This window comes from Natator depressus, chromosome 8 (assembly GCF_965152275.1).
Source record: "Natator depressus isolate rNatDep1 chromosome 8, rNatDep2.hap1, whole genome shotgun sequence".
Classification (NCBI taxonomy): domain Eukaryota; kingdom Metazoa; phylum Chordata; order Testudines; family Cheloniidae; genus Natator; species Natator depressus.
The window spans coordinates 65,497,059-65,605,120 of record NC_134241.1 but is presented as its reverse complement, the minus strand read 5'-3'; the positions used below and the strand labels follow the sequence as shown (position 1 = coordinate 65,605,120).

General features: G+C 41.5%; 3 protein-coding genes across 4 annotated transcripts; 2 read left to right on the top strand and 1 right to left on the bottom strand.

Annotated features, from left to right (window-relative positions):
- The first annotated feature begins 21,959 nt into the window (after window positions 1-21,959).
- EEIG2 (EEIG family member 2) lies at window positions 21,960-61,199 on the top strand. 2 transcript variants are annotated; one of them, XM_074961220.1, is made up of 11 exons: window positions 21,960-22,122; window positions 39,855-39,975; window positions 42,187-42,216; window positions 42,847-42,963; window positions 44,490-44,536; window positions 51,499-51,605; window positions 52,668-52,763; window positions 54,439-54,625; window positions 54,704-54,858; window positions 55,297-55,366; window positions 57,162-61,199. In XM_074961220.1, exons 1-11 carry the CDS (start codon window positions 21,971-21,973, stop codon window positions 57,202-57,204), a joined length of 1,125 nt encoding a protein of 374 aa, XP_074817321.1. In that variant the 5' UTR covers window positions 21,960-21,970; the 3' UTR covers window positions 57,205-61,199. The 2 variants fall into 2 exon arrangements, with proteins under 2 accessions (XP_074817321.1, XP_074817322.1); XM_074961221.1 differs by having other exon boundaries at window positions 21,961-22,122; window positions 54,731-54,858.
- Window positions 61,200-69,099: 7,900 nt separating this feature from the next.
- HENMT1 (HEN methyltransferase 1) lies at window positions 69,100-94,545 on the bottom strand. The gene is made up of 8 exons (XM_074962352.1): window positions 94,491-94,545; window positions 87,329-87,356; window positions 85,784-85,913; window positions 83,303-83,415; window positions 80,252-80,386; window positions 79,554-79,736; window positions 72,662-72,839; window positions 69,100-71,643 (listed from the first exon to the last, which is right to left on the bottom strand). Exons 1-8 carry the CDS (start codon window positions 94,543-94,545, stop codon window positions 71,209-71,211), a joined length of 1,257 nt encoding a protein of 418 aa, XP_074818453.1. The 3' UTR covers window positions 69,100-71,208.
- A 73-nt stretch (window positions 94,546-94,618) lies between these two features.
- On the top strand, window positions 94,619-106,811 carry PRPF38B (pre-mRNA processing factor 38B). Its single transcript, XM_074961219.1, has 6 exons — window positions 94,619-95,015; window positions 101,307-101,375; window positions 101,693-101,844; window positions 101,927-101,987; window positions 104,764-104,987; window positions 105,365-106,811. Exons 1-6 carry the CDS (start codon window positions 94,728-94,730, stop codon window positions 106,209-106,211), a joined length of 1,641 nt encoding a protein of 546 aa, XP_074817320.1. The 5' UTR covers window positions 94,619-94,727; the 3' UTR covers window positions 106,212-106,811.
- Window positions 106,812-108,062: the final 1,251 nt, after the last annotated feature.

Here is a 108,062-nt window from a genome sequence, read left to right as displayed (position 1 = left end):
TTTTTGTCATTGATTTCAATGAAAGCAGGCTCAGGACTTGAGATACTAACCCAGACTTATTTTATTTGGAATTTTGCCACTGCCAAGAGGCTGCAATTTATAAGTTAATATAGCGGGAACGTTGTCACAAGTTATGGAAGATCCAAATGAAGAATGACCAATAAGATCAATACTCAAACATGGTGACATTTACTGTTAAGTGGAGTGGTATTGCTTTTCTTACTCTTACTACATGAAGCATGCACCAAAAGGTCTTTCTTATAGTCATTGAGGCCCCAATTCTGTAAATTTGTGCTTTACTTTAAACACAGCTGCTCATGTGATTAAAGTCAAACTTATGGCCAAGCATAAGTGGTTGCAGGATTGGACCTTGGGTAAATGTAATTGCAATGCTGTATCAACTAAGTATACTGAAATGTGTACTTGAGGAAGTAGTGTTTTCTTCCCAATTATTTCATACCTCTATTATATTCAAAAGTCAGTAATGATAATTTTCTTGCAAATAATGTGGTTCTATTTTGTGACAGGAGAAAACCCTGTCCTTAAAATTCTTTACTACATTGGAGAAAGAATGGAGTAAGAGTAGTCAAGCAGAGGATCCACAAGCCATCCTGCTTGCTTATTCTGGAAGCAACGGGTTCAGCAACACTCCTTATTGTTATTCCAAAAGGGAATAATTTGTACACATATATCTCCAGAACCTGCTGCCAAGGGCAGCATATGGACAGAATGGCCAGGGGTCTGGCCATGCCACCAAAATAGCAGACCATATCCCACCTGGATCATTACTAAGTCTATTAGCCAGGTTACTCACCTAGCACTGAAGGAAACACTGTTAACATTCTGTCTAGCTGCTGCATACATGTAGGGAAGGGGATTCCTGTACTGTTATCCACCCTGCTCCCAAGTACCACATGCACAAGAGAGTGCAAGAGTTGGCCCAGGGATTGCATTCACTATATTTGTTTAGCTTATTTATAATCAGAATCTGAAAAATGTGTTTGAGATCATAAACTAGCTTTAAAATAGAATCTTAATCTACTGCAGTCTGCCCTGACATATTTATCCAGTCTGACTTGCATTTTAAGGTCATTTTCTGATTTTCTAACCTATGTGTGTGTGTTCTAACTTAGCTGTGTATCTGAGTACACAGCATGAACCATGCATCTGCCTTTTGGAAATCTAAGACACATTAGACCATTGTAAGCTCTCAAAGGCAATTCACATGGGCCAATGGCAAAACAAAATGTAATCAATCAAGTTTTTTTCTCCAAAGTTTCTATTGTCCGGTGAGGAAAATTAATCAGCTTTAACAAATCAAAACCACAATCAGAGAGGGGGTGAAGGAGGATGTGCTAACAAGAAGCATGAGCAAACAGAAAAGCCAAAGTCCCTGCTCAAGCTAAAAAGTTCCTTTAACATCTGATACATCCTTTAACATCTGGTATCTGCCTTGTACAGAACAATGCAATCCAAAAATGACTACAACAACACTGCATACTAAGGAAATATAGAACTCCAGGTTTCAGGGCTGGTTCACTCAATTACTGTTATTTATTATTTATATTCTGGTAGTACTCAGAGTTTACCATCCAAACAGGGCCCCATGGTGCTAGGTGCTGTGTAAGCAGAGAAGACATGGTCCCCAGTTCAAGGCTCTCTAGGGGTTAAAGAGATCATTGGAGCCTTACATTACTAGGGAAACATGTTGAAATCACAGTAGAACATTTACTACTCATGCTCCAGTGCTACCAGCTGTGGAGTACAAGATGTTTTGTGCTGACTGAGAGCTCTGTGGAGAGAGCATGATACCCCAAGGGAAAAATACACACCCCAGTTCTGGACACATTCCTTATTTGCCCCTATCTGCTGTGGCATCATAGCAGTCTGAGGAAAGCTGGGGAGAAGGTCGTACACTAAATCTCGAATACTTGGGTCCAACTGATTGTTTCTGCAGAGGGCCCCACATTTGTTTGAGTTGGCTCTGTTGTAGTTTACCCCATTTCATTTAACAGGGTACTTCAGCCCTTTCATTTTATTCTACCGTTCCATGCCAGCAAGAGACATGCACAATGAGTCAGCTCCCTGCCTGTTACCCATGCTTTAGAGGGCCTCTCTACCCTGCCACAACCATTTGAGGTTGCATTTCAGAATTTAGGAATGGTAACACTTATGGTTTTGCCATCATCATTAATTGATTCTTTTTATTTATTTTACTTTTATTGTATCGTAAAGGCCAAAACAAGGACTGGGTTTCTACTGCTATTCATTAAGGAACACATTTAATTAGTCCTTCCTTTGATTATTGTTAATGTGCCCAGGTGTAAGGCCAACACCATGCTGCTTTAGCAAGATATGACTTTATTTCTTGCAACATCTTGGAGTGCATTACCACAGAAAATATATTGTCATCCCCAAAGCTTATGTAATACAAGAGCCACAACATGCATTAATCTTTAAATACAAGTTGTATGTTATTTATTCCACATTATCTATCATTTATGCAAAGGCTAATTATTTTTTGCACGATCACAGAATGCTCTACATCAGGTGTGAAGAACTTTTTTTTTTGAGCAGTGCTACTAAACAATTTTTCTAATATGACAGGCTTGCATCTGACCTCTCACCAGTTTTATACTGGTGTAATTCCATCAACTTTCATAGACCTACACCTATTGATTTACGCCAATAAAGGTGAGACGGGATTCAATCCCTCTATGTTTTCACTGCAGCAACAGAAGACGTTATAAAGCTATAAAGTGTTTTGAAGCAAGGTCATTGTTAGTTATTTCTTCTGGTGTACTGTGTAAGATAATATAACAAGTACTGTGCTATATAGTGTATGAATTAGAGTTGCCCCAAAGTGAACATAGAAACATCTGGATCATAAATTAAAGTTGACCTCAGGCAACTTTAATTTACAAGCTGAGCCAATAAGTCATTCCTGTGCTCAACATCACCTAATCATTTCCATATGAGTAATAAAATTGCATGTAAATACTCACAGGAATCTGTTGGCATTGACATTTTCCTAACTGTACAAAAGTAGACACTACATTTTCTTAAATTACTACACTTAGGACATATCTACACTACAAAATTATGTCGACCTATGTAATGTTGGCATACAGCCGCCACAGTAATTCACTTTTCCGTGTCCCTACTATGCTCCTTGTGTTGGTAGTGTGTGTCCTCATCAGGAGTCCTTGCACTGATTGTACTGTCAGCATAGGGCATTGTGGCATGGCTTCTGAAAGACAGAAACAGTCGATGTAAGCAATGCACTGTCTACATTGACACTGCATCAACCTATCAATAATGACTCTATGCCTCTTAAGGAGGTGAAGTTATTAAGTCAGCATAGTGGGGTAGTTACATTGGCAGGCATCAAATTTTAGTGTAGACACTTACATAGTTAGATCTAACTCTGCAGTGTAGACCAGGCCTTAGACACTGATTTTTACACATGAAATGTTTTCTCCTTATGTATATTAAATCAATCAAATAATACTGTAGCTAATGAAAATACATACAGGTTTGTGTAGTAACAGCACCTTGCTATAATTTATTTAAAGTCCTGGGAACATATGAGTTCAAAGACACTACGGCACAAAGGAAAGCTTTTGATTAAATTAAGCCAAAGGAGTTGACAAATCATCCTTACACTGCAATGTGGAACTTGAGTCAGACTTGAGTATCTACACTGCATTTTAACCCTAAGTTAAGAAATTTCTGACCTGTGTTCAAACCTAAGGCTCTGGTGTACACACTGCAGTGCACAGACCTGAGTCAAAGTAAACATATCCCTAACTGCCGAGGGCCCCCTGTCACACTCTAGCCCTAGGAACATGATACACTGTGGGGAAACTTTACTGCCCATCCTGTTTCCTAACTGTGCTGGTGCTGTTGATGGGACTCAGGTGCCCATAAGGAGCATAATTAGTTCCTTTGGTGGCTGGCTCAGTAGAATGACTGCAGTTGGAGAAGACTTTATACTGAACTACCGTCTAATCTGAGAATTGGTCTCTCCACCTCTAGGCTGAGTCACATTGGCAGGAAAATGCCTGTGTGCACCTATTCTGAGGATAATTAAGACATCAGCCTCCAGCCTATTAAAATGAAACTTTGCAATTCTTAATTTTTGAAATAGGATATTAAATATTTTTGTTTGGTTGTTTTTTATTTATTTTTGTCTGTTTGTTTTGAAGTTTGACATAAAATGTAGGTTTCAGAGGAAAAACACACATACACCCCAGCCTGGCTGCTACTTGCTGCAGAGCGTTAAAGTGCATCCCTAGGGCTTGGAGTGCAATATGCTCCAGTACCCTCTGGGGATCCCTTATCCCTGCCCCTGCTGCACCCCAGGAGGCAGGGATACGGGATCTGTGGGAGGCTGTGGGGAAGGTTTGGGACTGGCTCCCACTCACCACCCTGACAGTCCATGCAGCCTGGGTGCCCCTGCCCACAAATCCCTAGGGAGGGGTAGGGGGACCCAGGAACAAGGACCAGAGAGCAGAGCTGGGACCAAGTGTTTCCCTGCACGCAGGGGGGAGCAGTAGGGCTCCGGTTCAGCACAGCTGGGGGAGGGATGACTCACAACATTCCATGTCTGGGAGCTGCCTCCTGCATATAAGCTTTGCTCCCTGCTCCTGGCAGGCTTGAACCGCGCTCAGCTAGGCAGCAATGGTGCTGCTGGCTGCCTGCAGTGCTGCTCCTCTGCCACTGGGAACTCTGGGATACATCTGGAGGATTTCCAGGACCCGAGTCAAGCCAGGGCCATGTGCACACAGGAAAGCAATAGGAGTCAGACCCTAGGTCCCTGCTTACCATGGGCTTAGACCCTCTAGACCTGCAAGGTCCCGAGACCCTGGATCTGAGCCCTAGGTTAGCACAATTGGTGTGTGAAGGCAAGGAGGGTTTGGCTTCAGTCCCGGCCCAAGCTGGGCTTACATTGCTATGTAGACATACTCACAGGGGTGGAGAGGCTGAGGCTGAGTAAAGCCAGGACCCAAAGTTCAAGCTCTATTGCTTTGCAGTATAGATGCAACCCCACTGGACTTATGCTCTGGGAGCTGCCAAAAGTATTCCACGATCCCATGGGTCAACTTTATTTGTCCTCTGGATAGTCAAGTTTGGTGGACAGTCAAGTTTTCCCACACTGTACCACAAACAAAGGGCTACAGCAGCCACAGTTTGGGAGGATTCTAGGAGGAAGTCTGGCATATGGGTGGTTGGACTCAGGCCTACATAATGAAGTGTAGTGATGGTGAACTGGACTGGGCAGCAGCTGAGATGGTATAGCTAACCAAGTGAATACAGACTAGTGAGGTGTATGTTACAACTGGATCTGGTGGTGTGGGCTTTGCTGAACTGGAACGGAGCCAACCTCTTCACCACCACTGAGTCTATTTGGATTCATGAAAAAGGCATTGGGGGGGTGGGCAGGGATTGTTTTGTGATTATGAGTTCTGCACTGCAATAAATCAGGTAATAAATAGTTAGGATTGTGGGCTAAGCCATACCCCTAATACTGTTTGGGGTTTGCTCTTTTTATATAAATATGATTGTTGTAACTTTCCCAAATAAAAAGTATTTTTGGTTTCACATTCCCAAGGGCTCCTGTATGCTTGCAAGTGGGGAAAAAATGCCTGTAAAGGTGTCCGTGGGATTTAAATTTTTAATTCCCTAAATCCTGGGAGACAGAGCAAGGTTTGGTGGGGGCTTGACATTTTATTTATTTATAGAAAGGGTTCCTTGAACCCAACTGTGATGGGGTTTACCTACCCCACACCAGCCCCCAAAGGGTTAACTATGCTTTGCAGTCTGAGGAAGCCCTGCCCCCTGATTCTGGTGGGCATGCTCAGCCTGGAGGCAGAGTATAAAAGGAAGCAGCCCAACTCAGTCTGGGTGGGTTGCTGAAGAGGGAGGATGTAGACTCTTTTCAGTGAGCTTTTCAGGCCTGGACTACAGCACAATGGCATGCAGCACTCCAGATGGACCCCAGGAGAAGAGACTGTGCTGGCAGGAGCTAGGCCACTTGAGGACTCCAGAGACTTGGGGGAACCATGGAGCATTACTGAGGGAGAAAGGGTAAGAAGCAGCCCAGGGGACTTAGACTTTTCTCCAGTAAGTGAACCAGTTAGTGTGTTTTGGGAGGATCCCTGCTGACTCAGTGGTGAGCATCCCCACCAGGGCCCTGGACTGGGACTTGGAGGGGCAGGGAGGGCCTGAGTCACCTTACCCTTGGTACCATACACCTCTAGGTAGTACCCCACTTCCTCAATGAGCCAATAGGTTACATGGTACCCCAGAAGTAGGTGCCTTTATTGACTCTGGCCATTGGGCAATGCTGCTCTGACTATTGTTTTATAGTAAGGGTCATCAGCATAGGACCTAAAAGGCTGAGTATTGCCTCTGCCCTTTCCTTTGACCACATGTGACTTGATACCCCATGACACCAACCCTAGTTACTGTCATTGACAGATGACAGTAAGGTTAAGTGCATTTTACCTCCATTTTATATCCACTTTGCACAGGTGTAAATAACTACACAAGATAAAGTAGTAGAGAATTAAGCCTATTGCTGCAAATGGAGTGATTCCAGATTTTCACTAGTCTAACTCAGGGTATGTCTACACTACGGAGGCTATACTGGCATAGCTAAGTAACCATGGCTATGCCAGCATAACCCCACAGTGTAGATACAGCTTATGCTGATGGAAGTTGTTTTTCCATTGCTGTAGGAACACCACCTCCTTGAGTGACAGTAGCTATGTCAATGGACACATTCCTCCATCAACTTAGCTGTATCTACTCTGTGGATTGGATTGGCACTTTAGAAGATGTGTTTTTCACACACCTGACCAATGTAGCTATGTTGACCGAACTTCTAAGGCTATGTCTACACTACGGAATAAGGTCGAATTTATAGAAGTCGGTTTTTTAGAAATCAGTTTTATATATTCGAGTGTGTGTGTCCCCACAGAAAATGCTCTAAGTGCATTAACTCGGCGGAGTGCTTCCACAGTACCGAGGCTAGAGTCGACTTCCGGAGCCTTGCACTGTGGGTAGCTATCCCACAGTTCCCGCAGTCTCCGCTGCCCATTGGAATTCTGGGTTGAGATCCCAATGCCTGATGGGGCTAAAACATTGTCACGGGTGGTTCTGGGTACATATCGTCAGTCCCCCCTTCCCTCCCTCCCTCCGTGAAAGCAAGGGCAGACAATCGTTTTGCGCCTTTTTTCCTGAGTTACCTGTGCGGATGCCATGCCACCGCAAGCATGGAGCCCGCTCAGGTAACCGTCACCGTATGTCTCCTGGGTGCTGGCAGACGCGGTACTGCATTGCTACACAGTAGCAGCAACCCATTGCCTTGTGGCAGCAGACGGTACAATACGACTGGTAGCCATCCTCGTCATGTCCGAGGTGCTCCTGGCCGCGTCGGCTGGGAGCGCCTGGGCAGACATGGGTGCAGAGACTAAATTTGGAGTGACTTGACCAGGTCATTGTCTTTAGTCCTGCAGTCAGTCCTATTGAACCGTCTTATGGTGAGCAGGCAGGCAATATGGATTGCTAGCAGTCCTATTGTACCGTCTTCTGCCGAGCAGCCATGAGATGTGGATGGCATGCAGTCCTTCTGCACCGTCTGCTGCCAGCCAAAGATGTAAAAGATAGATGGAGTGGATCAAAACAAGAAATAGACCAGATTTGTTTTGTACTCATTTGCCTCCTCCCCCGTCTAGGGGACTCATTCCTCTAGGTCACACTGCAGTCACTCACAGAGAAGGTGCAGCAAGGTAAATCTAGCCATATATCAATCAGAGGCCAGGCTAACCTCCTTGTTCCAATAAGAATAATAACTTAGGTGCACCATTTCTTATTGGAACCCTCCGTGAAGTCCTGCCTGAAATACTCCTTGATGTAAAGCCACCCCCTTTGTTGATTTTAGCTCCCTGAAGCCAACCCTGTAAGCCATGTCATCAGTCGCCCCTCCCTCCGTCAGAGCAACGGCAGACAATCATTCCGCGCCTTTTTTCTGTGCGGACGCCATACCAAAGCAAGCATGGAGGCCGCTCAACTCACTTTGGCAATTAGGAGCACATTAAACACCACATGCATTATCCAGCAGTATATGCAGCACCAGAACCTGGCAAAGCGATACCGGGCGAGGAGGCGACGTCAGCATGGTCACGTGAGTGATCAGGACATGGACACAGATTTCTCTGAAAGCATGGGCCCTGCCAATGCATGCATCATGGTGCTAATGGGGCAGGTTCATGCTGTGGAACGCCGATTCTGGGCTCGGGGAAACAAGCACAGACTGGTGGGACCGCATAGTGTTGCAGGTCTGGGACGATTCCCAGTGGCTGCGAAACTTTCGCATGCGTAAGGGCACTTTCATGGAACTTTGTGACTTGCTTTCCCCTGCCCTGAAGCGCATGAATACCAAGATGAGAGCAGCCCTCACAGTTGAGAAGCGAGTGGCGATAGCCCTGTGGAAGCTTGCAACGCCAGACAGCTACCGGTCAGTTGGGAATCAATTTGGAGTGGGCAAATCTACTGTTGGGGCTGCTGTGATGCAAGTAGCCCACGCAATCAAAGATCTGCTGATATCAAGGGTAGTGACCCTGGGAAATGTGCAGGTCATAGTGATGGCTTTGCTGCAATGGGATTCCCTAACTGTGGTGGGGCCATAGACGGAACCCATATCCCTATCTTGGCACCGGAGCACCAAGCCGCCGAGTACATAAACCGCAAGGGGTACTTTTCAATAGTGCTGCAAGCTCTGGTGGATCACAAGGGACATTTCACCAACATCAACGTGGGATGGCCGGGAAAGGTACAGGACGCTCGCATCTTCAGGAACTCTGGTCTGTTTCAAAAGCTGCAAGAAGGGACTTTATTCCCAGACCAGAAAATAACTGTTGGGGATGTTCAAATGCCTATATGTATCCTTGGGGACCCAGCCTACCCCTTAAAGCCATGGCTCATGAAGCCGTACACAGGCAGCCTGGACAGTAGTCAGGAGCTGTTCAACTACAGGCTGAGCAAGTGCAGAATGGTGGTAGAATGTGCATTTGGACGTTTAAAGGCACGCTGGCGCAGTTTACTGACTCGCTTAGACCTCAGCGAAACCAATATTCCCACTGTTATTACTGCTTGCTGTGTGCTCCACAATATCTGTGAGAGTAAGGGGGAGACGTTTATGGCGGGGTGGGAGGCTGAGGCAAATCGCCTGGCTGCTGGTTACACGCAGCCAGACACCAGGGCGGTTAGAAGAGCACAGGAGGGCGCAGTACGCATCAGAGAAGCTTTGAAAACCAGTTTCATGACTGGCCAGGCTACGGTGTGAAAGTTCCGTTTGTTTCTCCTTGATGAAACCCCCCACCCCTTGGTTCACTCTACTTCCCTGTAAGCTAACCACCCTCCCCTCCTCCCTTCGATCACCGCTTGCAGAGGCAATAAAGTCATTGTTGCTTCACATTCATGCATTCTTTATTCATTCATCACACAAATAGGGGGATGACTACCAAGGTAGCCCAGGAGGGGTGGTGGAGGAGGGAAGGAAAATGCCACACAGCACTTTAAAAGTTTACAACTTTAAAATTTATTGAATGCCAGCCTTCTTTTTTTTTTTGGGCAATCCTCTGTGGCGGAGTGGCTGGTTGGCCGGTGTGTTATACCAATAAATTAAAAACCAGCAGGATCTTATTAAAGGGAAAAAGGCAAAATACCACATTTATTGTGAATACAGAAAGAATCATAGTAAGCAGTTAGTTATAACTATAACATTCCATTCAATCTCATATTTCTTCACACATTCATTCATATACACACACACACACACACACACACACACACACACAGGTTCTGCAAGGTTGTTATCATAGTTACCAGCCTTAGAGTTGCTCATGCCAAGCCACTGGCCAGGTGGCCTGGACATGAGGAGGGAGCAGGGCCTTGTCAGATGCTCATCTGATGCTCCTGGAAGTTGGTTTGCAGAATCAGACCCCAAAGTTCTCACTTTTTAGAGTCTCTTTTTATAGGAATTTCTTCCTAGGCCAGTCTGTGGGAATTGCTTCATCATGCTGTTGCTGAATCAATCAGCAGATGGCACATTCCTGACGGCTCCGTGCTGCTAGATGTTATCTTGTTCTTTGGTTCTCCCATTCTTGAGGCTGTTGGGTGGATTCCAGTCTGCCCTCCGGGGGTCCTCTGGTTATTTCCACTTGACGCCTTCTTCAGCCGATGGACACTGGATTCTTAGGCTGGCACCTCCCTGATCATTCAGTTATTATCCACACCAAGCATCCATCCACATACATCCTCTATCTCTATTTTAATCACAATTGTTAATACAACAAAAGGGCGAGGAGTCTCTGGGTGCTGTTTCTGTTGTTAGAGTATTGCTTTGAGTCTCTGTGAATTGCTTTGAGAACAGACTCTGTCTTAGAATGTACTAACACAATTAGCAGCTTTTAAGTTTCACACATAGAGGGAGAGAAACAGTACCAAAACCCAAGAGACCTCTTAATTAGTAATACCCTGGAATTTAAACTATGGGGAATCAAACTCATTTGTGATTTTAATACAGAACTTCTTTAATATGATCCAACAGGTGGCCCCCCCCACCGCGTTCTTGGGCGTCTGGGTGTGGAGGCTATGGAACTTGGGGAGGAGGGCGGTTGGTTACACAGGGGCTGTAATGGCAGTCTGTGCTCCAGCTGCCTTTGCTGCAGCTCAACCATACACTGGAGCATACTGGTTTGATCCTCCAGCAGCCTCAGCATTGAATCCTGGCTCCTCTCATCACGCTGCCACCACCTTTCAGCTTCAGCCCTCTCTTCAGCCCGCCACTTACTCTCTTCAGCCCGCCACCTCTCCTCCCGGTCATTTTGTGCTTTCCTGCACTCTAACATTATTTGCCTCCACGCATTCGTCTGTGCTCTGTCAGTGTGGGAGGACAGCATGAGCTCAGAACATTTCATCTCGAGTGTTTTTTTTTCTTTCTAATCTTCACTAGCCTCTGGGAAGGAGAAGATCCTGTGATCATTGAAACACATGCAGCTGGTGGAGAAAAAAAAAGGGACAGCGGTATTTAAAAAGACACATTTTATAAAACAGTGGCTACACTCTTTCAGGGTAAACCTTGCTGTTAACATTACATACATAGCACATGTGCTTTTGTTACAAGGTCGCATTTTGCCTCCCCCCACCGCATGGCTACCCCCTCAACCCTTCCCCCTCCCTGTGGCTAACAGCGGGGAACATTTCTGTTCAGCCGCAGGCAAACAGCCCAGCAGGAATGGGCTCCTCTGAGTGTCCCCTGAAGAAAAGCACCCTATTTCAACCAGGTGACCATGGATTATATCTCACTCTCCTGAGGATAACACAGAGATAAAGAACGGATGTTGTTTGAACGCCAGCAAACATACACTGCAATGCTTTGTTGTACAATGATTCCCAAGTACGTGTTACTGGCCTGGAGTGGTAAAGTGTCCTACCATGAAGGACACAATAAGTCTGCCCTCCCCAGAAACCTTTTGCAAAGGCTTTGGGAGTATATCCAGGAGAGCTGCGAATGCCAGGGCAAATTAATCCTTTCACATGCTTGCTTTTAAACCGTGTATAGTATTTTAAAAGGTACTCACCGGAGGTCCCTTCTCCGCCTGCTGGGTCCAGGAGGCAGCCTTGGGTGGGTTCGGGGGGTACTGGCTCCAGGTCCAGGGTGAGAAACAGTTCCTGGCTGTCGGGAAAACCGGTTTCTCCGCTTGCTTGCTGTGAGCTATCTACAACCTCATCATCATCTTCTTCGTCCCCAAAACCTGCTTCCGTATTGCCTCCATCTCCATTGAAGGAGTCAAACAACACGGCTGGGGTAGTGGTAGCTGAACCCCCTAAAATGGCATGCAGCTCATCACAGAAGCGGCATGTTTGGGGCTCTGACCCGGAGCGGCCGTTCACCTCTCTGGTTTTCTGGTAGGCTTGCCTCAGCTCCTTCAGTTTCACGCGGCACTGCTTTGGGTCCCTGTTATGGCCTCTGTCCTTCATGCCCTGGGAGATTTTGACACCGGTTTTGGCATTTCGAAAACTGGAACGGAGTTCTGATAGCACGGATTCCTCTCCCCATACAGCGATCAGATCCCGTACCTCCCGTTCGGTCCATGCTGGAGCTCTTTTGCGATTCTGGGACTCCATCATGGTCACCTGCAGCTTGCCACGCTGGCCAAACAGGAAATGAGATTCAAAAGTTCGCGGTTCTTTTCCTGTCTACCTGGCCAGTGCATCTGAGTTGAGAGTGCTGTCCAGAGCGGTCAAATGGAGCACTCCGGGATAGCTCCCGGAGGCCAATACCGTCGAATTGTGTCCACAGTACCCCAAATTCGATCTGGCAAGGCCGATTTAAGCACTAATCCACTTGTCAGGGGTGGAGTAAGGAAATCAATTTTAAGAGCCCTTTAAGTCGAAATAAAGGGCTTCATCATGTGGACGGGTGCAGGTTTACATCGATTTAATGCTGCTAAATTCGACCTAAAGTCCTAGTGTAGACCAGGGCTAAGAGGAGATCAAGCCTAAGAGGGGAATTGATACCACAGATTAGTGCAGAATGTCATTGAACCAATACATTGTGGTTTAAAATATTAATGCAGAATGGTTCTGTGATGGGGTGTACCAGGGTCTGAGGCCCCTGGAGGCCTTAGGCTCTTACCACACCCCGTCCAAGAGAAGAGCAAAAGAAAAGTCCTCCAAGTGGCTTAGAGTGGTTGCAGGGAAGCAAACAATGAGGGAGGCTACAGGGAGCAGCCACACAGGGCCCAGCAGACTCGCATAAAAGGAGGTGCAGGGCCAAAGTCACTCAATTGCTGTCTGAAGCTGGAGTAGTGAGGATTGTGGCTGGTGGAGCAGCAGAACCGTGCACAGATGAGTTGCTTGCAGGGACTGGGGAACGAGAGAGACTGTGTGGCTGGCAGGGACTAAGGGGAGCAAAGGAGGAGCTCCTAGCTGGCTGCTGGGACTGACTAAAGACTGAGCCCAAGGAGGGCTTAAGGAAGATGGTCACCAGGGTGGAAGCCCTGGGTATATGGCCCCATACTAGAGTTAGGACTATTTAAAGACTGAGCCTGGGGAAGGCTACAGAGATACCAACAGAGGGGTACTGGGATAGGGCCCTGGAGGACTGTATAACCCAGAAGAGATCTGGTCTTTCATTTATAGACTGTGTCAGACTTGGCTGGAAGGCTGAATCATATAGGTGCACAGGAACAATTTTTATGCAGGGGGACTAAAAGCCATTAAACAAAACTGTAAACTCTCTAAATAATAGAAACCACTTCAAACCAGTGAGTGCTGCTCTAAGTTCTCTCTAAGCTGCGCGGCTGTGCAGCAGGCTATAAAGGGCTGCGATGGCCGGGGGAGAGGCACCCCTTGCCCTGCCCTGCCAGGGCTTCTGTGGGGAGAATCCTCTTTCCCTGCCACAGCTCTGGGGCAGCCTGGCCCCCTCCCAGAGCCTGCACCCCCAGCCAGAGCCCTCATCCCCCTGCACTGCAATCTCTGCCTGAGCCCCTTCCTGTACCCCAATCCCTTCATGCCTGACCCCCTCCCAGAGGCTGTACCCCTAGCTGGAGCCCTCATACCCCCTGAACCTCACCTTTGGCCCCAGTTGAGCCCACTCCAAACCCCTCAGCCCCAACCCCATCACACCACCTCCATACTGGTGCACATAACAAAATTAATTCCACAGATGGATCTAAAAAATTAGAGGGAACACTGGTGCTGCTGCACTCCTAGTTCCAGCACCTATGCTGAGTCACTGAAAACCCACCTGAGAAACCACTGACAGAGGTCACCACAAACTGAGAGGGTGCAAGTACATGCACTTGACCAGGGGTGCTTGCAAGAGGTGGATGCCCCACTGTTACAGGCTTGTGTTGATTTAGTAGTAATTTACACTTTTAATTGAAGGATCTGAAACACTTTACAAACACTGGGCTAAGCATCACCAATATCCCTTTTGTCCCCATTTTACAGATGGGACAGCTGAGACGCTAACTAGGTAAAAGTGTAAATGACTTCCCTAAATTACTTTGTAATGAGTCAGTGGGCATAAATACAATCCATTTCCACCCCTAACAATGACTGACTAAACATCAAAGGATAGATCCCTATTGATTCAGTGGGAAATAAGAAAACCTAAAGGGGTGAAATAGAGTACACGTGAAGCTCCTGCCAGCTCTTTAGCACAGCCATAGCCTCCGCACTCTTACAACTAATGGAAGATCAAAGAATTGGTGGTTGGCACCCTGAAAAAAGGGGATGGGAGGTGTAATACAGGCTGAAGGAAGATGTTGGGATGTAAGAAGCCCCCAGGGTGTGCAATAAGCTCTGCCTATGGAAGCTACAAAGACCTATGACCCCCGAGCTTGCAGTACTAACTAACTTATAGTAAACATTTCCTGAGTGCAGGGCTGGCTATATGATTTCTAGGGCCCTAGGCTGCCTGAGAAGACCATGAGAATCAACACACAACAGGAAATCCCAATAACACTTTCTGGGACTGACACAGAAGAGGTCTGATATTTCACATATCTTAGCAGCATTGTAAGTATACAAGAGGTGAAGACATCATAGACATGAAACCCAGATATGCCTTCGTAACTCAAATCTGATCTGGAGAAACAGAAAGCTTGCCCTCCAAACTGAACTCTGAATATTTAACACAATTGTTATATTATATGGTGCGGAAACTTGACGGCTTATTTAAATCTTATTACCTAAACTCAAGGTTTTCATAAACAGCTACCTTAGACAAATCCTCAATATCAGATGGCCAGAAAAAAATCAACTCTGGAAGAGGAAGATACCAAACACAGCTAGGACAGGAAATTACTGAACAAAAATGGAGATGGCACAGGCATACATGGAGGAAAGGTCTAAATAACAAGACAGGTGATGGACTGGAACCTCCAGGCAAGAAGCAATGAGAGAGACCAAGGATAACATGGAAACACAATAGAAACAGAACTGAAAGCTTTCAAAATGTGGGAAGAAGATAGGACTGCAGCAAGAGACCATCAAAGACGGCAGTGGTGAAGGTCCTCTGTTGCGTATGGAAGAGAAAAAGCGTAAGTAGAGGGAAGCTCAAGCAGTGAAGTGCCTCCCTGTTTAGATCTGTTGTCAGGAAGGAGTAACTGGACTAAAAGATGCATCTGTAACTTGAATAACTCCTTTACCAAGGATAATTTATTTTTAGACCTATCATTTTATGAAATGCTTAACTTGCTGTTTTGAATGTAACAGGGTTTTAACACTGGATAAAACAATGTATTTCATATGAGTCTGGCAGAATACACATTTAATCTAGTAAAGTAAAAGCTTTTAATTAGTGACTCCCATGGGAATTAATAAATTTCAAGTACATCAATACCACCCACTTTAGTATATTTATAGCTCTTCATCTAAAGACTACAAGCCTGCTTATATAGCTTTTTTTAATAGCCTGGTGGTGGGGAGACAACTCAGCTGAATTTTATGATTCCGTGTCTGCACCAGGTATCATGACTCTTGTTGGATATGTAGGCTTTCTTGATACTTTTTTTTTAAACAGTTATGAAATGTGCCTATTCCATGAGCCAAAATCAGTCCTAGCCTAAATTCACTGACTGTCATGAAGTTGTAGCCTGCTTACACCAGGACTAAATTTGGCCTCATCTCTTAATTCTGCATTAGGCAAGACCCATGTTAGTCAGTCATGTCTGTTTCTTTGAAAATGCTTTGTTTTGTAATTATCCTGAAAACAGAGGGTAATTATAGTATGCAAAGATTTTACCCAAAGTTATTAATAGGGAAATCAAAAATATTTCCCTATCAAACACTAAATTCTGTGGTTTAGTTCCATCCAGTTTTCACATTCTAACACTTGGCACTGGAGTATTTTTTTTTTAAGTGAAAGTACATTGCATTATTGGAGTCAGAAAGGGAGTACCATTGTACTCAATATTTTATTTAATCACAAATTATTAATTGTACCCTCCCCCAAACCTCACTGGTGCTTTGTCTCCAAAAAAATGTTAAGAGAAACACATTCCCTGTTACAAACATTGATTAAAAGCCTGGTTGAACAAATAAGTCATACTGTTGTGGAGGCTCACCAAATTACAGCTCACACATTCCAATCAGAGCAGAGGACAGTCTGGAGCTAGGCAGACAGTTATCAAAGCCATCAGTCCCACAGTATAGTCCCTGGTTTACTCACTTACGTAGTGATCGCAGTCCAGCTAAAATAGAAATAAACAAACTAGTAGGTAAAAAGTAAAATTGAAATGTAAAATTCATATCATCCTTAGTTTATGGTGGTATATGCTGAGTGGACCTGATCTTGCTCCCACCAAAGTCAATGGCAAAACTCTCACAGGCTTAAATTGTGCAGGATCAGGCCCTTATGGATTTGGGAGTCCCTAATACAGAGGATGTTCCTCTTGCAAAGCACTGTTTGAGGACACCTAGAACCTTGCAAGATTAAACCCTTAAACAATTTACTTTTTAGAAATAACTGCAAAACATTAAGGTCCTGATACTTTGGAGATTACTCAGGTGCTTAAAGTTAAACATGCATAAATGTTTGCTGGGTTGGGGCTTAATAGTGTACCCTTTAAAATGAGCTAAGAAGTTCAGTCATTAAGGCATATTTTACTTCTACATTTACATTCATGCTTTAAATGTAGTGAGGTTGTCCCTTAGCCAGTTTTTTTTAATTCTTAGCAATTTCTTCAGCTGTCTCAAACTAAACTTCATTTTTATGGGGAATAGTACACTTAAAATCCATTACTATGTGAATACTGTTCTGACTTGCAAAATGTGCATAAACTTAGAAACATAGGCATTAATATGCTGCATCACATCAGTGTTCATCTAGTCTGCTATCCTGTCTGACGGTTGCTAGTACTGTACTAAATGCTTCAGAGGAAGGTGTGAGAAACCGAATCATGGACAGTTATGGAATAGCCTGTTTATAGAGGAAACTTCTTCCTGGCTCCATCACTTAGTGATGGGTTTATACCTGAAGCATGAGGATCTATCTTCTTCCCCCCCCGCCCTGCCTTTTTTTTTTTTTTTTTAAATCCTATCTAATATGACTGTGGGACTCTGGAGCCATTACATTTTTCTGGATTAGCCACAATAAATACCTGCTTGAATTGCATCCGATATATTAAGCACTCATAAGGCTTCCCTAAAATAAAACTGTTGAGCTCTGACTCTTACAGATTATTAGGTGAAGCTTTAAATCAAATGTACATTTATATTGATCAAGTTGCTATATTTTGCCTACAGTACTTTTTCTTTACTTCAGATAAAGATCTCTCTTGCTATTTTAAGAGATTTCCTCACAGTTAAAGGTTTTATAAATACACTAGAAATCCATAGTTCTGACACTTTTAATGTTGAGTCTTTTGGCTAAGGTCCTACTATGGATATGTCTGCAGTGTTGGTCCAAAGATGTTAGAGATAAGGCAGGTGCGGTGATATCTTTTATTGGACCAACTTCTATATGTTAAAGAGACAGGTTTTTGAGCTACACAGCACTTTTCCAGACCTGCAAAAGAGCTCTGTGTAGCTTGAAAGCTTGTCTCTTTCACTAACAGAAGTGGGCCCAATAAAAGATATAACCTCACCATCTTCTCTATACTAAGGAAATGAAAGACACTTTCTCCAAGTCACAAATCTGAGAACATAAACATATGCTAGCAGTAAAGAAGCTGATTTACTGAGCTATGCTAGGCCTTGATCCAAAGACTAATGAAGTCATGGGGACATTTTCCATCAACTTCAGTGGGCTTTACATCAGGCCCAAGAAGCTTATTCTATAATATGGGGAAAAAATAATTATACTGTAGTTCTACCAATATTGTAGATTACTCACATCAGACCTACATGTACATCATTCAATTACAATAGAATTTTCCTTATCTTAATTTGCATGGTTTTTAAACAGAAACCTTTTGACCTGTGTAGGCTGCTCATCCCCAGCGCAGGAAGAATTAAACAGCAGACCCAGAGTCTGTTCAGGACCTCTCTTCAAGGCACCATTTCTCAATTGCACCAATAATCTTTAGCAAACTCAGAAATAAAACCGTTCAACATAAATGCAACAGCTTTCTTTACTGTATACCAGGTGCTTCCTTACCACAGCCTCCCTGCTCCTTGCAGCTTTTACTCAGTTGTCCTATAGCAGTGATTCTCAAACTTTTTTACTGGTGACCCCTTTCACATAGCAAGCCTCTGAGTGTGGACCCCCCCCCATAAATTAAAAACACTTTTTTAATGTGTTTAACACCATTATAAATGTTGGAGGCAAAGCGGGGTTTGGGGTGGAGGTCGACAGCTTGTGACCCCCCCATGTAATAACCTTGTGACCCCCTGAGAGGTCCCAACCCCCAGTTTGAGAACCCCTGTCCTATAGACTATCTGACTAGGAAAGTCCCCCTGCTCTGTAAGCCAACCTGCTTCCTATAGCTTCCAAACATCTTTCCAGCCAACACTTTACCCAACAGCACTCTAACTTTTGTCTCAGGGTTACACTATACCTCCTCTGGCTGCCCATGGCTCTCTACTGCTTTCACTGAGTTTGGGATGATTTTCACACACACACACACACAGCTCCAGTCCTATCAATCTATCACTCCTGTATTTGTTACCGGACTCTTGGTAAACTCTTTGGTCTCCCTGGCTCAATTTCTACTCTACCCTTACATGTGGCCTGAGTTTGTGGCAGAGGCTCCTATTGTTCCAGCTCTCTATTTCATAAAGGGGCTCAATTGCTTTATACATTTATCCTGGCTGATATTACACCCACTAGCTTCAACTAGGTTTTGTTCAGCATAACATATTACAGCAGGTGTCACCAAATGGTGGTGTTACACCATCTTACAAGTTGTTCTTCCTAGTGAGCAAATGTTCAGTCTTAGGAAAAAATGCTGTGTTGTACAATTCCCTTTGTGCAAGGACCGATGTATATGTGTGATCAAAACAAGTTACGTAGCTTATACCTAGACTCAAATGTCACTGATTTCCCTTTCACTGAGAAGCCAACCAGCAAAGCCCTGGATATGTGTTACTGGTAACTTACTGCAGGAAGATAGGTGGTAGAGTCAGAAAGGGATATAGGGGTCAGAAATTGGGGCAAAAATATATGTAGTTGTAAAGTGCCAGCCTTACACAGAGTAAGGTGCTATAGAAAGATAAAGAACTGGACTCTGCCAAGATTTGAACCTAGGGCTCCAAGGAGTTTAGATGTTTCAGAGTTGAAGTTTCAACTGCTAATCTGCTCACAAGAATAAAGTAAAATTGTGAACAATGAAACCCCCTAACTCAGCGTTTCCCAAACGTTTTTGGCCACGGAACACTTCTTAGCCTTTTACGGAACACTTATGATATTATTTTGTAGTGGTTTGTTTTTTCAAATAAAGAATTACGTTACTTATGCTCAAATATATTTTATTTTATAAAACAAAGCAAAAATACAAATTTAGAATAACTTGAACTAACAATTTCTAACTGGAAAGCGCCTATAAAGTAGTACAAAAATCAAGTGTAAGAGTCAAAATTAAATTCTAGCTTCTTTCACGGAACACCTATTCACATCGTGTGGAACACCAGTGTTCCTCAGAACACAGTTTGGGAAACGCTGCTTTAACTGAACTCAAATCTGTTTTATTTTTCTATAACTTCTACAGAATATTACATTTAAGAATTGTCACCATTAGGAAAATAATGGGCTTTGTTTCTGTGGTGGGGTCAGTGAGCTGCACCACACCAACAAAATGCCCTGGGAAACACTGAAAGATCACCAGCACATAGCAGCATGCTTTATGCTACTGAAAGGGATACAACCTGCTGCTTCCTCCACAGCTGGTCAACTCTGCTGAGTGGTGGGACCATGTTAAATAAGACTTCAGTGGGTCTACTCCCAGGCATAAAGTGCAAGCATAGCCTTTGTAGGATGGTGGCCTGCATTTGGAAACACCAATGTTGTCTATGTGGAAAGAACAAGGAGTACTTGTGGCACCTTAGAGACTAACACATTTATTTGAGCATAAGCTTTTGTGGGCTAAAGCCCACTTCATCAGATGCATGTAGTGGAAAATACAGCCCACTTCATCGGATGCATGTAGTGGAAAATACAATATATATATATATATATATATATACAGAGAACATGAAAAAATGTGGGTTGCCCTACCAGCTCTAACGAGACCAATTGATTAAGATGGGCTATTATCAGCAGGAGAAAAAAAAACTTTTGTAGTGATAATTAGGATGGCCCATTTCAAACAGCTGACAAGAAGATGTGAGTAACAGTAGGGGGAAAATTAGCATGGGGAAATAGTTTTTAGTTAGTGTAATGACTCATCCACTCCCAGTGTTTATTCAAGCCTAATTTAATGGTATTCAGTTTGCAGATTAATTTTAGTTCTGCTGTTTCTCATTGGAGTCTGTTTTTGAAGTTTTTTGTTGAATAATTGCGACTTTTAGGTCTGTATTTGAGTGTCCATGGAGGTTGAAGTGTTCTCCACCTGGTTTTTGAATGTTGTAATTCTTCATGTCTGATTTGTGTCCATTTATTCTTTTGTGTAGAGACTGTCAGGTTTGGCCAATGTACATGGCAGAGGAGCATTGGTGGCACATAATGACATATCACATTGGTAGATGTGCAGGTGCATGAGTCTCTGATAGTGTGGCTGATGTGATAACCTATCCCAGGACTCCCAGCAGCAGCATAGCCCCTGGCCCTTTAAATCACCATCCAAGCCCTGCCACCACTACCCCAGGGGCTCTGGCAACAGGGCTCTGGTGGTGCTTTAAAGGGCCCGGGGCTCCAGCTGCTGTGGGGAGCCCTGAAACCTTTAAAGCGCCAACCTGGGGAAGCTGGTCGGTTCTGACACGGCGTACTGGCTTACTTTCACCTCTGCATGCTAGGTCAGTAGTTCTCAAACTTTTGTACGGGTGACCCTTTTCACATCGCAAGCCTCTGAGTGTGATGCCCCCCCCATAAATTAAAAACATTTGTTTATATATTTAACACCATTATAAATGCTGGAAGCAAAGCAGGGTTTGGGGTGCAGGCTGACAGCTCACGACCGCCCATGTAATAACCTCGTGACCACCTGAGGGGTCCCAGCCCCCAGTTTGAGAACCCCTGTGCTAGGTCAAGCAGCTGTCAGCACTTTAAGGGGTAGATAAACACCCCCCCCCCACGCACACCCACACCCTATGCTTTCCATTGGATACATGAAGCGATCACGGGGGCTCTGCAGGGGCGGGGAAGGTTTTCTGTGGATTGAAGATTTCGTTGACCGCACACCCCCGCGGCAGGTGCCCCCAGGCAGGGCTTCAGGTGTTAGCGCCGCGCACAGCAGGGAGCTGAGGACGCAGGGGGGCAGCCGCAGGCGGAGCGCTGGACTCAGTCTGGGGACCCCGCCGCCGGCCCCGGGCCAGCGCGGCACGCTCGGGCGGTTCAGCCACCGCCTCCAGCGCTTCCCTCCGCCCCGCACCCCGCCGTGTGTTTCGTGCGTTGAGGCGCCCTCCCGCTCTCTTTCTCCCTCCTCCTCTCGGCTGGCTGCGCGGCGGGCCGGGGCCGCTGGGGGCGCCCGCCCGCCAAGGGAGCCTCGCTCGGCGGCCGCGCGGCTAGCGGCTCGGTGGCAGGGCCGGGCTTTGCAGCCCTGGCTGGGGCTCAGCGCGGCGCTGCCCCCTCCCCTCGGACAGCGGAGGCGGGTTGGTTTGAAAGGGAGGCGGTGGCTGCCATGTAAGCGGGTCGGGCGGGCGGCAGTAGGAGGCGCCGTTGGGAGCCGGGTAGGCAGCACCGTGGGCAGGGGGCGGGCGTGCCCGTCCCAGCAGCCATGAGCGCGGCAGGCGGGCGGCGGCTGGCCGGGGCGAGGCGCTGAGGGCCCGCCCGGCGGCTCCCCGGCCCCCGCCCATGGCCTTCATGATGATGGTGAAGAAGAAGAAGTTCAAGTTCCGCGTGGAGCTGGAGCTGGACGAGCTCTCCTCCGTGCCCTTCGTCAACGGCATCCTCTTCTGCAAGGTGCGGCTGCTGGACGGCGGCAGCTTCAGCGGGGAGTCCTCCCGGTAGGTGCCTGGCCCCCTGCGCGCCCCGGCCCCTGGCACGAGTCAAGCGAGCGGTGCATGCAGACCTCCCCCGTCGGCATGAAAGCCCGTCCCCGCCACAGAGACCGGTGCAGCTGCCTTGCTCCGGAGCGCCTTGCAAACCCGCCGCGGTGCAGCCCTTTTGCCTCCAAATAGCCTTGCGCCTCAGATGCCGGCCCCAGCAGCCTGGCAGCCCTCTGTCGCTGTAGCCTTGCGATAAAAGCAGTATCCTCTGCTCAGAATTAAAAGCTTATAACCCCCTTCACCCACCAGCCCGCGCTGTAAGTACATCACTTACTAGTTGTCACTTTGCTGCTTTATCTCCAGTGCATGCATCATGGTAACTGTACGTTTGCCAAGAAGGTAACAATTTCATCCATCTCATAGTGGCTTTCTGTTTGTTCTTAGCAAGCTTCTGAACTTAGAAAAACGGAAGAGCAAGCAGTTGAGCCTTTTATTGAATATACTTGGTGATTACTAGAGTGCTGCGCGGATACCGCATCCTATCGGCGATCCGCTTATCCGCGGATTTTCAGGGCTCTACTGATTACTGTGCGTGTTGGCTGGGTTATGGGGGTGTACAGGGCAAAGTACTAAACTTAAGCATGCACTATACTACTTTCCTTGCGCAAAGGTGACAGCGGCACTTTACCGTTGGAGCTTCGTCATTGTGGACTTGCTCTTAAATTATTTATTGCTTATGATTGGATTACCCATTTTGAAATGGCGATTAGTGAACCACTACAGAAAGATTAGATGACTCGGAAGTGAGGTGACTGTCCCTGAAGCTTTTAAAAAAATGTTTCTTGCAAGTTTTGCTGGCATTTTGCAGTGGGTTTTAGAGCATCTCTTCTCATATAGACATGGCATTTAGGGTGATGCAACAGCTTGGAAGAAGCTAGAATAGGCTTCAGCTAGATAAAGGCTTGGATAGGCTTCAGCTAGATAAAGTGATTTGCCATACATGCTTCCGCAAATTTCTGTTTATTTCCTCGGTTAGAAAGTAATAGTGTACCCACATACAGAGACACACTGTCTCTCTAAATAAGAGTCATGCTGTTCTAAAGCATGGACTCTCCAGTAAGGGCAAAGTTGTATTGACTTTAAAAGCTCACAGGAATGTAGACTTATTTACTGTAGTCACATTAGTGGGTTGTTTTTTTTCTTCAGTCTCTTCCATATCGATCAACAAGAATGTTAATAAGAATATGGAAGTCTGTCTGCAGAAATATTGTAGACAGAAGCCAAGAAAATTAGCGCCTAACGTAACGTGACTATGTACTGTTTTTTCCTGTGCAGACTTTTTTAAACTAAATTCTGACTTGTGTTCTCTTGTCAGTGAAATTGATATATTATATAACATAATATGACTAGAAAGGAAGGACAGTTTTATGTAAAAGAGTGGAAATAAGAATATTCAGGCCCTTGCAACCCAGTTAGTGCAACACATGGTTGCAGTCAGCAGTGTCCATTAATGGAAAGACAGCTGGATTCCTTTTTGCCTCATACGTCAGCAACAAAACTGTCAGCTCAGTTCTGACTGCAGAATATTTATTTGCTGCTGACGGTATGTGAGATGGAACATAACTTGATTTTTATCTTTCCAGATACCAGGTGGAAGTTGCAGTGTTGGCAGTTATAAACTTTCTATTTTGGCTTGTCAACTTGTTCAGTAAATTCTTGAGAGAATAAATATTCAACCCCAATATATTATTTGTCCACATCATGGATTACAGCTTTGCTTTAATGTCATTATCAAAATGATTACTTGCTGAATTTTTTTCAAGGCTGGACAGCTAGAAATTAGTGTAAAAAAATTCTATTGCTATTCAATACTTGTTATTAAATTACAATACATGTGAGTCACAGACTTTACTGAATTATCTGTTTTGATTCTGTGGATGGAAGTATTTTATGAGGATGAAGTTACGTTACCTGGAGTGGCTCCTGAGTGAGAATACTAACCTCCAGGCAGACTCTTGAGAAGCAGGGCACAAATCCCAACCTGTTTGTGAGTTCTGTACTTAGATTTCACTAGCCCAGTAACAAGTGTAAACACCTCAAGCACTATACAGCCTTAACATGGAGTTACAGACGGGCCCCTTGGGCATTCCGATCTATCTTGCCACCCAGGCAAGCTTGACTCTGTGATAAGATGGTCACTTTACACCAGAAATCACAATGTTCAGGTTACTTCCAGTCCCAAAGGACAGGTCACTTACCCCAGGTTAATTGTACTCCAATCTCAAATCAAAGAGAGTGCCTGTAGCCAATCCTGTAATAAATTAACTAAAGATTTATTAACTAAGAAAAGAAATAAGATCCTTATTTACAAGGTTAAAACAGGAAATGCACACACACAAATGAGATACAGCCTTAGATTTTAAAGGGTTATATAAGCTATACAGATGCCCCCCAACTTACACAATCGTTCCGTTCTGGAAAGCCTTGCGTAACTTGAAGTTTGCCTGCGTCAGAAAAGTATACCCATACGTTACACAAACATTTCCGCAACTCAAAAATCCTATTTCTGGCTTATGGAACCTTTTCCGTAAGTGCGAATGTGCGTAAGTCAGGCCTTGCGTAACCCAGGGAGCGTCTGTATAATAAGCAGCTCTGTATATCCATTAGGGCTGATCCATGCCAAGCAGCATAGGGCTCTCTGGCTTATGTTTAAGAATCTTTGTCCCTCAGAGTCCAGATAGCATAAAGAGACCCCAATTCCTTCTGTTAAGGGATTTTTATGCCCCCCCTGTAGAGTTCAAGCTGATGGGATGAGCAGTTCTGCATATAACCTCTTTGCGGTGGAGCAATTGACAGAGTCTTTGTTCTACAGTGGCTCATTTGGATTCAGTAATCCTTCCTGATGATCAGCAGGTGACACATTCTGTAGGAATCTAGCATTTTGTATTAGGTAAAGTGTGTTTTTTAATTTCCCACCCCACCCAGTTGAGTTCCAGAGTTTCAGAACATACATTTTACAGCTATAGAATGCACACACATAAGTATTACCTTTATAGCATGGATACAGAGATTATCAGTAGGATTCATAAACGCAGCCTCCTACTAGCATTCCATAAAGTCTAAATACATTTTTATTACACTAATATCTGTGTTTACTATACTAACCCCCAAGTAAACCAGACTGGTTTCCACCCATGCATTTAACAGTGTTCTGTTAGGCCTGGGGCCTTGGCATGAGCTGGCACCGGGTCTGTCAGCATCACAGATAATTCCACCAAAATGGAGTTTTGGACCATGCACTTCTGAATCAACTGTAACCTTACACAGAAGTGTAGTCCCAAGTAACTGGGGTGGGGTTTTTTTTGGTGGGAGGAGGGACTTCAGACCAGCAACACTTTACTCTCATCTCATTTCTGTTTAACACACTGCTGAATGATTTTGCTTTAGCAGTAACATGATAATTTTCATGTGCTGATTACTTTAGGTGCTTATATCCCATTACTGTTATAGGCAGACGCTACTGCCTTAGGCCTGGTCTACACTTAACATTTAGGTTGATGTAGCTAAGGCACTCAGAGGTGTACATGATCCACATCCCTGAGTGCCATAGCTATGCCGACCTAACCCTGTCACTCGGGGTAAGGGTGTTCCTACAATGACAGAAAAACCCCTTCCATCACGATAGGCAGCATCTACACCATGGAATTTTGCCAGCATAGTTACAGCACCGTAGCTATGCTTTTATAGTCTCTGTAGTGCAGACATAGCCTTACTCACTTTCTCTAGTTGATGTACAGTATATCATCTGGGAAATCTCTTTATGTTAAAAGACAATAGACTACAACCAAACAGACGCATATGTTGTTGTAAGCCTTGTCCTTCCTTTACCTCACACCCTTATCACTATGTGATGTCAAAGTGAGGCCCCAATCCTGAAAACACACATTCTTAATTTTCATATGTGAGTTAAGCATGTGTCTAAGTGTTTTCAGAGAGAGGGGCCTTAGGTCTTGATCCTGCAATGTGATGTACTTGGGCAGCTCTTAAGGAACTTAGTGGGGCTCCCTGGTGGGAGCAGGGATCCACAAGTACGCACTGAATTGCAAGATTGGGACCTGAGAGGATGAGCCTCCTCAGTTTTTTTTTGTTTGTTTGTTTGTTTTTTTTTTCCCCTCTTTGGAGTGTGGTTTTTAAATGGTAATGAGCTGTAAGTTATGTGCTCATATTACAGGAAACCAGAATGCGGGTCTCTAAAAGTTTGGCCTGCAGAGTTGGATGAATCACAAATATGTTGCTGTACTTGTAGAGGAAGGTATAGAATTCCTCTGCAATAGTCCTTTTTATGCCAATTTAGGGAGTGTCAGTGCTATTGGCTCCAGAATGAATTGCTTTATTCCTACAGAGATGAACTCAACAAATCTTTTCAATAAGAATATAAGAACTACCATACTGGGTCAGACCAATGGCCCACCTAGCTCAGTATCCTGTTTCTGACAGTGACAAGTACCAATAAAATGAAGGGGTTAGCGTGTTCAGCAGACATTTCAAATTAGCTTAGTCTTTATTTTTTAAATGAGCATTGTCTTTCTATTTGCATTTATTGTTTAATGTAATAAAATGCAAACTGCACTAGCATTTTTTAAGAATTGGTAATTGTGCTGAAAGTAGTTAACTTTATAGCATTTTAAGATGTTCAGGGAAGCCTGTTAAATGTTTCAGGGAATGATATACAAAATTTTCCAAATGTGTGATAAATTAGCCATGTTGTCTCCTATGCAGCTTTTTTTTTTTAGTGTTCACCCAATGTCTGGTAACATAATTGCTTTGGGAGAAACTTAATGGGGTTAGGTGCTCCATTCCCAATGACTGGGTGCTTAACTGCCATCTGTGTCTTTGGAAATCTTCCCTTTTAAGAACAGTAAAACAGCTTTATAAATGCCTTTCACTTCCTTCCCAACACTTATTTCTTCAAACATGAGATTACAAAAGAGCCAAATATATATCAACATCTTAAGATAGCATCTACATTTGTCAGCAAAATGTGACCGTAAAATACAAAGTATATGTGTTATAAGCCAAATGGATCCAACTAGTCTTATATCCACAAACTGTCGTGCTAAATTGTATTATGTGACTGATTAAATCCCTGATCCTGCAAACACTTTCATATGTCAGTAGTCCCACTGAGCTCAAGGGGAAAATAGACATGTCAGGTAAAAGTTCAGGCTGTTGGAAAATATTTCTTCTTCAGCACTGTTATCTCTTCATTGTATATATCTGGGGGCATTCTGTGCCAAAAAATTAAAAATTCTGTACACAATATTTTAAAATTCTGCAAATGTAATTTGTCAAGTTAACACTACATAATCATGCTAGTTTCAATTATTTTGGTAATTTATTTCAAAATACCTGTCAGCAAGTATATCTGTAAAAATACAGATGCGCGCGCGCGCGCACACACACACATTCCCCCAGGAGTAGAGAGTTAAAGAAACCCCTATGACAACCTAGTTCCTGTTTCTCTGCCCTCTTTCCCCACAGAGCCCAGCTGGGGGGCCAGTCACCCACAACCCCTCCCCCCAGAGCCCAGCTGCGGGTCTCCCTCCAGCCAATATACCTGCACCCTCTCCTTCTCCAAAGCCCAGCTGCAGGCCCCCGTCCAGAGCCCAGACTCCCCTCCAGAGACCAGGGATCCAAGCCTAAGTTAATTGTATCCAGTTCACAAATTAATTCCAATTCAGCAGTCTCTCCTTGGAGTCTGTTTCTGAAGTTTCTTTGTTGAAGAATTGCCACTTTTAGGTCTGTAATTGAGTGACCAAAGAGATTTGAAGTGTTCTCCAACGGAGACAGGCCAGTCCTTGCTTACATACAGCCCCCCAACCTGAAGCAAATACCAGCAACCACACATTTGCAAACTTGATACAATTAACCTAGGCTTGAATAAAGACTGGGAGTGGATGGGTCATTACACAAAGTAAAACTATTTCCCCATGTTTATTCCTGGCGCGCGCACCCCCCCCCCCCCCCCCCCCGTTCCTCAGACATTCTTGTCAACTGCTGGAAATGGCCCACCTTGATTATCACTACAAAAGGTTCCCTCCCACCCGCCCCGCTCTCCTGCTGGTAATAGCTCACCTTACCTGATCACTCTCTTTACAGTGTGTATGGTAACACCCATTGTTTCATGTTCTCTGTGTATATAAATCTCCCCACTGTATTTTCCACTGAATGCATCCGATGAAGTGAGCTGTAGCTCACGAAAGCTTATGCTCAAATAAATTTGTTAGTCTCTAAGGTGCCACAAGTCCTCCTTTTCTTTTTACATAATTAGTTATGACCTGTGAACAGTTTTGGGTTAAGTGATTTGCATAGCATCATATAGGAACTCTGTGGCAGAAGCAGGAATAGAATCCAGTTCTCCAGGGCAGCATTCAATTGCTGTAACCACAAGTCCTCAATTCTCTTTCTGCAGTCGCCTGCCTCCTTGACTACACATCTTCCAGTTTCTGCAACAAATGAAACAGGAGTCCTACAGACAACAGTCTTCTTCACTGCATAACCTTGATTTATCTCCAGATTAGGTCCATCCACTGCACTGAATGGAAAAAATAATATGTTATCACGTAATTAAAGATTATCATAATACTTATGCACAAGAGAGCTGGATTAAGATTGCACAGGCCATTTTAATTCTATCATTTAATAATCTTTTAATGTAGCTTTCTTATGTGCAATTTCCTACGTCTTTAAAAAAGCAAACAAAAAAATTTAATCCTGTAGCATCATATTGACATCCAGATGGTTCATCAGCAGGGTAGAAAACTTTAAATCCACTGCATGGACCACTTGAGCTAGCAGTCATAGATTGTTATATTCTGTGTGGACCAGCAGTACAGCAGGATGAGAGATGCACTATACCTCCTGGTTTCAGTTATTTGTTGACAACAGTGAAATGGTGAGACTCGGGGAATCTTGGGTTTGCTCCTCTCCAGGGCTTTGAATAATTCTCTAGTAGGCACAGACTCTTCTGTTAGTTCCCACCATCCTTCACCCCTTCTACCTCCTCTCCTCCAATTTGTTCCAGTCCCATTCTATCATGGAGGAAGAAGTAAGGCAGCCATCCCTAAAAACAGTCACGAAAGGATTGCAGACTATCTCTAGGAATGTTTCATCATGATCTCTCAGGAGGATACAAGGGACATCCCTATGTACATAAACTGCTCTGGATGTTGCCTCCCCACTTCTCTCCCCATAACCCTACAGATACCAAATTCTTTCTCTGTTTTTGTACTGCTGTCTCTTGACACCTATATGAATTTTCTCTGGGGACTCAGTATACCCCAAATTTCTGTGTGGAACACTTGGAGTAAGAACCATTCAAGTCAAATTGTTTGTTTTTAAACTATATATACTAGGATAAGGGTTTTTTTTTTGGTTTGTTTGTTTTGATTATCTTGTTACTGGAGTGTAATGGAATGTTAGTGGTTTTCTGAAATGGATAGGTGTAACTATCTGAGGGAAATAAATGGTGCTTTTTGTAAATCCCTTATGGTGGGAATCCACATTTTTGTAGCCTTTAAACCTTGTAAAATCATCAGTTTAATGATACATATGTGCAATTGATATGGCACCTTTACTCCATCCTTTTATAACAAACAACTTAAAAGTCTGGCAACTAGAGCTGTCAATTAATCACAGTTAACTCAATTTGTTTTGAGTTAATCGTTTAACTAGATTTTAAAAATTATTAATCATGATTAATCGCAGTTTTAATTACACTGTTAAACAATAATAGAATACCAATTTAAATGTATTCAATATTTTTGGATGTTTTTCCACATTTTCAAATACAGTGTATATTTTGATTAGAACACAGAATACGAAGTGTACAGTACTCACTTTATATTTTAATTACAAATATTTGCACTAAAAGATAAAAATAGTATTTTTAAATTTGCACTACATACAGTACTTGTATGAGGTGATCTCTTTATCATGAAAGTGCAACTTAAAAATGTAGATTTTTTTTTTCACATAACTTCCCTCAAAAACAAACAAAATGTAAAATTTTAGAGTCTGCAAGTCCACTCAGTCCTACTTCTTGTTCAGCCAATTGCTAAGACAAACAAGTTTGTTTACATTTACAGGAGATAGTGCTGACCACTTCTTACTTACAATGTCACCTGAAAGTGAGAGGGGGCAGTCGAATGGCACTGTTGTAGCTGGTGTTGCAAGGTATTTACATGTCAGATAAGCTAAACGTTCCTATGCCCCTTCATGCTTTGACTTGTAGATTGTAGATGTATCTTTTTTACAGTGCAAATATTTATAATTAGCCCCATACCTGGTCGAAGAGGTCTGCGTACAACGGCAGGTTGCTATTCTCACGGATCTTGGCAAGCAGCGTGACAGAGACCTTTTCGTGGTGAATATGGGGCAGTGCTATGTTGCTAAGTATCGATACAGGCACCTTTGTTGCCATGGCTAAAGTCAGAGTAACAATACACATAGTTTTGTTAAGCTCTACGTCAACCAACCTCGAGTGAGACGAGACAGGAGCACAGTAATCCGCTGTTGAATAGCAGAGGGCAAGGGCTGATGATCTAAGCATCCGGGTGCTTTCACCCCAGGTTGAACTGGCCAACTTTCTGAGCAGGTTGTTCCGAGTGCTGACTTCGGTTGCTGTCTTCCTCAAGTGGTTGTGATATGTTAATGATCTATCCAGTCACACTGATGTAAACTGGGTTTGGATCATAGGCGTGCACAGCACATTTCATTAGGGTGTGCGCCCAGGGAGTCCTGCCCCCTGACTGCCCCCCTCAGAACTCCCAACCCCCCTGCTCCTTGTCCCCCTCCTGGGACCCTGCCCCTAACTGTCCCCGCAGGACCCCACCCCTTATCTAAGCCTCCCTGCTCCTTGTCCCCTGACTGCCCCCCTCCTGAGACACTCCCCCCCCACTGTAACTGCCTCCCTAGGACTCTATGCCCTACATGTCCCCTGACTGCCCTGACCCTTATCCACACTCCCGCCCCCAGACAGACCCCTGGGACTCCCATGCCTATCCAACCGCTCCCTGCCCCCTGACAGGACCCCCAGAACTCCCCACCCATCCAACTCTTCCTGCTCCCTGCCTTCCCCGACCCCTCTCCACACCCTCGCCCTGATAGGCCCCTCCAGAACCTCCGATGCATCCAACCCCCTGCTCCTTGTCCCCTGACCGCTCCCTCCAGAGACAACCCCCCTCTCCCGACTGCCCCGCCCCCTAGCCACACCCCTGCCCCCTGACAGGCCCCCTGGGACTCCCGCGCTCTATCCAACGCCCCCATTCCCCATCCCCTGACTGCCCCATAGACTCTCTGGCCCATATCCAACCGGCCCAGCCCCCTTACCAAACCGCTGCTCAGAACAGAGTCCCCACCAAATCTCACCCTGTCATGGTTCTCTCCCCACTCTGAACTCTAGGGTACAGATGTGGGGACCTGCATGAAAGACCCCCTAAGTTTATTCTACCAGCTTAGGTTAAAAACTCCCCAGGCACAAATTCTCTCTTGTACCTTGGATTTAAGTAATTCTGCCACCATCACATGCTTTTAACAAAGAACCAGGGAAAAAGAACCTGGAGTTCCTTTTCCCCCAGCAATCCCCCCAAGCCCTTACATCCCCTTTCCTGGGGAGGCTTGAGAACAATATCCTAACCAATTGGTTACAAACTGATCAAAGACCCAAACCCCTGGGTCTTGGAACAATGGAAAAATCAGTCTGCTTCTTAAAAGAAGCATTTTATTTAAAGAAAAGGTAAAAGAATCACCTCCTGTAAAATCAGGATGGTAAATACTTTACAGGGTAATCAGATTCAAAACACAGAGGATTCCCCTCTAGGCAAAACTTTAAAGTTACAAAAAACCAGGATAAACCTCACTCTAGCAAAGGGAAAATTCACAAGATGACAACAAAAGTAAATGCGCCTTGCCTTATTTACTTACTTTTTTTTTTTGTAATATCAGAGACTTGTACAAGATGGTTTATAGGAGGAGTTTTTTTGACCTGATGCTTCTCTGCTTTTCCCAGAGAACACACCACAAAGCCTTTTTTCCCCCTCCTCCCCCCAAAGATTTGAAAGTATCTTCTTTCCCCATTAGTCCCTTTGTTCAGGTGCCAACCAGGTTATCTGAGCTTCTTAACCCCATACAGATAAGGAGGAATTCTAGGCTACCCTTAGCTGTATGGTTATGACACACCCCCTGGACATCCCCTTGACCAATGACGTGATGGCACTCACGGGGCAGGTACAAAGAGTGCCAACCAAGCTGGAGCGCAGCGCTGGAAGAGCGCTATGACTGATGTAAGTCAACAAAGGTCACATATAGCGCTGGGGAGGCGGCGATTGGCTAGGCGGGCCTGGGTGGGCGGGGGGCCAAGAAGGGTCATGGTAGCAGCATGGGGTTCGCTGTGTGACACAATTACAACAACTTTGTATAGCTGCTGTGGAAGTTCGTACAGGCAACAGATACATCCTGCATGGGCGGGAGGGGGGGACCCTGTCACCAGGGGTGGCAGGTTTGTAGAAATTTTGGTGGTGCCCAGAACCTGCCACCGCCCAAACTCCACCCCAACAAACTCCACCTCCCACCTGCCCAAGGCTCTGGGAGGCAGAGGTCTGGAGTGCAGGCCCTAGGCTGGGGCAGGGGATTGGGGTGCAGGCTCTGGGAGGGAGTTTGGAGATGGGAGGGGGTGCAGAGGTGAGGGCTGTGGGATGTGGCTGCAGGTGAGGGATTTGGGTATGGGAGGGGCTCAGGGTGAGAGTAGGGGTGTAAGGGGTGAGGGCTCTGTCTGGGGCTGGGAATGAGAGGTGTGGGGTGTGGGAGGGGCTCAGGGTAAGAGTAGGAGTGTGGGGGTGAGGACTCTGGGGCTGGGGGGTTTGGGGTGTTAGGCTCAGGGCTAAGGCAGAGGGTTGGAGTGCAGGGGGAGGAAGGCTCTGGCTGGGACTGGGGATAAGGTGTTTGGGGTGTTGGAGGAGCTCAGGGCTGGGGTAGAGGGTTGAAGGGGTGCTGGGGGGGTGAAAGCTCTGGCTGGGGGTGTGGGCTCTGGGGTTGGGCAGGAGTTTAGGGTGTAGGCAGGCTGCTCTGGGACAGGGGCCAGAGAGGAGGACTCCCCCCAGCCCTTTTCCTTCCGGCAGCAGCGAGCTCTGGGGGAGGAGCCCCCCTTTTTTTGCCCTCCCCCCGCAGCACACTCACCCCCACCACTGTCACTGCATGTGCTCCTAGGGCCCCTCTCGGGTCCAGGAATCTCCCTCACTTTCCCCCTGTGGTTGGTGCCAGGGGGTGCTGTGTGCACCTCCTCCCCTGCTCTTGCCCCTGACTGTAGCCTCACTGCGGGTGAAGGATGGGGCTGCCTCCTTGTCCAGCATGGGGCAGGAGCGGTGACTGCGGGCGGGGGGCCCCCTGTGCTGGTGGAGGGTCCCGCCGGAAAAGGGAAGGGTCTGAGGTGGAAGGACAGGCCCTGGCAGTCAGTGTGCCCTGGCAGTGGAGCTCGGGGGTACTAGGACCCTGCGGCAGCAGTTGCTGCAGGGAGGCAGCATGGAGCTGCATGGAAGAGGCAGGGATGCTCTGTTCCAGGGCCCGGGGAGGTGTGTGGGGGTAGCAAGAGGGGGCTGGGGGAGCTGCGGGGGGGGGGCGGCAGGTGGGGACACCCGGCCCCAAATATTAGTGGAGCTGGGCCCCTGGGCCGACTCCACTCACCCCGCGCCGCTGGGGCCAGCAGCACAGCAGCAATGTAAACACGGCTCTGCTGCCATCACTGCCTGCAACTGCTGCATCCTCCTCCCACTGCCCCCCCCCCCGAGCCTCCATTGGGCGAGGGGGAGGAGCAGCCTTCCCAGCTGGAGCTCAGGGCATTAGGGTGTGCCTGGGCACACCCCGTGCGCATGCCTATGGTTTGGATCATGCTGCAGGCATTGACCATTGAGGAAGACTTCCAACTCGTGGCTTGCGCTTGCATTATGCAGGTAGAATATCATTATGTAGTAATGGTCTTAGAAAAGCTTGGCTGCAGGCACCATTGACTACAATAGTCTGCCAGGAGCTTCATATCTTCATTCAAGGCCTTGTCAATTTCTGAGAAGGACTGTGCTTGGTAGCTGCAGCAGATGTCATGGCATAGATAAACTAGCGCGAGAGTGTAGCTGGCAGGTGGTTGATGTACACATTGAACAGTATGAGGGAAGCCATTCATCTGACACTTCCAAGAGCTACAGCAGTTGCCCATGTGTATTCTAAACTGCCTGTTTTAGAGAAAGAGCTCTATTATTTCAACCGGCTGAAGTGGGGCAACTCGAGAGAGCTTAAATAAAAGCCCTCTGTGCCAAACTGTGTCATAGACTGTGGTCAAATCTAAGAAGATGGCTTCTGTCTTTAGATTTTCTTGAAAACCATTTTTGATAAAGATGGTCGAGGCCAGGACTTGATCACAGGTGCTGCGTCCTTTCCTAGCCTGCTCAACTTGGAAGACATTGTTCAAATTCGGAGCAATTTGTTGGCAGATCAAATGCTCAAAAACCTTGAAACACAGCAAGGATATTGGGCGGTAACTCGACATGTTGTAGGGGTCCTTTCTTGGCTTAAGAATGGCAATAATCTTTGCTTGACACCAAGTGCATGGTAACTTCTTCTCATTGATGTCCCGTATGTAGAAGTTAGTAAGTCACTGTGACCTCTAGGTGCTTGAGGAATTCTGGCAAGATGTTATCATAGCCCACCCCTGTGCCTAGCTTGATGGAGGTAAGGGTCTTATCTAGCTCATCAACCATGAATGGCTCTGGTTAACTTCTACCCACATTCCGATGTTGAAGTTGGCTCCGTTCATCATATACTTTGCATTTGAGTCGCTTCTCCAGCGGGATGTTTGCTACCCACATAAGGTGGCTTGCAACCTGGCTGGACTTAACCAGAGGGCGATTTTGACCTGGAGGTTATTGAGCAGTGCCCAGCTCCTGGAATAGGTGAAGTCAAGCTTCTCAGTAGAGTCCTTCCAGAGACTCAGTCAGGCGGTCAGTGATATCCAGGTCACCAGATAATTCAAATGTTCTGAGCAAGGCTTTGCGTTCAGCATTCAGACAAGGCGTGTAAATTGGATGACAGTCCCGCGGTATAGCTAAGCATGTGGCTTTATAAATGGCTCCTTGAAATCAATGGTAGGCTTCATCGACTGGGATACAATGTGATGGAATGGTAACCACACTACATTCCAGTGCGTCACAGAACTTTTCTCAGTCTGCCTTGCAGAAATTCCACTAATGCTTGATTGAGTTTCAAATGATGTGTAGCTGGAGCCATGGGTGGCTGGTGACCTGGCTGTTGGGGGAGACTAGCCTATGGCCCCTCTCCCTCATCTTCTGCTCCCCTCCCCTGCAGAAGCCAAGAGCACCCCCACCACGGCCCCCAGTCCCAATGCTGGGTGGCTAGGGGGCGAGGACCCAGCCCCAGTGTGCTGGGGGGCAAGGACCCAGCCCCGGCATCAGCCACCCTGAGTTCCTGCGGGAGGTAGACTGCCTAGCCCCAACCAGCCTGGGCCAGCCAGGGCAGAGCGTTGGGAACTGCAGGAGGGGGCCTGGCCTGGGGGCAGAGCATGGGCGGGGCCACACTAGGCTGTTCGGGGAGGCACCCATTGCTGGAGCCCAATATGAATAAGTGATGGTCTATGCTGGCTATGAGGAAAGTTATCAAGTACTATACCGTTCACTGATTGTGAAAGTTCGCTAGGCGGCCAGACCGAACAAAGATCGGGCAAGTACTTTTTTGACCATCTAGCAGAAAGAAATGTGTCGTGTTGTTTTGCACTGTGAATCAACACAAAGTCGTTGTTAGTCACTGTTCACCGTCGTCATCCAAATCAGCGTACCCCCCACCTGAGAATGGGGGCTATTAAAATCGCCAACCAAGATTGCACCTATCTCTCTCACCAACTGAAGTTGGTCAAATAGAGAAGGTGGGTCAGGTAATATCTTTTATCTCATATCATTGGACCAAAATGGTTACAATAATACTGCAAACGAATTATTGGTGCTCACTTAAAACAGCCTGCCAAAGTTCTTGTTTTATCTAAATGGCTTTCACTTTTTGTAACTTGGGTATGTGAAAGAAAGAGAAGTAAACGTGTCTAGAAGAGAGAGTTTACTCCGACTATACAATTAAAAAGAAAAGAACACATTTAATTATTCATTTACTTACCTTAATAGTAACTGCATCAGTACAAATGTAAAAAGCATCGGTGTGTAGCAGAGAAAGGTACAAAAGCCATAAATAACTTTTTAAACTCCATAACCACCTTCCCTTCCCCCTAAACAAACCAGCCCAAGAATTTTTAATAGTAGAAATCTTAACTATTGACTGTGATGACACTGCACTATAACTAGTTAATTCTGTTTTCACGAGCTAGTTTTCATTTTCTTTTAATGCTTTCAAATTACTTTCATGTAAAAAGCATCTGATGACCTATTTTACTGACTGACATGTTTGCTGTTTTTTCCATAGTACCCAGCCTTGGCAAGTTCAATTCAAATTGCTCTCTAGGTGTTAAAATCAAACTTTTGTTGGGAACTTTTTTAGGACGTTACTGGCTGTTCATACAGATGATAAATATAAATCAGGTCCTGCTGAAACTCAAGGGATCTTACATAAAATAGAACTTGAAGCAGTATTCAATAAAAGGCTTACTAATTTGTATTAGGTAAGCAATACTTTTCTAAGTCTTTGTAGGTCAAATGTAAGTAGAGCTTTCATGTTTCAGATAATACAAAGTTACTGTATTTCTGTTTTGTTTTGAGGCTGGATTGCTTAGCAGAGCTTTGATGCATCACTACTCTGTTTTTGCACAACAGTGGAAGAAAATTAAGTAGCAAGATAAAAGAAAGCAGTTAAAACAGATAAAGTCTTATCTGTCTTTTCAAAAACTAAACTATTCAAATAGCTTTAAATAACATAAGATGAACATTAACAAGATAAAACAGGAGTACTTGTGGCACCTTTGAGACTAACAGATTTATTAGAGCATAAGCTTTCGTGGGCTACAGCCCACTTCATCGGATGCATAGAATGGAACATACAGTAAGAAGATATATATAGTAAGAAGATATATAATTATATATACACAGAGAGAGAGAGAGAGAGAAGGTGGAAGTTGCCATACAAACTGTAAGAGGCTAATTAATTAAGATGAGCTATTATCAGCAGGAGAAAAAAACTTTTGTAGTGATAATCAAGATGGCCCATTTAGACAGTTGACAAGAAGGTGTGAGGATACTTAACATGGGGAAATAGATTCAATATGTGTAATGACCCAGCCACTCCTACACAGGACAGGCCCAACAAAGAAAATAACAGAACTCCACCAGCTGTCACCTTCAGCCCCCAACTAAAACCTTTCCAGCGCATCATCAAAGATCGACAACCTATCCTGAAAAATGATCCCTCACTCTCACAGATCTTGGGAGACAGACCAGTCCTCACTTACAGATAGCCCCCCAACCGAAGCAAATACTCTCTAGCAACCACACAACAAAAACACTAACCCAGGAACCTATCCTTGCAACAAAGCCCGATCCCAACTCTGTCCACATATTTATTCAAGTGACACCATCATAGGACCTAATCACATTAGCCACGCCATCAGGGGCTCGTTCATCTGCACATCTACCAATGTGCTATATGCCATCATGTGCCAGCAATGTCCCTCTGCCATGTACATTGGCCAAACCGGACAGTCTCTGTGCAAAAGAATAAATGGACACAAATCTGACATCAGGAATCATAACATTCAAAAACCGGTAGGAGAACACTTCAACCTCTCTGACCACTCAGTAAAAGACTTAAGGGTGGCAATTCTGCAACAGAAAAGCTTCAAAAACAGACTCCAACGAGAAACTGCTGAGCTTGAATTAATATGCAAACTAGATACCATTAATTTCCGTTTGAATAGAGACTGGGTGCAGCTGGGTCATTACACATATTGAATCTATTTCCCCATGTTAAGTATCCTCACCTTCTTGTCAACTGTCTAAATGGGCCATCTTGATTATCACTACAAAAGTTTTTTTTTCTCCTGCTGATAATAGCTCATCTTAATTAATTAGCCTCTTACAGTTTGTATGGCAACTTCCACTTTCTGTCTCGATCTGTGTGTGTGTGTATGTCTTCTTACTCTATGTTCCATTCTGTGCATCCAGTGAAGTGGGCTGTAGCCCACGAAAGCTTATGCTCTAATAAATTTGTTAGTCTCTAAGGTGCCACAAGTATTCCTGTTCTTTTTGCAGATACAGACTAACATGGCTGCTACTCTGAAACCTGTCATTAACAGGATATTTCAACACAAGGGCCCTAGATTTATCCCCCTCTTCTCTTTGTGATTAGGAATAGGTGACTTGATTGAACAAATGGTCACTAAGGTAATCAGTGCCATGCCTCCTGGCTTTGTTTTTAATATAAATATTAAAATAAATGACCATCTCTTATGCTACAATATTTATTTTGTTCTTTTCTTTGTGACTTCATCCATATGCTCATTACTATTTAGAGAGAAATGTGTAAATTCCCTTTAACATAAATTAAAGAGTTTGGTATCAGTCTGCCACTGCTAGTGACCAAGAAAACTCTCCTAAAGGATGAGCCAGAAAGACTGCATCCTTCCTATTCACTCAGACATGAAATCCCTGGTATTGCACCTAGACGGAAAGCTCATGGTTGTAATTCTCTGTTTTGGAAAGAAGGAACTATATTTTCCCCTGGCCATGTCAGGAGTGATTCACACGGGCAGGAGAGTGTAGGGAAGCTTCTACTTCCACTTCCTGTGCTGTATTTGTCTTGAGGTTAAATGAAGGAACCTTCAACTAACTGACATTTGATTTTGTTTTTAAAGACTTTGAAATATAACACTTAAAAAAAAAAAAAAAAAAAAGCAAAAAACATACGTAAATGTGTAAGAGTCTCAAGTGGGGCAGTGGGTGAATGCATTTGTCTTCTATCTTTGTAACATAAAGATAAGGATTGAAATTCTGCTCAGGTGTCATCAGAGCTCCATTTACTAACTTCTCAGTTTTGTCAAATGGAAAGAGTTGTTTTTAGAGGCCACCAGTCATGTTAGAGCCCTCAGTGGAATGGCAGGGATGTTACATGTCAGGATTAATTAGTCTTGCACAAAACTGTATGGGGAAGCTTGTACAATTCCTCCTTGTGTTATGCCTAACTTAAGCTAGTTGGCTTTAGCTCTTCACTTTTAGGCACAGTAAATGAACTAATTTACATAAAATCCTTTCCCTTACTGCTGACCTAACAATTAGTCCAGTCATCTTTCTTCTTAGTGTCAAGTCTGTATACTCTTGCATGGTTGAGATGCAGCTTATCTATTTCATTTTGCTTTTCTATGAAAATGAACTTAGTTGTCAAATTTTTTTTTTCCCACCCAGCATGTTGCACTGTGCCTATCACAAGAGCTGTACTAAACACTGGAAGTACTGAACATGGTTAGACTCCTTTTTTTTAAAAAAGGAAAAAGAAGTTTGTTTAATTTTTCATCACATAAAGACATTTTAACAAAGATTTTGATAAGTAATTGAGTTGAAGTGGCACAAGCCTGAATGTTTACTCCAATTTGTCCAGTGGTCTTTTGTGGTTTTGACTGCATATGTAGTTTTTTAGATGTTTGTTTATAATGGCTGTCTGTCTCCTTTTTTCTTTTCTTCCCCGCCTCCTTTTTGCAGGGAGGTAGTGCAGGCAAACTCTGTTCACTGGAAGAAGAAGTTCTTATTTATGTGCAAAATGAGTGCCAGTGCCACTACAGGCATTCTGGATCCTTGCATCTGCAGAGTATCTGTACGGAAGGTAAAAACAGCATTTTTCCTCTTCTAGACCATAATTTTTTTCCCACAGTAGCTCTCATCATTTGCTACTGTCCTCTCTATTTTTATAGAGCTAGCAGACATTATAAAATTAATTGCACCTGTAGCCACGTAAAATACTCATTATTAGTAAACATAGTTTTGTCATCTGACCATTGCTTGCTTACTTCTAATTCACATATTGTAATTTGAGGGAGCTGTAACAATTAACATAATTTATGCTAGCTAAATGGCATAACAGCCAGCTATGATTAATTTTAAAATTAGTTCTGAACTAAGAACCACCTCCAGTGTGCAAGATCTCCCTTCCCCTCCTGGTCATCTCTCTTGGCTTCCTAATGGGGTCCCTGGGTAGCCCTGAGAAGAAGCTGGGAGAAGCACACTCTCTTTTTAAGTGGTTTTGCTGGTTCACAACTTAAGCAGCATAAGTACATTGCTACTTTTGTTATATGATTTTTCAAGTATGATGTTAATATATGAAGCCCAAAGAATTTGTATGATTTCAAACGGAACATTCATAGTGTTTTTATATATGCACTGGTATTTTCAGATAGCTATCAAACAAGATAACTTTCTTTTAATAATTTATGTTGTAACATAACCAAGGTAGGTCAGTGCAGATGCAGTTTCAGCATAGTTACAGAAGGATTAAACACTCTCACGTTATAAAACTTATCTTCAATTATATTAAGGTACTAAATGTAGCAGAAATTTTTAAGAGCCTGCAGATTGAATGTGTTCAGTTGTACCTCTGGCAGTTGTAACAAGGTGACTGCGTCTTTCTACTCTGCCACAAACAGATCTTCTCTACTGCTGTGGGAATTCAGAGTCTTTTGAAAAGATTAGAGTGAGGAAACAGTAATGCCTTCACTTTTAAACACGAAGTCAAGGACAAGTAATATATTTAAACTGCTTATTCTTTCATCCAGAAACAGCTGGCTTCACTTCCTGGGAAACGCCCAACTCTTCCTGGTCAGTGACTGATGCAGTGCATAGAAGTCCAGAGCAAGAAGCAGCAAGCTTAGGGTATGTGTACACTGGAGCTGGGAAATTGCCTCCCAGCTGGGGTAGACAGACTTGTGTTAGCAGGGCTGAAGGCACTATGCTAAAGATAGCTGTGTGGACATTGTGGCTCCAGTAAAGACACAGGCTAGCTTTCTGAGCTCAAGTCAAGTGGCTCAGATGGGCTTGGGCTTGAGCTTGGGTGATTAGCCTGAGTCTCTGCCAGAATCACAGCGTCCACACAGCAATTTTTAGCATGCTAGCTCAAGTCCCGCTACCACAAGTCTGTCTACCTGAGCTGGGAAACTCGTTCACAGTTGTAGTGTAGACATACCATTAGAGGCCCTGAACTTGTGCCATGTACTGGCTTGATTTTCCTGATCTCCAGAAGGGCATCTCCTGCACTTCTTACCCCAGCAGCAGAAACAAACTGGTGCTGTAGCACTGAACAGCTGTCTGTCTCTCCTGAGGTGACTTCGTGAAGGCAGCAGGGATTTTTTTGTTTGGGAGCCCTCCAACTGTATGCACTAGAAAATACATTGGATGACTTTTGTATTTTTATTTAATTACCAGCTGGTTCCTCAACATTCAGGGGTAGGTGTTAGAAATTTTGTTTTTTTGCAAAAATGCTTATTTCACAAACCAGGGTATGTAGTTGGTGGGCCCCACAGTGATGGGGGTTATGCACACCCCTTCACCATTTGGATGGGGAGAAGTTGGGTTTCTTCAGTTTACTTCTCCCCTCCCCTCCTGGTGATCTCTTTTGGCTTCCTGCTGGGTCCCTGGGTAGCCCTGAGAAGAAGCTGGGAGAAGCACACAAGGTCTGTTCCTGTTACAATTAGCAATACAACAGACTAATACTATGGCAATATTGTGTTCAGATATCTCTTAAAATATGTGTATGTGTTGGGTTCCTTCAAAAAGGCAATACAGACGCTCCCCGACTTAGGCAATCATTCCGTTCCGGAACGCCTTGCGTCACTCAAGTTTTGCGTAAGTCGGAAATGTATACCTGACCATTACGTGCAAAAAAAAAAAAAAAAAAAAACCCCAAACTCTCCTATTTCTAGCTTATGGAGCTTTTTCTGTACATGTGGATTTGCATAAGTCGGGTCTTGCATAACTCAGGGAGCGTCCGTATTTTAAATTTTTATGACTTTTTTTGGTTACTAGTGTGTGTTTCTTTTTGCAGGAGTTAAAAGGTGGAAAGGCATTCGCAAAGGTAAATGGACATGATCTATTCCATAAACTGACACTTCCTTCTTGCTGTCTTATGCTCGTTATATAATTTATCTTAATAATAGGCTAGAATACCTATCGTTCTAATACCAAAAATGATCTTCCAGCTCATCTATTTTTGTAGAGGTACTGATATTTGAGCGGTAGCTTGGACATACTTATTTTGTATAGTAATGTTCCCCCCACACCTCCACCTCTCTTGGAGTTTGTTTTTCTTTGCCTCTCAAGAATGATGGAAGTCTTTACTTCTATATTTTTTGCATGTATGGGATTTTAAATATTTAGAAAGCATTCCTAGGGTTTTTTTAGGTGAAAGTTGAAACTAAGAGTACAGCTGAGCAGCATTTGGCATTTAATCATATTAAACAGTATCAATTCTAACAATATTTACAAGGTTTTGTAGACCTGATTTTTTTGTGGTGGTTTTTCTTTTCTAATGTAACTTCCTTCTTTTTCTTTTCTTTTCTTTTTTTTTTTTTGAGTCCATCCCTTCTGCGTGAATCCTTCTCATTCAAGTGTGATTAAAGGCTAATAACTAGTACTAATTATTGTGCATACAGTAACTGGCCCTGGATTATATTATGATATCTAATTCTTCATTCTCTCTTAATAGCTGGGCTTTGCAGACCTAAACCTTGCAGAGTTTGCTGGATCGGGAAATACCACTCGTCGCTGTTTATTGGAAGGTTATGATACCAAAAATACCAGACAAGATAATTCCATTCTCAAAGTAATTCGTGGGTTTTTTTTTTTCCATCATACTATTTGAGGTAGAAGTGTATTTTTATTAACTGCATAAGGGAAAAACAGGAACTAATATGTTGTGGAACTGAAAACCACAAACATTACAGCCAAGCGTTTAACAAGGTTTAAAATATATTTGCTGTTGCTGAAAATCCTCTCTGTCAGTAATCACTCTTACTGGAGGAAGACTGGACATGTAAGTAATATAATGCAGTGAAAATCTTAGCCTTATTTTTGAGAACCAAGTGACATCCATACAAGTAACAAATTGGTGGATTATTTTTGCCAGTTTTGGAACTCTGATTAGTGAGCTATATAGGAGAACTATTTTTAAGTATTAAATTAATTTTAGTTTCTGATTCCAATAGGAATTGGGCAATGCAAAGAGTCTAGTGTAGACATAGTTTATATAAATACTGTAACAGTTATATGTTCTTGTAACTATGCAGTTAATTCTTTTCAGGGTAGTTTTCTTTAGTTGGCTTGCCTAATTCTGTAAAGAATGAGCCAGCTTTAATATTCAGTCATGGATTGTGATGGATTCTACTCACTCTCTAACCAGTGCCAAAGAATTTGTGGAAATATTTGAAATCTTGAACCCCTGAGAGTGATCTAGAACCACCATCCTTTTCTGTTCTAATCCATTTGGATCAGTAGAATTTGGGACAGCTTTGTGTAATTTGATTAAATTGTGATGTTGGGGCTCTGGGATTGATCAGTCACACAGGTAACTATACAGTTTAGGTCTTCAGTTTTTGCTTGTTTGAGACAGTCGTAGGCTTCTCCAGAACATGTTTCTTTATTCCAGGAAACATTCATGAAAACATGGTGTCAACTTTTTGGTCAAATGAGTCCTGACTCGCCGTGTTTATGGATGTTTGATGTCATTATTTGCCTTTGTGGTTGCCTTCACCCGTGACTTTCCCAATGAGGGTAGCACAACCACTTTTTGTCTCTTGACAATTTAATAAGCAACTCTTGATAAATGATGATTCGGTGAAGTAAAGTGCCTGCTGCTGGTGTATGTACAAATGGAATTCCTTGTACATCCACATTGCTGATCTAGGGGGACAGATGAGATCTCCTACAGTCCTTCTCTTTCCTGAACCCCCTACTGTTGATACTTATTTTTATTGTATTGTCTAGTGTCCTTTTATAGAATCCTAAGGTAGAAATGAGATAATGTAATTGATTTCAAACACTAGTTTGTAGCTTTTGCTTTGTTTAAAAAACTGTCATGTAAGATTTATAGTGGTTTAACTCTCTTCTGTACCAGTATTATTTTGGACAAAATTAGTTTTCTTTACAGAACCATGTGGCCATTGTGTGTGTGTGACACACACACACACACACACACACACACACACACACACACACACTTTCAATTTAAATGCAAATTTGCTAGTGAGTATTACTTATTGACACACCATATAACATCACACACCAACTCCTTTGCTGACTTACAGTGTTTTCTTTGTTTTGCTGATGTGTCTTATTTTTCCTGATTTGTAGGTATTGATCAGCATGCAGCTAATGTCCGGAGACCCATGTTTTAAAACGTAAGTTTATGAACGCTATGCAGTCTTGAATTTCAGTTGTAATTTAGTGGCTCAACTCTTGTTTAAAGTTGTGCATGCACAAATCTTTATCTTCAAAGTGACAATATTAAAGAAACATGAAAAATTGACTAATAGAATATAAATACTGGTAGTTGAGTGGCAGTTTTTTCATTGCCTTGAAATACTTTATTATTCTCTACTTGAATATTGTATCAAATTTTAAAGGTGTAACGGTATAGAAATTCAGAAAAACACTTGAGGCAATCACTGTTCCCTGCATAAAGCCTATGTAAACTTGCTTGGTGGAGAGGAACTCTATTGATGCCTGCGTTTAGAAAACGTATTACTACATCTTTCAGTAACTAAACCTTATAGGTTTATAAATGATTTCTTTAAAATTCAAAAGTTTGTGTGGTCTGATTTCGTATAAGAAAGATTTGTTACCAAGGACATTGTGTAAGATAGCAAAAAATGTCATGCATGCTTTGGGAAGGGAGGTGGTAGTGAGGAAAATACACTGTTTTGTTACAAGGATTCTGTGGCCTCGTGTTTGATTTGTAGCTAAGGGAATATAATAGCTCTACTTTACTGTGTGTTTACTTCTGCAGCTAACCACATAGCAGAAAATCATATGCTGCACCTTAGGGAAAAATGTAGTTATGAGTAAGATAAATTTTGCCTCCTTTCCTTTTTATTCTGAGTCATACAAGCTTGGCAGGTGGCCTAACTGTAAAAGTGCAATTGGGAAAATTCCTGTTTCCAGCAAAGCCACAGTTTGCTAAACACAATTTAGATAACCTGGTCAGTAGGAATGGAGATACTATGCAGCGTTACCAACATAAATCATATTTGTAGGACTCTGGAGGTTAGTTTTTTATTTTTAAAATGTGCTTTTTTGAGACCACTTTCATTAACATTAAATGGAAAAGATTTTAAATATTAGATGCATCATTGTAAGACATACCATATTACCAGAACAGCACAAAACCTAACGTTACTTTTCTGGCTTGTAAAGATGTACAAAGCACTTTCAGTCTCTTAAAAATGACAAGCTATCTTCAATTCTAGTTCCAAATGGCTTTTTGAAATTTGTGGCAAGATTTTCTAATTGCACTTAAAAGCTATTAATTAGGCTACGTTTTAGTCACGGGTATTTTTAGTAAAAGACATGGACAGGTCACAGGCAATAAACAAAAAGTCACAGCTCCATGACCTGTCCATGACTTTTACTAAAAATACCTGTGACTAAATCTTACCTGCTGGAAAGGGGATGTTCCTGAAGACTGCTGCTGGAGGCGGGGCAGCCTGGGGCTTCTGCTGGGCGAGGCTGAGGGGCGGCCCAGTGCCCCTGCTGCTGGTCCGGGAGGAGAGCAGCCTGGGGCAGCACCAGGGACAAGGTGCCTGGGGCTGCCAGAGCAATGGCTGGTGCAGCTGGCCCCGGGGCTTCCCCTGCTGCTGGGGTGGTCCTGGGGTCAGCTGCACTAGCACTGCAAAATTCACGGATTATACAGAAAGTCACGGAAGCCATGATTTTCATGACCTCCATGAATGATTCACAGCCTTAGCTATTAAACACTTTTGTCTTATTCAGCCAGACCTGTCAGGCTTATGTTTAAACCATTCAAGTAATTTGAACTTTATTTGTACTGAGGTTTTTATTCAATCCAGGCTGCAGTTCAAATGAAATTACATCCTGTAAATGCAAGGTTCTAGATATGACTTTTAGTTTAAATTTGAACATGGTTTTGGGAAGTTAATGTTTGATTACATGTACATCTCTCAAAATATTTTGTTGTCAAAAAGTGAAAGCAACTGCAAATGTTTAAAATCATGACCCTTGAGCCAGTTTAGCAATTGTCCAAAATAAAGAGCTACTGTTTAGGGATAGGTGGGAGAAACGCTAATCCTTCGAAGTTCATATAAAGAAGTATCTTTCCTTCCCTCCCATAATGGTCTGCTGTCTGCTGCTTTCTTTTAACACTCAATACAAAATTATATACTTGCCTTCATTTTAAAAAAAGACAGTATTTGAACTGGTAAGACTTTTGCATGTCATGTACACATTTGTAACTTCAAAATAGGTGAACTAGATGTTAGGATGATTTATAAATCCCCTCCTCTCTGAACTGAAATCTTAGATTGCCAGTTTTAGGCTCAACCACTGTTTACATGCCAAGCTATAAATCCAGGATAATGGGCACTTAATGGGGGAAGAGAGAGACAGATAGTCTAACTAAACTAGTTAAGGATGGGGTGTGATTCTGTCACATGATATGTTTTTATTAACAGTATATTGTGCTGAGCACCAACTCAAAATATTGTATAGAATTCTTCCGTTTATATTGTTGGCTACTATTCTTTTAATTCTTTCAAACAATATCCAATGGGACAAGATAGAAAAACCTTAGGTGACACTCAAAGATTAAAAACTAGTCTAGAATAAAGAGGAGAATAATAGTAATCTGAAAAAATTGCTGTCTTCCTTCTTATTTTGTTAGTGTGTCTCAGATGTCTTCTCCTTGAAGATTTCTAATCTTATTTTCCTACTTTCTGAGCCTTAATCTGGATCAAAGTTCAGTCCCCATGTGAATAAAGTAGGGTTTGTCGATTAATCGCAGTTAACTCACGCAATTAACTAAAAAAAATTAACTGTGATTAAAAAAATTAATCGCTCTGTTAAACAATAGAATACCAATTGAAACTTATTAAATATTTTTGGATGTTTTTCTACATTTTCAAATATATTGATTTCTATTACAACACAGAATACAAAGTGCAAGTGCTCACTTTATATTATTTTTATTACAAATTACATTATTATTTTTATTACAAATATTTGCACTATAAAAATGATAAACAAAAGAAATAGTATTTTTCAATTCACCTCATACAAGTACTATAGTGCAATCTCTTTATCATGAAAGTGTAACTTACAAATGTAGATTTTTTTTGTTTGTTTTTGAGTACAGTTATGTAACAATGTAAAACTTCAACGCCTAGAAATCCACTTGGTCCTACTTCTTGTTCTGTAAATGTAAACAAACTTGTTTGTCTTAGCAATTGTCTGGACATATACTGCTGACTGCTTCTTATTTACAATGTCACCTGAAAGTGAGAACAGGCGTTCGCATGGCACTTTCTTGCAGCCGGTGTTGCAAGGTATTTACGTGCCCGATAAGCTAAACATTCATGTGCCCCTTCATGCTTCAGCCACCATTCCAGAGGGCATGCTTCCATGCTGATGATGCGTTAATTAAATTTGTGACTGAACTCCTTGGGGGAGAATTATATGTCTCCTGTTCTGTTTCACCCACATTCTGCCATATATTTCATGTCATAGCAGTCTCGGATGATGACCCAGCACATGTTCGTTTTAAGAACACTTTCACAGCAGGTCTGACAAAATGCAAAGAAGGTATCAATCTGAGATTTCTTAGGATAGATACAGCACTTGACCCAAGGTTTAAGAATCTGAAGTGCCTTCCAAAATCTGAGAGGAACGAGGTGTGGAGCATGCTTTCAGATGTCTTAAACGAGCAACACTCCGATGCGGAAACTACAGAACCCGAACCACCAAAAAAGAAAATCAACCTTCTGCCTCTGACTCAGATGATGAAAATGAACATGCGATGGTTTGCTCTGCTTTTGAATTGTTGTTGAGCAGAACCAGTCATCAGCATGGACGTATGTCTTCTGGAATGGTGGTTTAAGCATGAAGGGACATATGAATCTTTAGCGCACCTGGCACGTAAATATCTTGCGACGCCAGCTACAACAGTGCCATGCAAATACCTGGTCTCACTTTCAGGTGACATTGTAAATAAGATGTGTGGACAGCATTATCTCCTGCAAATTGTAACCAAACTTGTTTGTCTGAGCGATTGGCTGAAGTAGGACTGAGTGGACTTGTAGGTTCTAAAGTTTTACATTGTTTTATTTTTGAATGCAGTTATTTTTTGTACATAATTCTACATTTGTAAGTTCAACTTTTATGATAGAGATTATTAGGTGAATTGAAATATACTATTTCATTTTGTTTTTTTACAGTGCAAATATTTGTAATAAATATATAAAGTGAACATTGTACACTTTTTTTTATTCTGTGTCGTAATTGAAATCAATATATTTAAAAATGTAGAAAACAACCAAAAAGATTTAAATAAATGGTATTTTGTTATTGTTTAACTCTGCGATTAATCACGCAATTAATTTTTTTAGTCACTTGACAGCCCTAGTTTATTTGTTGTGTAGAATATAAAATGAACTAATTTATTTTTTAAAAATTTTTAATTTTTAAAATTTAAGTATTAAAATAAAATATACTGGGAGATATTCTGGACTGGATTCTAAAAGATGCAGCACAGTATTCTCAGCTTAATATGAGGTGTGGAGCTGATGTGGCTTTAAGGCTACCATTTGCACCCTCCAGATTCTGGGTTGCTCCAAGGTTCAAAGCAGACTCTGATGTAATGTAGACAGCAGAAAGGACTGTTTAAGTTATGGCAACCAGAATCTTTGCAGAGTTACATGCTGTGGCCATATCCCCTACACTAAGGCTTGTGAGGGTGTCCTCGGAGGATGCCCTGCCTGCAATCTTCCTTGCTTCCTACAGTGCGGGAGTTCTCCCTGGTCAGATCCAGGGCTAATAGAGCCACTGTACACTGCTCGGGCCCCTTTTTTAACCTGGTATAAATGGGTCAGAGTGGAAGGATGAGGATTTCACCGACTACATAGTGGACAGGAGATGAAAATGTATTATCTTAGTTTGTTTAGCAGGGCAGAGTTTGTTTTACCTCTGTTTATTGCACACTCCTATATTTACTTATTGGCACATGTCTACATATGTCACTGGCACTGATTGCATTAACCTGATATTACTCTGAGCAGTGATTCCCAATGGACTACTAAATTCTAGCCTGTTTGCTAATAAAATAATGTATTCCTTTTCTCTGTACACTAGTACATATAAAGTTGAAATCAACATTTAAATTGAGTTTTCTGTGTTTTGCCATAAAAAGTGTATCTGGGATTTATGGATAACTTTGTCTCCAGAAAAAAATTAGTGATCAGGCTCTTTAAAGCCCTGTTATAGGACTACTATAAAGTCTATTTCTGTTGTATAATTGATGTTAGGGGCTTGCAATAAAAGCAAACAGAATCTCTCGGTTATGTGTTAAAGCTTGTATTTTACTTCACGATGGCTTGACAAAATTATTCAATCTTGATCTTCTCTTCCAAACTGATGATATAATTCTTTCCTGGAATACTAAACTTTCAAATCAAACCCAGCAAATATTGTAGCTGATTGTGGGGTTTTGTTTTTAGTTTTGTTTTGATTAGCTGGCTGTTTCCTTAGAGAATTTAAACTTTTTTCAAATTTTCTAATCAAATGAAAATCAGCTACTGCCTGTCTGGCTGGCTCTGGGTGTGGAACTGGAAGCATTTCAGAGAATGCTGAAATGGGGGGTCCTGGACTTTAATCTTTTACCTACCAGCCTAAATTTGGCCTCCACGATCTCTCTCCTATCTTTGTCATTTTTGCCTATGTGTACCACCACCACTGGCTCCTCCCTAGCACTGCATGTAAGCTTATCTAGATGCCTCAAGAGGTCCGCAACCTTCACACCCATCAGGCAGCTCACCATGTGGTTCTCCCAGTCATCACAAACCCTACTATCTATATTGCTAATAATCAAATCCCCAATTACTATTACCTATCTCTTCCTAATAACTTGGATCCCCTCCCCCCGAGGGGTATCCTCAGTGTGAGAGGATAGCATGACATCTGAAAAGAGGTTCCCAACTATGGGATAGTTTCCTTCTGCTCCTGCTTGATGTTCTCCTTCCCTGAGACTTTCCCTCCTCTTCAACTGCACAGAGGCTCTCCAACTCCATGATTTTGTGGTAGATACCCATCTGTAGTGAAACCAGTTTGTGTTCAATAAACTCTATCTCCCTGAGTATAGTTGGTTGAATATTTGGTATGGGGTAGCTTAGTTATGAAATTTTTATATTTTGAACTGTTTCTGGTTGTACGTATCTTTGTCCCCATTACTTGTGAGGGAGAGGGTGTGTGTAACCAAACCTATTGCTTAGGTATGCATTTGACCTAAAAAAAATCCTAGGGAAGGATTAAAATTTTAATAGGAAATATGCCTGCTACCCATTGTCATTGTCCATAGACCCCATGTACATGCGTGAGGCCATTGAGGCAGTTGTTAAATTATTATTGCTGTTGAAGGCCATGAAAAGCATTTCCAGCTGGAAATGCACCAAACAACTCAACTCTGCTATTGTTTGACTAGCCAGCTATCATGTAATCATAAGCTTAGTGCTGTGGTATTAAATGTCACTCATTCCACATTGGCTCTCTTTAAGTAAAACAAATTAATAATGTCTTATAATAAAATACATGTATATTTTAAGTCAGAATTGGAGTCAAGTGTCTGGCTTTATATCCCTGCAAACAAATTTACATTCTAGTAATGTAAAAGGTTATGGAAAGGGGACACTTGGTTATTCTTACTGAACCTGTGTGTTCTGCCAAGGATAGAAACATTTTTATACACTCAAAATGCCTATCCTGGGCTCAGAGTACTTTAATTAAAAACTAAATCCAAACCAAACACCTCCCCTTCCAATTAAAAAAATAACAACCAACAGTCAATCAACAACAAGATGTATCTGCATCTTTCCATGGATCCTCCAGAAGTTTATCAGTCCTCCCCAGAAGGCTGAGTAAATGGATGAACTTCGCAAGGAACCCTGAATTTGAACAGTTTTGGACAAAGGGAACTGGGGGAGTGTGTTCCTAAATTTATTGATACTACAGTCTTATTAAGCACCAGTGAAGTCCAGTGCAAATTGAACCTATGATTCCCCACCCCCAAATCATGATGATGCTTCCAAAAAGACAGAAGCACAGGTAAAGCAAACCCTGATCTCTGTGCATTTGCTTACAGGCCTCCTTCCACAGGCATGTCCATTGCAGTTGCTGGAGAATCAGATTCTTTACATGAAGACAGGAAAGGTGGAGAGAACTTGAAAGTGGTACATCTGGGTGTATCAGGTATGAAATAATGCTATTGGTTTTACTGTTGTTTGAGACCTAAGCAGCAGCAAATACATTCATGAAATATTTTGAATGTTAAACAGACATGGATATTTTATCCAAAATCCCCTTTCTGCTCTGTTTGTTGAGCAATATTGCTCTTGGTACCACTATGTACATGCAGAGTAATTCCTTTGATGTGCTGGGTTTACACTGGTGTAATGGAGCAGTATTTCTATTGGAAGTGGGAAAGAAAAGGAAATCTGATCAATTGCTTATGTCCCTTTTTAAAATTCAAAATATTTTGTGAGCGTATTTGCCGCTACTTAAGCAAATCTCAGTGCCATTACTCTGGATTTATACCAGTGTACTTAAGAGCAGAATCTGGCCCTTAATCTTTAATTTATGAATGATCGTGCTTTCATGGGTATATTGGCCCTTAATATTAGCTAAACTCTTTTGTGATTTGGTGCTTTATGGATAGATATTGAATAAGGTTTTGAATGGTACAAGTTTAAGAATCACTTAGCATTTGTCATACAGAAAGCTGACAACTATAGAAATCAGTTCACTTACTGTTAAAATTCTGCAACTCTAGGGTGAGCCTCAATATATTTTACTATATCACACAATATGCACATCAATCTTAGACAGATTAGGACAGGAAATGGTATTCTGTCAACTGAAACTACAGAGAATTTTATAAAAGTATCTGACTGAAAAGTGGCCAGCACATCTGGGTTAACACTGCTTTTCTGGGGAAAGCGCCATGGGCTCTTAACTCAACACCCAGCTGCCTGTGTTCATTAATGTACTTCAACCAAAAGCTGTCCAATTGTGTACCCTCTGATACTCTCTCTCCTTTGAATCAGTAATTATTTATAGTCCAGGAGAGTGTCATGTACTTGAATGCTGACGTTTCTTGAAGCATCTGGATTTTCCTTAGAGGTTTCTTATCTAACTGGTATCAAGTCCCATTCTGCTTGTCTTGTGAGATCTGACATCTCAGTCTGATAACGGCTGTAGGCCAAAAACTGAGTAGTGGATTCAGCAATATTTTCTGATTGCCATTTATTGTAGATCTCTCAGCAAAGAGTGCGTCACTCCCAGATGAACTTGGTGCATGTGGACATTCCAGAACATCAAGCTATGCAAGCCAGCAATCAAAATTGTCAGGTAGAAGTTGATGTTGAATTCCTTTGAGTTATTTTTATTAGCTTTGGTATTTCAGAAGCTTCACAAAGCATTTTGATGTAAATAGGCTGCTTGTGTGTGTAAAGAAACATTCTACCTAGTTCGGGCTTTTGAATTGTGAACCCTTTTAAAACCAAACTACCAACAGTTGTGGAACTACACGGTTTTGTGTGGGTTTGTTTTTTAATTAAGAAAAACCCCACCTACTGGTTTTTGGGGGACTTTTTTTTTTTTGGAAAAGGGGGAGGTTTGTTTTTTTTAACTTTGCCGCTTGGAAATGTTTACATGGACATAGTGTATATGAAAACAAATAACTGACGTTAGAACCTGTTTCTAATTTGTGACTAAAAGCTTCAGGCGTTTTAAAAATTAAAAAGGGAAATGATGATAAAAACACCAGGGTTGTTATGTCTATTAGGAAATGAGAATTAAAAGCCTAGGAGGCAATGGGTGGAGTTACTGGTGATTGGAGGCAGGGTCATAGTTAATGCATGCAATCAGTTGAAGAGGGGATTGGGTAGTTATAAAATCAAGCCCTTGAGTTTTTTAGACTCCAGTAATATCTGGAAGGGTATCTAATAACATGGTTCTGCAGAAAGCTGGCTAGCTCACCTTATTTCTCATTCTTCAAAGTATTGAATTCACTAGATGGTAAATTCTACTTCTAACTGTAGTAGACATTTAAGCTGCTGATCATACCACAAATGAACAACTAGTGATTACTAGCCATCATTGCAGGACTTTATCTGATTCCACCTGCCTAATGTTGAAAGAAGTGATAGGGAAGAAGCAACTGAATAAAATCAAGTAATAGAAACTAGGACTTCTTCTTCTAAAGTAAAATGAAAACATTTCTAAGAGTTGGTAAATGAGCAAGATAGAAAGGATTCATGCTCATTCCAAAGGCTGAAAACTAGATTACTCTGAGTCAAGATCAAATGTGTAAGTTGAATTAAGTTGTCTGAAGTGGTGGAGCAGAACAATGAGGAGACAAACCTCCAACAGGAACTCTTTTTTATTTTTTTGCAAGTCCATTATGTTCCTTTTCCAGCAGCTCTTCAACATCAGATACTACGCCTGAAATTATTTGTCTTCAAAAATAACAAACTGGCAAAAATCAATCCATGATAATGCCATAAAATACTGAAAGGGAAAGACTTGAACTTTATCAATTTTCATCCTTCTTTTACATGAACAAAATGACCAAAGCATGTTTGCTCTGGATATATGTCTCCAGATGCAGGAAGTGAAGAAATAGAAGAAAAAAATTTAAAGGAAGACCTGAAAAAATCCAACACTGACCATAAAGGCAAAATTAGTCAGTCAGATATGAAAAAGATCTGATGATAATAGCTACAGTCATCCACATGGAAAAATGCATTTCTACTTAATACACTTCTTTCTTAATCTGAAAAGAAACCCCAGAATGTGTCCAAGCTGATGAAGATACCATCCAAGAAGGCAGAGAAAAGAATGATAAAGACGCCAAAGGAAAATATACTAAGTGAATTGGATAGAGTGTGAGAGTGTACGTAGCTTCTTAAAACATTTGTAGGCTCTCGTCAGGGGAAAAAGCAAACCAAATAGTGGGGGGAAAAGCACAGCCCTGGCCATTAATAATTTAACTAATGTAGCTCTCTTCTCTATTTTCCAATAGGCTATAGCACATGCCACTCCAGATCATCCAGTTTTTCTGATCTCTGCCATAGGAGAAACACTTCAGTGGGAAGTACGTCTACAGGAATTGGAAGTATTCTAGAGCCATGTGAAGAGACTGAACCAAAAGTAACTGATGATAATTTTGATACTCCTGTTAAAGAGGTATCTTCAGAAAAACTTGGCAGGTACACTTAACATAACTTGAAAGGCTTCTTATAGTGACAGTACTCTGAATTAAATGTATTGACAATTTTAGTTTTTAGAATCTCTACATGTATTTACCCTGACAGGCATCCAGTGAAGCAAGACTCTGTAGAGTCACAATTGAAGCGGGTTGATGCCACTAGAGTAGATGCAGATGATATCGTTGAAAAAATATTGCAGAGTCAAGACTTCAGTTTAGACTCCAGTGCAGAAGGTATATATGGGGAAAACAAGTAAAAACTTGAAAAGATGATGTACAGTAGAGGCCCACATGCACTAATTTTAATGAACACACCCCTAGCTCCTACTCCCAGTGTGGGTAGGGAGTGTTTATAGACCAATCCAGGAAAACTCCTGGCTGGTGCTGTCTCCTGAGAGGCGGGGAGGGTTGCTGGGCTTTGTGCCCCTGGGGCCCATCACTTTAACTAAGTCTGTGCAGCAAAGGGCAGAGGCAATCCTACAAGAAAATTGCCTTCCCTGAAGCACAGCTTATTATGATTGGGTCCCAGTTGTTTTCAGACGCAAACATTTTTAAATGTCATTTACAAAGTTCATGGATTTAAAATGTGTTTTAGAAAGATTCTTTAGAGAATATTTGTTTGTCAACATTGAAGGTGTCATATTTAAACACGTTAACATCTTTCCTTTGTAGAAGAAGGGCTGAGATTATTTGTGGGCCCTGGGGGGAGTACTTCTTTTGGAAGTCATCATCTACCCAATAGGTATGTAGTTTGAACAATTAATACTTGTTAGGTATCAGTTAGCAAAGGCATATTGTACTAGGTTTTTATGAGTACTTTGTCTGTTACATGCCAGTCCCATTTTTTCAATGACTCTGATGATATGGATAATACAAGGCAAAATTTTCAAACCTGGATGCTTAAAGTTAAGTTCCTAAATCCATATTTAGGCACCTAGATAGAACTGATCTAACTTTCAGAGGTGCTGAACATTTGGGAGTTGGGGTTGCTCAGCATCTTGGAAGTGACTCGAGTTTCAGTCTGGGTATCTGAATATGGATTCAGAAACCTAACTGTAAGCATCCAGGTTTGAAAATGTTGGCCTTATAGACTTCCTTTGGGTCTAATTATTCCGTAGGCTAATAGCTCTCAGAAAGCTTTTTCCTGTCAGTCTTGACTATTTCTTTAGTATCTAAACTCTGATATTTTCCTGATATTCAGTTTGTTTTTTCCCTTCAATTTAATCCCACAGCTGCTACTCTTATTTCCATATAATTAATTTTTTTTCTTCATCCTTCAAATATTTGCAAACTCTGAGACATACCCTTCCCTCTTCTTTCATTTTTGATCTCTCAAGCAGGCTATACAGATATAGATGTTTTTATGTCTTAAATCTTTCTAGCCTCCCAGATAATTGTTGTTCTCTGAAACCTCTCCTGATTTCTGGCATTTATGCTCAGAGCTGAATGCAATATTCCAGGTTTGGCTGCATTTGAGCAATACAGAATGGGACTTGCAGTGAAATATAGCGTCAACAATCAATCCCTTAATAGGTGTGGTACAGTCCTGATGTTTGATACAGAGGTAGCAGTGGTACAGACTGATGTTAGATTTAGAGATAGCAGTTCATCTGCCTAAGGTGTTATAAAATGGCAAAGTAAGCATTTTGTAGTAGTGTAGGATGCTGCTACCGAAGAGTAATTTTGAAGAGGTAAACCAATTGCAGATAAGATATCATGCTTTCTCTTTCTGGTTGCGACAGTGTGCTCCGTAAAGGGGGAAGGCAGCAAGAGACTTAATTCTAAGGGCTACCTGATCCTGCAGTTCAGAGCTGTGAATTGTAGTGCACACTAGCATGCTGCCTTCTAACTGCCCTGTTTGGACACTGGTGGCATGAACTGAAAGGTACCTAATTTGCATTAACATAGTCCTGTTTTGAAAGAGGTCTGTTAATGTGAACTAGCTACTTTTTAGTTCATACCAGCAGCATCCACACAGGATAACTAGAGGTCAACAATTTGGTTCATGCTGCAGTTCACACCCCCATAGTCTGCACTCTGGGGCTGTGTAGACATAGTCAAAAACTAATCCAGGATGCCATCCAATAATTGACTACAGGTGCCTCCTTGTAACCAGATTGAGGGAACTGATGCTTTTATTTCTTCTCTGGTAAATAATACAACTTTACTGGCTGTGTGAGACTTAAGTGTTTTAAACTACAGGCTATACATAACCACTGCGTACTAGGGAAATTGTTTAACTTCCCTATAGTAAATTATCATCTGTTGCACTTGCCTGAAAATATAAATATATTATAATATATAAATGAAAACAATTATTGATCAATGGCATAAGGCATTTTCTAACCTGCATGTTCTGCTGTTGTACTGTAACAGTTTTTTACACATTCAAATAGACATCTGAAAACAGTTTTCATTTTGTGTTTTCTCTGAATTTGTAAACAAGCAAAAATTCCATTGTTCTATATTCAGTATTAATTGGTATCTTCCATTTAAATTAGAACTGAAAACTTGTTTGTTTTGCAATATTTTTTCAGGGTAGGTTCCGGAGCATACGAGCAAGTGGTGATTAAACGCTAGGACAGCAGGACTTGAACAGAAGAATAGTGGTAGAGTTCCTCCATCGATAATTAAGATGTGTTCATTTAATCCCAACAGTTATCAAAATTGATGTGATGAGAGACTCTTTCAAGAGGCCAACTCACATTTGGTCTGAATTGTCTGAGTATCTCCTGCTCATAAAAGATCCTTCACATCTACAGTGGTATAAAGGCAATTTTTAGTATCTATGCCTTGTACAAGTGTATAACCATTGTTGTGGCTGTTACCTGATGTTAGTGGATTACTTGCTTTTGTAATTTAAGTGTAAAACAGCTTGTGGAAAACGGATAAATGGTGTCTATTTGAACATAGTTTTATATGGAAGTTCATTAGTGAAAATGATGTGCTGCTCTGTTTGCAACTTGGCTTTCAGAAGAAGCCCCTTAGAAAAAAATTAGTCTTAAATTAATCTAGTCCAAAACTTAAATTCTACCATTAGAAATAATTCTTCATAAGTAACTTTTAAAATATTACTTGCCATTTCAGTGCTATAATGGCTAATTCCTTCTAATCAGGCCATAATTAATATAAAATGGGGATTAATGCTTCCAAGAAAACAGCTGAGTTGTGCTTTAAGATGTCATATTATCTGCTTCAGTAATATTAAACTTGTAAATGCATTGAGCATAATTAACTGTAAGGTTGAGTAGCAGATGGTAGAGACAAATATATAAAAGCAAAATACAAGTGACTAGGTCTAATAACACCAAACAATATGTGCTGCTACTTGTAAATAAAATCTGGTGTCTTAAGTGCATCAGTATGACTTCTGGCCCTATGTAAACGACAAAATATATTTAAAATTTCACATCAGAATTACCAAGACACAGTAAAGCACTCAACAAGCAGGTCTTGTATGCCTTAGGATAGTATGATTTTATGGTTTGGGGTATAAAAGTTTTTTTTAATCTCTGTAAGTGAGATTTGTCTGTCTAAACAAAAAGTAAAGCTTCTTCCAAATGTGATTTCAATAATGCATGAACCTGAAAGCTCAGTGGATGACAGTGTATGGTGAAAAGTAGTCAGCAGCTTAACACCACAATGAACACATTTTTCTAGCTTAACCCTTCACAGTTGGATATTACATCCCTTAAATCTGAAGGTGCCTTGTTCCTGTGGGTGGGAGATGGGGAGGGAAGGATAGATTACCAAATGAAGCTTTTAAGAATAAATGAACATCTAGACTAACAGAAGCACTTTATAGTATACATGCACTCTGCAGTCTGAAAAATCAAACTCTGTGCAAAGACCTCACCTTTTTTGTGTAGAATCACTTACAGCTTCACTATCTGTCCATTGTTACACTTTGACCAAAATGTACTGTACTTTAACTTGCACAAATGGAATAGCTTGCGCTAAAATGTATTGGTTTTAGACAAAAGGTGAGAATTAAAGATCTTTTAACAAAAGAATTGTTTTGCTGACAGCTGTAAAAGTACTTGCTTATTTTTTTAAAAAATTTCTGGTGGGATGACAATCTTAACAGTTGAGGTTTAGATGTATTTTAGTACTAAATTGCAGTAGAAAACCTAGTTTTGCTGAAAATTAGCCATACAGTTTACAGATATGATCTGATAGGTTTGAATGAATCAAAACAATATTGCGGCCATTTTTTTCTTTAACAGTCTGAAGGTTTCATATTCTTCTCTGAACCAATTGGTATTTAGGATCCTTCTCTGGAAGTAAAATTTGAAGTCTTAATTCTTAGGCTGTATTACGAAAACTTTGTTTTATATGGTTTTTAATTGGTTTTACTTTTTCATAAGTATATAGTATAAACTGTTCATTATTGAACTCAATGTTTTATTTATATTAGCTTCAAGGAAACCTTAGAGTTCAAATTTTGTTGAATACTGTTAGATAAGAGCTATTTCTTCTTAATTATGGTATTTAAAAGGAATATTTTTCTATTTGCCATTGCTTGTGTAATTTTTTTAATTTGGACTGTTCTAATGGGTAAAATGTATTAAGTACAATTTGTGCTTAATAACTGCAGTTAAAGAGTGAGACTGTGGGGAAGATGACAAAATGCTTACAAGAAATGTAAAAATGATCCTTTCATAAAAAAAAGTTGCCATTAGTATGTGTACATCGTACAGATAAAACATGCCAGTTTCTGTTTTCCAAATTTTTGAATAGAAAGTATATGATAAGGTTACTGGGTTTAAGTTAAAGCTGAGAAACCATAGCAATGAAGTATGAAGGGTATTTTTATGAAATAGACAAAACTTTTTGCAGTACTAAATTGTTTATGGAGAGTGATGATGGTGCCTAATACTAGCTTTTATAGCTCATTATAAGGGGCACAAGACTTCAGAAGGGGCCCCATTTTTTCCCTGAAACTTAAGGATGTTGGTTTTGTACATACTGATTTAAACTGACTTTTACTCCTATAAAAGTATCCATAATTTGCTTGTTGCCACAAACCAGTAACTCTAATTTGTAATTGCTTCTAGTTTACATTTATAATCTCTAACTGCAAGCTGCCTAATATCACATCTTGCTATTTCATCCTCTTTAGCATACTGTGCTTTTTTAAAAAAAGTTAAATCAATGAATCCAGTTCTTCAGCTAATGTTATTTGATAGACATTTACCAGACTTCATTAAAAACGTACAACTGTAAAAGACCACTTTTTAAGTGCAAAAAGCAGAACTTGAAGTGTCCTTAAAGAATTTGAGGAATAGAAGCTGGCTGCTACTGATTCTTTTCTTCAAATATATGGATTACATTTTTAATAATATAAAATATATATTTACAATTCACAATTTATAATGGCAGAAGCTAACGCCATAATGTTGAGATTTAGAGGAAAGCAAATTTGTGGTTCCAAAGAGCAGGCTGGTTTCAGATAATTTATTTAAAATACTCAGGATAGACATTTCTAGTTAATCTAGTCACCAGAAATGCCCCTCATATCCCTCTGGCCTTCCTAATGTTGTTTCAATAGAACTGCTTCGTTCAGCAACAAGTGCCATCCTCTGTTAGTTCAGAGGAATCTTGAACATTTGGAATTTTCCATAAAACCTAGAAAATTGTTGCAAAATGTAGTTTTGATTGCATTGACACCAAGGGGTCCAGCATCAGTTACTACATATTGGTTTGCTGATTCAGTGCCTGGGAGCTAAAATAACATTCAGCATCATTAATCCTTTAATGTACAAAAGGCACAGGTTTTAGTTACAACATTTCAAGTATTTAAGCCCTTGGTATCCTCTGGTTTCCATACCTAATTTTGACAAGTATTCATTGCAAAGTCCATTAAGTGAGAAATAAGCTATTTGTACTCTGTTTCAGTGTGAAGAATATAAGCTGTAATTACCTCTCCCTTCGTGTTGCAAATTTTTGCATTTTTATGTAACTCATTACTATTGTAGCAAGCTGTGTAACTGAAAGCCAAACTGCATATATAACTTGCAAATGTGGTTTTATTTACTCCCAAGTTGGATTTTGGTGCATGTCTTGACAAACTTGTCAAAAACAAGAAAGTAGTTAGATGGTGACAGGCTGAAATTATTATTTTTTTTACTTGTGGAAAAATGGGTAATTAAAGGCTGTCTTGTAAAAAATGCATTGTACGAACACTTATGTAGTATCTTATCTGGTAAATTCAGCTTTTAATTCTGTTTTCAAGTACACAGATAACTAAAGCCTATGCAGTAGGCAGTTTGTCCTCCGGACACACAAGATCTTGTAGGGGGGGAAACGTTGGTATGTAAGTCAAAATTTGAATAAATCTGCATTGTATTTTGTTGGTTTATTGTTCACTTAACCACAAAACTCTCCATGAAGTGATTCCTTAAGTATGTCCCTTGTACTTGGAGAATGACCTTCATATTTAGGTACAGTACTTATCGTGTTAACTGTATTATAGTGAAATCTAGGGAGACTGACATAGTAAAATCTGTTTTTCTAATAAAATGTAAAATTTGTAATGTAAAAACGGCCTCATGTAGACAATTAAAAATCATGTTTTCAGCTTGGAATGTGTTTTTTAAAAACAAATGCTTGTTGAGATTAAAAGAATCTGGCCTACTATAAAGTAAGGAAAAATATAGATTTTCCTTTTTGGGAAGGACTACTAGAAAACCTTCTTAATGGTTTTGAGTTGGAGTCCAGGTGTTCAGGAGTAGGTAGATAATTATTTTGCTTTCTCTCCTGACTGTTGGGGGAAATACACATGTACCACTTGCCCAGAAGAATTCTGTTTGAGGGAGATGGTTGTTCAAGTATAATCTAATAGGCAAATGAACAATAGGCACAATGAGCTGGCTAAATCTCCATCTTATTGGGGAACAGCAAGTTCATTTTAGCACCAAGCACATCACATTAAAGATACATTGCCACAGGCTGCATTTCTTTTATGCATCCATTTGCCACCTTTAAAAATATATTTAAACTGACTCTTACGATCCTGAATCCCAGTGCTCACTACAAAAAAGAGCAGCACCATCTCCACAAATGACTGGAAAAGCTAGAGCCGTAGAGCTGAATGATGACTAAAACTAAGCCCGACTGTTTATGCATACAGTAAGCAGAAATTTATAGTAGGAAACAACTCAAGTTCCCTTTCAAGTAAAGGTACATCAGCAGTTCTTTACCCAGCACTTGACATTCTTCACGTGCACAACTCAATTTGTTGTTTTTTTAAAAACGCTGATACTTTTAAAATTCTTCACATACCGGGCAGAACTCTGTTAATTTACTACCTCATTTTCCCTTCTTGACAAAACTTTTTCCTTACTTTTTCCCTTTTCAGTATAACTTCTTAAATGATATCTTCATAAATGATCTGGAGGATGGTGTGGATTGCACTCTCAGCAAATTTGCAGATGATACTAAACTGGGAGGAGTGGTAGATACGCTGGAGGGGAGGGATAGGATACAGAAGGACCTAGACAAATTGGAGGATTGGGCCAAAAGAAATCTGATGAGGTTCAATAAGGATAAGTGCAGGGTCCTGCACTTAGGATGGAAGAATCCAATGCACCGCTACAGACTAGGGACCGAATGGCTAGGCAGCAGTTCTGCGGAAAAGGACCTAGGGGTGACAGTGGACGAGAAGCTGGATATGAGTCAACAGTGTGCCCTTGTTGCCAAGAAGGCCAATGGCATTTTGGGATGTATAAGTAGGGGCATAGCGAGCAGATCGAGGGATGTGATCGTTCCCCTCTATTCGACACTGGTGAGGCCTCATCTGGAGTACTGTGTCCAGTTTTGGGCCCCACACTACAAGAAGGATGTGGATAAATTGGAGAGAGTCCAGCGAAGGGCAACAAAAATGATTAGGGGTCTAGAGCACATGACTTATGAAGAGAGGCTGAGGGAGCTGGGATTGTTTAGTCTGCAGAAGAGAAGAATGAGGGGGGATTTGATAGCTGCTTTCAACTACCTGAAAGGGGGTTCCAAAGAGGATGGCTCTAGACTGTTCTCAATAGTAGCAGATGACAGAACGAGGAGTAATGGTCTCAAGTTGCAATGGGGGAGGTTTAGATTGGATATTAGGAAAAACTTTTTCACTAAGAGGGTGGTGAAACACTGGAATGCGTTACCTAGGAAGGTGGTAGAATCTCCTTCCTTAGAGGTTTTTAAGGTCAGGCTTGACAAAGCCCTGGCTGGGATGATTTAACTGGGAATTGGTCCTGCTTTGAGCAGGGGGTTGGACTAGATGACCTTCTGGGGTCCCTTCCAACCCTGATATTCTATTATTCTTGCCATTCATATTTAATTTAAACAGTTAATCTTTGCTGGATAGATGATAGCTTACTAAAAAAGAGGCAGTTTTAAGTCTAGTGTTTCTTTACCTCTTTATTACTCATTATGACAGCACAGTAACACTATTCTTAAATGTAAAACTCTGGCCCAGTTATAGGACCATAGATAACTAGCACAAATGGCTCATGAAAATATGCCTGGCTATTTCAGCAATAGGATCAATTCCGTGCTACCCTTGCACAGTGAGGAATTAAGTCACTGCACCATAATTGGCTATACCAAGAAAATCAAAAACAAATACATCCATTTACTTGTGGATATTATTAGCAATAAGGAAACTCAAACTCAACTCTTGTTAAGTGTTCTCTCAAGACACATTTGTAAAAAAAACAAAAAACAAAAAAACTTTTGAGTATGGACAGGATTGGTAGTTTGTGTAGTAGAGAGGTTTGTGTGGTTTTTTCTTTTTCTTTCTTTCCCCCCTACTACCTCTGCTTCTGTCCCTTGTCTTATTTACTCACTCTCTTCTCTGTGTGTGTGTGTGTGTGTGTGTGTGTGTGTGTATGTATGTATGTATGTATATATGTGTATGTATGTATATATATATATGTGTGTGTATGTATGTGTATATATATATGTGTGTGTGTGTGTGTGTATGTATGTGTGTGTATATATATATATATATAAGGATGTAAAATGATCACTACTACGGTAAGTTTAATTCTGGAGTTAGGGAGGAAGAGACCACCTGTAAGGAACAAGAAATATGAATAAGTGTAAACACATTAGTTTGGTGGGGGGTAGGGCAAGGAAAAGATGACTATGGCTGCAGGGAGGGGGAATTTTCCTTCTAATGAAAAAAGTGGTGGGGAGTGGGGGGAGATGTAGGAGAGACATGAAATACCAGATCTTACACCTTAGTACTGAATGCTTACATTTTACTATGTTACTGCATTCTCACGTCAGACATACCACAAATGGATAAAATTTATCATCAAGAAGAGTGGGAAATGATTTATTACTTAACTGGGTTTGTGTGTTAAACCACACATTCTCATGGCAGAGCCTAGAAAAATCTAGTGATAAAATAAATACCTACATACTAATCCTACCTCCTGGAATTTTTCACAGTTAGAGCTAGCAAATACATAGAGGTTTGCACTGCATAGGGCAGAGGATTCTCATATACTGTTGCACCTTTCTGTATCAAAGGCAGTAATGAGTAGGATTAGTGAGGGTATCTACGTATATTTTAAGAATTTATCCTTTTGTGTAGAATATAGTTTCTTTTTTGCTGATGTTCTTCAAAAGCTACATGACTTTAAATATTGTACACACATCCTCAGACCAGTGCATTTTTATATATTAACCAATTAAGCTTGGTCCAAAGTGGAAGTTACAGCTGTACGTACACTTGGTGAATACAAATAAGATTGTTCTTACATTTGGAAACAGCAATGTCGTGTTCAGGGCTCACAACACCTCTTCCTTGCAGATAGTCAATATTCTCCTCTACTCTCTGATGTGTCTAACACTATGTGCTAGCACAAATTTACTCTTTTTGGGAAGGAAAACGTTTTCCCATTTAAATACACAGCTTCCAGGACATTAGACTTTGATTTCTGTGGCAGTACAGAAATAAAGCTAAGGATAAAGCATGATTTTTTTCCATCCATTAGCAGATTCAAAGCAGGTGTAAACTGAGTTTGTAATAGGTTTAAATTAATTAAAATAGGAAGAGACCTATTTTATGACGGCATAATACTTCCCATAGTGATTGTCATAATAGGAATACTGTTTAGCTCATATGGTGCCTTCAATCTATAGAGCTCAAAGCACTTTACTAAAAGGTAAGGATAATAAGAATACAGTATCAAGACAAACTGTTTTAGAGTCTAACATGTGAGTCCCAATGACTGCTAAGAGAAGTGTGCCATCTCCTGGTCAATGACAGTGTCACATGAAGACTGAAATTTTTATTCTGTACACTCTCCCCTTTGGCTTTCTAATTTATAGTATTAGGATTAACCTTTTGTATGGCCCTGATTTTAAATTGGTAAACATAAGGTAAGTTGTCTAACTGAATGCCTATATTTAAAACATCTAAAATCAAACTGATTATTATGAAGAGTCCTGTTTATCATTACAGGAAAATTCTGAGGTAAGGCTTTACTATACGAGAGAACTACACTAGTTTAATTTTAAAATTGCTCTACTTAAACCAGTACAAACCCCATAATGTAGATGTACCTGAATCAGTTTAACCTTTGCTTATGTCAGTTTAACTCAAAGCAGTAAGTTACCAACTTAAACTAAATTAATATAAGACTATGGCTGCACTCCGATGAGAGCTCTGTTGACTTAATTAATCCACCCCTAACAAAGCAGAGAAGCTAACTCCGGTCACAGCAGAGATAAGAAGCTACATCTTACACATCCTGGGTGTCAGTGAGAGCAGATGGACGGGATCAGGAAGATTAACAGCCTTGGGAGAAACTTTGCTGTTTTCTGGATGGGATGAAGGACAACACCATGAGGGTGTTGCCATCCTTTTGAAGAAGGGAGTGGAGCATTCCCTGCTTGAATGGAAATCCATCAGCAGCAGACTTATGAGAGCCAGACTGAAAGGGAAACATAATTATCACCGATTCAGTATTATGCTCCGACAAATGACAGTGACCAAGAAGTAAAGGACAAATTCTACCTTACACTACAGGTGGAGTTAGAGAGAGTACCACGCCACAATCTAAGTATTGTCATGGGAGACCGAATGCCAAGATTGGTAAAGACAACACAAACAACGACAGAGCAGTGGGAAGACATGGGTGTGGCACTATGATGAAAACGGAGAAAGGCTTGTTGATTTCTGTAATATGAATGACCTAGTCATCGGCGGAACCCTATTTGAAATAGTGAAATTCACAAGCTGACATGGTGTTCTCCAAAAGGCAAAAATAAGAACCAGATTGACCATATCATGACCAATGGCAAATGGTGAGGCTCACTGACAGATGTGAAAGTGAGAAGGGGTGCAGATGTTGGCAGCGACCACCACCTTGTGACAGTCTCCATCAAGCTAAAACTGAGGAGTGTGTGTCCACCAAACAAGGGACACAGACATTATGATACTGACAAGCTAAAGTCCCTTGATGAAGAGGAGGGGAATGCAGATGAGGAGAACAAGATATAGGACAAAGTAAAAGCAATTTATAAACAGAGCAGTGAAGCCTGTCTAGGCTACAAGACAAGGAAGGAGTAGATTACACCCAGCACCTGGAACGCCACAGAAACCAGAGGAGCCCTGAAGAAAAAAATTTTAGACACAAAAGCCCAGAAGCTAAAGGACAAATACCACAAGCAGTATAGCAAGGCACACCGGGAGGTCAAACACCTTGTGAGAACGGACAAACTGCATTATGTTGATAATAAGGCAACACAAGCACAGGATGCAGCTGCTTGTAGTGAACAAGGAACCATCTATAAAATGATGCGGCTTATCAGTGGTAAATGGCAGACACCAACAAACACTCTCATCAAGAACAAACAAGGAGACCTACTAACAACAGAAAAAGAACTAGAAATACACTGGACAGAGCATTTCAAAGAATTGCTGAACAGAGAGCAACCTAAAGAGGAAGCAAACATCCAGGAGACAGAAGAAGATCTTGATATCCGCACAGACACGCCAACTAAGGAAGAGATCATTCAAGCCATCCTTAAAAAATGGGAAAACTCCTGGCAAGAATAACTTGAATGCAGAATTGTTCAAGGTAAATCCTAAATTAGCAGCATCTATTCTGGCACCTCTATTTACATCAGCCTTGGAAAGGGAAAAAGTGCCAGATGTGTGAACCAATGGGGTTATAGTGAAGATACCAAAGACAGGAACTCTCAGTGATTGTAACAACTGGCATGGTATCATACTTTTATCGGTGACAAGCAAAGTATTGTGTAAGATCATAGTCCAGCGTGTATCTCAGGCAGTTGACAGCATTCTCAGAAAAGAGCAAGCTGGTTTTCGGAAAGGGCGTGGATGCCCAGACCAGATCTTCACTCTACGAAACATAATAGAACAGTTAGAATAGCAACGGCAACTCTACATAAATTTCATAGACTTTGAGAAGGCTTTTGATAGCATTCACAGTACCAGCCTATGGCGCATTCTGCAGGCATATGGAATTCTTTTCCATATAATCAATGTCATCAAAAGCTTCTATTTCAACTTTACATGCAGTGTTGATCAGTGAGCTCAGTTTTGAAGTCAAAACAAGAGTACGTCAGGAGTATGTAATGTCTGCAATCCTCTTCAACATTGCCATCAACTGGATAATGCAGAGTACAACAGAAGACATGCCAAGAGGCATTAAATGGACACTCTTCTCATCCCTTGAAGACCTGGACTTCCCAGATGATGTCACTCTCCTATCACATACCCAACACCACATACAAGGAAAAAAAAACTCGACTCAATGCATTCTGCCAGCAAATTGGACAGAAAATCAAGTGCAATAAGACCAATATCATGACCTTTAATATTGCCTCACCATCACCAATACACGTAGAGGATGTTCTCACCAATGTAGAAACATTCACGTACTTGGGCAGCACCATCAGCCAGGACGGTGGAACAAGCCAGGACATCCGGAAGAAAATCAGTAAAGCCAGAAACACCTTCAGGAGTTTAAATACAATCTGGAAATCATCAAAATACAACATCAAAACCAAACTCAAGATTTATCAGAGCTGCATGCTTTCAACACTACTTTATAGTGTAAAATGCTGGGGAATGAGAGAGTAGGACATGTCCAAACTGTCTTCATTCCATACAACCTGCCTCAGAAAAATCCTCTATCCTTTGGCTTAGAACAATCTCAAACCAAGATCTATTGACACAGTGCAGCCAAGACGATCTGAGCACCATCACTGCCAGGAGGCGCTGGGGATGGATCAGTCATGTGCTTCGGATGGAAACTGATTCCATCACCAGAGTAGCAATAAGATGGACACCTGAAGGTAAGCGAAAATGAGGCCGAAAACAAGATGGTGAAGAGCTGTGGAAGCTGAGCTGAAAAACCTGGGGCACAGCTGGGAAACCACTGAAAGACTTGCCAAAAACAGACAGGAGTGAAGATGCTTCATCGCTGCACTAAACGCCAGAGGCGTAATAGGAATGTGATGATGATGAACGAGCAGCGGTAGCATTGTCGGAGGGAGAAGCTCTCTTGCCAACACAGCACAGTCCACACCTATGCTTACACCAGTGTAACTTAAGCCAGCCACCTGAGTGATGTATTACACCCCACAGTTACATAAGTGGTATTGCAGACATAGCCTAAGCCACGGCTCTATCACTGATTTGCTGTAATAGCTTGGGCAAGTCACATGACTTCACCATGACTGAACACCTTTTTTTACAAAGAAGCTTACCTACCTATCTCCCTCACTGGGATTTATATGTCTTAATATTAATGAGGTAGTTTGAGGTCTTCCTATGAAAGGCACCACAGAAACACAAATTTATTTATTTTTGGATTCTTTCTTCTCCCTTTAAGATGCTAACATCCAGTACTATTCCTAAAAGTCCAAGATTATAGAAGGAAAAACTAATCAATCCTGCTATGTGGAAGTGGAGTTTTTTGGAGGATATTATAAATACTTTGGGATAAAGGCAGCCAACCCAATATTCACACTGACCAATTTCCAACTGGGTTTACAGAACAAAATGTTAGGGGTCTGATCTTTCCAAGAAGAGTAATGGTGTTTCTATGGGCACCCCTATAATTAGATGTAATGTGACATATTCAAGGCAAATATTGTTCCAATTCTGCCAGAACCACCTGTTCCTTATTTTAAATGACCAGGCCACAAAGTACACTAAATAAAGAAATACCAACAAGAAAAAACAGAGTGGGAAAGAAAGGAGGAGGGGGGGGACGGGATAAAAAACCCTAACAGACAGAGTGCCTCCCACCTCTGAGTTGCAGGGATATCTTCAAAAAATGGCTAAGCTAATGGTTCTCAACTCTGCAGTAATTAAATAGTTAGGCTCATTATTAGCCAAAGAACAGTTTATTTACAAGCTTTGAATTTCACAAGTGTAACGTTTCAGGCATTTTACAAATTAACTGTACAGCCAAAAAAAACAAACGAAAAACCACCGAGGAAATAGTTCTAAATAGTTTTGATTACAAGTTAACATTTAGTAAGCATAGCTGTTTAACAGTGATAGAAAAATTCCACACAAAACAAAGTAAAAGTATCAAGAAGTTATAAAAGCATTTGGAGGGAGGTGGAATGCTTCAATACATTAGTCTCTTTCAGAGCGTTCGTCTCATCCGACTTAGATCCTGACCTATCCCTCTGCTCTAAGTTACTGCCCCCCTTTCTGTCTGGACTTTCACCATGAATGATTTGAGAGTTGAAGGAGGGCCAAAAGAGGCAGAAGCCTCCCTACCCACAGATTCTGAAGGTGGAGCAAAGGCCATTCTCTGTCATCCTCTACGACACTAGTTAGCCTTTATACAGAACTGCTTTACATTTTTATAAATATCTCACAAACATTAGGCCTGATCCTGCAGCATTTGCCCCCCCCAAATCTGCCAGTGACATCAATGGGAGCATCCAAGGAGTGAGGCCTGTTCACTAGTTAAATGCTAAAATGTTTCTCATGTACAATTATCAGATATTAACAAAAGAAAACCATGTGCCTTGACCTAGTCACATCAAAAATATTACTTATCTTGGACAAAGGATAAACTGAGGGGAAAATTTTGCAACGTGTGTGAACATGCTATCCTTGTGCATACATAACAGTTTTAGTTCTTAGAGATTAATAGTCAGTGGTTTGTTTACTACACATTTATGTGTGTGATATATCCTTGCCTAAGGCAGGTCGGCCCGCTCTTTCTAATAGAATCATCTCCTTGGCCTAAATCACACAGCTCCACTATCACTGGTATTGCACAGCCTTCTATTTCTATTGAGAGTATTTAGGACTAGCATGTAGTTTTAGGGAACAATTACTTATTACTTTGAGGGTAATTTTTCCTTAAAGCAGATATTATATTTTATTAAAGATTTTTAAACAAGTCAGATATTTAACACAAAACTGTGGGAACACATTTTATTTAGTAGTACAGTACTTTTACATGTTAATTCCTGCAACTTTCCCATCAGATTATTCTCATTGAACGTCTTCTGCCACCACTAACTAGCAGTACCATTTTTCCCATTAACTTGGAAGAAGCATTTAACTTTCTCCAAGACTGACACTGTGCTCTGGGTTGCAATGACATCCATCAAAAGTGTTTTTTGTTAATAAACACCACCTAGAGGTGTGAGACTCTCACGTCAATGGGCATTGCACAGGTCCAGAGGAGGACATATCCCTATGTTTCCATGAAGTTATGTCCATGAGATCAGTGCTGTTACAGTAAGATGACCAAAAAAGGGAAGGAGAAAGAAAACATACAAGAACTGGTACAATAGCTATGTCCATCTCTCCATTAGTGGCTGATCCTACAGGAATATTTTTACTTCTGTATTTAGTCCAAATTTATGCTTTTTTCCCCCCCTCTTCCCCGCATCCTGCTACATGTCTTCTACCTGCTGCTTTTATTTCTCTTCCAGCTACACTATACAGTGATCGATAAGATAGGCTTTCTGAATTTCCATTTCTCTTGTCTTCACATTCACCCTTTCAACCAAAAAAATAAAATTAACTTACAAGCAAAAAAAAAAAAAAAAGTAGATAAGTTTTACCAAAAACATTAACATTTTGGTCCTCCTTACCCAACAACTTGTTTTATAGCTGACATATGATATAATTAGAACTGTTGTCTAGGTTTTAGCATTGGAATCAATATGTGAAACCTATCTACATCACCATTCACATGACTAGTCTTGGGGGACTCACTCACAGCTAGTGAAATCTGTATATATACACTCCCAACATACCTAAAAGAGTAATTATGATACTTGAGAGCTAAATAAGGGGAAAGCAAACAAAACATGGCGAAATAAACTATTGCCCTTCAATGGCAGTTGGATGCCTAACTGCTCCCTTTTGTGCCTTTGAAAATCTGCCCAATAATCCTTAAAGAGTTGTGCTGCTTTTAACAAGAGCCATACAGCAAAAATTCTAGGTCCCGATGGAAATATTTAAAGCTAAAAAAATATGAGTGCTGTAACTCTAGTCACTATATAGAAATAACATCAGCATGAATCTACTAAAAATGTTTTCTTTGTCACCACAGTTTGAAGGATTTTCTAATTCTCTTGTTCCTCATTTTCATATTCGATAGTGACTATCACAGCAGAACCATCATTGCTCAGTGCTACTTTGCCAGCAATAAGCTTGCTTAACTTCTCAAAGGTGCCACAAAGTTGATTCACTTTGGGAATAGAAAAGATTTTTGCCAGAGGTATATAGACTGTGTTTTCGTCAATGAATGGCTCCATGCTTCTATCAGCAGCAAGTTTTTCAGTTTCAGCTAGAGAAAGGTTCTTTGAACACCTCATGAAATATTTACATGGCTGAAATTTGAGTTTCATCTCAAGGCCATCACTAGGCGCCTTACCCTTGGACTTGAAATCGCCCAGTAGTCTTCTTTTAATGATGTCTGCTCCAAAAATAACTTCACTGACCACTGCATTCTGCAGGTACTTTTCATCTTTAAGACTTGGGTACACTGCCTTGAAAACCTTTACAATGTGCAAAAACCCAAAATATTTAACTTTATGACAGGCCCAGAAACAACATAAGTCTCTAAAACAAAGCACACAAACGTCACTGCCCAAAACAAAGGCCACTCAATAATTTGAACTCTAGGGGTGGGCGGCATTGCTGAGTACTGTTTTGGATAAGAGTGTGTGAGAGAGACAAGCAGAAGGCAGACAGTAACAGAGTTGGGCCTTGTCTACACTACAAAAAAGTCAGCTTTTGTCAATAAAACAGCGGTGGTACACACTGAAATGCTTCTTCCGCCAATGTAACTCACCTGCTACGCCGACTACTAAAACAACCTCAACAAGAGGCATAGGGCTTATATCATTATAAGGAGGGTGATGCAGTATCTGTGTAGCCACTGCATTCCTTACATCCACTGTTGGGTGTCATAATTGTCAATTTCATGGGCTGGAGTTGTGAAATTGACAAGAAAGCTGGCTCCCAAGCCAGGGTGCTACCCTGTCTCCACTCCAAGGTGGGTTGCCACCTAGACTCCCGGCTTGGTCTGCTGCCTGGGCTTCCCACTACCTGCTGGGAGCCCTACTGCCTCCCAGGGTCCAACTCCCTGCCAGGACCATGGCAGCTGACCAGATTCTAGGCACGGATCTCCCTGACACAGGCAAGAAGCCTCTGGGCTACCCCCCTTCCCCCCCCCCACCCCGCTCCTGGAGGGGAGAGCTAAGGTATTGGTATTTTTAAAAACATAATCACAGGCTTATTCTTTTCTCAATGCTCTTGAGTCTGAGCTGGTCTACACTGGGAACTTACATCAACATAGCTATGTCTCAGGACTGTGAACTCCTCCCGTTGGCATAGGCAGTATCTACGCGGAAGCACTGCAGCTGAGCTACTGTAGCATGTAGCAATAGTCAACTCTGGTATACACATAACCCTTATGATTCTGTCTCTCAAAACTGTCCCTTTTTGTTATTTATTGATCCCTATACAAAGTAAACTAAATGGATATGTAGAGGGAGAGCAGGAGATACTTACAGTTTTGTAAGCATGTTCTGTGTGTTTCTCAGAGTTAATAGTTTCACCACTCTTTGGATATTTTCTCACAAACACACCTATTTGAGTACAAAATCCAACATCCTCACTTCCAGGTGGTGGGGTTCCAAGTCCAGTAAATTCAACTGTATAATCATAGCGAGTAGCTGCATCTATTGCCCTAAGAAAAATAATTTAATCTTATTACATTGAATGGTCATATTTTTAACATGACGAAGAAATATGAACGACAGTACAAGAAATAAGACCCCGATCCTGCTAGCTCTTATGCACTTGTTTAATTTCAGGAATATTTATTTCAACTACTCATGGGCTCAAAGTTAGGCAATACATAAGCATTGGCAGGATCAGAGCCTTATTCTGTAGTACTGTGAAATAAGATTAAATCGGGGTAGGCAAACTACGGCCCTACAGCTCGTGGTTCCCTGTTCCCGGCCAATGGGAGCTGCGGGGGGAGCAGTGCCTGAAGGCAAGGGCAGCGTGCGGAGCCCTCTGACCGCCCCGCCCCACCCCAGGGGCCGCAGGGACGTGGTGCCGGCCAGTTCCGGGAGCGGCACGGGGCCAGGGCAGGCAGCCTGCCTGAGCCCCACTGCTGCCACCCAGAGCCGCTCAAGGTAAGTGGCACTGGGCCGGAGCCCGCACCCCAACCCTCTGCCTTGAGCCTCCTGCCTCACCCCTCCTGCACCTCAACCCCCTGCTCTGAGCCCCCAGCCCTGAACCCCCTCCTGCACTCCACACCCCTCCCTGCACCCCAACCCCTTCCCTGAGCCCCCTCCCGCACTCCGCACCCCCTCCTGTGCCCCAGCCCCCTGCCCTGAGCCTCCTCGTACACCCCGCACTCCTCCCGCACCCCAACCCCTTGCCCTGAGCCCCTTCCTGTACACTGCACCCCCTCCCACACCCCGCACTGCCTCCCACACCCCAACCCCCTGCCCCAGCCCTATATTCATGGCCCTGCATGCAATTTCCCCACCCAGATGTGGCCCTTGGGCCAAAAAGTTCACCCACCCCCGGATTAAATTGTTATCGCTGTATTTTTAAATAAACCAAAATTCCTTTAATATTTCGCAAGCATCTGCTGGAAAATATACATATTCATTATTATACCCTCTCTCTTTCTTAACAGAGCAGACAGAATGAATAAAAATACAACAGCTTGTGTAATACATCAGCTTCTTGTACTTTGTCAAGTTTTCAGAATTTAATCACACTATTATCTTTTGAGACGAGTGCATTTAAAAAAGACAATACTGGCTAAATGATAGAAATATATGCTTGAATCTGGAAGTCTGCAGACCCAGTATAGCTTTACTAGTATCTGAAAACCCATGCTGTTGCAGAGGTGTAATTTATGAAGTCAAAATGGTTGAGAACTTAAAATTTGGATGGTACCAGACCATGAATCCCAGTGATTATTGAACCTGGTGATATTCTAAACAAAAGAATCTTTAGAGTCATGCTTGCAGCTGCTTCCTTGCATCATACTTACTCAACATTCTAGGCTTCAGAGTGATGTTTGGGGTTAGAGTGTGCTGGTTATGTTGTTGTGTGGGTGGTTGTGTTATACTGCAAAATTTGTATTTATTTGTGTAATGTAAATAAAGGGTATGTGCTGTGGTGAGGGACTGTGTGTGTTTGGGGCTACTGTGTATGGTGGCTGTGTTTTTGTGTAGGTGGTTGCATTGATTTGTGTCTGAGGGAGATGTGCTGGGAGATTTGTGTTGATTTGTACATGTAGTGAATGAGGGATGTATGCTGCAGTGAGGAGCTGTGTGTGCTTAAGGTTATTGTGTGTGCTGGTTGTGTTGCTGTGTGGGTGGGCTTGAAAAACTGGCAGTTGGGTCATGTCTCCATCTTCTGTGCAGTCTCCCTTATACAACCAATTAAACTTCTACATGCAATATAGCTGTAGAGGAGGGGTGGTGATTTGTTTAGTTACCCTGATATCATAATGGTCTTCTAGGGACTCTTGGCATGGCACAGATACATGCCTTGCTGTCTAATAGATGTAATTTGTTAAGTCAAAATGGCTAAGAACTTAAAAACTGGACAGTAACAGGTTGCGAAACCAACCTGGTGATATTCTGAACAAAAAGAGAAGCACAGAACGTTAAGTCAGTGTGATGCAAAGAAAAAAAGCTGCAAGCATGCTTATAGCGTTTCCCGTCACTTCTCACTGACTCTACAGACATAGTAAGGCTTCAGAGTGGCAGTCTTGGAATCTTATTATATAGATGAGGAGAACGGAGGCATCTCAGGTCCATAACAGTGTGCATGGGGATCATATTAAGGTGAGAAAGAGATCTAAAAGGGCCACCTCTCTTCCTCTGCACTATTCCAAGAACCAATACGTATGATAAAACTGGCAGACCTAAGAAGCAGCTCACTGGAGACAAAGCACCCAGCTGTAGAATTCTCTGCCACAGAAGATCAGGAATGCAAGATTCACACCACAAAATTTTCCTATATTTATTACACCAAAAACAAGACAGATGTTGTGACATAAGAACTCCTCAATGCCAACTGGCAAGGGAGTTACAGGAATATCCTAATTCTAGTATGTACATTCTGGTTTACCAAAAAAGGTCACCTGAGCCCTTAAATGAAAGCTAGGGTCACACAAGTCGTTCATATTGTTGTGAAATGTAGGTACAAATATTATGTAAGGAGTTATAGGTGCATACTGAAAATAGGTTCTTAGTGTCTGTAACACAGCAGAGGCGAACAGTTTTCCTGACAGAAAAGACATTTATTCCTCTGTCTCTCCGTTGGCATGTAAATTAAGCACTGTAAGCTAACACAATGGAGGCACATTTACATACAAAATCAACAGAAAGATATGAAATGAACCACAAAGAGCACACAATGGGGGGAAGAGAACCTTATCTTGAACTACACTTCAAAGGTTTGCTGGACTATAGTTGGGGAACAGAGAAGACACCTCACCTTCCTGCACTTAGGAAGTAAACGGGCAGTGTGTTTAGATTCATGAAAATAGGATCTTAACCATCCTTGACTAAAATACTTCAGAGGACATTTGGGGTGACAGGAGATTAGCCTGTTAATTTAAGTTTAGTCTCTAGAAAGCATGTTATGATTTTGTTTTACATGTAACCTTTTGCTTCCAATATCCTTACTATTTCTTGAATCTTGGGTCATAAACCTATCCTTGATTTCACTATAAATATATTAAACTAGGTGAAAAGAAAAGGAGTACTTGTGGCACCTTAGAGACTAACCAATTTATTTGAGCATAAGCTTTTGTGAGCTACAGCTCACTTCATGGAATGCATCCGATGAAGTGAGCTGTAGCTCACGAAAGCTTATGCTCAAATAAATTGGTTAGTCTCTAAGGTGCCACAAGTACTCCTTTTCTTTTTGCGAATACAGACTAACACAGCTGCTACTCTGAAACCCATTAAACTAGGTGCTGATCCTGAGTTGAATCCTACAAGTTGCTGTGTATACTGTTTCCTTGGGGACAGCAGACCTAGTATTCCTGTGAATGTTCAGTGGATAAGGGGCTGGTACTACAGGGGAATGCTTCAAAGGGACTCCGGGACTGAGTCACACCTATTATTAACCTGTAAGGCAATGTAAGGCTGGCATACCCTGTTGGATCATATTAAAGAAGTTCTGTATTAAAATCACAAATGAGTTTGATTCCCCATAGTTTAAATTCCAGGCTATTACTAATTAAGAGATCTCTTGGTTTTTGGTACTGTTTCTCTCCCTCTGTGTGTGAAACTTGCAAGCTGCTAATTGTGTTAGAACATTCTAAGACAGAGTCTGTTCTCAAAGCAATCTTTGTAACAACAACTACTCACACAGAGAGACGCTCAAAGCAATACTCTGTAACAATAGAAACAGCACCCAGAGACACCCCGCCCTTTTGTTGTATTCATCTCGCTTTGTTAACAATTGTGATTAAAATAGAGATAGAGGATGTATGTTGATGGATGCTTGATGTGGATAATAACTGAATGATCAGGGAGGTGCCAGCCTAAGAATCCAGTGTCCATCGGCTGAAGAAGGGGTCAAGTGGAAATAACCAGAGGACCCCCGGAGGGCAGACTAGAATCCACCCAACAGCCTCAAGAATGGGAGAACCAAAGAGCAACATAACATCTGGCAGCACGGAGCCATCAGGAATGTGCCAAATCTGCTGATTGATTCAGCAACAGCATGATGAAGCAATTCCCATAGACTTGCATAGGAAGAAATTCCTATAAAAATGGACTCTAGAAAGTGAGAACTTTGGGGTCTGATTCTGCAAACCAACTTCCAGGAGCATCAGATGAGCATCTGACAAGGCCCTGCTCCCTCCTCATGTCCAGGCCACCTGGCCAGTGGCTTGGCATGAGCAACTCTAAGGTTGGTAACTATGATAACAAACTTGCAGAACCTGAGTGAGTGAGTGAGTGAGTGAGTATGTGTGAATAAATATAACTAACTGCTTACTATGATTCTTTCTGTATTCACAATAAATGTGGCATTTTGCCATTTCCCCTTTAATAAGATCCTGCTGGTTTTTACTTTTTATTGGTATAACAACCCCAGAAGAGAGAGCATGTGTGACTAACAGGCTGGTACTGTCAAGCAGATGATATCCAGTTAAACATAAGCAAGCCTCCCTCGCACTCGAGGTGAGGGTAACAAAAAGAAAAGGAGTACTTGTGGCACCTTAGAGACTAACCAATTTATTTGACCATAAGCTTTCGTGAGCTACAGCTCACTTCATCGGATGCATACTGTGGAAAGTGTAGAAGATCTTTTTATATACACAAAGCATGAAAAAATACCTCCCCCCACCCCACTCTCCTGCTGGTAATAGCTTATCTAAAGTGATCACTCTCCTTACAATGTGTATGATAATCAAGGTGGGCCATTTCCAGCACAAATCCAGGGTTTAACAAGAACGTCTGGGGGGGGGGGGGTAGGAAAAAACAAGGGGAAATCGGTTACCTTGCATAATGACTTAGACTTGAATAGAGACTGGGAGTGGCTAAGTTAATTGTATCCAATTTGCAAATGAATTCCAATTCAGCAGTCTCTCGCTGGAGTCTGGATTTGAACTTTTTTTGTTGTAATATCGCAACTTTCATGTCTGTAATCGCGTCACCAGAGAGATTGAAATGTTCTCCGACTGGTTTATGAATGTTATAATTCTTGACATCTGATTTGTGTCCCTTTATTCTTTTACGTAGAGACTGTCGTGTCTAAAACATTAAAACATAACCACAATGTCCTATGTGGACTGCACAGAACATATATCACATTGTCACCATTGTAAGGAGAGTGATCACTTTAGATAAGCTATTACCAGCAGGAGAGTGGGGTGGGGGGAGGTATTTTTTCATGCTTTGTGTGTATAAAAAGATCTTCTACACTTTCCACAGTATGCATCCGATGAAGTGAGCTGTAGCTCACGAAAGCTTATGCTCAAATAAATTGGTTAGTCTCTAAGGTGCCACAAGTACTCCTTTTCTTTTTGCGAATACAGACTAACACGGCTGTTACTCTGACATCAGCTTTTTCAAAGTAGCAACATCTGTCAGTCTGCGCATGCACCCTTGCACCGCCTCGTGGTTTCGCCCAAGGCGATAAAGGGTGGGGCAGACTGACCATATCTTCAGTTCCTTCTCCACCATAGATCTACCAGATCTGAAGCAAAGGGAAAAGAAGGTGGGATTAGAATACAGACAGGGACCACACATCTCCAAGAACTTCCAGTTACAGGTAAGTAACATCCCCTTCTTCTTCAAATGATGGTCACTCTTGTATTCCACTGAGGATAATTAACAAGCAGGAAAATGACACAACTGTGGAACAGAGGACCGCTGTGCCATACAAGGCATCCATCGCCGAATCATGCACCAGAGCATAATGAGAAGAAAAGCTGTGTACCAAACTCCATGAGGCTGCCTTCCATATGTCCTCAGGGGGCAGTCATGGTGCACGACGGTAGTCGATACTTGTACTCTCATGGAATGGGCCTGCATCCCACCTGTGGGGACCATCCCGATAACTGATAGGGGAGCATAATGTACCCTGAGACCTACTTCAAAATTCTCTGGGTGGAGATGGCCTGCCCTTTAATTTTCTCTACTATGATGACAGTCTGGGAGATTTCCAGGATGGCTTCTTCCTTTGTAGATAAAAGGCCAGGATCCTATGTACATCAAGAGAGTGAAGTCGCTGTTCCTTATTTGAGGTGTGTGGTTTAGGAAAAAAAGTGGATAGATGTATGGCTGGTTTAGGTGGAAGCGGGAAACCTTTTGGGATGCAGGTGCAGTGAAACTTTGTCCTTACTGAACGTGATGAAAGGGGGGAGTTGCTGTTAGAGGGCTTATCCGTTCACCCTCTCAGTTGCCTGGTCCTTCTCACGTGAACAGAGAGCAGCAATACCCGAAGTCCGAAGGTGCAAACAATTCAATGTTTATTGGGGTGAACTTCCAGCAAGAAATGATTCCAATTTCCTTCCTCAGTGTCCCCCTTCCTAGCTCTGACGCCACAGAGCCTTGCCTGTGACCTTGTTCCCATTCCCCACCTTAGCAAAATAAGATTCTAATTCCCCCCCATTCCTGATTGACTAAAGACTATATAGTAAAACTTGAGTTCTGCTTACTTATACCTTAACCAATCATTTTACTGTAACATGATTATTTAACCAATTATATCCCACCACCTTAATTGGTTTACACCCAACAAAATTAATTATACGGCAGGCAGAAACAATCACAGAACCACACAGAGATTATACATACAAACAACCACCCTCACACATAAACTGTATTTAAAAAGTAAATCTCTACCATTGCTTTTTACTGTTTTGAGTACAAATAATGTAATGTACAGTAACTAGCAAACTCACCAACTCTGAAATTGTGTTTGGTCCCATTCAAATTTATGGTCTGAATGTCTGAACAGTGTCACTCCTGGGAGCAAAGGATTAAATTCTGAGTTTGGAGTGCTGATTACAATCATGGCTGGAGCCATAAAACCAAATACCACTTCTGGAAACTTTTCCAGTTCTGCTGCTTCCAGGTGTTCTATTCTGAAAAAGATAGGATTACATAGGTCCTTAAAGTCTTACAGGGTCCTTTGACTTTCTCTACAATCAATTCAACTAAACTATGTATGTCCTAATATTTCAGTCATGTGGTTAAAATTACACCACTGCTGCAAATAGAATAAATATAAGTTGTCCAAGGGGATTCTTTACTATTTTTCATAATCTCTCCCTCTTTCATACTTTTTTTCACGCTTCCATCGACACGCACTGCCCAAAGTTCCAAATATGATTACCTTCACACATTAGAAAGGTCAGCCACATCCCGCTAATCTTCCATTTGAATTATGAAAGTGTTAAATGTACAGGATTGAACAAGTTTGCTAAGAGTAAAGGCTTTGAACTCTAATTTCAACCCTCCTGACCTCAATGAGTCTTGCCACATTATAAAGTACGATGCAAAGGAAAAACAGAATGAAACATGGAATTCTGCTCTATGAATATTTATATTTACAATGTGTTTGATAAGAAAAATTGGAGAACGTAAGCTTAATACTCACAATTCAATGCACGTTACCAAGTCAAAACCAAGCATGCAAGGATCTTTATGAGCAACTGAGCCATGATGCAGGGTCACAGTTAGAGATCTTTCACTTGGTTGCAGGTAATCAGCAGGAAGGGGAGACAACCTATGCCTAGGAAAACATTCAAAATTAAACAATTGTTGACCTAAAAACTCTATATCCTTATAAAGCCTATTAGCTTGGCTATGTGAGCAAGTGTACCCATATGCTATGTAGTTGTGCTAAGAGGAGAAAAATGCCAGCTTGCTAGAAATTACCACCTCAAGAACTGTTAAATAAGAATAAATATTGTTAGCAATATTCTTCACTAACCCCAACAAGTACCAGATATTTAGGTTGGCAAAATACAGTAAGTAAATAACAGATGTTTGATCATACAGTTGGAGATTTATTGGAAAGTTTGTAAACATGCTAAAAATAAGTCTGGCTGTGAAAAAGAGGAAATTAAAAAAATGAAACTGTAAACAATTCCTGTATAAAATATGCCAAGTTGTAAGCAAAATTAGAACCAGACAAATAGGTCAAGCTAATCATCAGGCTGCAAAGAGCAGTTCTCACAGACTTGACAATGTACCTTTGTGTTACGCTCTGACTAACAAATTATTTAATAAAATCAATCCAAGTAACTAATCTGAGGTTTTTTTAAGTACTGAGTAAACTGGAACCTCACTCAATTTGTAACACAATACAAGAAGGATCTGGTTGGGACAAGATTCTTGTCCTGAGTCTGTCCTTAATAAGGGCCTCCTGTAAGAAGCTGTACATGCTTAACTCCTGTTTATTTCAATGGGAGTTGAGCATGTTCAGCAACAAACAGGTACAGGAACATGCAAGACAAAAGAATAAGTACGCATTTGTAATTGTTTGGTGCTGACCCATTAATATGACTCAATCGTCCTAAAAAACATTAAGTTAACTTTTTACCGAGGATAAGTACCTCTTAACAGACAAAACAGTTTTCAGTACAGTTCTGAAGTCTTCAATTAAAGACCATTTTTATTAGGAGATGATTTTTGAGGTTCTCCTGGATAGTTGCTTAAGATGGGAATCACTGTGCTCCCTTACATAGAAAGATATCAATAAATCAATAATCTTCCGAGTGTGTCAATAGACACCCAAGTCTTAAAGGAAGCAAACAAAAGAAAAACCTACTATGTAAAGACTAAAGTTAATTGAAATCTATAAATAAGCACACAGGCTGAGGCTCCATCTTTAAATTATGATAATGTTTAAAATCTAAGAGACCAACAATAAGTCCCCGACTGGAAAAAAAATCAGCTTAGATGTTTCGCCTCAATGATTTTAAACCCAAAACTTATTTGTACTTTGTTTTTCTTTTGAAATTATGAAGATTCTACATACATTGTTCCTTATAACCCAATCACTGAAGCCTGGAGATATTAAAAAGATGAAAACATAACCACAATGTCCTGTGTGGACTGCACAGAACAATGGGGATTTGACAAATGGGCACTGGTTGCTGCAGTAGTTGACTGATACAGGAAAAAATGGCAGATGAACCCTCAGCTTCACAACTACACAGAAAAAGTAACATTTAAGTTAAATTTGGAGCCTGAAACCTTGACTGTAATAAAGCCTCAACTGAGAACCGATACAGAATAAAAATTAAAAAAAAAATCTGAGCTCTTTTATGGGCCTGACTTTAAAGGGTCTTTCACCATGTACACTGCAGAAGAGGACCCCTGGGCCAAATCTCAACCTTGAAGAGAAAACTACATCACCAATCAGGAGAGTACAGTGCTAAGTTCACACCAAACCTATTCAAGTGTGGGGGAAGGAAGCTAGCTTTGTTTCCAACTAATATACTGTCTCTGAAGTTCTTTGCTTCTTTCTGTGTTAACCTGTCATATTTCTTGTGAATTGATGTGACATAAAAAAAAAAAGTGGCCAAAAAAAGCTTGTGATTTCTTCCCTTCATCAAAGGCAGTTTGACCAGGACATAGGCAGAACCCAGTAATTGAAAAATGAAAGTATGTGGTGTGTTTTTGGAATCTACGAAGTGCCTCTTATTGTCCGTTAGGAAAAGAAACAAACCTAATGCAAATGAGCAGCCACCTGCTATGACTATCTACAATAAGACAAGAAAGTAAAGGAGGAATTGGACTTCAGCAATAGTCCTCCAAGGTTGCAAAAATCCGACTTTGCTGCCAGATATCTTTGAAGATAAGAGATGCTATTGTCAGCTCTGATGGCAATAGAGTTCCAGAAACATAGCAAACTGAGATGCTTACAAAAACCAAACCAAAATTGAAAAAAAATCCTTATCATTTCCAATAAGAAAGTTACTATGAATGCATATTAACCTCCTTTAAAAACAAAATAACTAAAATAAATTGGTTATTGAAGACATTTGTAAATTTCCTTTTAAACATTTTGTTTATACATTATAAAACAACATATACAGTAATAAAAAAATAAAATGTAAAGCTCCTTCACCCCAGGTAAATAACAACCACCAAGAAAAGTTGTGTGTGGTACAATCTATATCCTGCAGCTATCACTGGAGCAATGGTACTTTCAACTTCAACTTCTGTGTTCAGGAAACAGAGCTTTTTCACCAACTGGTGCATAAATTTGGAATTCAGTCCTGAAAGAGCTCACATAACCACAAACCCCAGTGCCTTCTCAGCAAAATACAAAACCCATTTCTTTAACCTCACCTTCCCACAATAAAAACAAAAACAAAGTCCAATCCATATTGATTGGCAGGAAAAGAGAGCAAAATATAACTTATGCAACTGTCAATTTTGGGAAGTGCTCAGCTAACCGTAGTGATGGGTGCCACATAAAAACAAACAGATCTGATGCCAACAACAGCATGTGGCATACCAGTAGTTTTACAAAACCACCATACCAATTCCCAATATACTCAATCTTTACATACCAAATAGTTCACAACTTTACATTATCTTTATGCTGAATCTCTTGACAACTACCGCTGCAACATGCTGTTAGGCTGAACCAAATACTGAATTATTAAGAAAAATAATGCAAAAAGCATCTTACATTTTCTCCTTCATCACATTCTCCCTGATATCTAGCCCGGCTAGCACCTCAATGCATTTGCAGAATTTCAGCATCCAGAGTAGTGTACAGTCAGCACATCCCAAGTCTGCAACCTATAAAGTAGATTTGAAAACAACGGCATCTTAATACCCCATATTCTTAAGTTATTTGTGTGACTCACAAAATATGTTCTGCATTGATATTAAACAAAATTTTTATGAAATAGGAATTAAATGAATGGCATTTCTATGAAATTTTATAATTTAGTTTTACAAGCGGTACATGAATTGAAAAGATTCTTTACAAAGAAGGACATTTAGGCCTCAGTCCTGCAAGCTGTTCTCCACAGGTTGGCCTTTATGCAGTTAATAGGGCTCCACATGAGCATAAGGGTTCACTCATGTGCAATAGTTTAGATCCTGAGCCAGCAAAGACTTACACACATGCTCATAGGTGCTGCAACTAGGGGTGCTCCTGCACCCCCTGTTCTGAAGTAGTAATAACAACCCAAATATATGGTTTCAGCCTTCAGTAGCCCCACTATAAAAATGGTTCCCGCACCACCGCACATGCTTAACTCTTCTCAATGAATAGCTCCATTTTTTTCATTGGGACTACTCACAATGCATAAAGTTAAGAACCTGCCCAGCACCATCCAGATAGCTAGGCAGGGCCCTATCAACAATGAATTAGTAGCCTTTATCCAGCTTTTTTTTGGGTGGGGGGCATCCACTGTAATCTCAAGGACAAGATGAGCATGCAAACTAAACAACACTCTACATCCCAATACTCTGTTCGGATCAGGACTGAAGCACACTGAAGCTCAGCTGATGTGGGGAAGCCTAAACTGTTTCTATTCAGGCTAAATCTGACCTGTTGATAAACAGAGAACTCCAGTTTTTACACTAAATTAATGTACCCCCAAAAAATAAAAAAAAAAATAAAAATTTTGCATTGCCAAGCCAGAAGCATTAAAGTTTTATAGATACAGATGCAACAGAGCTACTGAACGGATCCTGTTCAAAACCAGATCAAAATGTCATGATCTCATATAGTGGAACAGAAAAGTGTGCTTTATAAAGCAATAAATTAGCTATTGGTAATGTGAATACATAAGAAACACAAATGTCATTATACAACTGCCAAAAGCGCACATATTCCCTGAGACATTAAAACCTGTGTCACAGAGACCCAATGTTGGGGAGAACATGGAGATTAACCCTAGATCCCTACACTTTTTTTATTTCAAAATTTAGAAAATTAAAAAGTTAGCACTTTTCATTTTTCATCTTCAAATCTTTTTAAAACAGTAAGTGCCTTGGCATCTTCAATTTCCAGTGGAAAAAAAACAGGATTCTCTTCTATTTTTGCGCAGATGATTGCATACTAACACTATCCCAGATTTTTAATGTCTTTCTTTTGTGTGAGTGTGCATTTTTGCGTGACTGAGAGAGAGGAGCTTGGCACTATATTGGCACTACAAAACAGAGAGACTGAAAGATGTCTAGGGCTTGTCTTCATTGCAACAGTTAGCTTAACTTAAGTGAGAACAACCACTCTGCTAAGCAACACTGTACATAATTACCCACTGTGTAATTTTGATTAGGAGCACAGGGTACATCTACACTGCAGCTGGCAATGTGCCTCCCAATGCAAGGAGATTTAAGCATGCTAGCATGCTTAAAATAGCAGTATGGCCATTGCAACATGGGTGGCAGGTCAGGCTAACCATTCAAGCTTGGCGGAGCTTGGACTCAGGTGGCTACCCCAAGCTGCCATGTGTGCTGCAACATCCATCACATTTTTTTTTTAGCGTGCTAGCTTGAGCAAAGCTAGTGCGTGTCTTTCTACCCACTTTGCGAGTCATGTTTCCAGTTGCACAGTAGACATATAGGCAGAGTGACTGGATTAACTGCTTTTGTGTTGTTGTAACTTGAGCTGCTGCATCCCCACAGCATTACTAGCAAGCATCAGCAGCACTTGAGTTTCAACCCCACAAGCTACCTTGAGTTTAAAGCACCACTTAAAAATCTCTAGCTTGAGTTATGTGTGGACAGGAGTTGGGTTAGGGGCTAACATTGCAGTGAAGACAAACCTTTAGGGGAAGGAGCTCGGACTCAGCCCTTCAAAGAGTCTTTTCAAATATTTTTTTCCTTTAAAAGAAAACAATAAAATGTTCAGAAAATCACCCACTGCCCAGCAAGAGGCAAACATACTTTTATTTGTGTGTTTTAAGCCCTAAAAAACACTTGAGTTCCAGTGTTTTTTCTTCAGTTGACTAGTTATATGAGCCCGGAAAAAGCCAAACATGGCTGTCAAGAATAGTTTGCCAAGGTAACTCAGCTTTAACAAAACTCCCTGAAGTGCCGGTTCTTGGCATTGGAAGTCACACAACACTGGTATTTCCTGTTTCTAGACGTCTTGTGGAAGCATTTACTGTATCTTTTAAAATGTAAGCTCTGAAAAAACAAACATACCAACCTTCTTAGGTTTGTATTTAATCACTAAATCTTTAATGAACTGGTAACGTTGTTTGTACAGGGGAGGTATGAACTTAATTGTTCCTCTGAGATCATCCTTTTGAAGATTTGTATCCATCATACTGTCCACACTAAAAATTAAAAATAAAGATTTCTGAAATATTTTCACAACAAATTCCGTCAGTTTATTGTTCTCTGTGGTATTCAATTCATAATATAGATGTGATCCTGTTTTCATATTAAGTCAGTGACAAAATTCTTATTGATGTCAATGGGAACAAAATGAGGCTTTATACCCCTTTCACCATATTTGACAATGAAAATACCTTTTACACAGTCATAATACAAATCAGCCATTTCCCAACAGCTTATCTTTGTCCATCCAAATGGGGGGAGCAAGAAGGAACAGGTGTCAAGCACAATCCACTGTAGCCTGGTTGGCTAATTTTTCAACCAATTGCAAAAAAAAATGACCTAAAATATCATTTTCATACGTTTGCTATTGCAACTGCTTTGTTTTATATTTACTGTTTGTGTATTTGTTTGGCTCAATATACTTTATGTAAAGTGGCAAATAACAGGAAATGTTTTTTGTGATTAATGTTCCTATATAACATGAAAGGTTCAGTCAGCCCTTGGCTTTAGATTTATTACAAATTAGAGGCATATAATCAGTGCCCGCAGTAAAATTTTACACTACATTGCTAATAAAATGCAATGTCTCACTGGAAAGATAATCATTACTGCACTTCCAATCTCTGCATTTTCCCCATTACTTAAGTTACATCCTTGAACAAATAAATGTTTGGAAAGAAATATCCTCCTAAACCTAAAAACAAGGGTTTCATAATATTAATAGCATAATAAATTATGAATGAAGTCAGCAGGAATAGGGTAAGCTAGGCAGTGCAAAGTCTTTTGAATAGGTGTCTTTTTAGTTCAATGCTCATAGTTTGCATCTGTGGTGAACAGCTCCCTGGCAGGTCTAATTAGAAAGAATTGCTATCAAACATGTTTGTGACAAGGCTACTGACAATTTTGCCTTTACATGGCCTTCAAAGCCTTCTAGGGCTGTCTCATCACTGAAAGAAATGTGATTTAGGATCTCTCTCAAGAAATACAAGAAATGAAGGGAAATACAGCTCTTTGTGCCATGGGCCAGGCTCCAGGGCCAATGCCCAGGCTTGGCAATAGTGCATCTTCCAGCCATTCCAAGCGAAATACAGGACTGTTTTTGGTGGTATCACCAACTACTGAATTTGGAATAAAAAACCCCACTCATGTCACATCTTCCTCTGGAGCCCCAAATTCCTGGGCTCCCACCCCTCAGTCTACACTCACAACACCCACCACATACTAGGATACGCCCCCACCTCATTCTGCAGCCCCTGCACCCTCGGGCCCTTCCCTACACCTCATTCGCTGAGTTCCAGATCCTCGGGAGCTTCCCCCCACCCCGGCACCGATCCCTGCCCCACTCCTAAACCCTAGGGCTCTTCACGCTGCCTCAGCCCCAGGAGCCTCTCCTCCCCCCACTGACGGATACCTGCAGCCGCCCTGCCGGAGTAAGATGCCTCACAGGACCCGTGGCCGCGCGGCGACGAAGGCAGAGAGCGAGGGGCTCTAGAGGAGCCGCTCACGCGAGGACGGTTAGCAAGTGGCAGAGAGCGGAACGCCCCGCCCCTCTGCGTCCCACGGAACACCCAGTTCCCCCCTCCCCTCGGCTTGGCTACCGCACATCGGCTCTAATCTAATCCCCCTCCAGGCTTTCTGTATGCCCCGGGCCCCTTCGTCTCTCCCTAGCCCCCAGTACTGGTCTGTTCCCCGCTCTTCCTCACCTTGACCACCCCCAACCAAAGCCACCCTCTGTCTCTGCCTGGCTCATCTCCCAGTCCTTTCTGTCCCAGCCTTACCCTGCATATTTCCTTTACATTAGGGTTTTCCCCTCTGGGGGAAGTGTGAAAAGAATTAAGCAGTCCTACTGCAGGTCAGGGAGGATCACCAATGCACAGCGACTGAGCAGCTGTCACTTTCTTCAACACAGCCCCATGATTAAAAGATTCTGGACTTGTAAGGCCTAGTACCATGGGATTTATTTGGCAATGAAAGAATGAGTTATCAAATCCAAGTCACCACTCAGGTGCTGATGAGCTCCTAAAAGACTAGGTCTATTACTCAGCCAAAACCAGAGTGAGGCTTCTTCTCTCTTTTGGAGCCAGGTCTCAAATCCGTCTCCTTCAGTAAGGACTGTAAAATAAGCCATGTTTGAAGTTTCTTGCTTCAGCCATTTTTTACTTATATGGCCACAACATTTTACTTTAGAATTCATGGGAAAAGAGCAAGAATTAACTTATCACATAAAAATAGCAGAGCCTGTTTTGCTCAAACTTTTTTTCAGCAAAATCTGTTTTTCAGTCTGGAAAGTTTCAGCCCCAAAGGATTTTTTTTTTTAGAAGTTATGAGCAGAGACTTGCAAATCTGCAGATACCTTCTTTGTATCTATGGATACATGCACCAGTGAATGCAGATATCCATGGACCATTTTTGTGAATCGCGGATCAGATGCAGATACAAATTTTGTATCTAGAGTCCTGCAAATCTGCAGACATCTGGTTTATATCCGTGGACCATTTTTGCATATCATGAATCAGATGTGGATACAAATTTTGTATCCACGCAGGGCTCTAGTTATGAGCAAGTGAAAAAGTGGTGTAAGAATGGAAACAGCATCTTGGCATTAATGCAATTACTACTAGCAAAGTCTATTTATTTACATATTGTGTTCAAACTTTTTCATAGTATGAACTACAAGAGTGAGATTTTGTAGACTTTGTGTGTGTGTGTGTGTGTGTGTGTGTGTGTGTGTGTGTGTGAGAGAGAGAGAGAGAGAGAGAGAGAGATTTTAGGAACAGCATCAGCTTGAATTCTAGTCAACATCCAAATACAAATTAAACTTAGTTTCAGGTCAGACACCTGCTCAAGCATCCCGTGAATTTTTATTTTACTGTTTTTTCTGTTTTAAAAACTTTTCTCTCCTGTTGCTATATGAAAAACCTGGACAAACAGTGAAAACTGACTTTGGTTAAAATGATTACATGTAAAGGACCTGGATCCTGCAAGCTCCTTTTGGGGGTTGGACCTTTGCATTTGTTTACTCTGACTGCATAGCTCTTCTTGCAAGATCAGGGCCAAAGTGCTGTCAAATACGCAAACTGAAAGCAATAGAGAAAATGTTTTTCCTTGTAATATCTTTTAGTTGTAGTAATTTTTGTATTACTTTTAACCATAGTAGGTTTTAAACATCCCTCAGACAGCAGTGTGATTATTTAATGGCATCCTTTTAACATATACTTGTCCATTTTTAAACAAAATCTAAGTTAAAATTTGTATGAATTTTTAATTCAAAAATTAAAAATAGTGTTTTTTAATAGGTAGGTTGTTGTAGAAATGCATTGGGATTACGGGCCAGTCACCAAGGCTCAGATCCACACAGGGACTTCCTGTCTAGTCACCAATCCCCAGGAAATGGCTTGACCATCAATTACTTACCTCATTATAAAATGGTTTTGAAGTTAGAACAGACATCTTTTAATATGGTTGTCAGTAATGTTGGGACCCTGTCCATACTTTTAAAGTTTTTGGATATCACATTTTTAGGTTGTTATAGTTTCTGCATGTCTTGTAATTAACTGAGATAAGGTGGGTGAGGAAATCTATTGGACCAACTTCTACTGGTGAAAGAGACAAGTTTTTGAGATGCATAGAGCTCTTTTTCAGGCCTGGGAAAGTACTCAAAGTGTCACAGCAAAATAGGAGGTGGAACAGATTGTTTAGCATAAGTAGTTAACATATATTCTAAGGGAAGTGCCCTGTTACATCTCTGCAGACAGGCCAAAAAAGACAGGTAAGTGGGTTACAGGTTGTTGTAACAAACCACAAATCCAAGGTATTTATTAAGACCAATATTGTTAATGTGTAGCAAAATGATTAATTTAAGCTCCCACGCTAATTGTTTGAAGGTGTTGTGCATAGGGTTGCCAACCCTCCCGGTTTCGTTAGGAATCTCCCGGAATCAGGCTCCATCTCCCAGAGGCTGCTGAAGCCAACCCGGGAGACTTTAGGCCGCTAAAAGTCCGGCGACGCGGCAAGGCTAAGGCAGGCTCCCTGCCTGCCCTGGCCCCATGCCACTCCCGGAAGTGGCTGGCACGTCCCTGCGACCCCTGGGCATGGAGGGTCAGGGAGGCTCTACGTGCTGCCCCCACCCAGAGCACTGACTCCGCAGCTCCCATTGGTCGGGAACTGCTGCCAATGAGAGTGGCAGGGGCAGTGCGCGGAGACCCCGTCCCGTCCTGTTTCCCTCCCCCCCACCCCGGGGCCGCAGGGACATACCGACTGCTTCCAGGAGTGGCGTAGGGCCAGGGCAGGCAGGGAGCCTGCCTTAGCCCCACTGCACCACCACCCGGGAGACACCTGAGGTAAGTGCCGCCCGGCTGGAGCCCGCACCTCTCACCCCCTCCCGCATCCCAACCCCCAGCCCCAGCCCTGAGCCCCTTCCAGCACCCAAACTCCATCCAGAGCTTGCACCCCACACTCCCACCTGCACTCCAACCCCCTTCCCCAGACTCAGCCCAGAGCCCCCTCCCACACTCCAAACCCCTCGACCCCAGCCCAGAGCCTGCACCCCCTCCCGCCCCCCAACCCTCTGTTCTGGCCTGGTGAAAGTGAATGAGGGTGGGGGAGAGCAAGTGACAGAGGGAGGGGAGTGGAGTGAGCAGGGCGGGGCCTCAGAGAAGGGGCGGGGCAGAGGTAGGACCTCAGGAAAGGGCATGACAGGGGCAAGGCAAGGGTGTTTGGGTTTGTGTGATTAGACAGTTGGCAACCCTAGTTGTGCAGGATTGCCTTGAGGACAAGGACTGGGAGGTCAGATATGGAGGGATCATTTTGTGAAAAGTGTTTGCCCACAGGTGATAGGGTGTTTTTGTCTTTTATGCTAAATAATCTGTTCCACCTCATATTTAGCTGTGAAACTCAAAGGAGGTACTGTGAGATTTTATTAATATTTGTAAAACACTTTGAATTATTTGGATCAAAGGTTCTGTATTTCCTGTTTTGATTCATTATAGCCTGGTAGAATCATCACTGGATATAAGAGTCAGTATAGCATTTGTGAAGAGGGGAAAAGTGAACCCACACACCTAAAATGATATTTTTGTAAAGGGGGCCTTCTCCACAATTACTAATTTTGAGGTCACTTCTCCCCTACAAAACAAAAGTCATCACAAGAAAACATTTTTCTTGATTGTTAAATATTAGGTAGTATGTATAGAGGTGGAGATGGGAACCTTTGAAGATTGTCAGAATGAAAGAAGTAGGAAGTGCTGTCAGCAATTTTCAACTTTAGTGTTTTGCTTTGAAGAATTCAAAAGTGAATGCTTGATCTGCAAGTTTTGAAAACCTTTTCTGATAAGAGGGGAAACAATTTATTTAAATTAGTTCCTCACTTCATAAAAGCAGAGTTCCTCAGATTTAGTCTGTTATCTAAAATTTTTGTTTTATTTCTGTCATGCAGTGGCAGATCCAGCCATCCAAGAGGTTGTTCATTATAAGGCTATTTACACATTATAATCAGTAATTTCAGGCAGGGTACTCCTGCTTCATTCAACTCTAATAGCATCTAAAGGTAAGTGTAATTGTTCTAAGAACTTTTAAACTACCATAATCTACAGAAAGTAACAAATTGAATTATAATATAGATTTTTTTGATATCAGCATAATCCCATATTTTGCATGCTGCAGGGATTTTTCTGTTCAATCATCTCCATCCTAGCTAAGGAGGAAGACTCAGACTTATTCCCAATTTTAGCTATTCTGTCAAAACTAGAAATTTCTGAGTTAAAGTAGGAAAATTTGCCAAAATATCACATGAATCAAGAAAGTCTAAGACTATGTCCACACTGTCTCCCGCCGACATAGCTACAACCGCTCGTTGGATGGAGGTGGCTTAATTATCTTGATGGGAGGGATCTCTCCCATCTTAGAACAGCTACACAAGCGATCGTACAGTGGCATAGCTTGATAAGCTCGCCAGTGTAGACATGGCCTAAGTCACTGGAATTCCATAAGATGCTTCAGGTTTCAGAGTAACAGCTGTGTTAGTCTGTATTCGCAAAAAGAAAAGGAGGACTTGTGGCACCTTAGAGACTAACCAATTTATGTGAGCATAAGCTTTCGTGAGCTACAGCTCCGATGAAGTGAGCTGTAGCTCATGAAAGCTCATGCTCAAATAAACTGGTTAGTCTCTAAGGTGCCACAAGTACTCCTTTTCTTTTTTCTTAATGCATATTAGGTGTAGCGTGACAGAAAAATAAATTATTCTGGAAGTCCCTTGTATACATTTTTTTCCCTGGCCAATTAACATAAGCAAAATGGTGAGTATAGAATAAATATGAAATTAAAGAATTAGAGTTAGCTTAAGTTTCATGAAAAAAATAAATGTGTTGTAAAAAAAAGCCCGGACTAGCAAGCAGAAGAAAGGCCTTGAAAATAATGAGTTATAAGGCCAGAAGGAATGAAGTAAGGAGGATGTCTGGTTCAAAAAATAATTAAATGCATAAGGGAATTTCTGAAAAGAAGGCCTCTGACTAATGGGGTGACTGCAAATGATTTTAAATTAGATAAAAAAACTGTCTTAAAAGGAGCCAACGTGGACCATACCACCCCTCATATCTTAAAAGTACAGCCTATGTGAACCTAAATGCAATGAAAAAGCTGTTGGTCAGCTGGAAGGGAAGAGATAAAATTTACAACCTCCTTTATCCCCTTATTAATAAATTCAAGCATACAATTCACCATTTTAACGACCACCACATGTTGGAAAGATATCTTTATAGACCTTTCCATGAGAATACCAGATCTTTTTTCTCAGAAATTTATGAATGCAGAGACCATCACTGTATACACATCATGCAAATTATTTTGTCCCACTCTGCACAACCTTGCAATTATCTTATTAATAGGGCTGTCGATTAATCACAGTTAACTCATGCGATTAACTCAAAAATATTAACTGCGATTAAAAAAATTAATCATGATTAATCGCACTGTTAAACAACAGAATACCAATTGAAATGTATTAAATATTTTTGGATGTTTTTCTTCATTTTCAAATATATTGATTTCTATTACAACACAGAATACAAAGTGTACAGTTCTCACTTTACATTATTATTTTTATTACAAATATTTGCACTGTAAAAATGATTAAAGAAATAGTATTTTTCAATTCACCTCATACAAGTACTGTAGTGCAATGTCTTTATTGTGAAAGTGTAACTTACAAATGTAGATTTTTTTTTTGTTACCTTGCATAATGACTTAGCCACTCCCAGTCTCTATTCAAGCCTAAGTTAATTGTATACATTTATTCTTTTATTCTCTACGTAAAAGAATAAATGGACACAAATCAGATATCAAGAATTATAACATTCATAAACCAGTCGGAGAACACTTCAATCTCTCTGGTCACGCGATTAAAGACATGAAAGTTGCAATATTACAACAAAAAAACTTCAAATCCAGACTCCAGTGTTGAATTGGAATTCATTTGCAAATTGGATACAATTAACTTAGGCTTGAATAGAGACTGGGAGTGGCTAAGTCATTATGCAAGGTAACCTATTTCCCCTTGTTTTTTCCTACCCCCCCCCCCCCAGACGTTCTTGTTAAACCCTGGATTTGTGCTGGAAATGGCCCACCTTGATTATCATACACATTGTAAGGAGAGTGATCACTTTAGATAAGCTATTACCACCAGGAGAGTGGGGTGATGGGAGGTATTTTTTCACGCTTTGTGTGTATAAAAAGATCTTCTACACTTTCCACAGTATGCATCCGATGAAGTGAGCTGTAGCTCACGAAAGCTTATGGTCAAATAAATTGGTTAGTCTCTAAGGTGCCACAAGTACTCCTTTTCTTTTTGCGAATACAGACTAACACGGCTGTTACTCTGAAAAATGAGACCTTGGTATCCCAGTTCATTCAGATATAGCACAACACATAGATGCTGCAACTAGAGGTGCTGGGGGTGCAACAGCACTCTTTGGTTTGAAGAGGTTTCTATCATGTACAGGGTTTACAGTTTTGTTCAATGACTTTCAGCACCCCTAGTATAAAAACTGTTACAGCACCCATGGCACAAGGTTTTATATATTTTTGCTTCTATACTAGCTTCTGTTATTTTCTATTTTTATGCTGGCAATTCCCAAATGTGCTACACTATTCCAGTTTGTGGACCTAATTTATTAGAGGCTGCTGCTAACAGGAAGCTTTCAGCTTAAAAGGTTTGGGTTAGCAGGCCTTTTCATGGAATGATGTCCTAAACCCCCCAAGAGGGAATTTATTTCCCATTTTTGTAGCCCTGCACTTCAGCGTATGCTCTCCACTGGTGCCAGAACCAGGGGCTCATAGCTCTTCAGCTAGTTTGTTCTTGGGATAGGCCCAAGCGGCATGAGACACGTACTAGGCCGGATAAAATCGTTTCCTGCCAAGTTGGTTTCAAGCAAACGAAATTATTGCACAGTTCCAAAAAAAAAGAGACGGCTAAGTAGCGAGGAAAGGCTCTGCCTTACGGATCCTCTGCCCGCTACGAAAATTAGGGGCCCGGGGAGTCACTCGTCTCCCGGAGCAGAAGGGGGGGCCCTAACTCTCACCACAGGGAAACGGCGCCATCCCAGCGCTCTCACAACCGAAGTCTTCTGGGGCCATCGCGCCCGGGCGGGTGCGATTGGTCGGCCGCGCGGTCGGTCCCGGAAGACGAATTCGTCACTTCCGCAGGGCCCGCCATCTTGTTGGCAGTTAGCGGAGACAGCCCCCGGCTCGGCCCCTCGCGTTTCGCTACAGCGAGTCAGTCCCCCGCCCCGGCCGGAGCACTGAGCCGCTGTGGCGCTATGGCCAACAATAGCCCCGCGTTAGGCGCCGGCAACTGCCAGCAGCAGCAGCAGGCGGCCCAGCACCAGGCCGGATCCGTCCCACCGGCCCAGCCGCCGCTACAGAGCGGGGCCCCCAAACCGGCGGCCTCGGGCAAGCAGGGCAACGTGCTGCCGCTGTGGGGGAACGAGAAGACCATGAACCTGAATCCCATGATCCTCACCAACATCCTCTCCTCGCCCTACTTCAAGGTGCAGCTCTACGAGCTCAAGACCTACCACGAGGTGGTGGACGAGATCTACTTCAAGGTGAGGCCAGCCGGGGCGGGGAGGGCCCATCGTGGGAGCGGCTTGGGGCCTGGGCCGGCTGGCTGGCTCCCCCCAAAGGCCTTCCCGCTCGTCTGCGTGCTGCCCGTTTCTTTCGGGGGAGCGGGACTGGGGGCGCTTCCGGCCTGCGGATTCCTCCCTGCTCGCCCTCGCTCCGGGTGGCGGGGTCCCCTTGTCCTCTATTTCGGCCCAGTAGCGAGCGGCATTCTTCTCCGCTGCGCGTAAGCAGGGGAGGGCAGGGGCTGCCTCCTGCGCCCAGCTGGGCTCAGGGGAGCGGCCCCGCGAGAACGAGTAGGGCTTTCCGGTGCTGAGCGGAATGGTGGGCGCGGGGGCTGTGTCAGCGCTGCGGGGATGAAATGGCTGCTCACGGCCTCTCTTCAGGCCCCTGGGCTTGGGGAGCGGGGATCCGTGGCCTTCCCGCACAAGGGCGCGTGAAGCCGAGTCCGTGAACGCGGTGAGTAGGAGGCTGTAAAAACCATGTGCAGCGGTTGAAGCACGAGCGTACGTCTCCGAAAGGGAGCTTGTCTGCTCAGTGCTTAGAGCATAGGAGTCTCCTCAACTTGTGTCCCTTTTCCAGGGGGCACGGCCACCCCCCACACCTAGCGATTGCTAGTACGTTGTACTGCTGGGGTGCAAAAGGGATCGCGGTGCCAGTCGGCGGTCCCAGTAGGAGCTTGCATGTGGCCTTCCTCTCCAGTTAGAGGTTGGGGCATCCAGGTATTGAAACGAGATCAAATAATAGTGCTGCTGTTGGCATTAGTCTGGCTGTGCTGGGGAGATAAATGAACTCCTCGGTGCATCCTTGTCTCAGTTCTTGTTTCGTTAGCAGGATTGAATCAGTCTTGCAGCGAGGCTTCCATCAAGCCAGGGTACCAGGTAGAGGTATGCAAAATTAATGCTCATCAACACAATTACATGCATTGTCCTGCTAATGTGTACAAGTTTAGGGTTATTTCGGCCATTGTTTTCAGTCACTTGTACTCTGGAAAATACTGACACTCTTCTGGCATGTATTGATCTTACTCCTCAATTCCGTTGCCACTAAGTGGGTGTAATATATTTGGAAATAAGCTTTATTACTTTCTTGCTTGGCTTAAAACATTATTGATGGGTTACTCCATTGCTTAAAGAACAGTGTTCTCAAAAGTGATTCTGTAATAATGGCTGTGTGGGATTCCATGTTTGTGTCTTGATTATTTCTGAATCGAGTTTGCTCAGTTTACTGGTTAAAAAGGATGGCATTTTCCCCTAAATGCTAGAGTGCTGTTAACGTCCAGCTGGTTTCTTGAGTCAAGATGGACTCTTTTCTTATGCATAATTCCCAGTAACACAGATTCTGGAGGCCAGTGTATTGGTCTCAATTACCTGTGTTAGTCATTACGTTCAGTGAGATTGCATAGGAATAATCAATTGGAATTCTATAAACAATCCTGTTGATGCTCAAGAAGTAACAGAGCCCATTTCACTTTCCTGGAGCTGTGTTGAAAGTGTAGGACTAATAGAAGTGAAAGGGTGTAAAGACTCTTTTTGTCACCTAAATTGAGATGAAATACTGAATAGCATATCTGGAATGAGGAGATGTTGTTTTACATAGTCACATTTTAGATGCATTCCAAAATATTTTAAAATTAGTACATATACATTGTTTTATACTAAATTTAAATACTCTCTAAAGTTTAATTAACTAGGGTAGTTGAAATAGTTTGCATACTCATGTTGAAAAGCAGTGTGTTCTGTAGTGTTGGACCCTTAGTCGTTATTTAACTTCCAATTTGTGAAAACCTTTAAAGGAAATATATTTTCCATTCTTCTTTAAATAAAAATGTTGAGTAGATTAATTCGACACACAGAAATGGGGCTCTTGATATTTAAAAATATTTAGAGGTTTATGGCATAGAGGTTCTTAGTTGGATTGAAACTAACAGAATTCTTACCTGGCACTTGTGTGTAAAGTGGGTGTGATTAAAAAGGATGTTTTTTGTGGTTAAGGCACTAGATTGGGGTGCAGAAGATTTGGATTTAATTTCTGCTTTGACACACACTTATGGCCCCATTTTCCAAAAGAGTTCTATTCCCATTTTGTTGCCAAAATAGTCAGATTTTTAAGATTTCATCATGTTGGGTGCTGAGCTATGGGCAAAACTGACTTGGAGTCATGCTCAGAACTACTGGCTGTTGAGCACTACTCAAAATCTGGCCTCTGTTTGGATTCCTGAATTAGTTAATTTTAAAATCTATCCCCTAATCTGTGTGTGTTTCAGTTCCACTTAGTAAACTCGTGCACTTCCTTTCTCCTATTGTTTTACACATTTAGGTACTGATCCTGCACCTCAACTTTAGGTATTCTGAGTGGTCCCATCAAGTTAAGTACATGCGTTGGGATCTGGACTTTATATTTTAAGCTTTTCAGGCTGGGGACTGTCGCCTACTATGTGTTTGTACAATGCCTTGCACAACAGGGCCCTAGTTTTGGTTGGGGCCGTTAGCCACTACTGTAATACAAATCAAATTTGAAGAACAGCTTTTTGTGTTCAGTGTTTATTATTTGGTTCTTGTCCTTTGACTGAAAAGGGAACTACTTTATTCAGCCCATTAGTGCCTTACTGTGTGAGGTAAAAGGTACAATTCACAATGAATAATATGAAATATGCTTTCAATATAATTTATCTGGTACTTGCTATTTCTGAGCTCTTCAAATGTGCTGCTGGTAATATGTACGATATGTGTGATAAAGCAGGTTGAATGGGTTTCCATATTATTGGTATATGAGACAAGTTCACATTTTTAGCAAGATGGCTACTGTCGACAGTAATTTAGCTGTTTGTAAGATAAACCATGGACTACTTCATTGGATTTCAGCATGCTTTATGCATGTATTCAACGTTTTATTTCATAGGTTCTCTTAAATAATTCTGAATAGGGCTGTCGATTAATTGCAGTTAACTCACGCAATTATCTCAAAGTTAATTTGATTAAAAAATTAATCATGATTAATCGCACTGTTAAACAATAGCATACCAATAGAAATTTATTAAATATTTTTGGATGTTTTTCTACATTTTCAAATATATTGATTTCTATTACAACACAGAATACAAAGTGTACATTGATCACTTTATATTATTTTTTATTATAAATAAAAGAATAGTATTTTTCAGTTCACCTCGTACAAGTACTGTAGTGCAATCTCTTTATCATGAAAATGCAACTTATGTATGTAGGGCTTTTTGTTTTGTTTTTGAGTGCAGTTATGTAACAATGTGAAACTTTAGAGCAGGGGCGGGCAAACATTTTGGCCTGAGGGCCACATCGGGTTTCTGAAGTTGTATGGAGGGCCAGTTAGGGGAGCCTGTGCCTCCCCAAACAGCCAGGCGTGGCCCAGCCTCCGACACCACACCCCTTCCTTCCCCCCCCTCCCCCAGACTCCTGCCCTATCCACCACCCCGCACTCCTGCTCCCTGACCGCCCCTGACTGCCCCCTGCTATCCCATCCAACCCCTCCTTTCGTTCATGCCTGCCCCCCCCCCGCCCCCCGGGACCCCTGCCCCATCCAACCACCCCTTCTCCCTGTCCCCTGACCACCCCCGGAACCCCTGCCCCTGACTGCCCCCATTCAACCCCCGTGTTCCCTGCCCTCTGACCGCCCCGACCCCTATGCACGCTCCTGTCCCCTGCCTTCTATCCCACCCCCTGCTCCCTTACCGTGCTGCCTGGAACACTGGTGGCTGGCAGTGCTACAGCCGCGCCGCCCAGAGCTCCAGGACAGGCAGCCGTGCTGCCTGGCTGGAGCCAGCCTTGCCACTACGCAGCACAGAGCACCAGGTCAGGCTGCGGCTCTGCAGCTGCGCTGCCTGGCAGGAGTGCGCTGCCCAGAGCATTGCGCTGGTGGCACAGTGAGCTGAGGCTGCAGGGGAGGGGGAACAGCAGGGGACGGGCTGGGGGCTACCCTCCTGGGCCAGGAGCTCGGGGGCCGGGCAGGAGGGTCCCGCGAACCGGATGTGGCACGCAGGCCGTAGTGTGCCCACCTCTGCTTTAGAGCCTACAAGTCCATTCAGTCCTACTTCTTGTTCAGCCAATCACTAAGAGAAACAAGTTTGTTTACATTTACGGGAGATAATGCTGCCCACTTCTTAATTACAGTGTCACCTGAAAGTAAGAACAGGTGTTCACATGGCACTGTTGTAGCTGGCGTCACAAGATATTTACGTGCCAGATGCGCTAAAGATTCATATGCCTTTTTGCGCTTCGGCCTTTGTTCCAGAGGACATGCTTCCATGCTGATGACGCTCCTTCAAAAAATAATGCATTTGTGACTGAACTCCTTGGGGGAGAATTGTACGTCTCCTGTTCTGTTTTACGTACATTCTGCCATATATTTCATGTTATAAGTGTCTCGGATGATGACTCAGCACGTTGTTCATTTTAAGAACACTTTCACTGCCAATTTGACAAAACGCAAAGAAGATATCAATGTGTAATTTCTAAAAATAGCTACAGCATTCAACCCAAGATTTAAGAATCTGAAGTGCCTTCCAAAATCTGAGAGGAATGAGGTGTGGAGTGTGTGTTCAGAAGTCTTAAAAGAGCAACACTGATGCGGAAACCATGGAACCTGAACCACCACCACCAAAAAAAACCAAACAAACAAAAAAATGAACCTTCTGCTGGTGGTATCTGACTTAGATGATGAAAATGAACATGTGTTGGTCGGCAATGCTTTGGATCGTTATTGAGCAGAACCTGTCATCAGCATGGACGCATGTCCTCTGGAATGGTGGTTGAAGCATCAAGGGATATATGAATCTTTAGCGCATCTGGCATGTAAATATCTTGCAACAGTGCCATGCAAACGCCTGTTCTCGCTTTCAGGTGACATTGTAAACAAGAAGCAGGCAGCATTATCTTCTGAAAATGTAAACAAACTTGTTTGAGCGATTGGCTGAACAAGAAGCAGAACTTTGTGGACTTGTAGGCTCTAAAGTTTTACATTGTTTTGTTTTTGAATGCAGGTTTTTTTGTACATAATTCTACATTTGTAGGTTCAACTTTCATGATAAAGAGATTGCACTTCAATACTTGAATAAGGTGAATTGAAAAATACTATTTCTTTTTTACAGTGCAAATATTCGTAATAAAAAATAAATATAAAGTGAGCACTGTACACTTTGTATTCTTTGTAATTGAAATTAATATATTTGAAAATATAGAAAACATCCCAAAATATTGGTATTCTATTATTGTTTAAAAGTGCGATTAATTTTTTTAATCGCTTGATAGCCCTAATTCTGAAGTGTAAAGTAAAATGTTACCATTTTATACTTGGACTCAAGCATTACACAGTGTCTGTGTAAGACCAGTGGATTTTTGTCTTCCAGCTTCTGAACCAGGTAGTGAAACTGACCCATATTAAATTGATGAGTTTATAAAATTTACATACCTGTGTAGCCAAGTGACTATTCCCTCCTCTATGGATTGCTCAATTTTTAATGTAGCTTGAGCAGATCTTTGTGTCTGACTCTCATTACAAGAGTCCAAGGATGGTATTGGTCAACTTAGTTCTAGAACTGATCATCAAATTTTGTTTTAAGATGTACTTGAACTATGCTAAAACCCTTCATAAAACTAAATTTGCCATTATTGTTTAGGATGCAGAGCAGGTCATTATCTCAGAGTATCATCACAATCTACAAAAAAGCCATTAGCTTTTTAGATTAAAATATTACGGTTCATAGTTGTTTTTTCTCATTGTCTTAGATTTAGGTTATAATGAGGAGAGAATAAGAAAATATTAATCTCTTATTAATCTGCATAAGTAGTGGAGTATGTACCCCCCATAGTCATGTGCAGTAAGTACCACAGACTAAAATGCTCTATTAACAAGCATAATGCTAATAGTATGTTTAAGTGAAATTACTCAGCATTGACCATAGTAATAATTGTTTTTATCCCCAGATAAATACTTGGGGGAGACTGCAGTGTAATATAAAAACAGTTACTTACTTGGACAATTTTTTTTTAACTTTTGAGGAAAGATTATTAAAATCTTTGGTAACGTGGTCACAAAAAGACCAGATATTTTGTTGTTTTGCTGAAGTATCCAGCTTGCCTTAAAATTCGTATGAGTTGATGAGCACTACTGAAAACTGGTTTAGGAAATTTTTTTATGAACTTAATTGTATTTATTTGGGCACATGATGATTGTTTTATGTACTTGTACATCATCTTTGAAGCTACGTGTGATGGCTGTGGCAGTAATCTTTTTCACACTTTCAGGTTACACATGTTGAACCATGGGAGAAAGGGAGCAGAAAAACAGCAGGCCAGACAGGGATGTGCGGAGGGGTAAGTAGAAGTACGTGCCTTCTTAAATACTTTTGTGTGGTAAATAATCACCTGTAAAATATCCCAGTCTTGTCTACACTTGAGTATTGGATCATAATGTAGATGACAAATTTCGAAATTACAGAGGACTGAGATACCCCATTTGACCCTGAAGGATGTGAGTTTGAGGAGGCAAGCAGTATTATTCTTGCTTTTTTCCAATAGAAAAGCTTCATTCTTTTTATGTTCTTATTCTTCTGTCACTGAAAATCTGGAGTAATGTTTTAGCAACTGTCTGTTAAACATCTGGTATATCTTTTTTTTTTCTGTCACTAAAGGTGCGAGGTGTTGGAACCGGTGGAATTGTGTCTACAGCTTTTTGCCTGCTTTACAAATTATTTACTCTGAAACTCACTCGTAAGCAAGTGATGGGCCTCATAACACACACAGATTCTCCGTACATTAGGGCTCTTGGATTTATGTATATTAGGTGAGTAGCAATGTATTTAACTATAAACTAGTTTAATACACAGAAAACTTATTAAATTTACACATTTTTTTTGTACTTCAAGGTACACACAGCCTCCTACTGATCTATGGGACTGGTTTGAATCGTTCCTTGATGATGAAGAGGTATGTCGGCGAGGGTAATAATTTGTTTTCTTTTGTTTCCTTTCATGCTGCTTTTTTAGATTAAGAATTTTGATACATTTTCCTGTAGTTTGAGCATCTTCATGTTGTGATTTTTTCTTTTAATTTAATTACACTAATAGATTAATGTGGGGAGTGGGTCTGATCTGGAAACAAACTTTGTTTTTTGTATTCAAAAGATTTAGTTGAGTTTTCCACTGGCTAAGACTAGTGATCATTTTAAACTTATGTCATATGTTAGAAACTGACGTGAAATAAGTTTAAATAAATTCTTTAAGGTGAGACCTTTGGACTGCATGGTGGTGTCTCTAACGGCTTTATACTCTATACTGTTACACCTTTTTTTTTTTTTTTTTTTTTAAAGGGGGGTGTGGAAAGGGATATGCTAAACAGACCCCAATAAATAAAAGTTTATGGCCAGGACTTTCAAAAGTGTTTGAAATATTAGGCTTCTAAATGTATGAATTGTGTATTACTGAAAAATTTAATCATGTACTTCGGATGGAGAGAGGTGTGTGATTGGAATCAACAATTTTACAGCAAAACGTTATCTGCTCATTTCTATGGCAGTTATATCTCAAGTGACTGGAAACTAAATGTCACTAACTAGAAGTGAGCAACTTAATTACTGGATAGGATGGTGCCACCTGTACTTGTCTGAACATTCCTGTTGATCCATGGAGTAACCAGGCAATTTTAAGTGCTAAGTTCTGAACTCCTTCAGTCAAACGGACTGCATTATTATGCAGTAGGGAGGGAGAATGAGAAAATAGTGTCATGGGAATTATTGTTGTCCCTTATCCCAAAGTTCCTGGCTAGAGAAATTGAGTGGGGGAATACGTAACACTTTCTAGGGTTAGAGGATTGAAATACACAATCCTCAAATTGCAGTAATATGTAGTATTTATTGAGTTTGAGTCTTAAGTTATTTACTAGATTTAAGAACATATTTTCCTTGACTGGTTGAGACGAACACCCTGTATTACAAGAAATATCAAACTTCATGCTTACAGAAAAGCCCTATTTTTAATAAAAATGCAGTGTAATACATACGCGTGACTACAACACAGTATATTTATTTTACACAGCTACTTTCATACTAAGCATCAAATACAGTACAAAGGAGACATTTGTTAATCCAGGTAAACCTGTGTTATTGTATATTTGTAATGTGATCAAAATATTCCTTAATTAAGAATTCAGCTGTGGGGTAATTGCATAATTAATAGTTAGCATCCCTCCTTCCCCCTACCCCCCCCCCCCCCAAGTGGGTGCTACTTTAATTCTTGGATATGAACATTAACTACATTTCTATGAAGTGCTGCCTTGTAACTTTTTTGGGGGAGGCTTCAGTTCCAGTGTCCTACAAGCTATTTCCTTCATAGGACAAGTTGAACAAAAAAATGATTGAACTTGCAGGCCTTCATCGGTGTCACTACTATTAAAGGCCTTACTTTGAATTTATACATATGACATACTACACAATTTTGACTCTAATATTTTTAATAGCAGTATACATTCATGTCTCCTGTCTCTCCAAAACTGTATGTTAGAGGAAGTGTTAGAACCAGTCTTTCTCAGCTGCTTCCCCAGGACTTTTTTATGTAGGAGGAAGTGCTTACAGCTGGTTCGTATGCACTTTTTTGCCAATGTTGCACAAACTCATTTAAAGATATGGTAAACATTTATGATAAGGATAATTTTAACCTCTAAAGTTTTTTCTCAAGTCCATAAATCTAATATGTTGAAACTGTTCAACATTGTCACACTTTTCTGTAACAGAAGGCCTCTTTCTGTTCCACACAGTTATTTTTCTAAGTGCTTCTAATGTTTGTTCTGTTTAACCATGTAGATACTCGCAAGGTGCTACATTTAAGCTAACTCATTGTTTTCTTCTTTAGATCTCTGTGAAACGATTATATTTGGAAATACTGTATATCTGAACACTTAAATGTGTGTGAGTGCAAGCAGTTTTACATTTAGATTTTCTCTTCATGTTTAGATAACAAATCTCACTTTCCTTGTGTGCTTGCACTATAGGTTTGGGACTTGACAATAGCTGACTAACATGTCCTGAGCTGTGAGAGGGCATAGCAAGAAGGCCTTCATGCGGTAATGACCCTTTTCAGAGACAATGGTCATCATGGATTATGCGTTTCCAATTATTTGTTCATTTATTTATTTTTTTACATATTTCTAAATTAGAAACCTCACTGCTTCATGGCAGTTGGTTTGCTATTGCTTCCAATTTTGTTAGGACGCCATTTTGTATTACAACTTTCTATATGATCATTTATAGAGAGGAAATGGAGTAGTTCTCATGTGGATAGGCCACAGTGTTGGCTATCACTGTGTACAGTCATGCACCCATAAAATGAGGTATTAAATATAGCCTTACAAAGAAATTCTCAGTTTTGTAGCATTTAAATAAGATACAAGATCATACCATTCAACTAGACCGAGTAAGAGGATTACACCTTAATCTGTTCATTGAGACAGTCCCTTAACATCCAGATGGCTGCAGGCTTACTATGGACCTGCATGCATGAGTATTAAGTCCCACTCCCTATCTGTAACATTTATTGCCAAATCCAAAGGATACAAGAATTGGAATTTTTTCAAGAACATTTATTAACGTGTGAAACAAGTAAATTTTCATAATTGAGACTTCAAGATGGCAATAAATATATCAGCATTTGTTTAAAATAAGCAATGAACTTTTTTGACGGTCAGGATATTTTTTCTTTGTGTTTTGTAGGACCTGGATGTGAAGGCAGGTGGGGGTTGTGTTATGACCATTGGGGAGATGCTTCGTTCCTTTCTTACTAAGCTCGAATGGTTTTCAACATTGTTTCCAAGAATTCCTGTGCCAGTCCAGAAAAACATTGATCAGCAAATAAAAACCAGACCTAGAAAAATCAAGAAGGATGCCAAGGAGGGAGTGGAAGAAATAGATCGACATGCAGAGCGTAGACGTTCAAGGTTATACATTATCTTTTCAAAATAGTGCAATTGTAAAAGCCAGTATCTAGTGCCTTACACTTCGTATTATCAGAAAAAATAGTGTCCTACCTTTGCTGGGACAACAAATGTTTCTAAACCAACCAATCAAAAGAGTGGATTGATTAATAAAATACTAATGAATAAAATAATTAAATGATATTGAAAATATAATAAATATACTAAATACTATACTAAAAATAAAATACTAATGAATAAAATAATTAAATGATATAGAAATAGATGCACAATATTTGGCAATTCATGTGGAACGTGAAGATTCATAAAACACAAACTGGAAAAATCCAGAGAGCTCATTGTTAAAATTTCAACTTGTAAATCCTTTATTTTTAACGTAGGTCTCCAAGAAGGTCTGTGAGCCCCAGGAGGTCTCCTAGAAGATCCAGAAGCAGAAGTCATCATCGGGAAGGTCATGGATCATCTAGTTTTGATAGAGAACTAGAAAGGGAGAGAGAACGTCAGAGATTAGAACGTGAAGCTAAGGAGAAAGAAAAAGAAAGGCGAAGATCACGAAGTACTGATCGTGCATTAGAGCGGAGGCGAAGCAGAAGCAGAGAGAGACACAGAAGCCGTAGTCGAAGTCGTGATAGAAAGGGAGATAGAAGAGACAGGGATAGAGAGCGGGAGAAAGAAAATGAACGAAGCAGGAAAAAAGATAGAGACTATGACAAGGAAAAGGGTAATGAAAGAGAGAGATCTAGGGAACGGTCAAAAGACAGGAAAAGTAAGGGTGAAATAGAAGAGAAAAGACACAAAGATGACAAGGATGAAAAGAAGCACAGGGATGATAAGAAAGATTCCAAAAAAGACAGAAAACATAGTAGAAGTCGAAGCAGGGAGAGGAAGCATAGGAGTAGGAGTATAAGTAAGAATACAGGTAAGCACAGTAGAAGCAGGAGCAAGGAGAAATTAAGTAAACATAAAAATGAAGGTAAAGATAAATCAAATAAACGAAGTAGAAGTGGGAGCAGAGGAAGAACCGATAGTGTTGAAAAGTCCAGAAAACGAGACCACAGTCCCAGCAAAGAGAGATCCCGAAAGCGTAGTAGAAGCAAAGAACGATCCCATAAACATGATCACAGTGATAGCAAGGACCATTCAGACAAACATGATCATCGAAGGAGCCAAAGTACAGAACGAGAGAGCCAAGAAAAGCAACATAAAAACAAAGATGAAACTGTGTGAACTCAGTGAAAAGTGGATCACATTGAATCCTATAAATCTTTGATTAAATCCTGCTTATTTTTTTCTTAAAGTTGAGATTGTGCAGTAGTTGAGCACTCTTTTTTCAACCTCCCTCTAGGCTGCAGATTGTCATTTCCTATGTTGGGTAGGGAAGTGCCTTTGTAATCCCATTTAATGCATTGATGGTTTCAACCCATGTGTTTAGTTTAATTCATAATGCAAAGATTGTTCTTGCGTTTTTATTGTTCAAATGTTTCTGAAATGTACAGTCTGTACATATGTCCTGAAAATGTTTTAATTCCTTTGGCATGGTTGCCATGTTGGTTAAATTTGTATAAGGCAATAAACTGCCACTAATTCTACTTTTGTTTTGTAGGTGTGGAATTATGGTTTATATCTAGAAATTAGCATGGCTGTGCTTTGCATAATAGTATGACAGAAGCTTTGGGGGTGGGTCTTGATTGTGTATTATAGCTCAAATATTTATGTGCATATGATGTACATAAGGGCTGAAGATTTAGAATTAACTTGTGTCCATTGTATCTACTGTCTTAGAAAGCTTTTTAAAATGTATTATGTTTTAATCCCCAACAAAGTGTTATATTCAGAGTAGGTTTTCAAGCAGGTAGCAATTTTTAATGCAGGGATTTAGATTATGCTGAGGCTTATTTAGTAACCCTCTTAAAAATGCTACCTCAGAGGGACACTGTTAAGGTTGGTAGGCCTGTACCATAACTACCTATGCATTTTTTCTTTCTTGTTTAAAAAGTCCATGTAAATTTGCTCTTCTTTTCAACACAATTTCTTCAGTTTTTCATTTTAAAAAATCAGTGCTGTTAACCTGTCATTCATCATAATCCTAGGCTAACAATGGTGTGTGAGAATGGAGGAGGGAGGTAGGAGGGAGAATTTTCGCCAAGAAACAGATTTTAGTTTCAGACTTCCAAAGCATTTTTATAAATGAAAAACATATTTAAAATAAGAAATACCTTGATAGTGTCCTTTTTTTAATTCATAATGTTTTCTACAAATACTAAAGATTGCTGTTCTGAGCTGAAAATTTCATCTCCAGCAGTGGGAAAAGTAAATAAGTTTTTAAAACAGATTAGCTAGTAGGAGGTAATACCAAAATGCACTATTGAAAAATCATATAATAAAAGTCCAGTTCTGCTTGGTAGGTTGTTCTGATGTCTTGTATATTGAGTGAGGAGAACCATCAGTCTGGAATAAACACTGGATTAACTCCTTTGTGCTGGGTGTCAGCTTTTCCCCATATGTTCATTGCCAGTTGAAAAGATGTATGTGTGGATTTCTTTATGCCTTTCTCTAAAGGAAAATGATACTGTGTATGGACTGGGACTTCAAAGTAATAGGTCAGTGTATAAAGACTAATCTGGTTAACTCAGGGTTTAAGACTGTTGAAATGTGGATCATTGGTGGTTTGAGTGACCTGAGGGTGAAAGAAGAGGTTTGTGTCGTCCCTTCCCCTCCCTTTGCTTTTGTATGATGTAGCACTTCTAGGTATTAAGTTTAAACAAGTGTTTAATGCAGTCACTTTCCTTCTCCTGTTCTTTCTTTCATAGTATATGTCAATAAATCTAGTTAAATTAATTTACTGTAGTAAAACAACTTTCTAGTTGTCCCTGATCTTGCAGAATAAATAGCGAGTGCCTGAATTACTAAGGCAAAATCAGCTCGTTTCTGTATTAAAGAAGCAAAGGTAGCTCAAGCTCAGTTTTTTTTTTCTGGTCACCTTTAATTCTAAATGTATTGTTGTTCTTCCTGGTGTTTCCCCCAGCAACAGAGAAACACTTTCTAGTATTGAGGTGCTACTCCCTTACGTGATTTTTT

Coding starts and splice junctions, on each gene's coding strand:
- EEIG2 (XM_074961220.1), top strand. CDS start 21,971: ATGGCCTTCATGATGATGGTGAAGAAGAAGAAGTTCAAGTTCCGCGTG. Junction 42,964..44,489: donor AAGATAATTCCATTCTCAAA/GTAATTCGTGGG, acceptor CCTGATTTGTAG/GTATTGATCAGCATGCAGCT. Junction 52,764..54,438: donor CCAGCAATCAAAATTGTCAG/GTAGAAGTTGAT, acceptor ATTTTCCAATAG/GCTATAGCACATGCCACTCC.
- HENMT1 (XM_074962352.1), bottom strand. CDS start 94,545: ATGGCCCCAGAAGACTTCGGTTGTGAGAGCGCTGGGATGGCGCCGTTT. Junction 85,914..87,328: donor CTCCGGCAGGGCGGCTGCAG/GTATCCGTCAGT, acceptor TTTAATTTTTAG/TGTGGACAGTATGATGGATA. Junction 80,387..83,302: donor AATGTGATGAAGGAGAAAAT/GTAAGATGCTTT, acceptor ATGTTTTCCTAG/GCATAGGTTGTCTCCCCTTC.
- PRPF38B (XM_074961219.1), top strand. CDS start 94,728: ATGGCCAACAATAGCCCCGCGTTAGGCGCCGGCAACTGCCAGCAGCAG. Junction 101,376..101,692: donor AGACAGGGATGTGCGGAGGG/GTAAGTAGAAGT, acceptor CTGTCACTAAAG/GTGCGAGGTGTTGGAACCGG. Junction 101,988..104,763: donor CGTTCCTTGATGATGAAGAG/GTATGTCGGCGA, acceptor TGTGTTTTGTAG/GACCTGGATGTGAAGGCAGG.